Consider the following 144,179-nt stretch of genomic DNA (forward strand, 5'->3'; position numbering starts at 1 on the left):
TAAACGGCATCTGCCATGCACCTGCCCACTCACCCAACCTGTCCAAGTCATCCTGCATTCTCATAGCATCCTCCTCACAGTTCACACTACCACCCAACTTTATGTCATCTGCAAATTTGCTAAATTTACTTTGAATCCCTTTGATGCTAGGATTTTATGCTAGGATTTTATTCCTTAGTGAGCAGAAGGCTGAGGGGTGATCGTATAGAGGTGTATAATGTCATAAGAGTGAGTGCCCAGTCTTTTGCCAAGGGTTGGGAGATCAAGAACAAAGAGGATAAAGACTTAAGGTAGGGGGAGGGGGGACAAGAAGGTTTATTAGGAACCTGAGAGGCAACGTTTTCTATCAGAGGGTGGTGGGTATATGGAACTTGCTGCTGCAGGAGGTATTAGTTGAGGCAGGTACAATAAAAGCATATAAAATACACTTTCTAGTGGGAAACGTTTAGAGGGGTATGGGCCAAATGCAGGGAGATGGGACTAGCTCAGCTGGGGCATCTTGGTCTGCATGGACTGTTTTCATGTTGTATGACTCGATGACTCTAATGTTCCAATCCATAACGTGGATAATTTCTTTAAGTTTTTCCATGACTTTTCCCTTTGTTTTACTAGTACATTCAAGGAATAATCAGACCATCTGTCAAAACTAGATCCTGGCCAAGATCAGAAAATGAGATGACTTGCAGGTAAGTATTCTCGGGAGCTATTGGAAGTTCATAGAAACTATCAAACAATCTCTTAAAACCTTGATATAGTTCTTATTTTAAGTTTTAAATTAATAAACGTGAAGATTTTTAGACGTCTAAATGTTTTCCAATTCTAAAACATCTTTGCCTGAAGCTGAAGAACGACATTGCATGTTATTTAAAATGCAAAACAGAAAATGCTGTACATACTCAGCACTCTGTGGGAAAAGAAACAGTTAAACATTAAGTTTGTTTCTCTTCCTGAGGATATAGTTTGACTTGCTAAATATTTCCAGCATTTTCTGTTTTTATTTTAAATAACGTGCAAACAGTTCACAAGGTTCGGGCAAAGATGTGGAAAATAAATTGACATTTTAATGTATTATTTCAGCATGTTTTTGACAGAGTAAACACTTCATCTGCTCTTTGCTTAATTATGTTATTCCCTCAAACCAACCTATTAATCATAAGCCTTGATTGAAACCAATTGCTTCCCATGTGCAAACACTTCACGCAAATGTCTTCTTGATTTGATTGCCTTCTGCACTATTTCCCAAAGTAAAGGAGGGTGAATTTTGAGCTGTTTGGAAGCTTTGTGAAAATGTAACCCATCCTTGGATTAAACAAGACTTCGTCTCGGAATTATGTGATGAGAAATTACTGGTCTTTACACCGGTGTATTCTGACCTGGGTTCAGAAAGTGGGAAAAGCCTGCAATCAAGGAATACAAGGTAAGGTAGACAAAAGTGCTGGAGAAACTCAGCGGGTGCAGCAGCATCTTTGGAGCGAAGGAAATGGGCAACGTTTTGGGCTGAAACCCTTCTTCAGACTGACACAAGGTAAGATTCCCTGTTGTTCATTTATGCTGAAGGAAATGACACAATTGTTACAAATCAATGTTCTATTTGTGAGTGAATCAACTCCACCTCGTCCTGATACAGTCGGTAAAAGGAAGATGTGGGTTGAGTTGGGTGAGAAATTAACCAAAGTACAGCAGAATGAAATGGCCCCTAAGAAGAGAGTTGTGCACCGTGCTTCATTGGGGTGTCTGCCCTGATAAGGTTACCTTGGCTGCGAACACATTGACTTCACATTCTCATTTGATGTGACATTTAATATAAAAAGAAAGTTGGAATTATTTTTTAAATTCAGTGAAGGCTGAACAGAAAATGTAGAGCCATTTACTGCGTCTACCATAGGTATGGACTTTGTTACCATTGAAGGGATCTGTAGGGGGTGCTGCCTCAAAAAGGCAGCCAGCATCCTCAATAACCCATGCTCTCATTTCACTATGTAGACAAAAGTGCTGGAGAAACTCAGCGGGTGTGGCAGCATCTATGGAGTGAAGGAATTAGGCAACGTTTTGGGCCGAAACCCTTCTTCAGACTGACATACATTTCACTACTACCATTGGGAAGAAGGTACAGGAGCCTGAAAGCCCAGGTTCCCCCAGCACCTATGTGCTTGTACTACAAGACCCCTCTGCTCCACAACACCCCCTAGGCACCTTTGGTAAAAATTCTAGGATTAACTACTATTTGAATGTTCCTGTTAGTCTTTGTCTCAAATGTCCACTTGGAAAATAAAATCTAAGTAGCTGATGTGTGTAGGAAGGAACTGCAGAAGCTGGTTTAAACCAAAGATAGGCACAAAAAGCTGGAGTAACTCAACGGGACAGGCAGCATCTCTGGAGAGAAGGAATAGGTGACGTTTTGGGTCGAGACCTGAAACATTTCCCATTCCTTCTCTCCAGAGATGCTGCTGCCTGTCCTGCTGAGTTACTCCAGCTTTTTATGTCTAATTAGCTGCTGTTATGTAAATATTGGTCTAATTTCATAGACATGAACACTAATTTACCAGAGAAGGGACTAGTTTTTCAGATCTGATTTGCAGGTGTACTTATACATTCCAATTCATTATGTTATGCCCAAATAAGCACTTGTCCACATTTCAATAATAATCTACCCCAGTTTCACCCTTTTAATGAATCCAATTCCTCGTGGACATATGACATTCAAACCAATATTCCAAGAGTCAATATGTGATGAAATATCCCATCCCAAAACATCGTCCGTCCATTCCCTCCTCAGACGCTGCCTGACTCACTGAATTCCTTCAACATTTTGTGTTTTGCTTAAGATTTCAGCATCTGCAGCCTCTTGGAACAAGGTATAGCACAGAACAGACCCTCCAGCCTTGTGCCTCAATATTCCAGCTACAGTGAGGTAGTGGTAGAGCTGCTGCCTTACAATGCCAGAGATTTGGGTTGGATCCTGACAACATGTGCTGTCTGTATGGAGTTTGTACGATCCCCCTGTGACCACGTGGGTTTTCTCTGGGTGCTCTGGTTTTGTCCCACATTCCAAGGATGTGCAGGTTTGTAAGTTAATTGGCTTTGGTAAAATTGTACCTTGTCACATGTTCATATGTTATAGGAGCAGAATTCAGCTCATCAAGTCTACTCTGTCATTCAAAGATGGCTGATCTATATTCCCTTCTCAACCCCATCTCCCTATAACCTCTGACACCTGCACTAATGAAGAATCTATCAATTGTCCCTATTGTGTAAGATAGTTTTGATGTATGGAGTATCAGTGACTGGCGTGGGCTAAATGGTCTGTTTCCATGTTGTATCTCTAAAGTACATTTCAATCAGTTTTGTAAATGAGGGTGAAGTTTGCCAATCATTGCCGCTTGATGTAGATTTACTTTGTGCTAAAGAATAATACCTGAACGAGGTCTGTGAGACATCTGTATTTGTCAGCAGATTGCAAATTATTTCCGATATCACAATGATAGTCTGCAGACATGACGCTTTCCTGACTGCAGGGAGTAAGTAATTAGGTGCAAGGCAACACCGTTATTTCCCACTCCAAATTGTGCTCTGCTGTTTGCAATAATAAATCGGAACCACAGAATAACATGGCCACAAGAGTCATACAGGGCTTGCCAGAAGCCCTGTGGTGTTCAAAAGACTTGCTCCAAGAGCAGATCTTTAGAAAATATCTTGAACTGGCAATGAACTGACCTGAAAGTGGAAGCCAGCTGCATTGAAGGGAAATGCTGAGAGAGTATGGTAGCATCTGATAAATCTATATTGCCTGGTTAAATAATTGAAGGTTTCGAAGGCTCTGGGCCAAATGCAGGCAGCTTCTGCACTCAACTTCCTGATGTATGAAAAGTAAGAGGCAACACACCAAAAGCTGCCTTCAACACACTATCTACCTGCAACGCCACTTTAAGGCGACTATGAACTCCTTGGATCCCTCTGCACCACAACATTCCCTAGAGGCCTACTGTTCACTGTGAATGTCCTGCCCTGGTTCTGACTCCCTCTGAATGCAACACCTCACACTTATCTATATTAAACTCCATTAACCATTCCATGTCCCACTATGGGGGCAAGGGGGCCCTGTTTCCCTGCTGTTTGGCTCTGTGACATTTTAAACGTGATCAGTTTTTATCACCACCACCAGCAGAGGTCTTCAGTTCTAACCCTCATCCATCTCCAGATGAAAATCTTTTTCGCTTAACCCTTCCACTAATGAAGTTAAATCCATGCTCCCTCATTATTGGCCTCCTTAATGGATCCTTGCTCCTCTCTATCAAAGAGTGTCAATTTTAAAGACCTGTGTTAATTCTCCCCATGTCTCTGTTCCTCATAAATCAGTTCCAATCAAGCCAGTATTTCCATTGTAGCAAAAATTCCTCAAGCCGGCCAACAACCTTGTAAACCTTTTTTTTTTTTTATAAAGACGCAAAATGCCAAAGTAACTCAGTGGCTCAGACAGTATCTCCGGAGAATTTGGATGTTCTCCAAAGATGTTGCCCGACCCACTGAGTTTCTCCAGCACTCTCTTGTTTTTCTCGTAAACCAGTATCTGCAGTTCCTAGTTTCTATATCTAACCTTGCAAATCTCTTTTAGTTTAGTTTATTTATTTTCTGGTCTATAAATATACAGCAAAATGTGTGCTCTGCATACTATCCAGATATATATAGTATATTAAGATTGAACTGGATAGTATGCAGAGCACACATTTCGCTGTATATTTATACCCGCTGAGTTTCTCCAGCATTTTTGTCTACATTCAATCTTACTATACACAAGTACAATAGATCCTCTCCTGGAACAGCAGGCAGAGAGACGCCACGATCCATATTGCAACTTCCAGATATCTGTAAAGTCCGATCTTGCCCCAAGGAGATGCTGGCATATTCTCCCACTAGCATGGTGACCAGAAATGTACATGGTACTCTAGATTTAGCTTGTTTACAAAGCCAGACTGCAGATGCTGGATATAAAATCATGTCAAATTAATTAAGAAGCCATTTGGATCTTCAAGCCTGCTTTAGCATTTAGTAAGATCATGGCTGATCTGATTGTAACCTCAGCTTCACATTCCAGTCCACGTGTAGTTCAGAAGAAACATGTAGAAAAGGGCCCTTGGGTCCATCGATCAATGATCAGTCGTGCACTTGTTCTATATTATCCTACTTTAGCATTCTATGTACTCGGGGCACCTTACAGAAACCAATTAACCTAAAACCTACAGATCTTTGGAATGTGGGAGGAAACCACAGCACCCGGAAGAAACCCATGCGATCACAGGGAAATAGTAAAAAATCTGTTCAGACAGCACCCATGGTCGGGATAAAGCCCGGGACTCTGGCGCTGTGAGGTAGCAGCTCTGTTGTTGCACCACTGCTGCTCTAGTAACCTCTCATCCTCTAACTCATCAAGGTCTCTGCTTTCACTGCCATTTGAGGAAGGAGTTGTAAAGCAATTCCCTTAGTTATCTCAAAATCGCTCGCTATTCTGCAACCTAAAATGTTTCCTGGCGTTGGGTCAAGATGTGGACCTGAAATGTTCACTCAGTCACTTTCCCCACAGACATTGGCTGAGCTGCTACATATTTCCAGAATTTTCAGTTTTCTGTCCACCTAATGGTCTTCTAATCTGAGGAAAGACGTTGTTGCCATAGAGGGAGTACAGAGAAGGTTCACCAGACTGATTCCTGGGATGTTTTTCATCATCTCAGTCCTAAATGGCCTACCGCTTATTCTTAAACTGTGACCCCTGGTTCTGGACTTCCCCAACATCAGGAAAATTTTTCCTGCATCTAGCCTGTCCAATCCCTTAAGAATTCTATGGTTCTATAAGATACCCTCTCATCCTTCTAAATTCTAGTGAAAAGGCACAATGGCTTGAAAGCCGCTACCACAAAATTCAATAACTTCTTCCCCGCTGTTACGTACCACTGAATGGCCCTCCCATGTTAAGGGTACATGCCCAATTTTCCAACCTACTTCAAGGTGGACGTGTCTCTATAACTGCAACACTATAATGTTGTTTGCCATATGTCTTTATACTTGCGTTTGATATGATTGATCGGATAACACACAAACAAAAGTATTTCATTGTATCTTAATGCACGTGACAACAATAAACCAATATCTAGTGCTTTTTTGAGAGATGATACTCACTGACATGGTGTATTTGCACATCAATTTCAAAAAAATAATATTAAATCATTATTATAGTTTTCCATTTGATACACCTGTTGATAAACCATGCATACTGGCACCTTTTTGTCCACCAGAAAAAGCAGTACCAATACCGATTACCAAATTCTGATCCATTGGTTGGCAGAACACATCTATACGTTGCAGTGTGGAGAGATGATTTGGGGAGCTTTATTTTCTGTTCTATTAAGACCTGGAATTTTAAAGAATATTGAAAGGGACAGTATTCTATCAGGGCACATGGCATATTTAACCAATCTTTGCTCTCGTTAGTGGTGTCTAAGTGAATTGTACTTGCTGCTATATTAATTTAGATTTTGTCGGGGTCACCAATGTAGTGTGTGGGTCTCAAAATGAGGCAAGTAGTCTGAAGTTTGAGAAGCACTTTACTTTAATTCCTCCCGGTTCAGGGGAAGACGAAACCAGCGAAAGATGGCACCCAAAACCTGCCTTTTATACCCTCCGGCTAAGGACCGCCTCCGGACTGCGCCACTCCTGTGCCGAGGGGTTCGGCAGTATAATGGCACGACCCTTAGGAGCCGCCACATTGTTATAAATGTAACTCTGGCCCTCCACTTTCAATGCCTTGCAGAAACTGCAGACGTGGATTAGTGTGCGTATAATCTAGGTGTTCAACGTGTAAGAAGGAACTGCAGATGCTGGTTCACGGTGAATATGGACCCAGGCAGCATCTCTGAAGAAGGGTCTCAACCTGAAACGTCACCCATCCTTCTCTCCAGAGAAGCTGCCTGTCCCGCTGTGTTATTCCAGCATCTTGTGTCTCTCTCGGTGTTCGATGCTTTGTGGAAGATCATATGGGCAGGAATGCTTGTCTGTCACAGTAGCTCACTCCCTTGATGTTGCATTTAATATCATGGCAATTATTTTTTAAAAGGGAGAGAGATATTTTGAATGGGATTGATTTTTGAAGTAATGGGAAGTGATTGAGTCGTGTGTGGAATTATAGCACGGTGCAGCAACGATTATGAAGATACCAAATGTTAGGAATACCTGTTCATTGTTAGTGTTGGTCTTTGGATAGAGGCAAGACGATCAGCTATTTACTGAAAGCAAATTCAATGCAGCAAAGGGGCGAGAAATCCAGTGGAACAAAAACTAATGCTCCATTAATGTGAGAGAAATCAATATTCATACCTCTGGGCTGTAAGCTGCCCAGGCGAAATATGAGTTGCCGTTCCTCCAATTTGGTTTAGCCTCGCTCTGACAATGGAGGAGACTGAGGACAGAAAGGTTTGTGTTGGGATGGGATTAAAGTGCCCAGTAACTGGGAGATCTGGTAACATAGAAAATCGGTGCAGGAGGAGGCCATTCGGCCCTTCGAGCCAGCACCGCCATTCATTGTGATCATGGTTGATCGTCACCTATCAATAACCCGTGCCTGCCTTCTCCCCATACCCCTTGACTCCACTAGCCCCTAGAGCTCTATCTAACTCTCTCTTAAATCCATCCAGTGACTTGGCCTCCACTGCCTTCTGTGGCAGGGAATTCCATAAATTCACAACTCTCTGGGTGAAAAAGTTTTTTCTCACCTCAGTCTTAAATGACCTCCCCTTTATTCTAAGACTGTGGCCCCTGGTTCTGGTCTCGCCCAACATTGGGAAATTTTTCCTGCATCTAGCTTGTTCAGTCCTATTATTTTTTTTTTTATGTTTCTATATGATATCCCCCTCATCCTTCTAAACTCCAGTGAAGGTAGGTGTAATCTATTCTCATTCTCTTCAAGGTAACCACATTGGCTCCACCGTGTCCTTCAACATATGGTCCTGAGTAATGGACAATGGCAACGTTTAGTTATGGGGAGCGTCTTGCAGTGGGAGACCACAACCCACCAAGCTTGGGCCTGATGCAAGATGCCCTCCAACATCTTGCACGGTCATCCTTATTTCAGTTCAACTGGCCAAATCTGCAGCAACTTAAAACATGGGAGTCAGGCACAGAAATAGAGGTTGTTTGATGCCAGAGGAAGTATTTGTGGCAGGTACAATAACAACATGTAGAAGATATTATCAGGTACATGGATAGGAAAGACTGAGAGGGATATGGGCAAATTGGACCAGCTTAGATGGGTCGAAGGGCCTGTTTCTGTGCTGGGTGACCCAATGATTAATCATCACAGAAAACCTAAAACTGAACACCTATAAATAAATAATGCAAGATTTTAATAGTGTGTGCCTTTTCACCTGGTGCTGTATCTCACCATCTTCAACAGCTTTGAATGTTTTTCATTTTGTTTACTGACTAACTTGTTGCATGGAAGATCTAACTTTCGCGTCCACAAGTGTTTTAATGTTTACAGGGAGCGCTTGGCACACAAGTGGGGAAAAAAATATCTGCTATAAAGCTACTGATAGTGGGGTTTTTTTTCAATTCATTGCTGACAACCATTGTTATGAATTGTAATGTCAGCTACAACCACAGGATGGCAGCCAAGGGTTGAAAACCAAATACATTCTTGAACAGACAAGAATCAAGAGTTTAAGAAGGAACTGCAGATGCTGGAAAATCGAAGGTACACAAAAATGCTGGAGAAACCCAGCGGGTGCAGCAGCATCTATGGAGCGAAGGAAATAGGCAACGTTTCAGGGTTTCGGCCCGAAACGTTGCCTATTTCCTTCGCTCTATAGATGCTGCTGCACCCGCTGAGTTTCTCCAGCATTTTTGTGTACCCAAGAATCAAGAGTGTTTGTATGTCATATGTACTGAAACTGCACAAAATTCAAGAGAGTTTATTGTCATGTGTCCAAGATAGGACAATGAAATTCTTGCTTTGCTTCAGCACAACAGAATATAGTAGGCATAAATAAATACAGAACGGATCAGTGTGTCCATATACCATTGAGAGAATACGCTACTGTAACGGCTGTGGCGTATTCGTTCAGGTCCGTTGCAGAGTCCCTGAATATTTCCCAGTCTACAAACTCCAAACAGTGCTGGAATTGTTCCTCAGCCCCCCCCCACCGAAAGCACGGCAGGTCAGTAAACACAGTGCTCGAAATATACCAATAAACAAATTCAATTTAAATCAAATATCAAAACCCAATATTAGTGCAAACCTAGACAAAAGCCTGACGTCCACATTACAATCAAGACCGTTCAAAGTTTAGTTGATATTTGTAGTTGGGAAGAAGTTGTTCCTGAATCTGGAGGACATGGTTTTCAGACTCGTCTTCCACCTTCCCAATGGTAGGAGTGAAATGAGAGCATGACTGGAATTAACACTTTTTTGATTGAAAGATACAGCATGGAAGCAGTCCCATCGGCCCATCCAGACTATGCTGGCCATCGATCACTCATTTACACCAAAAGCTCAAGTTATCCCACTTTTCACACCCTACACATCATGGGCAACTTTACAGAGGCCAATTAACCTCGGACCCACTTAGAAACATAGAACATAGAAAATAGGTGCAGGAGTCGACCATTTGGGCCAGCACCACCATTCAATGGATCATGGCTGATCATCCAAAATCAGTACCCCATTCCTGCTTTTTCTCCATAATCTCTTGATTCTGTTTGTCTTTGGGATGGGGGAGGAAACTGGCCTCACAACACCAAAGATCCGGATTCCATCCTGACCTCTGGTGCTGTCTGTGTGAAGTTTGCATGTTCTCCCTGTGACCGCATGGGTGCTCCGGTTTCCTCCCATGTCATTGTCCAGCCCCTAAACCAATTAAATACACAGGTCATAAGTCATGTGCGTAAGTGATAGGAGTAGAATTGGGCCATTCGGCCCATCATATCTACTCCGCCATTCAATCGTGGCTGATCTATCGCTCCCTGCTAACCCCATTCTTCTGCCTTCTCCCCATAACCTCTGACGTCCGTGCTAATCAAAAATCTATCAATCTATCAAAGGAAGAGCATTTAAATAGCACAATGTCCGCATGGTACTCAAAGCACTTTGAAGCCAATTTAAATGCAAATGTTAATGTGTCAACAAACACCAGCAGGTAATTTCCACACTGCAGTCATACAGACAGCAATAGGGTCAATGCTCGGCTAATTAACACATCATTTGAACATTCACACTAACTGCAGTTTATAATAAACAATAGATATTTCATCACTGGCTGTTTTAGCTGCCACAGTGAGGGGAATGATTTACAAGGAATCTGATGGAGGGGGGGAGGGGGAGGATGGTATATGAAACAAGCTCTCAGTGGAGGCAGGTACTATAACATACGTTTGGACAGGTACAAGGATAGGAAAGGTACATGGATAAGAAAGGTTGCAAAGGATACAGAACAAATGCGGGCCTATTTCCTGGTCTGAAGAAGGGTTTCAGCCCGAAACGTTGCCTATTTCCTTCGCTCCATAGATGCTGCTGCACCCGCTGAGTTTCTCCAGCATTTTTGTCTACCATCCTGGTATGACCCTATGACTAAACATAGGCTCATCTGTGGCTTTCCAGAATAATGATGGGCACAATTTTTCATTCTACTGTATCTGGACTCCAGCCTAATTACTAACTGTGGCCACACCCTTGCTCTGTCTGGGGACTTGTGGTAAACAGCATTCTAGACTCGAGAGAGAGATGAGGAAAATGCATAGTGCTGGAGTAACTCAGCAGGTCAGGACATGGATAGGTGATGATTCAGGTCAGGCTGATGGAGTAGGGGGGAGTAAGCAGTAAAGTCTGGCAGTACACAAGGAACCGCAGATACTGATTTACAAAAAATGACACAAAGTGCTGGGATAACTTGGCTGGCCGGACTGCATCTGGAGAATATGGATAGGTGTTTCTTGGGTCTGGGCCCTTCTTCAGATTGAAGAAGGACTCTGACCCAAAATGTCGCCTATCCAAGTTCGACAGTGTATTGGCCAACACACTGAATGTCCTTTATCTTGTCAGGAAGTAGAGGCGTTGATGAACTTTGCTGGGCCCAGGACAGATTTGCATAGTTATGCACGTGCAAGAGGAGACGCCACTAAGCAGGTGGCTCAGCAAACAATGGGTGAAAGAGAAGCACGGAGGTAGAATGGGTTTCATACTGCTGCTGCTGCCTTGCAGCTCCAGAGGTGCATGTTCAAACACAACCTAGGGGGTTGTCTTATCTACTGTGTGCAGTCTGGTCCAAAGATCCTATAGCAGAGCAAGATAGGCTACTCCAGCTAAATGCAATGGACTGACGTGTAGTACGCTATAGAGGGGATCATGGGCATTTTTCCACGCCCATTTTAGCAACCTGAGCCTACCTGACCCAACCCGACTCGCACTGTAATCAATGTTGCGGGGTAACAGTTTGTGTCGGTTAGATTCATAAATCTGTCAGTTCAAACTTCTTGTCAAGAATAAAATTTGATTCTGGTAATTGTCTTTTTTAATGTTTTTTAAATCATTTCATTTTAAATGGCTCACAAGCAGTGTTTGAGTTGATTTTGTAGTAACCGGAACCGACCCGACTCGCAGGGTGATTGACAGGGGGGGACTTTTTGTGCGTGATTATAGGGTTAGATTCATAATTCTGTTCTGCATGGATTCGGTGGGGTGGAGGGCCTGTTTCCATGCTGTACAACAACGAGTTGCATTGCTTTCATTTATTTGCTTGCAATATTGGAGAAGAATACTGGGCTATGACATTCTTCATGAATGTTGGTCCCAGAGTCATAAATCTCCATTCTGAACAACCTTTTGTTACATTGTGAATGATAAATGAACTAAAACTTGCTGGAGGTCAAAAAGTAAATAAACAACCAAAGCTGGCAACTTGTATGTAATCAGGTTAGTGATTTGGAGTATCATGCTTCTGTGGGCATGATGTATTTATCAGTCATGATCCAATTTGTGTCCATGTAGGCTGCTTTGAAGAGATTTGCTTACAAAACTTTTGACTGTCTTGAAGCAAAAATTAGTTTGGGGAATGAGATGCTGTACAAAGCTGTTCTTTCATCCTCAGTTATTCCAAATCCGGTGATTCGGTGAAGTCCAAATTCACCATGTAGGTAGGAAATTTCCTCTTGCAATATGCAAACTCGGCATGTGAGAGTTTTTGACCAATTTTCCATCAGCAGAAGCTACAATAGCTAACTCTTTCCAACAAGGCTGCACATTGAACAGCCGTCAATTTCCAGTTAAAAAAAAGTACGTCATGGCGTCATGAACGAGATGGTTTCTTGATTGAAGTAATTAATTATTCAGAGTATAATGCGGCATTAATAGTATTCCATAATTAATAGAATCACTTAATATCTCACTGACAATTTAAAATCATGGTACACAGCAATGATTAACTGAACATTGCCAACTGCCAAGCTGATATTGCTTGATCGGACACTATGTTGATAAGCATGGTAGGACCAGAAATTCTTTTGCAAAGTACAGTGCATATTCTTGGAGACCAATGGGCAAATGTAGTGACATTAAATATCGTGCAATACGCCTGTTAATATTGATGAAGAGTGTAGGAAGGAACGGCAGATGCTGTTTTAAACCAAAGTTAGACACAACAAGCTGGAGTAACTCAGCGGGCCAGGCAGCATCTCTGGAGAGAAGGAATGGGAATGTGATGTTTCGGGTCGAGACACTTCAATACAGTCTACATACATTGCTCAAATTTCACAAATGTATCCCCCACCCTTGCCACTCATGTGGCCCACTGGCGTGGGACCCCTTCCCTTATTTTGAGGGGCGTCTCCACCACACACTGCTCCCCCCATGTCCATCAGCGGAAGGACCCTAGACTGTGGTCCTCCCCCACCGAGCCTTGGCGTTGGCTGCACCGAGCTTCAGTGCGTCCCTCAGCACGTACTCCTGCAGTCTTCAGCGGGCCAGTCGGCAACATTCTCAGACGGACATCTCGCTCTGCTGGGTGGTGAACAACGCTCGGGCAGACCAAAGAGCATCTTTCACCGAGTTGATGACCTTCCAGCAGCACTCAATGTCAGTCTCTGAATGCGTCCCTGGGAACAGTCTGTAAATCACAGAGTCCTCTGTGACGGACCTGTTCGGAATAAACCGTGACGGGGACCCTTGCAGACCTCTCCAGGCTCTCTTTGCGAATCCACACTCTGCAAAGAGGTGGGCATGAAGATGAAGAACAATGAATGAAAGATATGCAAAAACAGTAGCGATGATAAAGCAAACGGGCCATTGTTTGGCTGTTGTAGGGTGAAAATGAGAAGCTAGTGCAAACTTGGGTGGGGGAAGGGATAGAGAGAGAGAGAGAGAGAGAGAGAGAGAGAGAGGGAATGCCGGGGCTACCTGAAGTGAGATAAATCAATATTCATACCACTGGGCTGTAAGCTGCCCAAGCGAAATATTAGATGGTGTACCCTTTTTGAAATTGCTCTGAGTTCAAACTGTTTAAAGAGAATTGGAGTAAATTTATTGCAGGGTCATACCATCTTGTCAGATTGTAACTTGGAATTATAGCGATGATTCTTCTGTTTATTTAATAGTCTGGCCTTGGTTCCTGTAGTATGTACAAATTAATTTAGCGCAAGTGTCATTTTGTCAATGGATAAGATTAAAATTTTGCTTGCGGAAAATGTAAGGAGTTCCAAGTGTCCATTTTCAAATTAACTTGAATTTCAGAATAGGCGAGGTTTTTTTTATTTTGCAAAATCACAACTTTTCCTAATAATATCCCTTAATGGAATCAAGGGATAATGGGAGAAAGCAAGAACAGGGTATTGATTTTGGATGATCAACCGTGATCATATTGAATGGTGGTGCTGGTTCGGAGAGCTGAATGGCCTACTCCTGCAACTATTGGCCATGTTTCTATGTTTCTAATATAATGGGACTAGCATCTTGAGCAAAGCACAAAGTGTTGGAGGAATTCAGTGGGTCATGCAGCATCTGTTTTTACCCCCCCCCCCCCCCCCCCCCAACAGTTGGAACATGTTGAGCTAGTTTTCCATAAAGTTTCAAATAGAAACATAGAAAATAGGTACAGGAGTAGGCCATTCGGCCCTTCGAGTCTGCACCACCATTCAATATGATCATGGCTGACCATCCAACTCAGTATCCTGTACCTGCCTTCTCTCCATACCCCCTGATCCCTTTAGCCACAAGGGCCACATCTAACTCCCTCTTAAATATAGCCAATGAACTGGCCTCAACTACCTCCGTGGCAGAGAATTCCAGAGATTCACCACTCTCTGTGTGAAAAAGGTTTTCCTCATCTCGGTCCTAAAAGATTTCCCCCTTATCCTTAAATTATGACCCCTTGTTCTGGACTTCCCCAACATCTGGAACAATCTTCCTGCATCTAGCCTGTCCAACCCCTTAAGAATTTTGTAAGTTTCTATAAGATCCCCCCCTCAATCTTCTAAATTCTAGCGCGTACAAACCGAGTCTATCCAGTCTTTCTTCATATGAAAGTCCTGACATCCCAGGAATCGGTCTGGTGAACCTTCTCTGTACTCCCTCTATGGCAAGAATAGTATCAAAGTAAATATTTTCGCTTACTTTGGATACTAATCAAAGAATATCGGTAGCATGTTTTATTGCAGTTACAAGGTCTGTTTTGAATCTAGTAAAATATTTGTAATCACTTCAAGATTAAAACTAGGCCTAACCAGCAAAATGCATTGAAAAACAGGAAACTACTTATTGCATCTTGGGTTTTGAAGTTTAGAAACAGTTCCTACTCCATCTATACTAAAATCTTTAGATGCTCCTTTGCCGACTGAGGTCATCTTGTCATAAGGTGATATTCTGCTCATCTTCAGTGCCAGAAGTATTTTGTTCTAAATTAGCTTTATCCCCCATTTCTAGAAAGAGGCCATTAATGGTGGAGGCTTGTATGTCCCTTTTAAGGTTAATATTTAGCCCAGCCTATGGACATGCTGACCAATTTCCAACAACCGTGAATGTACAGAATCCAAATGGTAACACAAAAATTAATGGTTTACTCCTCCGATTTCTTGATTCTCACCCCAATGAGCAAATAGTCTCTGCCCCTGCTCCAGTCCTTGTTCTAACACTGTATCCAATGCATGATAGAATTTCTCGATTGAAACCTGTAAATGGGAGACCTTTGTGCACATTTAAGTAAACATAACAATAGGTGCAGGTGTAGGCCATTCGGCCCTTCGAGCCAGCACCGCCATTCAATATGATCATGGCTGATCAATATGATCATGGCTGATCATATTCACTATTGTGTTTGATGGAATAGAACTATTAGTGAACCCCCATAAAATCTGTTTAATTTATCCTTTCCTGCTCATTATCTTTAACTTTACGTAACAATTTATTGGCACTGGTGGAAATGTGTTAAATTATTAAATTGCAAGGCATTACGTGACCATCGCCTGCTTTCCTTTGCAGAATTTAAAGGAAAGATCTGGGTTGAATCCAGGTGAGACCTGATTGTGGACTTGAAGTATTCAGGTAGTTGGCTTGAGTTGACTAGTGACTAATGAATCGGTGAGTTAAAATGGGGTTTGGAGGTTGGAGCCCAACAGGACGCTAAGAAAATCCACCTCCGTAGATATCTTGGTCCAGGACCACTAATATATCATTGATTGCAACAGATGTACCTCAGTACAATGTGACATAATTTCCTGAGCATTTTTGTCTAAGAACATAGTATAGGGAATAGCATCATTTGAAGAGCAGATGACGGCGAATCATGACTTCCACAAGAACAATGTTCAGCCTTTAGGGTTTAGAGATGCAGTGCGGAAACAGGCTCTTCGGCACACCGAGTCCAGACAAACCCCATATACCCGCACTAGCCTACATGCTAGGGACAATTTACAATTTTATCGAAGCCTATAAACCTACAAACCTGTACGCCTTTGGAATGCGGGAGGAAACCAGAGCACCTGGCAAAAACCCACGTGGTCACAGGGAGAACGTACAAACTCCGCACAGAACGTACCAACTGCCTTTCCAGCTTGACTCTGATCCTGACTTAAGATCCACAACACGAGTATTCAAAATCCACTGACTATAATGGAGTAATGATTACCTTTCTGGATTAGGTTGCCCAAGGTCATCAATTCAATCTCAACAATTCAATAGATTTGCTCATTATTGATTACTGCCATCCAGGATGTACTACTGTCGTAACAAAAGTCCACTCATTTATTAATGGCCTTCATGATCTAGTTTCATCAATTCCGATCTCGGGTTTATTCGTTTATTCGTATGGCTGTATGGTAACGCAAATCTCACTGTACCAATTGGCGCATGTGACAATAAATGGAACTGGAACTTGACCTTGGCTTATGATAGCTTACGTGGTGATCAGTCAAACCACGGAGATATTGGAAGCATCAGGCCACAAGGGTTGCAGCAGCTGAATAAGACAGCTCAAAACCATATTTGTGGTACATAAGAATATGGCATTGCAAGAAGAAAAAATCCGAAAGACTACTTTCATGATCAGTACACTTCATTCCTGTGTCATCTGGTCCTCGACTCCCCTACTCTGGGCAATACGGGAGGAAACCGGAGCACTTGGAGAAAACCCACGAGGTCACAGGGAGAACATAAAAACTCAGTGCAGACAGCACCCATAGTGAGGGTCGAACGTGTGTCTCTGGCACTATAAAGCAGCAACTTTACCGCTGTGTCACTGAGCTGCCCTCATCTGGACTAACCGCTCAATTAGATTGCAGAGCAGTTTCTAGAAAGGCCTTTAATAACTGCAGGGACCACTCTGAACAAAAGCACTTTATTCGGCGGTACCTCTGTAGCAACTCTACTTGTCGTCAGTGAGTAATGTACATCACTGTACTACACTACAGTCATAGTTTGTTTACTGGTTTTCAGTTGCTATTAACAATAAAGTGGTAATCCAGAAATATCGCCTTATTTATGAGCGCTCTTGAAAGTGCAGGTGCTATTAAGTCTGCAACTTTCATTTCAGAGATGCACATTAATAATACAAAATGTTTAAGTCTACTACAAAACTGCAGTGTATTTATTTGGAAATGGTCCTGGAGTGTCTCTGCTGATTTGTCTGACTCCATACATATGGAAAACACATCAATTATTTTGATAAACGCATTACTATATAATCTCATTTGCAAATAGTTGAGAATAAATGGGTTTCATTTCAGATTCCTAGCTTTTTTTTCTTTAAGTTAGTAAAATATGTTTTTGTTTTGGATATTCTTTGCTTTATGATATTCATTTTTACTGTTTTGATCATTCATTTCAGTGAATTATGATTGGCAAATATTTTAACTTGACTGTATTGGGTTAAACAACATTGCAAGTTTACTTCGATGGAAAGAGTTCAACGAGTTCAACGCAAAATGTTCAAACTCCTGAAGATTTAACTCGTAACCCAAACCACATTTCCCAAAGGGCCCACATTCACTAACCTCTTGCTTAAAAAGGAATTGGGGGAAACAAGATCTCACTTTATTACATTGCTCCAGACTTGCATGATTCCATCATCAGCTAGAAACAGAAACTTGGAGCGCACATTTGAAGACCTTTGTCCGATCAACTAATCATGAATTAATTCATGATATAGCATGGGGAGTCGGCGTGCTTTATAACTTTGTCAGCGCCGTAGGTGGCTGCTATTTGTATCCATTATGTATGCAAGCAAATAATCTCACTGTGCCTAGTCACATGTGACAATAAAGTATTCTTATTCCTATGTTGGAAACTTGTAAGTGGCTTTCAAACAAGAGAGTGCCTGGTCTAGTGATTCCTGGAACAATATTAAAATTCTTATTGATTAAAATACTTGTATTTTACATTTGGAATCGGCCTCGTTTACTTTAACCATTTGTTGCCTCAGCAAATCATAGTCCTTGGGTGATACAACAAGGTAACAGGCTCTTTGGCCTACCTTGTCCATACCAACCAAGTTGGAATGTTGGATGTCCAATTTGCCTGCGTTCGGCAGAGTCCTCTCAAACCTTCCTATCTGTATCTGTCCAAATGCCTATTAAAAGTTGTAATTGGATCCGCTTCTATAAGCTTCCTCTGGCTACTCATTCTAGATATGGACTGCCCTCTGAGTGGAAAACATTGCCCCTAAGGTCCCCTAAGCTTAAATAATTTTAAGCCTACCCTCTAAATTTAGAATATTTTACCTTGGGAAATAAAAGATAGTGAGTGTTTTTTTTATCCATGCCCCTCATAATCTTGTCCACCTAAGATCACCCCTTAGCCTAGTATACTCCAAAGAAAATAGTTCCAACCGCTCCCTATAACTCAAGCCTGGGTAACATCCTGGTGAATCTCTTCAGCACCCTTTCCAACTTAACAGAGAGAGATAAAATGGTGGGATTTTGATAACAACTGTTCATCCAATATAACAATTCACTGGCACGTACAATTTAACATCTTCTAATAAAAACACAAACAATGGAGAATAATTTAAAAAACAAGTATTTATTACAGGCAGAAACAGCTTTACTCATTAAATGACAGCATTACATTGGCACTTGCTCAGTTCAAATTCTGTGAGCCAGCAGTTGCATTTTCACCTAATTTCAATCTTGACAACAGAATCAAATTGTTTCAAGAATTTATGTAGTTGCTGCAGGGATATGAGAAATGGGTGTAATACGAACACGGGAAACTAAACACGAGGATGGATCCCATGAGATTAAAATTAAAAGATCTCAGCAAAGTGGAAAATGTTGGAGACGGCGGGTCAAACACCATCTGGCAAGAAAACATGACTGATGACATTTCGGGTATAAATCATTTGTTGGGGCTGTTAGGTACTACAAATGAACAGCTTTTGAAGAACGTGAAAATGACTAAATCTGAGACGAGCTAGGTTTTCAGCTAGAGTGGCAAAATCGAGAGTAGGCAGAATTAATAAGCACAATAGGGACTGATGAAATGAAGACACAAGAAACTGCAGTTGCTGGAACCCAGAACAAAACACAGCATCTGGAGAGGGAATGAACAAGCAATGAAAGATGCTGACCCGAAACGTCATCTGTCCATTCCGTTCCTGGATACAGCCTGGCCCTGAGTCCCTCCAACATTTTCTTTCCTCGGTCAAATGAAATTGGCAATGGCGGTGATTTTGGGCGTCTCTGATAGTTTCATAAACAGCTCTTTTAACTAGAGGCTCTGCATGTTGTAAAGATTAATTGGTGAGGGCAAGTCATTATAGGTCAATTAAGAAGATTAATAGATAACATACTATACTGCCAAGATAATTATAATACTTAAATATGATTTCAATGCATTTGTGAATTGTCTGTGAAAGATTATATTGGAGAATAATACAATGTGCAATGCAGTGGTTTTGAGAAAATGTGGCTGGTTCTTCAATCTTTTTGTAATTTCCACAATAAACTCTATTCAGAATAATAAAGATATACAAAACAAGATCTGTGCAAAAACTCTTCAGCATCTATATTAGTGTCAGATTTGGTAGTGTCCTGAGGGTGGCATGCAGCAGTTGTACGAGTATCACGGTGCAGAATGGATCTGACACAAAGTGCTGGAGGAACTCAGTGGGTCAAGACGCATTTGTGGAAGGAATGAACAGGTGATGTTTCGGAGGTGGATGGGGGGGAGGATGATCCTTCTTCAGACCTGAAACACCACCTGTCCCACCCCTCCCCAGATGCTGCCTGACCCGCAGAGTTCCTCCAGCACTTTGTGTTTTGCTCAAGATTCCAGCATATGCAGTTCCTTGTGTCTCCACACCAACACCAGATTGGTATCATTGATGAAAGTTTCTGAAAAGAATGGAGAAGCCTTTTTTTTTAATATTGGAGGAAACTAAATTCTAAGATTTAACAGATATTCAAAATCATTATAGTTTTTGGTAGGAATCAAGAGTTTAGAAGCCACTTCTATCTAGAGAGTTGAGCACGTGGAACGTTACAAGCAGTAGTACATACAAATTTAATAAATGCTGTTGGGATGCTAAAAAGCACATGAAAGAGATTACAATAGGGTGTTGTGCTGATGGAATTGAATAAGAAAGAAAAGAGTCTTGACTGGAACATAATTGTGGCATAGACTGGTTAGACTGAATAGGTTGTTTCTATGCTGTATATGCTACATTTCATTCTGCATCAAAGATTCATTCGGAGATAGAGTAGTGCATTAAACAGTGGCCACTAAAAATTGTGTTTGGGCAGCACAATGGTGGAGTGGTAGAGCTGCTGCCTAACACCGCCTGAGACCTGAGTTTGATTCTGACCTCAGATGTCGTCTGTATGGAGTTTGTAACGTTCTCCCTGTGACTGTGTGGGTTTTCTCTGTTCCCCGGTTTCGTTCCACATTCTAAAAACTGTGGGGTTTTGTAGGTTAATTAGTGTCTATAAATTGTCCCTAGTGTGTAGGATAGATCTAGTGTACGAGGTAACCGCTGGTCACACGGACTTGGTACGCCAAAGAGCCTCGTTCCAAGCTGAATCTCAAGTCTAAAGATGCCCCAGATCAGGAATGGATTTCTTGGCAATTGCCACTAAATCATTTTTTAAATGTTTTTAATGTAGATGCCGTTAATCTGAAATCAAGAAACAAAAACACTCAACAGGCAGGCAGATATCAGGCCCTGGAACATTCATCAGAACAGATTCACTAATTCAATTATGTTCTAGCTCTGCCAAAGATTCTGCTTCATCTTACTTTCATGTGGAACAATTCTGGAGATCAATTGATAATTAATATTACAGAGATTTTCTTGAACGGGCTTTATTTTGCAAACTCTCTACAGTTATAAATGAATGAAAGGAATGCTTGCTCTTCCCACATAGCTTTCAGCAATTCACAGATAATTTTACACTAAATTAGTACATTTGAAATGTAATTATAATTATAATGTAAATACAGCCAATTTCTACACAGCAATCACCCATAAATAACATGATAATGACCAGATCATTTGTTATGGTGATGCTGATTGGAGGACCATGGAATCTTTATGACTCGGGCCAAACTACATACCCACAGTTAGTTGTTCAATCCCATTCCACCGCTATTTCCAGCCTTTCATTAAGAAAATGGCTATTTTCTCTCTCGCCTTCATTTCGACTGAGATCCTTTCAGTACTCCTTCCTTTGATAAACAACTAATATGAGAGAGTATTTATTACTCTAGCAATCTCTGCTTCCACAGAGCTTAACTTATTTGTCCCTGATCACTGAATGTTTGGGTGCATAACCAGAATAGACCCAGGGTTCATCTGAGAAAGAAAATAGGATATGGTTTAATTTTTCATCCAAATGATAGCAAATCTGAAAGTGCATGGTATCTTACTACTGTTCTGGATGTCAGCTAGGATTTTGGAACTGAAGATGGCTGAAGAAGGGTTCTGACCCGAAACATCACCTATTCCTTTTCTCCAGATTTGCTGCCTGACCCATTGAGTTACTCCAGCACTTTGTATCTATCTTGGGTCTCTTTACATCTGGAATCTATAACATTCTGACCTGGAGCTGTTGACTGTAGAAAACAGAATGGATAATTGAAGAGAAGGGTTGGTTGAGTATGTATTGGTATTAGGTAATGGGACTGTCATTACTGAATAAATTGGGGCTCAGTCCTTTGAATCAACTTCTACTCATGCTTGTATTTAGTAATATTATCTCCCCTAATACAAAAGGTATGATTTCTATAGTTTCTTCCCTCTCTACCATCATCCCCACAAAGATTCAAGCTTCATTTCACATTGTTAATGTTATCACCCACCCCCTCAAAAATAAACTGCATCTTACTGGGAGGCTTTAAATGGTTTGTTAACTCAATTAATGTCATAGAATGGAAACATAGAAAATAAGAGCACAGTACAAGTGCCTGACTACCTTCTCTGGCAGCTCATTCCTTATACCCACCAGCCTTTGTGTGAAATAGTTTCTCCTCGTGTTCCTATTAAATCTTTCCCACTCACTTTGAACCTATGCCCTCTGGTTCTATATTCCCCTATTCTGGATAGTAGACATGCATTTACCCTATCTATTCCACCATTCTGTTCAAGGCTAGTTTAGAGATACAACATGAAAAAAGGCCCCTTTCTGACCCACTGATGCTGACCATCGATCACCCATACACTAGTTCTATGTCATCCCACGTTTGCATCCTATACACTGGGGACAATTTACAGAAACCAATCAACCAATAAACTGGCAATGGGAGACCATTTGACATGTTGGAAAAAACTGGAGCACCTGGAGAAAACTGATGTAGACACGGAGAATGTACTAACTCTGCATAGACACCACCCACAGTTAGGAATCAAGTTGGGTTTCTGGCACTGTAATGCAGCAGCTCTGCTGCCACACCATTGTGCCGCCCTTAAGTATTTTTTAAGTTGGTGAAGGTTTTTTCCTCAGTCTTCATCTAATTACTGTGTTATACATTGTTTTGTTGATTCTACTTTTCCCTCCAAAACCACAATTTCTGGTTCACCATTCATTCCAGAGATGCAAGCACAAAAATGTAGGCAGATATCAAAGGCCTATCTATCCCTTCTGACAATTGCAGAGAATATTTTTACCTTAAAGTACCAAAAATGATTGTTACTTGGTCTAATGAATGAACCCGTGCAGGGCTTGGGGTGGTGGGAGGGCATCATACATTTTGAATTGTGGGGGGGATCAGAAGGAAGAAATATTTAAAAATGGAAATAGACATAAGCAGATTGCAGAGATAGGGAATGCGCTGGTTTAAATCTCTCAAAATTCCCTGGATTCTGAAGAGGTCCTGGAAACCTGTAAAACCACAGCAAATGCAACACCACTGTACAAATAAAATGAGAGGGCCAGAAAGCAGAAATTTATAGTGGCTATCATTAGGAAAAGATTAGTCCATTGTTAAGAAGATATTATCAGGACATTTTGAAGACAATAAAGGAAAGTTAATAATTTTGTGAAAGAGAAAGTGTGTCTGACAAATTTGCTGAAGTCCTTTGAGGATTAACATGCCGGACAGATGCAAAGGAATATTACATATATTATATAAAGACATATTACATTAATTTTCAGAAGACATTGGATGATGTACCACATCAAAGGCTGCGGCACGTGGGCCAAGACTTTTGATATTGTGCCACATGTAAGTTACTGCACATAATAAGAATGCAGAATGTGGGGGTTGAATATCAGATGGAAGACAGAGAATCAGGAAACATGGGTCATTTTCAGATCAATGATCGGTAACTAGTCGGATGCCACAGGGATCAGTGCTGGGGCCTTAACTATTTATAATCTATGTTGATACTCTTGAGAAAACTCTAGTTAAATATATAATGCATCTTAGAGAGGTTGGGAAGAGGACCCAGAGTTTAGAAAAAGATATCGATAGGTTACATGAACAGGGAAGAAGTTATTAGTTGCTATGTCATGTGCGAAGAGATAAGGTAATTGACTATAGAAAAGTATAATGAAAAGCAAATTATTTAAATAGTTAGAAAATAAAATGGTGAAATCAAATGCCCATGGAAACTCTAGTATAAGAAGCAAGAAGGTTAGTATGCAGATACAGCAAGCAATTGGACGGTTAAGGGAATATTAGCCTTTATTGCAAGGGATATAGTGTATAAAGTTGGATGGAGAATTTGATGGATGAAGAAATATTGGGCAAGTTGGACATATCTATTATAGAAAATAGAATGAGGGGTAAATCTTAGTGAAGCATGTACAATTCTGAGAGGGATTGTTAGATTTGCAGAGAGGATAATCAAGGGTTTCAAAAGTGGAGGGACTGAGAATTAGGCTGAACTGATATGGAAGTCTGTAGGAAGGAACTGCAGATGCTGGTTTAAACCGAAGATAGACACAAAATGCTAGAGTAACTCAGCGGAACAGGCAGCATCATCTGGAGAGAAGGCATTAGGTGATGTTTCAGGTCGAATCCCTTCTTCAGACTGAGACCTCTTCAGACAAGTTATAGGAGTACAATTAGGCCCATCGAGTCTACTCTGCCATTCAATCATGGCTGATCTCTGCCTCCTTATCCCATTTTCCTGCCTTCTCCCCATAATCTTCAGTGTGAAGAAGTGTCTTGACTCGATATGTCACCCTACAGAGATGCTTCCTGTCGCGCTGAGTTACTCAAGCATTTTGTATATATGCATACATATATGTGTGTGTGTGTATATCTATATCTAATCTATATACATACACTGAACTTTTCTCTTTCTCGTTTATTATATTGCTTACAGTGTTTTATGTTTACAGATTTTGTTGTGCTGCTGCAAGTAAGCATTTCAGTGTTCTCTCTTGCCCAGAGTGGGTGAATCAAGGACCAGAGAACCTTTTTCCCCTTCACCTTAAACCTATGCCCTCTGGCCCTCGATTCACCGACTCGCTGGGCAAGATACTCTGTGCATCAAACCGATCTATTCCTCTCATGATTTTCTGCACCTCTATATGATCATGTTTATAGAGGAACACCACTGGGACCGTCAAACGGGCCCATCAGCGACTGCACTTCCTGAGGAAACTAAAACAGGCCTCACTCCCCACCAACATCCTCAGGACTTTCTACAGGGGCACGGTGGAGTCTGTACTCACGTACTGCATCAATACGTGGTACTGCACCTGCAACTGCTCGGACAGGAAGGCTCTGCAGAGGGTAGTGAGGGGAGCAGAGAAATCATTGGCGTTTTGACTCTCGACAAGAACTGAACTTTCTAAGAAAGCACAATATTGCCACCCGAAACTGCACCCCCTCCCACACACACCTGGATCTCTTGCGGCAGAGATATCGAAGCATCAAAGCCCGGATCGGGTTGGCTGAGGAGCTTCCTACCACATAGACCCTGCTAAACAGTCACTCTGCACTCACAGTCACTTGACTACTGCGGGGGGCACGGACATTTTAATAGTGCCACTGGCCCTCAAATCAGTGACATTCTGCTGTGGGGTTTATTGTATTTTTCTTGTGTTGATTTGCTTTTAACTATTTATACTGTTCCATCAGGGACTGGATTGGTTTTTTTTAGTGTTATTATGTGTGAAGTGTTTTTAAATTTCATGTGCGAGGCTCCGCTATTCACTGGGAAACGTTTTTTTTTTTGCACTGTACTTGTTTTCAAGATGACATTAAAGGTATTCAATTAGTTTAATCAATCGTGTAAATTCTTTGTGCTGCTGCATGGAAGTGATTTTTGTTTAAATCTGGCTATGACAATAAAACAACTTTTTTTATTACTGAACTTTATCCACGTTACCTGGGGCGAGCGGCGTCCGGGCCCGGTCTCCATGGCAACGCGGGCCAGCCGAGCGGGCGTGTGGGGGCGCGCTGACGTCAGAAGAGGAGGGGCGGCGGGACGCGGTGACGTCAGTAGAGGGGGTGGGGCGTGGTGACGTGGGGGGCGGCGGCGGCTGGGCGGGGCGGGCAGGGGGCATGGGGGGGGGGCGGGGAGGAGGAGGAGGAGGAGGAGAGCCCTGTGTTTTGACAACATGGAGGCGGCGGCGGCGGAGTGGTGACCACAGGTCGGCACGGACCGGTCAGTCGGACGGACACGGCGACCGCGCTTCCCCCCTCTCTCTCTCTCTCTCTCTGTCTGTCTGTGTCCCCGCAATAAACTCAGCTGCTTGTGGACTTCATCATCCCTCACGATGACGCCCGGGCCGTGAGGCGGTGGGCCCGCCAGTCGCCCACTGGGGAGGGAGGAGGGGTGAGAGAGGTCAGTTCACACCTCGCCCTCCTCACTCCTGCGCCTCCTCCACTCATTCCCTCCCGTCCCGAGTCGGGCGACGGCCCAGAGACCGGCTGCCACCGCCGACCATGAAGTCAGACCGAGGTAAGCAGCATTTAACTCACTTATTTATTCCATCCACAACATTATTCCAAACTTCTCACTGGGAGATGTAAACTGCTCACTGAGTGCCTGTACTTGATGTAAAGTTTGTAATCAAGAGGGGAGGAATTACAAGGAGTTTAAGAGGGAACTGCAGATGCTGGAGAATCGAAGGTTACACAAAAAAGCTGGAGAAACTCAGCGGGTGCAGCAGCATCTATGGAGCGAAGGAAATAGGCAACGTTTACGTTGCCTATTTCCTTCGCTCCATAGATGCTGCTGCACCCGCTGAGTTTCTCCAGGAATTACAAGGAAATGTGTTCATTTCAAAAATAATCTTTTTATTACGGATATAAAACAAAAAATCCGTGCAAAAACTTCTCATACATTTAATACTGTCAAAGCAATCAAGTGTGTTATTCAATAGTTTTAGTAATATGTGGCCATCAGATGTTCAGGAAGGAATTGGTATGAATGGAAAGCAAACTTCTCCAGCTTGTTTTTTTTAGTTATTCAGTGTTTGGTCACTCAAAATAACTGTGATGTATTTTGGCGACGTGTCAGACAATCTGGTGGACTGTCATCAGCAATGATCGCCTGTGTTGAACAAAAGTAAACCAGTTTAAAAGGCACCCTCCTGTTGGCTTATGAACTATGTATTAAAGTAAGCAGTAGATTCCCCGTTCTTGCATCATCACTGACTGCCTGCATTAACAGGCTCCCTTTAACTCGAAGTATTGCCTGTGCAAAGTTTTCATCGTTTATTGTGTCCCACCCAATTTCCTTTCGTATCAACAGGATTTACAGAAGCCTTGTCAATTGACGATTCACTCTTTCGTTTTAAAGGTCCCTATGTCAATAGTTTTAGATTTCAGTTCCAACTGAGTACACCTCTCTGTAATGCCATTTGTTGGCAAAAGTACAGTTAATATCAACTGGGGGACATTGAATTTCTGAAGGAATTTTTAAAAAATAGCCCGTTAAGTTACATAAAATTTCTCTTAACGACATACTTTACATCAAAGGCATGTTTTTTTTTTCACCTCAGACCTCAACTATCTGTGACAATTTATTCAAAAAGTGATTCTCACTGAGAGCAGACACAGGTGCTCTCTGCACAGCAATTTTCACTGATTGCCAAAGTGTGGATTATGATTTTTATCAGAGAAGAAGTTGAGAGTCTCAGTTACAAGAGCTAAAAATTGTGTGGAGTTCACATCCACCGAGTTAAAATTCTGGGGATATTGGATTGAACAAAGGATGCTTCTTTGTTAACGGTAAAGCACTTGGCAGGATTACTGTAAAGAGTGGGAAATTTCCTGGTGTACTTTTGAATAGTGTAATCCTTATGACTACAAAACCTGCATTATGTGAATCCACTACCTGATGTTGCTGGATTATATTTATCTGAAATATTGCCCTGCATTGGTCCTTTAAGCTGATTCTTGGAATAGTTAGGAAGAAGCTTTAATGTTATTACAGACCTAAAAAAGGAAACCTCAATATATCGTGGTTAGGTATGGTTGGAAATTACTGACTGAAATATTGAAACTGTTTTTTACAAATCATATTTTTTTGAATAAGGATCATATGAGAGAAAAATAAATGTAGAGCTGTAGGGAATGATTTACTAATATAATTAATTTGCTTATTCTTACAAAGATTATAAAGAAGAAGGGTTTTGGCCCGAATCATTGCCTATTTCCTTCGCTCCATAGATGCTGCCGCACCTGCTGAGTTTCTCCAGCATTTTTGTTGACTTACAAAGATTCAATTTGATAGAATGAATTTCTGCCTTCTATTTTTTTCCAACTGTACAGTGCCACAGATACTGGAGTTGCTGCCTCACAGCACCAGAGACCCAGGTTTGATCCTGACCTAGGGTTTTATCATTGTGGAATTTGCACATTCTCCCAGTGACCATGAGGCTTTTTTCTGGGTGCTCCAGTTTCCTCCTACATCCCAAAGGCATGTGGGTTTGTAGGTTAATTGGCCTCTGTAAATTGCTTTGACACAAAGCTGGATTAACTCAGCAGGACAGACAGCATCTCTGGAGAGAAGGGATGGGTGACCTTTTGGGTGGAGACCCTTCAGACTAAATTGCTTTCTAGCATGTACACAGCGGATGAGAAAGTAGGATAACATAGAACTAGTACGAACAGGTGATCAATGGTTGGCGTGGACTTGATGGGCTGAAGCACCTGTTTCCATGCTGTGTCTTTATATTTAAAAAAAGTTATGTGATTCTATTTAAAAAAGATGGACAGGAACCTTGCTCCCCAAGGCTGTTCCCCTCCCGAAACACATGCATTTCTTGCCCTTTAACAGTCGTTCTTACTATAGTTGCCACCACCTGTGACTGCTTCCCATATATTTGAAAGCATGAACAGCTGACTTTAGGCCTGACTATTTGTATTTATAGAGACAACGTCAGTTGTTTGAGTAAGGGTCCAGGATTTGATGTGTTAGCAGGCATATGTTGGAAAAGTGAATGGGTTAGGAAGTGTTGAATGTTTGCAATGCTACAATATTTATAACTACGATTTTGGAGTCTGTGGTGAACAAACATTCTGCTTGCAACTTGCCCACAGACTTTTCATGGGCTATAAGTAATTATCTGGCAACACTGCGCCCTCTGCAGGAGATCTGGGACAGTGACTGCACAAAAGTTGTTATTTCAACCAATTTGGTTACGGAATCATCATTGAGCCTTCTTTAAACAAGGAAGTATAAATTACAATATCAATGCTAAATCATCAACAGATACAGAATAAAATGATAAAAAGAAGAGAATAGAAAAGAAAATCATATTTTTCACCAATAATAATTCAAATTTAATTAAATTTTTACAGACCAGAGTGCATTTTTCAGTGAGTTAATGATCTTGCAGCAGAACTAGACATTCGTCTTGGTGTGAATCTCTGGGATCATCCCAGAGCTCAGTCCTTTGTTACACAGCTGCTTGGGATGAACTTTGACAAGGATGCTTGTGTCCATTCTTTGCAAAGCTACAGTCCATAAAGAAATGAGAAAACATCTCATCCTCATCACAACCATCTCTAGGGCATTGGGAATGATAATCCACCCATGCAGGAAGGTCTGACAGTGAGGACTTTCTCACAGTCAATCAAGCAAGGTGCTTGTACTGGTGATGAGGCATTTTGGTATCTGCTTGGGAATCCCTACACAGAATTTATTGTTTCTTTCTTCAAAGCTTGCAGGACCCTCCGCACTGACTACTGTGCCTAATAGTGTTGTGGTCAAAGATGTTTTCCTGAAAGAACTTTGCCATGAAAGCCAGCTAATGTTGCAAGGTCCACTGAATGAAACATTGCACGGCGACGAAGCTAGGCCCATCCGTTGCAGCACAGGGGATGTAATGATGCACTGTTTGACACTATGCACAACTTGATGCAACCTCACACAAAGATGGCTATCAGGGGACAAGGGCAATGGTGGGCACATTTCCTCTCATTATCTGCAGACTTGTGTGTTGTGACCTATTGGCCATCTTAGATCTCCAGATGAAGTCGAAGATGGTTTGGATGACTGTAACACAGAAGACCAGCGTATTGGTCCCACCTGTACCAAGTACAACAATACCGAGAGCACCTCACATCGTCAAGGGGAGAAAGTTGTAGCAGCTAAGAAGATGGTGGAAGGGAACATTTGAGAGCATAGTGAGAAACTAAAGGCATGGATACCATTTTCATTTTTTTAAAAAGAAAAACAGGAAGGGTGGTGGCGAAGCAGGGGGAGCAGAGTTGGGAACTTCAGCAGACAGAAATGTTTGTAGTTTCTTCGTTTTATTTTTAGAAAGTGGAGCAGGAGCTTCTAAGATTCCATTCAAGAGTCTGTGGTTTGTAGAGTACCTTTACATAACTCAGTTAACAACCAACCGTTAATGTTTACTTTTTAAATAAAGAGGCACCTTTTTTTTAAAAATAACTTTCAGACATGTACAATATGTGAAACCTCACTCCTGCTGATCCCAGTCTGTGTCGGATTGAGATGGTGGGTTTTCAGGTGCTACCCTTTGATTCTGTACTTTTAGTAAGTTTTACTTTATGGAATATAACCATATTAAAATATATTTTTAAATATATCAAAATATTTTACATGACCCTGCATTAATGTTTAATCTACAGAGTTATGGCTTATATTCATTCGCAGGGAGTTTAGTGCAGTTTTATAGGAGGACTGCACTTGTTTTGGGAAAAAATTGAAAGTTGGGGCACTGTACAGACTAACCTGGCCAAGAGAAGTATGGTAATGCCATTGGTTCGAACGTACCTGATATACAGTGCATTCGGAAAGTATTCAGACACCATTCACTTTTTCCACATTTTGTTACATTACAGCCTTTTTCTAAAATGGATTAAATTCATTAGTTTTATCATCAATCTACACACAATACCACAGAATGAAGAAGCGAAAACAGGTGTTTAGAAATTTTTGCAAAGTAATTGAAAAGAAATAACTGAAATATCACATTTACGTAAGTATTCGGACCCTTTACTCAGTACGTTGTTGAGGCACCTTTGGCAGTGATAATAGCCTCAAGTCTTCTTGGGTATGATGCTACAAGCTTGGCACACCTGTATTTGGGTAATTTCTCCCATTCTTCTCTGCAGATCCTCTCAAGCTCTGTCGGGTTGGATGGGGAGCATCGATGCACAGCTATTTTCAGGTCCCTCCAGAGATGTTCTATCGGGTTCAAGTCCGGGCTCTGGTTGGGCAACTAAAGGACATTCACAGACCTGTCACAAAGCCACTCCTGTGTTGTCTTAGCTGTGTGCTTAGGGTCATTGTCCTGTTGGAAGGTGAACCTCCGCCCCAGTCTGAGGTCCGGAATGCTCTGGAGCAGGTTTCCATCAAGGATCTCTCTGTACTTTGCTTTGTTTATCTTTCCCTCGATCCTGACTTGTCTCCCAGTTCCTTCCGCTGAAAAACATCCCCACAGCATGATGCTGCCACCAACATGAATCACCGCAGGTATGGTATTGGCCAGGTGATGAGCGGTGCTTGGTTTCCTACAGACGTGATGCTTGGCATTCAGGCCGAAGAGTTCAATCCTCAGGAGTGGCTTCTATCTGGCCACTCTACCATAACGGCCTGATTGGTGGAGTGCTGCAGATATAGCTGCCCTTCTGGAAGGTTTTCCCATCTCCACAGAGGAACTCTAGAGCTCTGTCAGAGTGACCATTGGTCACCTCCCTAACCAAGGCCCTTCTCCCCCGATTGCTCAGTTTGGCCGGGCGGCCAGCACTATGTAGAGTCCTGGTGGATCTAAACTTCTTCCATTAAAGAGTGATGGAGGCCACTGTGCTCTTTGGGACCTGCAATGGTGCAGAAATTGTTTTATACCCTTCCACAGATCTGTGTCTCGACACAATCCTCTCTCTCAGAGGTCTACGGATAATTCCTTCGTCTTCATGGCTTGTTTTTTTTTTTTGCTCTGACATGCACTGTCGACTGTGGGACCTTGTATAGACTGGTGTGTGCCTTTCCAAATCATGTCCAATCAATTTAATTCACTACTGGTGGACTCCAATCAAGTTGTAGAAACGTCTCAAGGATAATCAATGGAAACAGGATGAACCTAAGCTCAATTTTGAGTGTCATAGGAAAGGGACTGAATACTTATGTAAATGTGATATTTCAGTTATTTCTTTTCAATTACTTTGCAAAAATTTCTAGACACCTGTTTTGGCTTCTTCATTCTGGGGTATTGTGTGTAGATTGATGATTTAAAAAAAATGAATTTAATCCATTTTAAAATAAGGCTGTAACCTAACGATGTGAAAAAATTGAAGGGGTCTGAATACTTTCGGAATGCACTGTATTGATGAACTACCAAGAATTTGGTGAATTTGAAAACAGATTAAAAATGTTATTTTGTATTTTTTAAGGAGGGTGCAAGAGCGGATTTAACTTTGATTGGTGTGTCTGGTGCTTGTACTCTACTTGGTATTAATCATTCTAGCTGCTTTCAGACTTGCATTAACCCAATGTAATAGGATATGGCTTTCACCACCTAGCAACAACTTTGTGTATCTGTCATCATCACGTCACTTCCTGCTGTTTGGGCAGCTGTGAAGATTATTGTGCTGTGAAGGTCATGAAGATAGCAGCATGTTCCTATTTGGGTGGTTTGTTTACAAGTATAGTAGTTTTGTTAAAGGAATGAGAGCAATGCACTCATGTGATTGCAAATGGGATTCCGAAGTCTTGTGTAGAATGCAAAATAAGTAGTTGCAGCAGAATACAATCCATAGCTTTTCTTCCACCAGCTCCAGTATTGTTTTAAGCATAGTAATCAACAGGTGCAAGAACAATTATTCTTTGCAAATAGACTTTTCCCAGAAACTAGTTCCAATTAACATAAATTGAATTCCGTAATATTAACCACATTTCATGCTTCATTTGCTTTCAGTATTTATGGGAGCGTTAAACCTGTATAATAAGCAAATGTTAAAAGTGATCATTCAGTAGAATAATTCAGGATTTTCGGTATTGTGTTGCAAGTTGGGTTTCCTGCTTGAATTTAACAGTTTGTTAAACTGCAGTCAGAGAGACAGGCACATGCAATTTTTAATCACTAAGTTCTGAAGTTGTTTTGAATAGTGTGGCTTGAGGTTACATTTGTGTAAACTCTGTAGTATTTTAAAACTGGATAAAATGCATTACTGAAGACAGGGAAAACATTCTAATGTGCTGACACTCCTTAACCGTTACATGTAAAGTTTTCAATATCATTGAACTGTTTCCAAAATTTCTTAAATCAATTAAACACAGTAGATTCAAACCCCATTAAAGCTGTTGAGCATGTAATCAGGGCTAATATTTCTTGGGATCTAAAGCACTGCATTGTCAGAGATATTTCTTTGACAAGGTGTTAAACTGGCAATCCTTTGCATTATTAATTATGTTAAAATATCCTATAATGTTGGTTAAAGCGCAATGAGTCTAATTTTGTGGAATAAACCAATGACCGGATTTAAAAGGTCTAGGATGCCTGAGGTCATGAACAGTTATGTAAATACCCTCTAATTGCTCTCTCGCTCTAATCTCTCTCTGTGCATCACTCTTCCTCCTCCTCCCCACCCCTAGTTTTCCATTTTCATCTGTTTCCATTTTCACCCTCTATTTTCTCTCCATTCTCCACCTTTATCCTCTCTCTGCCTATTTATCCTCTCCGAACTGCCCCAGTTTGTCCACTTCCCTCCTCACTCTGTTTTGTCCTCTCCTCACGTCTAGTTCTCTCAATGTATTTTCCTATTCTTCCTTCACTTCAGTTTTGCAGGTTATGGCATGGCTAATGAGGGCAATGTGGGCATTGATGAATATTCTGCAGAAAGAGGTGACTGACAAGTAGTCTGTGAAGGAGTACACTTCTTCCGCCAGTTAGGCAGGGCTTCCTGATACATATAATTCAAGGCTTTGGTTCTCAATACCATGTTCTCTCTGCTTTGCGTGCTCCCATGACAGTGTCTACCAGGAGTCAGTGGGAGATGATACCATTTTTTTGTCGTTTTATTTTTCCTTTGAACACATCTTTATAATCTTTTTCTCTGTCCGCTATGTCCCAACGCAGCTTGATTCTCTTGGGAGCCGTATATTAGTTGTGTCAATGACTTTGCCTTCCCAACATGGCTGGGGGGGAATAACAAATTTTTATTCGTACCTGGCAGTTATTAGTTCCGAAACAACCAGTTTAATTTCATTTAGTTCAGTTTAGCAACAGAGCACGGAAACTGTGCTTTCGCCCACCGAGTCCATGCCAACCATCTATCACCTGTTTACACTACACTCCCAACACAGAAGAGCCAATTTACAGATGCCAATTAACTGTTGGCATGTGCAGGAAAGCAGAGCACGCAGATGTAACCCCTGCGGTCACAGGGAGAACATGCAAACACTTGCGGCCGGCACCCAAGGTTAGGATCGAACCCAAGTTTCAGATATTGTTGGGCTGCAGCTGGACTTGCTGCACCACGGTGCGGTCCATTAGCTGGTCAATCATCTTGTCCTCATTGAATGTGGGATCTTGCTTGTGTATAAAACGTAGCCATACTCCAACAAAGTTGATGAAGAGCTCAAGGTAGAATCTGAGAAGTGGGCGGGAGTTGTCTTTTGCTTCTATAGCAACTTGCAAGGAAAAATACTTGGCCAACATTGGTCCTTTTCTAAATTCTTAATTTTTAAAGATCATATGTACATGTATACCAACCTATATTTTACATTAAAATGTGGATTAAATGACAGTTTACCTGCAATAAGGCAATTGCAATGAAACTTTACAAAACGTTAACCTAACTTTATCTGTTAAAATTTGGGTAACATGCAAATTAGTATGGTGTTGTACATTCAAAGTCTAGGATCAAATATTACTTGGATTTTATATTTAACTTCGTAATGTAACCAAATCAAGCAAATATTTATTCTGAAGCCTTAATGATTTTATTTATTTGATAGTCAACATGACTTGCAATTTCTACATCTCATTTTTATGGCCTTCGGCAAAACAGAATAGTATTTCTGATAAATTAACTTTTAATGTCTTTGTCAGATTGGTGCTGCAAGTTCTTTGATCTGAAAATTAAATAGCTCATTAAACTAGATTCATCCACTTGCCTGTCACTAACATGATTACACTGGTTCCACAAAAACATTTTGGTTTAAGATTGTTTAGTTGAGTTTGAAGATTTCAGAAAATTCTAATGGAAATTTGTTATTATATTCCTTTGATTTAATCATTATTGTTGTGACCTGGCACCTACTTTTTTTTCATTAAATACGAAGTTTCAAAAGTTGGAAACGAGTTTGTGTTTTTATTTTTGCTCGTTCATTTATTAGTAATTTCCATGTTTTCCTCTTTTGCATTAACTATCATATTCAGTTCAAATGTTTGTCCCTATTTGTCATATTGCAGTGACATACATCACGATGTATTCCAAAGTTTTGAACAACCCAAGTTATCATCATGGCAGTAATTACAGAGTTTGAATTATGTCAGTCAGTTAAGTGGGTTACTTAAAATAATTACTGATGAAGGTAGGAAAATTGAACAATTTTCCTCGGAAGCTTTGTTTCTATGGAGTCCGAGATCACCACCCATAACAGTGGGTTATGATGAGGCCAACAAGGGAACTGCAGACTCCCTGCCAAATGGGCCAGGAATACCTGACATTAATGTTTGAAGAGGTGCTCTCGTTCTGTTGTTTTCAGAGGGGGCCATTGTGCTCCTGATGCATTAATTTAAGGTTCCTAACATCGCCCTGAAAGCTCCTTCTCCACTTTGAACGATCATTCGCAGTGCAATCTTAAGATTTGGGGAGAGTGTTGCATTTTTCTTCCGTCTGGTCATCTTTTTGCAAGATGGAGCTCAGAATAGAGCGTCTGTTTCGAGCGATGGTGTTGGACGCGCAAATACCATGGCCTGTGCAGCAGAGTCAATGGAATTGGCCTGGGAGAGTACACTGATAGTGGTTTGTGTATGAACCGTAAATATAATTAGGTTACCTTCATTATACACTCTACTGACCAGTTGAATTTTCCATTTGTCATACTGTCTAAAGCCAATTTACTGGTGCATGTATGTTATGGCCTTTTTCAAAAGGATCCAGGCTCATTTTGTGCTTTTATTTTGCTTATTGATTTCCCACCCTATCAATCTCCCTACCCATTGGCTTCATTGTAATTCCAAGGGCACCAAGTACCATTTGATACATTCCCCAAATGACCATAATTCAAATAAATCTTGATACCGAATTTCATAGCGTAGAATTTTGTAGCTAGTGCTGATTCTGACATTCGTGTTTGCTTGTTATCAAAGATTTCTTTTTGTGTTCCACCGTGGAAACTTTTTTTTGTCTTCAACTAAATTGGACAGACCTGTGATTCAACTCCTTTTTTTTCCTATATGGTTCATCTGTAATATCGATAAATTTTCAGAACTAGGTATGCTCTTGATAAGATCTCTACAAGCTGCAGGAGATTAAATCCCAGTGGTGTGCAGTAGCTTTGAACTGAAATTCCAGATTCAAAGAACAGTTTTGTAAAACTCAGAACCATTTACGATCCTTCCTACTGACTGGTTTACATTCATCACATACACTATGATTAGATTACAACATTAATCATTTCTGTGTGTCTTTTTTCTTTCCCTCTTGTGAACATGTAGGATTATTTTGAGGTCTTGTTTGTGGCTTTTTAAAAAATTTCTGAAGGTGTTTTGTCAACTTCATCAGTTTCCTTCATTGAGCCTGTTGTTTGAGATTGGAGGATGGATTACTTCTTTGATGGCCATAAGCGTCTTAATTGATGTTAAAAGAGGTTTATGCATGTGTGCAAGAAAGAAAATGAATCATCAGTTACTTCTGAGGAGGGCCTTGTGCCACTCCACCCAGTTGATAATTGATTAGCTTTGGTGACTGGTTTAAAGAACCATCCACTAGGCATTTGGAGATGGCTGATTTGCAGTTCATGGAAGGTGGCTGAAGGAAGCTTTTCCTCATTTAAAATTATATTTAACATGATTTGGTTTCATGGCATACCCATTAAACTTGTGTGTTGATTACTTTTATATTGGAAATATTAATGTTCATGATTGTAGGAGTTTTGTAACAATTCTTCATAAACCATACTGATGTAGCAAACTATTTAAACTGACAGTTTACACGCCTGCTCTGCATAGTTTTATATATATATATCAAGATTGTAAGTTTTGTAACAATTCTTTAAACCTACTGAAGTAATGCTGTATTTAAGCTGACAGTGGACATGCTTGCTTTGCATAGTGGTATATTTTACAATTTCTTTGGCATATATATATATATATATATATATATATATATATATATATATATTGACTTTGTTCTACAGTTGCCAGTGCGAGAGGCTGCTGTTGTACTCTGAACTTTAATTTGTCTGATTGCAGCTGTGAGTAGAGATGTCGCTGCCGCTGCTGCTGCTGCTGCTGGACAGGAAACTATAGCAGAGTTTGACACTGTGGGTTTCACATTGCTGCCAGCCAATCGGGTTGCACGGCTGTTGCTATGCCTGCTCTAAGTCTGCCTCATTGTAGAGGCAGTGCATTGCAGAGTGATAGGCTGGAGCTAATATGCACCACAGCAGAACATGTTGTTTTGACCATTGCAGACATCTGGTGCACTCAGATACTGACAGTGCAGCCCAGCATTAGCCAGAGGCAACTTCCTTTACTCAAGAAGTCAAACATTCTTTGTTCAAAAAGGAAAATTATGGCTGCATAGAAAAGGTGTGTACTGTGGAGAGTGCTTTTGTGTGTTATATTGTCATTGCTTTCTCTTACATTATCCCCCAATGTAACATGTTTAAGGGGGTGGAGCACAAGAGTGTACACAGAAATGTTGAGACCTCCCTAACTTTATTCTTTTGTGTGATTCAATAGATTTATTACTTACGGTTCACATTATCGTCAGTTACCCAATGAGTAGCAACATTTAGATTGTTTCATTATGCTTCATTTGCATTTAGTAGATCAGCTTTCTCTAGTTTTTGGCTGCAGAAGTATTTTACCTTTAAATTACCTCGGAAACAAATCTTTTGTAGGTATTTGTCTTCCCAAGGTGGGACATAGCTTACAATCTATGCAAATAACTGAGTGAAACACATACAAAGGCACCTTCCAGGCTTCTCTTTATGCACGCCTTCTGTTCTAAGTTGTGACTTTAGTGCATTCTCAACCTATCTTGTCCTTCAAACAAAGCTACGTGAAGGCTAAAGACACACTGCAGTACCTTTATATTTCAGCATTTAGCTAGAAAATTAATGATTTACATACTATTAAATAATTTATTAATCCTTCCAGTATATCGTGCTGCAAATTCTTTTCTGATGTTCTTCAACTCCACAAACGTTGTCAAGTTTAAGGAATTTTTGAATTTCAATTAACTTACTGCTTGACTTTCTGGCACAAGAGAATAATTATGGAAATTCCAGTCTGATGTACAGTTCTCTTTGTTAATCATGCAAGGTTAGATTGACTGTTCCTGTTGAAGAAGTGATTGTATGACATTTGGTGCAGCAATAGTGAGGTCAGTTATGTGTGTGTGTTCCCTGTTGTTGACAGTGTATCAAGTTCACTGAAACAGTGGTGTAGCTCCCTGATTTGGTCTGCAATCTTATGTACTCGCTTCCTTATGTGCAACATGTTTTCTCAGGCACATTTCTAGCCTTCCTCATTGGAATTGCTTCTCGACATCTGCTTTCCTGATGCAGCCATCACTACCACCTCTTCTTCCACTCGTTCACTGCACTACTGCACCTCCTGGCATTATTTACACAAGATTCATTCAGCAAGTCTCTCTTCTTTAACTGGCATTATTCCTTCCAACTATTAAAGCAGATACTATAGTGGCGTTTAAGAGACTTTTAGATAGGCACATAGATATGCTGGAAATGGAGGATATGGATCGCACGCAGGCAGAGGAGGTGCGTTTAACTTGGCAACATGTTCAGCACGGACATTGTGGGCCGAAGCACCTGCTTGTTCCATAACTTCCATATACCCACCACCAATAGTGTGGAAAAAGTGTCCCCTCAGATTCCTATTAAATATTTTCACCTTTAACTCTTCTCCCTCAAACTATAACCATGTGGCATCCTAAACATTATCAATTCCTCTGCATCTGAAAGTTTATTTTGCCACATCTTCAAGAAATTGGGGCCAGCCACATTGAAGTCTTGCTTTAGTATGATTTAGTTAGAAGTTACAGATTTGCATGGTTAACACATGTAACACGTTTGTAGATTCATCAAAGAAGTGGCATGTTGTAGAAGGAGAAAAACAATCTAAACATAATTGGTTTACATCTGAAGGTTTTGTATTAGTAACAAATATACTGCAAAGATGGTTGTTGAGCCCAATAGTTAATTAGTTGTGCAAATTTAAAAATTTGGGTAAGAACCACTTTTGAAAAAGGAGAGCAACACAAATATTTTGTGGGAGGATAGTTCCACCTTAAACCTTTTCCTCTTCAAACCTCCTCTTTCATCTTCATCAAGAACGCATTGCAGGGATGAAAACTTTCCCAATATTTACATGACTGTGAACAGCAGTGTACCTAGAGAAGACTAAAAATGCTGACTGACTCGTTGAGCTACTCCAGCACTCCGTGTCCTCTTTTGTAAACCAGCATCTGCAGTTTCTGGTTTCTAGCAATGTAACATAACTGGTTGCAATTGTTTTATCATTCATGACTTGCCTAGTGGCAGAATATATTTTATTTCTGATGGCTGCTACAATAAATATTACTTTAAAATCCTTGAAGCCTTTCAAAGTCTTGAAATAAAACATAATCCCACTAATGATAATGTTTTCCATGACTTGAATGTTGTGACATGTTCTGATCATTGCTGCCTGGCTAATAGTCCAAGTTTTCACTGCGTTTAACCCATCATCTCATCCCCCACATCCCCTCTGTTCCTTTCCAATAGGTTGTTAGGATCCATCCATCTTCGAGAGATGATGGTGCGGCTTTGACATTGTCCTGCTTGGAGAGGGGAATGTTTCAACCATTGCATTTCCTGCTGTGATTGACTAGCCTATCCTTGACAAGCAGACCTTCACACAGCTTCCACAGGTGAAGTTGTCTCTGGCTGTTTGATTGTGTTGCTGCTGCCATTGACGATTTTGTGGTGTAGGTGTCTGACCTTCATGGTCTTGAACCACATGCTGTTGTGATCCTTCATACCTGCCTGGTGGGCCTTTCTCCAGTCCTCAGTAGATGTTCCCCAGTTGTCAGTGGTAATATTAAAAAATTGACATATCTCTTTTAGTCGTATTCTTGTCGCCAAATTTTGGACTTCCTCTTGGTCTCCGTGTAGTGGCGACCTCCCTGTATAGCCAATCTTTGGAGATGGTTCCATTTTCCATCCTGTGTACATGTCCAAGCCAGCAGAGACACTTTTCTGCTTGAGGATCACAGGGATGCTGGGCATATTGGCCAGGGAGAGGACAGATTCATTGGTGATTTTTGTTCTGCCAAGAAATTCCCAGGATGCGTAGACAGCAGAAATGAAAATTATTCAATTTCTATTCTTGATGTAGATAAGTCGTCCAAGCTTCACTGCTGTACAGTAACGTGTTCAAGATGCACGCTTTGTAGGCAGTTATCTTGGTCTTGATTGTGAGTTCTTTTCTTCCATGCCCATTTGGTTGGACATCCGACGGTAGTTGTTACTTTACCAATGCGTAAATTGATTTCCTCATCCAGAGGTAGGCTACCAGTCACCTTAGATATTAGTTAGGCAAATTTGTTGACTGCTTCTAGCAGAATGGTGTTTAGGGTGAGTGCCTTGACCCTTGACAACAGTCGTCTTAATGCTGATTGTCAGTCGGTCTTTATTGCAAGCATGAGACAGTCCCTCCATCAGCCCTGGAAGTCTCCTATCGTTGGGGCAATGAGTGCAGACAGTTGGGACAGTGTACAGAAGTTCCCTTAAAAGCATGGTACTCGCCTTCATCTTGACTTTCACCCTTGCTAGATTGAAGAGCTTCCCGTCGCTTCTGGTGTCATTATACACTCCTTCCGTGTCTGTCGGGAAGGCAACGGACAGAAAGGCAGATAGGCAGATGCTGAACAATGGCCGCTAGGACACAGCCTTACTTCACTCCATTTCTTATGGGGAAACTGTACCATGCATATTCTCATAGAAGGACTGAATGAGGTTCGGAACACGTGGTGGTGGTGGTTCCCACTGTTCCTTTCTACTAGGATTGCTTAAAATAATAGTAACGGTTCTTCTATGAAACAATATACTATTAAACAATAAAGTTCTACTATGGAAAGGTGAATTAGAGATAGCTTAAAACATATAAAATTTATTCGCCTGTGAGTTATCAAACTACAGAGCAAAAGTGCCCAGGTATTTAATCTTAGTGGTTGCCGTGGAACTTCCAAAGTCCATGCAATATTTATAGCAATGTTACAAAATTTTGAGATTTAAAAAATCAAGTCTGCAATTTATCCCATCAGATAAAGCATAACAATAAGTTTAATTTGACACCTAATTCACTTTCATATCTCAAGTAATAAAAAAGTTATGGCCATTTTCATACTCGGAAATTAGCATCTTGTTCCCTATTGATTTTTTATGGACATAACAAAAAAGCTGTGATCGTGGACAGTCAAAAGCCCATAACCTTCTTAAAAATTAAGAGAACTGAATGAAATTTTCAGTTATCATAGATTGAAGCATTCTGAAACAAATATAAAATAATCTTACTTGGATGACCTGAAATTAAAGCATATAATTAGTTAGTTACCCAATTGTAGCTAATTTCAAACTTCAATTACTAGTTCTAAACATCTATCCATTTCTTAATAAATGATTAACATTTTTAAATAGCCCAAGTGCCAAATAATATTCACAAATAATTCACAATAAAACATGTTTTTTAAATCTCATTTACATCAATTTATAGGCCAAATGGAAGGAATTTAGTGTTCATTTGCTGTAAATTAAAGTCAATTTAAATCGGCTTTCTAGTGGGTTCCTGTGAACGCGCTGGTTTAGAACGTTCACATTGCGCTGGATTTGTGCCCTCAAGTGCCCAGAAAAATACTGCGGGATATAAAGAGCCCAAAATGAGCTACTCGCTATAGAAAACTTTATATACAGGGTTATATACAAGCCCCATTTAATGTAAAAATGAGGTACATACCTTTAATTGTTTGCTTTATAAAACCCTGAGGTTGCGGAGTGAGAGAGTGGTTTTTAAACTACTATAAATATTATACAAGGCCATAAAAACTAATAATACCTTTTGCGACGGGGTCTTTCAGCGATTTTCCGTTAATGATTTACTAGGCTGAACATTTTCGATTGGAACAGCCTAGTAAAAATCGCGTTTTAAACCCGCCCCCTCTAAACAGCGCCAAAATCACACACACGGGGTAGGGCAGACTCTCAGCCACGATTCAGGTAGGTTTTGTAACATACCTAATATTTAAATTGATGTTCTTGTTCATTTGCGTATCTCATTTTGTTAATAGTTGTAAATCTTGGTATTCCGGTCTAGGATTTACGCAACACTCAGCGACAGCAAAAAGAACGCCTCTTTCCAAATCACCACGGCCACAAATTTCAAACAAATCAAAGCAACAAATAAGAAATAAATACAGGCAATAATTGGTTAGCATTTCGGATTTGAGATAATATGTGGATTGTAATTTGCATTTTTGTTTGGAAGGGTTTTTAACTAAGTTTGTTAAAAATTTCCGTGGAAAATGTAAACGTATGAATCATGAATTGAGAAAAGGAAAATCTAAAAAACGTAGAAACATAGAAATTAGGGGCAGGAGTAGGCCATTCGGCCCTTCGAGCCTGCACCGCCATTCAATATGATCATGGCTGATCATCCAACTCAGTATCCCGTACCTGCCTTCTCTCCATACCCCCTGATCCCCTTAGCCACAAGGGCCACATCTAACTCCCTCTTAAATATAGCCAATGAACTGGCCTCAACTACCCTCTGTGGCAGAGAGTTCCAGAGATTCACCACTCTCTGTGTGAAAAAAGACACAAACTGCTGGAGTGACTCATCGGGTTAGGCAGCAATCTTTGGAGAACAAGGGTAGGTGACATTTTGGGTCGGGGCCCTTCTTCAGACTGGTTGTGGGGGCGGAGAAAGTTGAAAGAGGGGTAGGACAAAACAGGGATACCTTGAACAATGGGCCAATATGGGATCTGCACTTCCTTGGTCATCTGTTACTAGCCCTGCTTTGTTCAGGTCTTTTTTTTTACCTCCAGTTCCCTCCCGTTTACTTTCAGTCTGAAGAACGGTACTGACTCGAAACATCACCCATCCTTTTTCTCCAGAGATGCTGCCTGACCCACTGTCTACCAGGGGTAGAACAAAGCCTGGCAATTATAGGTGTGGACAGGTATGAGTGGTTTTTGATGGACAGATTGTTGGACAAAGCCAAAGTGCGATGCAAAATCCAAAAGACTAGTTGAAGTAGTTTCTAAATACGATTCATTTCAACTTCCAATACATATTCAAATTCTTGCTTGATTATATCTTACTGATGTCAAAATCATGTTAATTTATTTTCATCTGTAGGTTGACTTATACTGTGGATTTTAATTCTGTAAATGTTCTGGGGCATAGTTTCAAACATGAAGTCCTGATTCTGTGAGGCCTGCAAGGAGATGCTGGGGATTGGCAGGGATTCCCAGAGGGATCACAGTTGTGTTTACCATTCTTGCATTTTATTTCTGTCATTGTGGATCCTTTAAAACAAAATCAGTGTTTTTCCATGGATAACTAGTGTTATTTTTCAGGGAACAGCATCCCCCCAGGGTAATCAGCATTTGCAGGGAGTCTCCAGGGGACATGTTGGTATTTTCAGGGATTCTTGCAAACAAAAAAAAAATTGAAAACCATGATTGTAAGGGATTTGACTGACTACTTTGGTTATCATAATTACCCCTTTTACATGAGAAGTTGAAACAATATCCCATAGTACAACTCAAGAGAATAAATCTCCTTATCACAAAGAAACTAGGACTCCTTGTAAAAAGGCTTTTGCAATGAGCTTAGGCAGCAGCTCTTGATAATGTGACCTTTTTTATTTTGCTGTACTGATGTCATTGCACCAAGACATTGAAAGACTGAGGCTTTGTATTTAATCACGTTTCAAAATGTGACCTTTAGTGGTAGTTTTCTCAAATCTTGGCTTCAAATTACTGGGTTGACTTTTTTTTTAAAGTTTGCATTAACTAATTCAATAATCATGTATATAAAATAATGTTACTGGATTGTTCCAATTTAAAACAAATCCTTCATGGAAACCTTTGTTCAAAAAGTAGTTTCTGTTGTGGTTAAGATTTTTTTTTTCACTTTTAATTCCCAGTCAGCTCTAGGCACCCTGCAACCCTCAATTCATAAACTACTGCACAAACTTACCTTTTGAACTCCCTTTGCCAGATAACCTCTGATTAACTTTCCAGCTTCAAACTGTTTTGTTCTGTTTTCAATTACCTTGGCACATACCCGGATTTCTATCCCCCACCCACCTCCCCCCCCCCCCCCAAAGCATTCTCAGGATTGGTGCTTTTCAGTTGTCCAGAGCTCAGATTGTTGTCTCTCTCAGCAGCTATTACTACTTTAGCACTTAACATCTACTAAAACATTTTTTTCCAATATTTTTTCTCTTAATATGAATGGCAAGCTCCTGCCCTCCTTTCCTTGTTCCCCTTGCTGTTAGTACAATATGGTATCAGATTTGTTTTGCTGTTCTTCCATTTTCACTGTATGTGCTCTCTGGGATTGTTTGTTTTAGTTAGAGATACAGCGTGGAAACAGACACTTCGGACCACTGAGTCTGCGCACTTGTTCGATCCTTTTAATTATCTAATTGTTGTGGTATCAACAGAATCACTAGTTTTGGTATCAATGGAAAACTCAAGATCATATGGACATAACTTTAATTTTGACCCTCAAGCAATTTAACAGAGTCAAGATTTATTTCTGTTAAGCACAGCACCTTCCTGTGTCTTTAATTGCATGAATTTTATTCATTCCACCTCGGGTTAATTGCATTTGTGCATACATTGGAAGTGTTACTAAAATTATTTCTTGTATCTATAGGATATTAATTCCCACCACCCTTTATATGATCATTGATCCTCATTCCTACCATCCCATTTGTCACCAAGCCCCCCGTTACCTTCAGAACTTCTGTAATATTTTCAGAATGCAATAGATGAGATTGGAGGATCTCCTCCAACCTCATCTATTGCATCTGCTGCTGTAGGTGTCAGCTGATCTACATTGGTGAGACCAAGCTTAGGCTTGGTGATCGTTTCGTCGAACACCTCCGCTCGGTCCGCATTAACCAACCTGATCTCCCGGTGGCTCAGCACTTCAACTCCCCCTCCCATTCCGAATCCGACCTTTCTGTCCTGGGCATCCTCCATGGCCAGAGTGAACACCACCGGAAATTGGAGGAGCAGCACCTCACCTTGGGCAGTCTGCACCCTAACGGCATAAACATTGACTTCTCCAATTTCCGGTAGCCCTTGCTGTCTCCTCCCCTTCTAAGCTCTCCCTCAGCCCTCGGGCTCCTCCTCTTTCTTTCTCCTTTCTTCTCCGGGGGGGTGCTTGAGAAAATACCCATGCTACTTTTCATTAGTTTCCGAAATATTCCTTTCAGTATGCTTGAAATTTCAAAACTTAATTTTGGCAAATTCACAAATTGTTTATTCTGTACTTAAATATTTTGATCTTTTATCTGTTTCTTGATGGGGTTGTAATTCATCGTGTACATCTGGCATATTGCATACCTTTCTGAAAATTGGATTTCAAGAAAGTTGTTTTGACCTGAATGGCAGTACTCTGTACTTAATTACGTTTTTACTGTGGAAATTGCAACGATAATTATGTAAATCTGCTGTTGCTTCATGTAAATTGCTTATCTACTTTTCTGCCCTTTTACACTATAAAATGTTTCCTTGCTTAAAGCATATATATCTTTAATTAAAGCGAATGATATCTAACAAACTGCAGCATTTTATTGCTTTTTTTTTCGCACTGAAGTTTTCCATTTTACTGCCCACTGGTTTTCTTTAGGGCTCTGCTGTTGTAAATATTAACTTCTGTTGCTGTGAATTACTTTATTTGATAGCTAGATTTATGTATACGTTGCATTTAAATTGTAGTCTGACATACTTACAAATTTTATGTAAGACACACAGTTTGCTAAACCTTTTCAAAATACATTTCTACACTCCAACTTACCAATAGATTAGCTCACCTAATCTATTAAGTACAAGTTGAGAATACTTTAGAGACATTCAAAAATAAGCTAAATTACGTATGGCTTAACAACTGGTCTTGAACTACTGTTGCAATTTTAGCCTTGTGGAAATATTATCCAAATTAAATGCAGAAAAGCATGGATACTTAAGAATATATTGAATATGTGGAAATAATTCCCAAATAGAGAAAAGATTAACTTGATCTGCAAAAAAATATAGAATTTCAACATTTTTTATGGTATTCAATTTCTTGTATTGGTCGTAAATTCCACAAAAGCAAAGGGAAGTGTAATTTCAGACCAGTAATTTGGAGAATGAGCCAATTACAATAACTTCAGAATCTGCTCAGTTTTGCTTGAAACAAATTTAATAGTGTTGATTTAAAAGCAATGTGGAGGTAATTAAATGGTATCAAATCACAGCAATCATAAAGCAAGCAGTTATTGAGGTATTTCCAATGGATTGGATTGTAATTGGTGTCAGAAACCCGATTTGAAAATTCTTGAGTATGGCAGAGAAAGACTCATTATATGAGCAGAGATGTTAAACTCGTAGAAAATGAGCTGCAGGTGCTATCTCCTGTTTCTCAACTGCCTTGCGCAAGTATGGTTTAAGGTTTAAAGGAGATTTATGAGGCAAATTCTTTGCTATGTGGTGAATGTCTGGAGCATATTGACAGGGGAGGGTTAAGAGATATTTAGACAGACATATGACCGGGTAGGAAATTGAGAAAAATGGACCATGTGCAGGTAGATAGGATTAGTTTTGATCGGCGTCATGGTTGGCACTAATATTGTGGAGTAAGGGCATGTTCCTGTGCTTTAGGCGAAAGGGCCTATTCGTGTAGTTTTCTATTTTAGTATTCAGTCAGAGCCGGCAGTTCACGTTGAATCTGGAAAAACATAGTAAGACATCTTTAAACGATTCATTAGAGAGAAATTGCATTTAACTTCTAACTACAAAGCACCACTTGAGGAAACCACAAACATGACAATAGAAAGATATATTCATTATTTTTCATCTAATGGAATAATAACAATGCCGAAGTGAAATAAAATATATGCAGTGGTTTAATTTATCAGCATTTGGATCAATATTATGATGGAGACGCAAGGAACTGCAGACGCCGGTTTCCAAAAAAAGACAGTGCTGGAGTCGCTCAGCAGGTCAGGCAGCATCTGTAGAAGACATGAATGGGTGATGTTTTGGCTTTGGACTCTTCTTTAGATTAATTGTTGTAAGGGGGGTGGGGGGGGAGAAAGCTGGAAAAGAGGGGGTGGGGGTGGGGGGAGAGACATGACAAAACCTGGCTAGTGATATGATGGATGTTGTTTCAATGATACTGTATATTTCTGCTTTTTAAAGGTAAATTTGGCCACCAAGCACCTGAGCCTATCCAATTTGTAGTTCTCTTTCATGTGTCACCATTATAGTACTTGGACTTCGGCATACTTTGTGGTTAATGAAACAGTTAACGTGATATGAGAAAATATGGCTTCCATTTTGCACACGGTAGTAAGACAAATATAAAAGACTGGCGGTGCTGCATGAGGGTCAAACATTGGTATTGTTTGATTTGAGATTAATCGAGCCAACAAAATAAATAATAATTATTTCTTGCAATGCTTCTGGAACATTTAAATAACAGAGTGGGCAGGCAAAAGCTTAATTTAGTATCACATTTCAGAAGATATTAATTCTAACTGGAATATTGTCTGTACAGAATTAGTATGTTGTTGTAATGCGCTCACCTTTTTGGAGTGTACTGGAGCACACATCCTTCTGAATTTGAGGCATGAGAGCTATCTATGAATCTGAATTAGCTTAATGGATGGTGAATTGCAAGTACATAACACTTTTGATCCCAAGGCTGATGCTTCAGTGCAGATGATCATTTGTTGTATAGATTCCAAGTGCCATCCAGAAGAGTTGCTTCGCTAGAAGAGTGCAAAATGATGGTCAGGTGTCTGTGGAGCGAGAGTGCTAACATTCAGTGCGAACAGCAGGAAGTTGGAGGAAAACGAGAGCAATGGGTGATGGAGCGAAAGAATAGAAGAAAAGCTCATGTGGAGTGAGGGGTAGAGTGATGAATTAATAAAACGGTATGACAATGTCGGCAAAATATTTACTACACAAGAAAGTGGAATGGAGATGCTGTAAATGAAAAGGGCAAAATCCAAAATTATGATAAAAAGTTATTGAAATAATTGTTGAAACTGAAAGGTATAAAATACTGTATAGTAAGGTCAGATGTGGTCTTCAAGCTTCCATTAGGTTTCAGAGGGACGGTGGAAGGTTGAGAGTGAACCAAAGTGAGGTGGCAAGCAGTCATGGCAAGTTACATGGTAACAGTATGTCTGAACACAAACATGGATAGAACAAAGAATGCTCGTCCTATTGCATGAAAACTCAGACGTGGAGGTTCCCATTGTAACACCTTTTATTAGGAGGAGGTGAGCTGAACCAAAGGGAGCATTGTTCAACTTTGGGCAGGGGATTGTAATGTTTTACATTTTCAATTAGATCCTTATTGTTCTGGCAGCAGGCAAAACTGGGGTTACGATTTTTGTCAGCTATCATGCGAGTTTTGGGAGTGAGTTTTTCCGCTCAGTATTAGCCCTTGTCAATATTTAAGACTCGTCACCAAAGTCTGGGATGCTTCAGCTCAACAAGATTTGTCTTCTTTATCCAGACCAAATAAATTTGGGTGATAACTGTCAGCAAGATTTGAATTTCCAACTTTTAGAGTCACAGTCGGAGAGCACCCGTTTCCTTATCTATACTAATCCCATTTGCCTGCATGTCTTGCCTATTTAAATGCCTGCCTAAATGCCTCTTAAACATAGTGCTTGTGTCTGATTCCACTAGATCCTCTGGCGGTGCATTCCAGATACCACCTACTCTCTATGTATGATTTCTTGAGGATAACCTATTCAAGACTGTCTGTGCTTTCACTAAACGTATACAGTATTTCAACCAAAGGCTAAATAGAAAAATTGGAACTAAAGATGTGCAATAAAAACAGAAAATGCTGGCTATGTGCAGAAGATCCAGCAACATCTGAGTCAAGACTTCTTCTTCTTGCGTATGGCATACACAGCCTAAAGTTGTAGGACAACTTGTTCTATTTGACCTTATTTGATTGTGCACGCCAGGTTGATGGCATTCGTCGAAACAGGGCGGACCACGTGAAGGTTGCAATCTCCCACCCCAGAGTTGAGACAAACATTGAGAACATGCCCTCTGTGTGCACTGTCCTTCCCTATTCTGTTAACATCCCTGTGAAATCTTAATAATATAACCTTGCACCCACGACACCCACCCACCCAGAAAATTAGAACATTCTTACATAAATATGTAATTTAAGCCAGGATTTGAGTCTTTTTTTCATGTTTTCCATTGACAATGAGACAAGCAACCATTTTCTCAAGTACAACTTTGAATAAAATTGGCGTGATCAGAATTAGTTCTGTTTGGAAGCCTAATAAATTAACTATGCCCACTCACATATTTTGTTAGACTTCCAAGCTGATGTATGGAAGTCCTTAACAGCCAGTTTCAGAAGAAAGGTATTATATGTGCAATGCTAGAAGGTTTGCAGTTTTCAACAAGTGACTTTGTCACTTAAGTTCAAAACATTTAAAATTGTTTAAATTAAAACTTTGCCGAGCACCAGAGCTCTGTCCATTCTGGAGATCTGGATCTCACGTTTTAATTCCCCTTCCCATTCCCACATCGACCTGTTTATTCCCCGACACCTCCACTGCAATGTTGAGGCCAAACGCAAACTGGAGCATTCTGTCTAAATATTCTACCCCAACAGCATGAACATTGAATTCTTCAATTTCAAGAAACCCGTGCCACCTCAGTTTTTGTATCCCACATCTACTCTGGTTCTCTCACACACTCGTTTTCTCCCACAGCATTCTTTCCCCCGCTCCACCCTCCCCTCCCAGTTACCTATCACTCTGTTTCTCTCCCCACCCCATATGTATACCATCTGCTCATCACTTGTATACTCCTCCTATTGGAATCACCTACCACCTCACTGCTCATCCCTTTCCACTCTTGGTCACTGCCTCAGAGGGCGGTGGAGGCCAGTTCTCTGGATGCTTTCAAGAGAGAGTTAGATAGAGCTCTTAAAGATAGCAGAGTCAAGGGATATGGGGAGAAGGCAGGAACGGGGTACTGATTGTGGATGAACAGCCATGATCACACTGAATGGAAGTGCTGGCTCGAAGGGCCAAATGGCCTACTCCTGCACATATTGTCTATTGTCGATCTGCCACCATCCCTCTTTATTCAATTCCACTCTTCAACTTCCTTTCCCATCTGATTCCAGAATCTGCAGACTTCTGTTCCCTACTTATCACATCCCAGGCTCTTCTGCTTTCTACACCCTTCCCTTCTCACCTGGCTCTTATCTGCCAATTAATCCCTCTTCACCTGTTATTTACTGGCTCTTGCCTCCCCACTTCCACCGCTTGATACCCTTTCCGTGATACTTCCTCACTCCTTTTCAGTCCAAATGAATGGTCTCAACCTGAAACCGACTATCCACTTCATTTCCACAGATGCTGTCTGATCCACTGAGTTATTCCAGGATTGCTCCATTTCTTTTGCACCAGATTCCTGTATCTGTAATCTCGAACCTCCTAACAAATGTATAATATCCACACAACTGTGATGTGCATTGGTGTACTGATAACTCCTGCTTTCCTTTCTACCCAATTTCTTTTTTTTAATTTCTGACCCATATCTCTCAACTAAATTTAAAATTTAATGATATTTACTCAACCAGATCTGTTAGTATAAATGAGAAAGCACAAGTAACAGTTTTGCCAGAGACGTTGGTGATCCACAGACTTTGTGTGTGTGTGTGTGTGTGTGTGTGACTTTGTGTGTGTGTGTGTGTGTGTGTGTGTGCGCACATCTGGCTGGTTTTGTGTGTATGTGTCTTTGTGTGTAGCTCGATGTAGATGAATTGGACTTCAGTCTTCACTGCAAATGCTGAGTTAGCAGATTCTTGATTAGTCTTAGAAATCATGTATCGGAGTCTTTTCTGCTTAGTTCATCTAATCACTGCAACTTGAATTCTGAGTTTGGTGTGGTGGAAGAAAAGATAGCATTGTCATACTAAGCCTGACTGTAGTGATTGCCATGGTAAAACATGAAAAGAAAATGCAGACTCTGACACAGACTTGCTGATGAACAGAATAGTTGTGTAAAGCAGTAATTATCCACAAGTATGCTAACGTGCTCCATAGAGGGAGGCCAGATTAAATACACGAGGTCCTGCTGGAGCTAAACGCCGCTTATATTTCAGCTAAAATTAAATCAGAATCATGTCATTTAAAAGACTCTCAGAACCAAACCCCAGAGAATAAATTAAATAATTTATTCTCGTAGGTACAAGCATCTCTGTGCCAATCAGTTATAATGAAACTGATACCACTGCGAATTCACTAGCACAGTTTTAATTATGGATGTGTGTATATATCAGGATGACACCATGTGCACACAGTGTACAATGCAGTAACAAATGGGGTTAACCCCAGTTGTCTTCACACATTGTTTTGTAGCCAGCAAGATGGTGTATCGATTGTCATGAACTCCAACACTGTCCTATTAAACATTCTCTTCATAAAGAAGCTCATGCTGAAGTAAAGTGGATAATGGACTTTGTTTCTGTTCTTAACATGGTAAGCTATGAGTGCACTTTTATTAAAGAAAATCTTTTTTAAATTTGTTTTTGTTTTTTAAAGCTGTGTTATTTGGCATCTCGATTTATGCCGTATTTTCTTGGACTTGAATGATGTGCTTCATGGAGTCAATTCAAATTATTCTGATTTGGAAGTAAACAAATTAATTGCTATGATACACACTTATTGAATGCGGCATTCTACAATTAAGCTTGATAAACAATTAATGAGTATTTATGGATATAGTTAGAAAATTAGAGTCAAATGTTATGCATTAATTCAAGTTGCTCACATTCAGTCTGCACCTTTTCTCACCACTCCCAAGCAAATGAGACTTGGTCCATCGGAACAGGCAGCATCTCTGGAGAGAAGGAATGGGTTACGTTTCAGATCGAGACCCTTCTTCAGACCCTTCTTCCTTCGATACCCTTACTCCAGCATTTTATGTCTATCTTCGGTTTAAACCAGCATCTGCAGTTCCTTCCTAATCCATTCATTATGGAAGTCACATAACTTTTTCCAGAACAAGAATTATCTCTTAATTTTCAATGGCTACATTTAATTCCACCATCCAACAAAACCAGAATTGTGAACATCATAATGTAGGAACAGGAATAAGTGATTTAGCCCATCTGGCCTTTTCCCACACGTCAGTGCAATCATGATTAATCTAGCTTCACGTACCTGCCTTTGCCCATATTTTTTTCATTTTTTAAAAACTAGTCTATCACAGATTTTAAATTGACTAACGCCGTAGCATTAAATTCAATTTACAGGTTACATTTTAACTTCAACCACACTTTATCTGGTTCAAATTTTTAGGCATGTCTCCAGATTTTGAACTTTCAACCAATGGAAATTATTTCTTCCAAACACTCTTGTCTCTCCTTGATATCTTGAAAGCAACCCTATCACACCCTTGTCCACTATGCACATAGATCCCTGAATCTTTCTGGACATTAGTGCTTCTAGGTTTGTTTTGGAATATATGGTCCTCTAACCTAATTGGGTCCAAAGTAAATGTTAAATTTGTATTTTATGGAAGTATATTTTCCAGATTCTCAAGTCATTTGATCTTTTTTATCATTTACTTTTCTTTTCTTTACGCTAATAATAGTCAGGAGAACAGGCTGAGCTGGAGATGTATCTGTAATCTGAATTGGTCTAACTGCATGAAAGTTTGGGATGTCTGACCCCGTACTGCAAGATTTGCCTCTATTTAGATGACCAAACTGTAATGAAACTGCCTAATTGAGTTTGATTGGGAGCCAAGGCTAAGTTCTGAACTCCGAGTACCAGAACAGGGCTTCAAAAAGCTAATGTGACTATGGCAGCACTCTGTAGCCAGTGTTCTTAATGTCAAGTTGATATTATTTATTCATTGTTATGTAATGTTTTTTTATTATTATGTGCATAAAATATGGGGAGAATAGATAGGGTGAATGCTGTGTTTTATCCAGTTAAGGGGAATCAAGAACTCATGGACATAGGTTTAACGTGAGAGGAGAAAGAATTTATAGGCACCTGAGAGGTTCACGTGGAGGGTGGTGGGTATATAGAACGAGCTGCCAAAGGAAGTAGTTGAGGGAGGTACTGCAACATTTAAAAGACTTTTGGACAGGTACGTAGATATGAAAGGTTTAGAGAGATGTGGACCAAATGTGGGCAGATGAGATGAATGTAGGTGGAGTATCTTGGTCAGAACTAAGTTGGATTGAAGGGTCTACTTCATGCTGAATGACTCTTTGACTGTATGTAGTGAATATTACTTCTAAGCTCATTCTTTTGGGCCTGTTGTGTATTAATGACATAACCATTACCAGGTAAAGAAGCCTTTATTAATGTTTTTGCATTTTGACGTGAATCTGAAAGGGAGGGAAGCACTAGAACTCGGACATCAAGTAACAAATATAGAAAATGTAATTATATTTCATGTGAAAATATGTTACTTATCTGGGGGAACAAATAGAATTCTAGAACTGTATCTACTGAATTTTAAGGTCACCAGATCATTCTCAAATCCCATTCCTTTTGAGCTTTGTCCTTTCCATCATCCTCGAGAACCTTTATGTGACTGAGATTCAGATTCCTCACTTCTCTGTCATGTGCCACGCACCATCGCCTTTAAAATGAACTCGATAAACACAAACCTGCTGTTGCTATAAAGTTTGTAGAGATCTATGATACCATTGTGAACACTGCTGACAACTCCATGCTTTCATTTGGGTGGAGTGCTTGGATACACATTGTTTTGGAGCAAGGCATTTGTTGCAGTAAGGTTTACCTGAAGCCATATGGTATCCAGTTCCCAGCCAATAAAAGAGCATTTAAAAGAATTGTGTGAATTTAACTAATGTGTTCAGTGTGGAACTGTAACTGGGTAAATTATTTTGGAATTTAAACTTTGGGCATGTCATTAGAAGCTATCCAGTTAATGTGAAATAATGTTAAACACAGCAGTGACATACAGGGCGTGTTGTGTTTATGACTAAACATTCCCAGCTGCCTATGTTCACAATGACATCAGCATAAAGGATGGAGCTAGCTGGCTTATGCTTTGTTTCTAAGAAACCCATCCAGCACTCATCTTGTTTTTCAGCACTCAGCTATTTCCTCTGCACCCAAGATTTACACTGAGCTAAACCAGTGGTTTTCACATGTGTTCTGTATTTTCTATTAGGATAAAATAGGTAAAGGGATTTATTTTAATGTTTGCTTCCTTTTGCTGGTTATTGTTCTGTTACATTATCTTGAAATCATTCGAAATGTATTTGGACATTAGTTTTTATCCTGTTTTTCTTTCTCTCTGATTTTTGAAACTGGAACAAACATTTCAAGTTATTTTCATATTATGAAATTGTTAGCGGCTTCCACAAGTGCTAACTACTATTCTGAACTTCTTTAAAATAAACCATTTGTTTAAGCAGCATTTCATTCCCACTCCCTCATAAATACAGTTTGTACTGGTGATTTGTTTTTTTGACATATGAAGTGAAATTAGATGCAGTATTACAAAGTTGTATTTGAAGAGAATTATTCCTTCCTACTTTGAAGTTTGAATTATTATAACATTATGTTGATTATTTTCCAATTATATATAGTTACTGACTCGTCATTTGCTAGAGTAAATATAGACCCTCGTTCACCTTGTGCTCTGCCTTGTATTTTTTGTGTCCGGCTGAATTGCTTAAAGCTAAATGACTCATTTTATTGATTTATCGTGTAGCATATGATGTGTTCATTTGTGTACCTTTGCACTAGTGAGTAAAGCAACACATAACATGGTGATCACCTAATTTGCTCCCATGTCATTTAAAACTCATTATTGCTGCTCATCTCATTGCTTTTTCACATACCCTGTTTAAGCAAATCGACCAATACGCTGCACTTGAGTTCAGTAGAATGAAACGTGATCACATTAAAACGTGCACAAATTTTCTGTGGATTAATAGGATAGATTGTGGAATACTGTTTTCTCTTGCTCAGTGTCGGGGTTCTCAGTGTCAAAATAGGAGGTTGACAATTCAAGTTGGAAGATGAAGAAACTTCACCCAGAGATTAGAGAATCCTCAGAATTCTCTATGCAAGAGGCCCCGTCACTGAATAAACTCAAGCAGATCAATACATCTTCAGCAATTAAGGGATATGAGGTGAGTACAGTCGAGTGGCTGAGGTAAAGACTCATTGTGATATGGAATTGTGGAAGGCCGGAAGAATGAATGGCCTCTAACTCCACTCTTATTATGATCAAGATACACAACAAATTGGATGGTGTATGCTGGAGTAAAAAAAAAACCTTTCAGCCTGCCATTTAAACAGAAGATGGTGATTATTAAACTTGACTAAATCAGCTTCAAAATTAAAGGTAAAATATTGAATAAATAGTTTCTTGTAGAAATCCTTGTTAGTAAACCCCATTGACTTTAATTATTATGTTACAGGTTTAAGCACGAGCTATATAGGTATTAATATTCAATCTACAAAGTTTATGAATTGCTGCTTTGCAATGTACAGCGTGATTTCACAAACTAGACCAATACTCTCTCGTAAACATTATTGTCTCCGACTGATCGGAACTTGAAGATAGACACAAAATGCTGGAGTAACTTCAGACTGAAGAAGGGCCTTGACCCGAAACGTCACCCATTCCTTCTCTCCAGAGATGCTGCCTGTCCCGCTGTACAGCATCTGCAATTCCTTCCGACACATGTTTCGAACTTGTGCAGTTTGTGACTCACAATGCGTCAATAAGCATCAACTATCTTTTTTACTTGAACTAAATCTACTGTTAGTATTGCACTGATACCAGAAATAACAACAAAAAATTGCCACCTAATTAGTGTAGGAAAGACCTGCAGATGCTGGTTTAAATCGAAGGTAGACACAAAATGCTGGAGTAATTCAGCGGGACAGGCAGCATCTCTGGTGAGAAGGAATGGGTGACGTTTCGGGTCGAGACCTTTCTTCAGACTGAAGACTGAAGAAGGGTCTCGACCCGAAACGTCACCCATTCCTTCTCTCCAGAGATGCTGCCTGGCCCGCTGAGTTACTCCAGCATTTTGTGGCCACCTAAATAGTGTTTATGCTGACTGTATACTTAATAGCTGTAGTATAAATTACTTTTAATACAATAATTACATTTGTATTCAATAAACGTTTTCTGATTATTTTGGGAAGTACAATTGTCATGTAAACCTTTGCACAAAAATTACATACTTTATGCAGATCAAATGGTTCCTGTAAGTTTTCTCAGTTGGGTCTCTGTTACTTCTGAATAAAATATTCTGAGTTCAAGCTCCTCTAAGATTTGAATGTATGGTTTTAGATGGCATTTCACTGAAGTATTCTTTATTATGTTGTATTAAATTAAGACGTCTCTTATTTCAGCTGATTTGGGTAGATCGACAGACAGGCTGATCTCTTAATGACCTGCAAAATAATCTTCCACCAAAATATTTGACTAATCTCATTCATTATTTGCTATCTTTTTTGCTACATTTTGTTTAAAGCAAACGGTGTCTACAATTGAATAGTAATTACTTGAACATCTTGCATACTATCCTAACAAAGAATATGAAATCATTGGTAGACACAAAATGCTGGAATCGCCTTCGATTTAAACCAGCATCTGCAGTTCTTTCCTACATGATATGAAATCATTAGTTTATTTAATTATTTTAAACAGGAGTCATCTACATTTTTTAGAATACTTCAAGATGTAAGATATTCCCCACAAGTAAATAATATGTAAACAGTGGAAGAACTTTATATTTCTAATTTTATACAACACATTCTGTTTCATTTCTGTGAAGAGGACACAGAAAAAGGCATAAGTCTGCACCGCCAAGAGGTGTTATCCTAGCCTACTGTGTTTTAGTTAAATGATATCAGGATGTTTGGTGTGGTCAGTCTGTTATTGTGCAAAGACAAGTTGTATTGATTGAAATAAATGGAATCCATCATAACCGTTATTCTTTGGTCAGTCAACATGAAATAAAGCAACTTAACTATTTGAATCAAACCATTAATTTTTGTATGCAAGAATGTCAAATATATTTTGGCATTAGCAAAAAATAATATTGCATTACTCCTCCCCTCCGGCATCCATCGTCACTTGTCTTTCTCAATTACCCAACCCATAATTTGTCTGCTGGCAACTAGACATGTAATACTCTGACCACTCATTTGCAACTTTGCCCCAGAATTGAACTTGTTGCCTTTTGTGGGATGTTATATTTTGTGGAAAACTGAAATAACTTTTGGTCTTGGTTACTATAGGGCAAGTGCAGTTTGGAATCTGAAAAGTAGCGCTTGAACCCACCATCTTCTCATGAGCAAAGATGCTACCACAAGCCATGCCTAATATCCATTAGCAGGTGGCTTGGAAATTGAAGCTTCAAAGAAAACTCCATGTCATTGAAATGCAAAGTGCTGGAAGAATTCATCAGATCGGGCAGCATCTGTGGAGACAATGTACAAGTGATGTTTCGGGTTGGGACCGTTCCTCCTCCCCCTCTTCCTGGACCCCTGTAGGCCTTCTACCCTCTCTGGACTTTTGGTGTGAAGTCGGAAGAAAGGTCGTGCCTTGAAATGCCATCTGTCCATTTCCTACACAGATGCTGCCTGACCTGCTGAGTTCTTCCAGCACGTCATTTGCTCCAGATTCTTGGGCATTGTGATTTGATATTTAATATTTGGGGGGGGGAAATCATCTGTAGAATACAGTATTTCTGTCATGTAGGTAAAGTGTATATGAAAGGTTCGGGTAAATGCTGGAGAATTTTCACACATTTATAGAGATAATATATAATCGTGCCATAATTAAATATCACTGTGCTAAGACAAATTATGGTCTGAACTTCAGGAGATGCTATTGACAATGTAATTTTGAGTATCCAAAAGTGATTGCATAAATATTCAGGTGGACTATGCTCATTTTAGTAGTACTAATGGAAATAGCTGGACTCCTCATGGAATTATTCCTGAATTACATTTCCTATTGTATTCTTTACAGATTGAACTGGAAATGACACTGTCATACACACAATTGTTCATATTTTGTACATTTTAATGATTACAATGATGTTCTGAAATATTTACCTTGCTCAATATATAATTGTGGCTGCAGAATAAAATGTTGCTGTAGTTTTGTTGGCATTGCAGAATTTACAGTAAAACCCAGAAAGGGCTCCGCAACATGTCCAATGACAGCTGCAATTATAATCGCCGTGAAGTGCTAAATTTTAATTCCTGCTGCTAATTATTGGCTAGGTTTGGTATCAGCTGGTAACAAAGGATCGACTGTTTTTTCATCATGAATCCTTCTCTATGTATGATGGGATGTGGACATTATTACATTTAACGAGGAAACAAGGGCTTTTATAACTGGCCGTGTTCACATCTTTCAATGTCTACTGAGGACTAACTGCCACCCGAAGTGAAACGTAATGGAGGAATACATTCGGAAACTTGTATTTTGTGATTTAAAAGAGCCCCATGTAATTGTTTGACCATTTTAATTGTCCCACAAACAGCTGGCATGAACACAAATAATCCTTGTCAGTTTCTTGCACATCTTTTGTCTTGTGCCAATTGTTCATGATTACCCATGATTACGGGTGGAGAGTTTATTGTTGACTGAGCTTTGTGAACTTGTGGAACTGCCATCTACAACATGTAGCGTTGTTTAGTATTTGGAGCAGCTTCTTGTAACAATTCGTATGCATTGAAACTGAAAGCTAATAAAAAGGATGAATAGATATCCTGTGCATTAAGTAGACTCTGTTTGTTGTTTACAGATACTATAGATGAGTACTTTGAATATGACGCAGAGGAGTTTTTGTTTTCTCTGACCTTGCTAATCACAGAGGGCCGGACACCAGAATGCTCTGTGAAAGGTCGTACAGAAGGGTGTCACTGCCCTCCAGCACAGCTTGGACAGTCCTTAAGTACAAAGCACGAATGCACTGAAAAAGTGCCGCAGGTATAGATTCATAACTAAAGTTCTCGCCATATATTAAAATTTAAGAGTGTTTTATTATCATATGTTCCGAAATGAAACATGAAATGTACAGAATTCCTATTTTTTCTTAAACTTTTCTTTCAAATAAACATCATATCTACCGGCACAAAATTATAAGATTTGATTGGTTCTAGAAAATGTTGTTCAGATATTTTTCTAATAATTTTCTTTTCCTTTGCACCTGTGTTTTGACAGTGTTATCAGGCCAAAAGAACCAAATCTCAGGTTTTGGTTCTGTGGAGGAATAACATTTCCATCATGGTTGAGGTGATGTTGCTTCCTGACTGTTGCTATAGTGATGCAGATGGTCCATCCACTGAGGGAAGTGATATAAACGACCCTGCTATCAAACAGGATGCTTTACTGCTAGAAAGGTGGTCTTTACAGCCACTGCCCAAACAGTAAGTCTTTGTTCTTCATTGTAATGAAACACTCAAAAAAAATGAACAAAATCAATGACTATCTATATATTTTTTCCTCCTTTTGTCTTGTATAAAAAAATGAATAATGCCATACAGTTGAAACAAAGAATATAAATACAGAAACCATTGTCTAAGTAAGAATTAGCTTACAGGCCATGTATTTTGTTGGAATGTGTTCAGGCACAGCACACTACAGCTGTGGGTTTACTCATTTTGTTTCACAACAAGTAAAACACAGCATCTTTTATAGGTACAATGTAAATTTCTTGGTGCAATCATTGTGATAAATTGTAAAATAATGCTACTGCTACACATGTGTAATGCTACACATGCTACTGAAAGCATGTGACTACATTTAGTGTTGAATGCATCTTTAAAGTATTTCCCAGTCTTTTATAGCCTGCTCTACCAAATAGTATTGAATAAAATGTGTAGCAGTCTCCTGGGTAGTTAAATTTATCGCTGTGCATCTCGATTTACAGGTGTTTACATGACTTGTTATAGTTCAATGCCACAATTTCCGGCACATTAGCATTAAATTGCTATATCCTCCTGTTCAGATTCCCTGGGTTTATACGTTTAGTTTTTGCATTGGGAGGAATATTTTTCTCTGAGAAAAACCTCCGTTAATTTGAATAATGGATGAAGTACTCTGCAGCACTGTGATTAAAAACAAAGTAAAAATTAGGAGGTTAAATATAAATTTGGGTAAAACATAAATAAGTTTCACTCACCTTCAGAAAATACAAGTACCTTTGGTGTCTTTAATTCCACAGGGCACCAAGAAGGGTTACCAAGCAAAATGTTATGTGGGCCCATAATGATCAGTTAGGGATGATGCCCAAAACCTGTGTCACATGAGTTTGTTTTAATTGAGGTGGCTTCAAGGTAGAGCAGAGGTAGGGAGGTTATTTGGTACACGTAATTGGCAGCTGTAGATACAGCCATGAGTAGCGGAGCCATTTAAATCTGAGAATGATCTCTGGAACAGATATGTAGATGTCATGGGGGGGACTTTTGGCCTGGATGAGAAGTGACCACGGTATTGCTTAACTAGATGCCCTTATAAATTATCATGCAGGGCGATAAGAGAAAGGGGCAACTGCAGCATAGTTTTGAAATACCTTGAGAATGAGGAAACTGTCAGGTATATATTAGAATTACCAAGTCTTTTGGTTAATGAATGCATAGTTGAAGAGTTTTGGTGTGTAGCACATCTACTTTCTTAAACAAAATCATGAAATCATTGACACGTTGGGCACCAATTGCGTTCTTAACTGAATGACTTGTTTGAGAAAGACGAGCAAGAGTTACCATTCCCTTCACTTCCCCAGTCAAGTATTTCTCATTGTCCAATGACAATTAGATTTTGAGAGTGTTTCACTAGTGTCTGTGTTTAACAGATACTTAGTTTTATTAACGCTTTGTACTAACTATTATTAATATTTCCCTCTTTTTAATCATAAGAACTGGAGATCGTTTTATTGAAGAGAAAAGCCTTCTGCAGGCTGTCCGTTCTTATGTCTTCTTTTCTCAGCTGAGTGCTTGGCTGAGTGCGTCACAAGGTGCTGTTCCACGCAATATTCTGTATCGGTGAGTGATATCTGGAATTATTATTATTATATCAAAATTATGATTTTGGATAACTTAAAATTATGCCTTCTTATGAATGTAATCCAGAAATACATTTTTCAAATGTAATGCCTATGTTCATAATAGCATATACTTTGTCTTTTTTAAGGGTAGGGGAGTCAAGGACTAGAGGATATAAATTTAAGGTGAGGGAGGAATGATTTGTAGGAACCTGAAGAGGCAACTTTTTCACTCAGAAATAGGTGGGTGTGTGGAATGAGCTGCCAGAGGAAGTAGTTGAGGCAGGTACAATAACAACATTTAAAAGACCCTTGGCCGGGTACTTGGATAAGAAAGGTTTAGAAGGATATGGGTCAAATTGGGGCAAATGGGACTAGCTTAGATGAGGCAAATTGGTTTGCATGGACATTGAGTTGAAAGGCCTGTTTCAATGCTGTATGACACAGACTGAAATATGGAACTGAGGGAATACTGCTGCAGCCTGTAAGGCTAAATCAAGTAAGAATGTCATTGTTTTGGCCCCAATGCATTTGACAATATGCATTTAGCTCCAATGCCTCTTTATTTAAGGAATGATAGTTTTCAGTGTTTAAGGTAAATAGGGTAAATGAGAAATAAACTACTTTCTTTACTGGATGAGGCCAAAATCTGACACTAACCAAGTTAATGGAGAGTTTGAACGATAGCATCATACAATATTCTAATGCTTTTGTTTGTGACATCTTAAATTTGTTGTTTTTTTTATATTTAGAATAAGTGCAACAGATGAAGACATGTTGCTAAATTTTAATCAGCCTCCAGTTGAACATGTGTTTCCAGTTCCTAATATTTCACACAGCCTGGCTTTGCGAGTGAGCGTTCTGTCCTTGCCAAGGCAGCCAAGTTACCCGCTGTTAACATGCAGTATTCACACCAACTTCAGTTTCTTTGGGAAAAGTATGCCCAGTCAAGAGAAGGATGCTTATCAACATACCAATGTAAAAGAGCAAGAGTACAGCAACACACCAGGGATCCAACAGAGGTACAACAAGCAGGCTTACACAGCTGTTCGAAACCATGAATTGTTGCCAACAAGTTCCATAAACGTAAGAAAATGCCCTTCTCCTGAGATCTTGGACACAAGCAAAATGGGACCATTAAGTGATGCTGACAAAATACCTGAAATCAGAAATTCACAAACTAAGACTCAACCTTGTAATTGGACAAACACTGCTGAAATAACTAAAGTCCATCGTTGTGAAACCCATTCAGTCAAAACATTAAAGTCATTCTCTGCGACAGATTCCAATCAAACCAGCAGTTCAGCTTCCCAGATTTCTTCAGGTGAAATGAACCCTCTGATAGGAAGCTTGCTTCAGGAAAGGGAAGAAGTGATTGCACGAATTGCCCAACAACTGAGTTACTGTGATCAAAGCCCTCCATCTGTTTCTGGAAGCCATTTTAATACCGTACAAGAGTCAAGTTCGAGTGCAAAGCGACTGCAGAGCTCTTTTGAAGAGGAAAGCCCAAGTACAAGGAAAGAGACTCTCTGTAGTTCTGCCACCCATACTGAAAGCATTTTATTGGAAAATAACAGAAAAAAGAGCAGAACCCCTTCTCACGATACTCCACTCTTGTTATGTAGAAAGGCTAAACTTGACAATGATAAAAAAACTTCACCTAAGCCACAGACACAAAGAAAATTATCTTCTGCAGATTCCTTTCCTGAAACAATTGGCAAATCTGAAACAAAACGTACTGCTGAAAGAACTGTAAGTAAGCATGGTAAATCAGAACTATCACAAGTCAATTACATCGGCAAAATGAACTGGAAATGCGCAGTATCTGGCAACAGTGTAATTGACAAACAATCTAAAGTCGAGTCATCATGTTCTGGTTCCTTTCATAAGAACATTGTGAACTCTACAGATTATTCTGAATTAAAACAACATACCCCTCCCATACATCATGATCCTTCAGAAATTAATACAAATACATTTGATAGAGACAAATCAGACTGCTCCTATACCATTAACTTGGACTCAGGCACTCGTAGTGAAACTGGTGTCAACAATGTAAAAAATAAGCCCGTTAGTACAGAATGCTCATGTACCTGGCATTCAGACTGTGCAGACTGCAGCAAGTTTGGGTCTAAAAATGAATGGAATAAATTGGATATTTCCAGCGAAGACAATTCTGGTACAATAAAAACAAATGAAACTGTCAGTTTTAAGAAGGGAGACCAAGAAAATATTGACGTGCAGATACAGAGCTGTGATTCATCGCACTGCTTACGTAATTTAACGATGCCAAGAAGACTTATTGGAGACTGCAGAGAAAGACCTGGAGAATCTCAAATGCAAACTGTAAGGAAGCTTTACTTTTTCCAACATCGGTAGTTAATGTTATTGGCCTCACATGAAAGCAGTTTAATTTGACTGCATGAAAACTGTTAACATCAGGATTATAGTGTTATAATAAGGTTCATTATTGATGATATACAAGTCTGCATAGAACTCAAAATATAGGAGGTTGTATCTTCATCTCAAATGAATCTAATGGGAACGTCATTCTGTACTTTGGGGGAAATTTCAATGTTTAAAAAAAAAAATAATGTTCAATCCGATATTCGATTGAGGTATTTGTGAATGAGTGAGATGATTAGGTAAGAGATTGTTGTTCCATAGCAATCATTCAATAATTTTAGATTGCTTGAGAGCTAAATTCATAGCCTCGGGAAATGTAGTGGGATAGTGATGCACAATTTTCTGCTTGAAGAAAGCATAACAACAATATACTGTCCAGTTATTTTCATGATTGCAACATCCAGTCACCTCAGAAAGGGGAGGGGTACATTGTCTGTCTGGCCTGGAAAAAACATTGAAGCATGGCACTGTACAGGAGGAAACAGTGCCCAGTGTTTATTTGGGGTTTTGATGACGGAAATGGCTTGTTAAAGACCAGGCCAAGAGGTTCTCCAGGTGTTGTCTTCAATGTGATGGGACGGCACAGTGGTGCAGCGGCACAGTTGCTGCCTTACAGCTCTAGAGGCCTGGGTTCGAACCTGATCATGGGTACTGTCTGTGCGGAGATTATATATGAATTATTCTGCAAATGAAGACTTTGGTCCAGGCAATAGAAGATGGCTGGAGGTTAAATGCAGCTTATTAGAGCAGCCGAATGCATATTCAGTATTTGCAGCAGTATTTTGCTTTTACATATTGGAGTTCAATTAATTTTGGTTCAGAATGGGCAGCAAGAAATGCACAACTCAAAAGCAAAGCAGTGTTTAAGAAGGAACTGCAGGTGCTGGAAAATCGAAGGTAGACAAAAGTGCTGGAGAAACTCAACGGGTGCAGCAGCATCTATGGAGCGATGGGTTTCGGCCCAAAACATTGCCTATTTCCTTCACTTCATAGATGCTGCTGCACCCGCTGAGTTTCCCCAGCACTTTTGTCTATCTTCAAAAGCAAAGCAGCCATGGCAAAAAAGATTGTTCTCCCTAACAGTCAATCCTTCAGTGCAGATAATTAAATAAAGCCACTTCTCTTTGAATGGAGAGCCTCACTGATCTTGTTTACACAGGGTGCCTAGTTATCTAAATGATGTTGCAAGTCTCCCCAACACTAATCTGGAAGGAGCTAGAGACAAAGACTGCAATCATCACCCCCACAGGCTCTGCCAATGTGTTCTATGTCCTGTCCAGTCATGGATGCAGGAAGTAGCAGATCAGTTTAGTTTATTGTCACTCGTACCATGTGCAAGTGAAAAGCTTTTGTTGCGTGCTATCCAGTCAGCAGAAAGACAACACACGATTACAATTGAGCCATTTACAGTGTAAGGGAATAACTTTAGTGCATGGTAAAACAAGCAAAGTCCGATCAAGGGTAGTCTGAAGGTCACCAAAGAGGTAGATAGTAGTTCAGGACTACTCTCTAGTTGTGGTAGGATGATTCAGTTGCCTGATAACAGGTGGGAAGAAGTTGTCCCTGAATCTGGTGATGTGCATATTCACAGATTCAAGTGAGGACACATTTATTGGAACCCATATTGTTCCTCTGAGATTCAGGTAGGAGGCTGCCCTTCCGTTTGTATATGCTGCTCAGTGTGCTGTCGACTCAATGTATCACTGCACACATACATATTATTGCACCCAAATCCAGGAGCAAATTGTGACAATAAAAGTCAGCAAATAGTTCCTCCGTGCTTGACACACAACCTTGTGTGGAGTTTTACAACTTGAAAAAATGTTATTAAAGCACTTAACATGTGGATTCTGAGCATCCTCACAAACATACATGTTCACCATAATCACTTGTTTGGAGGTTGTCAGGGGCATCATAACTCCAAAAAAAAGCAATGCTAATTCATATCATTTTATTTCCTTTTGTGTTAATTTTCAAATTGTTAATTGAACCAACCTATTATTTATTTAAATATAATATTGTTACCTGATGAAAAATGTATGTACGGCACTCTCGGACGTCTTCCTGAGGAAATGTTACAGTGGCTTAAATATTGACGTTGCTTAGATATTCATCTTTTAAAAAAAGAAATGGATGCCAAATCAAAATCCTTTCACAACTGTACATTTATTTTATATTTTGGGAAACACATGCTTCTGACAATCACATTGTTAATCCTAATTTACTTCAAAAATTTGGTGTGAGCCACTTGTTGACCTAATGCTATCCTAGTTGAGGTATGTTTACAATGCTGCAAGGTACAGAGTTCCGAGATTCACACCTGGTGATGATGAAGGAATGATTTTGTATTTTTAAATCCCGATGGTATGCCACTTGGGAATCCTCCAGGTTATGGTGTCCCATCCCTTGTCCTCTTGGATAGCAGAAATCTTAAATGTGCAAGATGCATTTAGTGACCCAAGCTGCTCCAATGTATTTTTAGATGATGGTCACTGCAACCATGATGTGCCAGGATGTATGGAATGCAACATTAAGGCGTTGGATGGAGTATCAATCCAACTTTGTCATGTACGGTCTTTAGCTTCCAAAGTGAGCTGTGTTCTCCAAGCAATTAGAGGCTATTCCATTGCTCTGTTGACTTGAAGAACCTTCATAAAAGCTAAAGTCAAACTGTAGATGGAACTGCTTTGGTTGCCTGAGAATGTTGACAAGTTGGTGACCATTTGTTTTAAATTTCTTGAATTAAGAACATTTTCAATATAGACTGTTTATATTCATACAATTGTATTTTCAATGCAGATGTAGTATTGCAACACAATTAATTCAGAGTGCTATCGTAATTGTCATTGTTGCTATTAAAGTACTTAAGTGTGGTTCACACAACATTTTGGGCTTGCTTGGCACATTTCGCCCGTGACATTGTAAGTACAAGTGGATTGAAGAAGAGGTTAGACATTGAGTTATTTTAATGTAACTTTGATTCAGAAATCTCAGCTGTTTCGAATTGTACTGAAAATAATCTGAAACATCTGGACTATTGAAGACAAAGCAAGTGCAACCTGTTGACATGTGAGAGCTATCTGTCCATCAGTTTTCTCAAGCAATTTACAAATGCACATGTACAAAATAAAATGACTATTATCTTGAAGGATATCTATCAGTGGTCGCATGAAACATATTTTCCAGTGTTTGCAACAATTAGCCAGATTTTGCTGGTCTTTGAAGTGAGCTCCCAGGTAAATGCTGGAGCTGTGGAAGACCAGGTGATCAGCAAGGTCAAAAATGGCCTTGATAGCCAATGAGTCCACACCATCGTCAGGCTCAGCTGCTGCCAAGGTGGTCGAGATTGAACGATTCGGAATGTCTGCAATACTCACAAAGACTGCTCATGTGTTAAATCTTTCTAATAAAAAAATAGAATTTACAATAAATTACTTAAAAAAAAAACATATGCCATTAAAAACAATATTTTAAATAAATATAATTAATCAAGTAGAATGAAATCAATGTATTCACCATTCTCATCACATCCATCTCCACCTGATTCAAATTTAGAGGACAGTTTGCCATGTTTCATTAAAGTGCATGAGGTGGCCATGGGCACACTGTTGAGGGAAAGGCAAGACTTGTGCCTGCACTCACATGTCCCAGTGGTGGAAGCTGGCCACTCCAAACAAGGCTGGTGGCTTTGCGAGAAAAGATTGGCCTATTGTCAAGGTCGAGCATGTCCAATCATCAAATCAGACGATTCAAGATCAAATGCAAGGATGCCCAGGAACCATGATAACCATGAAGTGCATATTCTTCAACTGTGTCATTACTACATTTAGTAAACACACGCAATGGTCTAACTGCTGTCCAAAGAATGGAGGAGAGTTAACCAAGAGCGAAAATAGAGAGTCACTACCCACTGGGAAAGGGGAAGGAACAGTTTGAAGAACTCTTCACCCATGACTATTTCATAGACACATAGAAAATAGGTGCACGAGGAGGCCATTTGGCCCTTCAAGCCACCAACGCCATTCATTGTGATCATGGTTGATCATCCACAATTAGTAACCCATGCGTGCCTTCTCCCAATATCCCTTGATTCTGCTAGCCCGTAGAGCTCTATCTAACTCTTTTCAATTCAGCCAGTGAATTGGCCTCTACTGCCTTCTGTGGCAAAGAATTCCACAAATTCACAACTCTCTGGGTGAAAAAGATTTTCTCATCTCCATTTTAAATGGCCTCCTCCTTAGACTGGCCCCTGGTTCTGGACTCCCCCAACATTGGGACCATTTTTTCTGTATCTAGCTTGTCCAGTCCTTTCACCTTCATTCTATCCGACAGCAATCCATCCCAGACTGACAAGATGCCAGCAGGCAAATGATAAAACCAGTAAAACCTTGAACAGAGAGAATCTTCAGTTACACATTTGCAACATCATCTCTCACTTCCGGGAAGGGGAGGACATGCCTGGGAACCTCAAATCCCACAATTATGACCATCTCCAAGAAAGAAGACATAGGAGTATTGCGTACGTTTTTGGTCTCCAAATCTGAGTAAAGACATTCTTGCCATAGAGGGAGTACTGAGAAGGTTCACCAGACTGATTCCTGGGATGTAAGGACTTTCATATGAAGAAAGACTGGATAGATTTGGCTTGTACTCGCTAGAATTTAGAAGATTGAGGGGGGATCTTATAGAAACTTACACAATTCTTAAGGGGTTGGACAGGCTAGATGCAGGAAGATTGTTCCTGATGTTGGGGAAGTCCAGAACAAGGGGTCACAGTTTAAGGATAAAGGGGAAATCTTTCAGGACCGAGATGAGAAAAACATTTTTCATACAGAGAGTGGTGAATCTCTGGAACTCTCTGCCACAGAGGGTAGTTGAGGCCAGTTCATTGGCTATATTTAAGAGTGAGTTAGATGTGGCCCTTGTGGCTAAATGGATCAGGGGGTATGGAGAGAAGGCAGGTACAGGATACTGAGTTGGATGATCAGCCATGATGATATTGAATGGCGGTGCAGGCTCGAAGGGCCGAATGGCCTACTCCTGCACCTATTTTCTATGTTTCTATCCAATTGAGGTAACAACAGAGGGTTCATGCTGTCTACTGCAGGGGAGAAACAATCATAGCCAGGGTCGTCCTCTATCCTCTGGAGTATCAAAAGAGCTACAATCCTGAATAGCATTGTGGATTTTACCTATCCAATTATGTTCTTTCTATATGGATTCAGACACAAAGGACATGATCTTCACCACGTGTTAACTCCCAAACAAAATATTGGAAACTGGATTAGCCACAATATATGATTGTTTTATGACCTCTGAAAATCTTTTACTTTCATCATTGTACGATAAGGTTGCCTCCAAAAAATTGTCTGCACTTGCTTCGATGGCATGATGGCATACAAGCCTTGGTGTGAGCCAAGTCTTTAAAAGGCCCACTCTCAGAGGGGAATGCTGTTTGGAAGACTGAAACAGCATCCTAACTATTTCCTCAGTCTCACTGAACTATACTTCATCTTCAGCAAGCATCCCACTGAAATAGAATGACTAATAGAAAATGGAACTACATTGAAGTTGATCGACAAGATAAATGGGAAACTGCTAAATCTACATCATCCTCATTCTAAATCCAAAATCTCTCCACCCTCAGTCATGGAACTGCAATACACAGTTAAAGCATGTGGACTTAGATATTCGAGGGCTGAATCCCAATCATCATTGAGTCTACACTATAATGAAAAGATCATAACTGATTGATTGATTGATTAGCAAAGGAGAATAAATCATGGCATTACCAAGGTTGTTTCACGAACGGATTAAAAAAAAATCCTGATTTTAACTTTTTTTTGCTTTTATTTCCCAACTGCAGATATTAAGATTTAGGTGTAATAGGCTGTCGGTAGGGACCCCTGTATCATTGGACCCTAGCTGGGATGCAGAGAGAAAGAGGGAGGGCAATGACATCGGAAATTTCAAGAAGACGGGTGGTTGATCAAATAGGTCTCGTCAATAGGAAATGATGGCTTATGTTGCTGTTGAGAGGCAAGTAAGACGGATTCAGTGAGTGAGTCAGAAGACACTGAGAAACACAAGCCTGTTGGGCCCAGATGTTTTTGACTCCCAATAGCACCACTTTTCAAGTGGCCTGGAAAACTCGTCCAATTGGCCAAAATGGGTCAAATTTGCCATCTTCTTCTTGCGTATGGTGTCCACAGCCTAAAGTTGTAGGTCAACTTGTTCTATTTGATCTAGTTTGTGTACATTGGGTTGATTACATTAGTCGAAACAGGGTGGACCACGTGAAGGTTGGAATTTCCCATCCCATTTGCCATCTGATGATAATCTATTTTTCATTCTCCCTCCACTAATTCTAGAAGTGTGGACTGAGGGTTTGGTCTGAGAAATCTTATTGCATCCAACCCAAACTACTCAGTTTTGGTTAAAATCAACCTCACACCACATCATGTCCTAGCATGAACATTCCAATTTTAGCACTCATAATAATAATAATTCGTATCCACTCTTGCATTTTTGGTTCGTTTTTTTTCAGCTGTTTGTTCACACGGACAAAAGACTCATTTGATCTTACTCAAGCTCACTGTATTTATTGCTTGTAAACAAAAGAGTTATAGTGAGAGTTGGAAATTCAAATAAAGAGCAATGGCATTTGTTATTAAGTTGCAATATCCCCGCATAACACGCTGTCCCAATAAAGACATTTAAAAAAATATCCTGCTCTAAAACTTGAAATAAAGATAATAATAAATATTTTTCTTGCAGAAGAATTTTTCAAAATCTCCTCTGAGACCTTCTGTGAACTTTTGGAAGAAACAGAATCGCCGTTCGTTAGATGGGATTTCAACAAAAGTTTTTCATCCATGTACTGGATTACCCTTACATTCAAGTCCTGTAAGTTAATAGCATTGATGGTAGAATAAAACAAATATATATTTTCAGTAAGAATATAATTTACAACTTTGGACTGTTTATGAAAGCTTTACAACATGGCAATAGAAAATATGTTATTACTTTGGAAAGAGTGCAGAGAAGATTTTCAAAGGCTCGAGGGGCTGAGGTATGAGGAAAGATCGGGCTGGCAAGGGGTACACGAGGCCGAGGTGTATAACATCATGAGAGGAATAGATATGGTGAATGGACAGTCTTTTTCCCTGCATAGAGGAATCAAGAACTAGCGGCATAGGTTCAAGAGGAAAGGGGGAAAATTTAATACAAACCTAAGGGCCAACCTTTTCACACAGTGGGTGGTGACTGTATGCCAGAGGAACGTATTGAGGCAGGTACAATAACAACATTTAAAAGACATTTGAACAAGTAACATAGATAGGAAAAGTTTGGAGGGATGTTGGCCAAACTCTGGCAAATAGGACAAGTGGGTATAACAGACCTGTTACCATGCCATCTGACTATAATTGAAATACTATATTCAGCTAGATAATATTAAAATTGTATTCTACATCCTGAGTATCCCATGAAACGTGCTTACTAGTTTGGTTCTAGTTTCATGAAAGTTCATGTGGATCCTTCTCTTTGCTTTAGTTCACCAAGGGGAATTTAAAATGTTTAAAACTTTCAAAGTGACGCAGTTACGTGGAACAAAGCAATTTTATTACAACCAATGAAGTGAGATTTGAACAATTTAAATTCCATTGCCACCAATTACATTTATATTGAATTTGGTCAGATAGGAAAATAGCAACTTTTTTCCTCCATATACTTCAATAACTTGTTTCACAGTAGCATAATTTAACAGTGTTACTGTGTATAGCCATGGTTTTGAATGTCATTAATAAATATAGTGTTTTTTTCTGGTGGATATCCTTTTCAATGTTCATCTATGCTGTCAGTGCTAACAACGTTTGATATTTATGAGTCATGCCGCTATGGTTGTTTATCAAAGTCTGGAAATTAAACTCGACATCCTCTTTATGTTTGGCAAGCAAACATGATGTAATTTTGGTTTCAACTCTTAAAAGTTTTGAAATGCTCACCATTGCTGTTTTCAGCATTTTTGAGCAGGTGAGGTACCTCAATTTCCAGTCTCCGAGAATAGTTGAAAGAATCTTTTTTGACAGGTAATAATTCTAATACTGAATTCTGCCTCTTCAGTCAATCCAGTTAGAACTAGGTGAATGAACTTGTGATGTGCAATGGCTGAAGCAGATTACTGTGAAAGGTTTATGTAATATTCAGTTGCTTGTAAGCTTAAATAAATTAATGTCCTTGATCTAATTTGAAAAAAGAAAATAGTTGTAAGAGCTTAGATCTCCTAATACGAGTTATGTTACTGGGTCATGTGTAAATATAGAGAGCATAGAATATTCTAACAAAAAAGACAATGCGGTTGGCAAGAGCTTTACTTTTCACTAAAGGTGAACTACGGAAGTAATGACGCGTTCCCAGAATGCTTTCGGGGTAGGTTTGTCGATTGTAGTACTTTAGTGCGACAATGAAATAGATTTGACCTAAATGTTTATGACGGCGATGGTGAGAATAAATCCATTAAAAATCTGACAACTATCTTAAAATAAGCAATTGACTGAAATTGACATTAAATTTGAGAGGATGAAGGAAGAGTGTTATTTGATGGAATAATAAATGAGCCAGCTCACAGTCAACTTAGCAGAAGTTAATTGTGAGAAGTTGTAAACATACTAGCGATAGCCATCCGTTTGTAAATATATGAAGAGAAGAGGATTGATAAAGATGAATGTTGATGCACTAAAACAATTGCAGTTGAGACAACAAAGACAAGGCATTGTAGGCATGCCAGTAACATGTTTGTTATAGGTAAAAATAATTGTCAAAGGGGAAGAGAATAGAACGCTATTAATCTAAGGGAACCAGAAACAAGACCTCTAGAGGTGAGCTTGGAGATGCAAGGAACTGCAGATGTTGGAACCTTGGCCAAAACATACAGTGCTGGAGGAACTCAGCGTGTCAGGCAGCATCTGTGGAGGGAAATGAAGAGGCGACGTTTTGGGTCAGGACTCTTCTTTGGATTGATAAGCTGGTCTTGGTGAGCTAACTGGATTTCATACAAATAAAATTGATGATAGAGAAACTACTAGGATCAAAGATACACAAGACTTTGATTTCTACCTGTTTGTGTTAATTAGTGTTGACATGCAAACAGTCCCATCGGCCCACCGAGTCAATGCTGACCATCCATCACCCATTCACACTAATTTGATGTTATCCCACTTTCGCATCCACTCTCTCCACATTAAGACCAAATTGCAGAGGCCAATTAACTTTAAAATAGAATGTAAATGCTCTCATGGAATCATACAGCATGAATATAGGCCCTTTAGGCCAGCATGTTCACGTCAAGCATCAAGTACCCATCTATTCTAATTCCACTTTCCAATACTGTGTCATGGCAATTCTGTAATTATTAAGATGTGATGAATCATTTTTTTTCAAGACATTGGTCTGCAGCGATAACACTTCACCATATTTATGTAAATGATTTGGATGAAGGAACAAAAGGTTATGTTTATAAATAACAAGTCACATTTACAAGTAACATGTAAATGCAAGTAGGAAGAAATATTGAATGAGTTAATAAAAATATGGCTTATAGAAATAAGTGCAGGGCGATATGAGATTATATCCATTCTGGATCCGAGATGGAGAATTCAGTTCATGTCAATGGTGAGAGGTCAAGTGTTGCTGAGGAACAAAATAATTCGATGAACCATTTGCAAATAATCAGTTAAAAATAATGCAGCACAGCAAAAGATGAACAAGAAGGCTGAAGAAAGGTCCCGACCCGAAATGTTATCTGCCCAACCCTCCAACCGTTTGTTTTTTGCTCAATATTTCAGCATCTGCAGTCTCTTGTAGACCGATGGAATGGCTAATAGAATGTTATGCAACATCTCAAGAGTCTTGGAATACAATAATAGGGAAGAGATGTTTCAGGTGTACAGAGCTTTGGTTCGCCTCAGTCTGGAGAACTCATTTTAGTTTTATGCACTTATTCAGAAATATGTGACCATTATGGAGGAGTGCAGTGCAGATTCACCAGACTGGAAAATGGACTTGAACAATTGCATTATGTGGACTGATGGAATACATTTTATAAATTATTTGACCCAGTCTTTAAAATGGTAATGGGATTCAGTAAAACAGACACAGAGAAGCTGTGAGGGAAATCCAGAATACAGGAGAATTTTTTGCATTTGAGCTGCATTATATTGGCTGCAATCAGAAAACTATTTTTCACTCTGCTAATCCAGAACTCTCTCAGTCTGCCTCCCCACCCTGCAACAGTTAATAATGCTGTGTCAATTGAAAATTCCACGTAGAGGATTGGCAGATTTGTGTTTGCTAAGGCTATTCGCAGATACAGAGATCAAAAGCAGGTGAATGGAATTGAGCTACAGATAATCCATGATCTAATTGAATGACAACAGCTGAATGACCTACATCTGTATTCCTATAAAAGTACCATTGAAAGCTCTATTTCAATATATATATGTTTCAAACTAAACTTAAATATAAGCGTGCTGTTTCTGCTGTGGAATCTGGTTGTGCTTCCAATTGCGAGTAAACTTCATGTTTGGGCCATTTTTAATGGCATTAGAAAATAATCTTTATGGATTATAAAACACAGAGGAAACAGAAGCACTATTAGATCATGCAACCTTGCCATTCAATAAGACCATGGCTAATTTTCTTACCTCAACCCTGTTTTCCTACACTAACCCCATCTTTCTTAATTTCCTTATTATCTAAAAGTCTCTTGCGGTATTACCTAAGGGTTATTGTTGAACATTTTTGTTTGTTACAATCATAGGTGTGGTTTAGTGTCAGAGTCTGTAAATCAGCATATCTTAATTGTTAATAGAATTTATCTTGTTGTACACCAAGGTTCCACCAAGAAAAAAACAATCGGGATACTTTGACCTGGACACTTCATTGCAAAGACTAAAAGGGGTACCTTGCAAAAGGTATTTCTGTGTCTGTTTCTACAGTTTGAAAAAAAAACAAGTGGCATTCAACAGTAATCAAGTGTCAGTCTTTTGATACAGATGCAAACCAAATTTAGTTGGCAATTTACTCATCAACTCTAATGAATTGCTTTTCAGGATTTTACAATGTTTTAAGAGTCAATTGCCGATTACATAAGTTGGCTATGTTCTGTTTTTGTTCAAAACAAATATCATTGTTTTAACTGAGGTAATTTCACTCTATTGACTTCTTTCCTTAAATGCCCTAAGCAAGACACAATTTCTAGTCAAGAGACTGAAACAAAGCTGTAAGTGGAATGGTGTTTTTTAGGATGGTTTACCCAGAGAGTTGTATGTGCCATGGAACTCATGTTTTTGAGATTTCTTTTTGTTACGCTCCAATTCATTTTAATTGGAATGCTTGATTCCACTTTTGCCATTGTGACATATTTTAATCTGCGAGTGCCCAAGTACAAAATTCACATTTACTGGATAAATTACAATGTAATTCATCATTTGCAACCTGCAACACTTTTTAAAATTAAAAAGTCCACATCAAACTTTGCCCAGATCCGCATATATCCTCTTTCTAGGGAGAGACTTCATGCAGTTGTTAAAATCAGTATTAAGACGATAACTCCGTATTTTACAATTGCTAGGTTCCTATAATCTACAATTGTAGATTGTACAATGCTAGGTTCATATCTTGGCTTTTAAGTCCAATGAATGGAGTTGAGCACCATCTGCTGGCAAGCCAGCAGTGTTTTCCTCTCATGTTGAGGCACTTTGTTTTTGATCCTGTATTTGTGCAAAATAACAGTGCTCATTACCAACATAAGAATCCCCAGTGAAAAGTTGAAGTACAGAAATGGAAAGAACTGCAAGCTAGAGGAGGGGATGTGAAAACCATTCTGTATAGAGGTGGCATATTCTAATCTTTGTCATTTCTGTTACACTGATTTCACGATTGTGAGAAACAATTTCAATGAGAGATGTGTATGTCAAAACCCAGGATTTAGAGATACTAGTATCCATTTATTTGAGTTAATTAAGGGTTAATGTTGTTTCTTGCATTTAATTTATAACAATATATTCCATTTATACAGCTTTTACATGATTCATTGATTTGGTTCTTTGTGATGTTGACTCCACTGAACAAAAGGCCAAATTGCTTGGTTTTATGACGTGTTTTCTTTTCTTTATAGCCAGAGGAGGTATTTAAGACCAGAGAATGATGCTGACCAAGGGAAGCAGTTCCTGAGTTTTAGTGCTCCGCCAGCAACCAGTCTCAGCCTGCTTGGAAACTTTGAGGTACAGATTAGCAATGCATATGTATCATCCAGCAAGAAAAAGGTTAAACAATTGATTCAGTGTTTAGGCCATTTGAAAGGGGGTTTATTTGTTCAATAGAAGGATTGTTCTTGGGTTTCAAGATTTTTTTTTTGTATGAGAATGAGAACGCAACGGTAGAGTTGCTGCCTTACAGCGCCGGGAGACTCGGGTTCAATCCTGACTATGGATGCTGCCTGTACGGAGTTTTACGTTCTCCCCGTGACCTGCGTGGGTTTTTGCCAAGAGGTTCGGTATCCTCCCACACTCCAAAGACGTACAGGTTTGTAGATTAATTGGCTTGGTAAATGTAAAAATTGTCCCAAGTTTGTGTAGGATAGTGTTAATGTGCGGGGATCGCTGGTCAGTGTGGACCCGGTGGGCCGAAGGGCCTATTTCCTCACCGTATCTCTAATCTAAACTAAAAGAATTAAAGACTCTGGACTTATTCATATCTACTATTTCACAGATCTGCTGTGGCAGCAAGTTTACAGATCGCATGGCTGTTTTAAAGATAACCAGCAGTGCCACAGCTATCACTGATGAGTTGCTGAATGTTTGGTGTAGTTTATATTTAAACTGGAGAGCACAGGAGTTTATGGAAGAAGACTCGGAGAACTCTTCCTTCAGAATTTGGATTCTGTATCACACCAATTTTCAAAAATTATATTGTTCTGTGCTGTTGTGACCAGTGTTTTATTTGTGACATTACTCATCAGTGCAGTGCACTTTATATAAGGTTACAAAGTAGATTTTCAGATTTTTAGAAATTTTATTTACTTTTTAGTTATTAGTTTCTTCATTTGTTAAATTAGTTGATTGGTCACGAATTCAAAAAAGAAATTTTGATTTTGATGGGGAAAAAATGTTGGAAAATGTAACTTTTTTTTTGTTAACCACCATCTGCAGTTCCTAATTTCTCAATTTCTTTAAAGGGTCCCCACCTGAAAGGTCACCTATCCATGTTCTTTAGATGCGTCCTGACCACCGAGTTACTCCAACACTTTGTGTCTGTCTATCTTTTGTAAACAAGCATCTGCGGTTTCTTGTTTCTGCCTTTTTTTTTAAACTTTTACTTTGTGTGCATACGGGCACATTTGTATTAATCAAAATACACTGGTAGTGACTGAAAACAAATTGCCACTCTTGAGAATCCCACACTTTTTTCAGAATTTACAGTAACTCGAAGGAATTAAAATGTTTCCATGACTAGATAGGGATTCGAGAAAAAATCTGGTAGAAAATAGTGTATGAAATATTCTACACTACAATTGGAGAACATTCAGCCAATTATGCTTTTATGTTTGCTTTCAGCAAGGATTTTAACTTGGTCCCATTTCTCCTGCTCTGTCATTATGCCACATGGCAGATAAATGTCTCCCTGCATCAAATTGCCCAAAAGTAGATTTATTTTTTCCTTATAGATTCTGTTCATGTCTTACTTTGATACATATATTTTGCCTTTATTTAATACAAAATCCATCGGTAATAATGATACCATAGCCTAATTATTTATATTTCCAGTTGGCGAATTGACTCTACAATTTGTTTTGTTTAACCTTGCCAGCAGAACTGTGACTGGTCAAGAATAGGTCCCAATAAAAGCATTGCATACTATATGGCATCTATTCAATTCACGGTCAGTGGATGTTCGACCAACATCAGTAACAGGGAAGCTACGAAATTAAATGTCCCAGAAGATATTTATAACCTGATGAGGTCATTACTCATTTTACGTGACTAATTTATGAAACAATGAAATTGGAGCCAACATGCGTTTTTTTTTTACCTACATTAATGTGAACCAAACCATAGTAAGCTAAACGGTTTAAAACATTATTTGCATCATTATTTTTGTGGTTAATTTCTTGGTTAGTTGTAGCCGCTTTTACATTTGTATTATTTTATTTTAACAATGAGGCTTTGAAATGTTAATTTCTCATGAGAGCAAAAGGAAAACAAAGCAGATCAGTGTACCAGGGCTTTTAAACCGTTCACCTTTCATCCACTTAAAGTGCTCATGAGAAAATTACAATTGATTAAAGTACCGGTGAGAGCCCACACTAAGCTATAAACTATAGGTGAAGACAGTTCCTGGGTCTTGTGCTACAGGATAATATGGCAATAGCGGACAGTATTTGAACTTCTAAACAAGTCAAGTATGTTTAATGTCATGTTGTAATTATAATTGCCAATAAAACAGAACAATGAAATTCTTATTTGCTGCAGCTTAACAGGCCCGTAACTGCAATAATACGCAAATAGATATATAATAATCAAAATTACAATAAATTAATAACTGTGATAATAGGCAACCAAAATAATGCAAAAAAACAAAGTCCATCATGTCACAAAGGACATAGTCCAGATAAGATCATAGTTGCTGAGGGCAGTGTTATGCAGTATTCAAGAGCCTGATAGTTGCTGGAAAGAAGCCGTTCTTGAACCTAGAGGTCACGGTTATCAGGCTCCTGCACCTTCTTCCCAATTGTAGTAGGGAAATGGCCAGGGTGGTGTGGATCTTTGATGATATTGGCTGCCTTTTTGAGGCAGTGTCACCTATAGATCCTTTCATTGGTTGCAAGGCCTTAACAGTACCAGCAAAAATCATAATTGAACATATATTGTACCAAGGAACCTAATTGCATCAGTTTCGATTCAATTCAGTCTTCAGTTGAGCAAATGTTTTTAATTTAACCAAATATGAGCCTGCTGCATTTTCATTGAACGATGATTAACATTGCAATCTTTGCATAATATTAGTACTTGTTAAGCAAAAATGGAAAATGCTCGGTCTACATCTAATTGTACCTTAGTTACAAATTAAACACTGTAAACTGACCCTGTTCATTTCTATTGGTTTAGTGGATTGTCGTCCTATATCCTGTTTAAGCTCTTTTTGGACCTGCCTGCCAAATTAAATTAATAAATGTTATTTTTTAAACTTTAATAATCTTTTTGTAATATTAAAAATTGTAAAAATCTTTTACAAAAATTTGAGGGGTGCCGCTACACTGTACCGACACGTACCATCACAAATAAAGCACTGACTATTTTTATCCATGGGTATTTAATATTATAGTAAATAGTTTATTTTAGAGTAGAATTTTGAATACATTATATTTGAAGTCTTGTGTAAATTCTTTTGATACAAAAGAATGGTTGGGTGGGGGAGGGAAAGGGAACTGGATGATTGGAAGTGGGGTTGAAAAGAAGGGATTGGGTGAGACAACCTGGGTAGATCAGAAAGAGAGGAAAAAGGGGCAGAGGGAGAACAGGTTGCCTGAAATTGGAGAACTCTGCGCAGTATGAGAAGCATAACTTGGTGTATTACTAGTGGTGAGTATTAAATAGATTTGTTATACCAATGTCTCATCAAGTAATGGGATATTTAAATGTTTGCAAGACCGGAGCAAGAATCAGATATATTGTGGTTTATTGTTAAAAAGCCATAGTATGGAAAGAAAAGGTTTGGAGGAATATGGGCCAAAATGCAGGTAAATGGGACCAGCCCAAAATGCCATCTTGGTTAGCATTGACAAGGTGGGCCAATCGGCCTGTTTCTGTACTGTACAGCTCTATGAATCCATACAGAAGAATTAAAAAAATATTGTGAGTTGCGACTCTTAACATTGATATATCTTAACGTTCTAGGAATCTATCTTGAATTTCCGCTTGGAACCATTAGGAGCAGTTGATGGTTTCACAGCCGAGGTGGGAGCAAGTGGAACGTTCTGTCCCAGTCACATGACTCTTCCAGTTGAAGTCTGGTTCTACAGTGTCTCTGATGATAATGCACCATCACCCTACATGGTATGTGTTCTTACACATTCCTGTAGTTAAAGACTTGTGATCAAGGTCATGGTGTAGCACTAATTGATTAGGACCCGTATCTCTCAGACTGGTAAATCACTCATTTATTCATTTGTTGAATTTTGTTTCTTTATGGGTTTGTTGAAATTGATGCTTTTGAAATGAGTCACTTGATTTTTTTTTTTGAGAATTGCAACTTCTTGTTTGAAACTATCTGTTCTGAATTGAGGATTATTTGTTTATAGGGTGTGATTAATTTGGAATCCTTGGGAAAACGAGGCTATCGAGTGCCTCCATCAGGAACCATACAAGTGGTAAGTCAGGCTAGAATTGTTATCTGATTTATTGATGACTCTTTATGCCAACAGAGCTTTTGACAGTGTGATATAGTGAAGAGACACCACCAGGTATTGATGACCACATTGTTGATGACCATTGTGGGCTCCACCTTTCCTCAGTGCCGGCTCTGATTTGTTCTGAACCTTTTCATACCTCTAGTTTCCCCTCTTCCCTGACTCTCAGTCTGAAGAAGTGTTTTGGCCTGAAACGTCACCTATTCCTTTTCTCCAGAGATGCTGCCTGACCCACTCAGTTACTCCAGCTTTTTGCGTCTATCTTTGGTGTGAATCAGCATCTGCAGTTCTTTCCCATTTGGTTAGGTACATGATATGAAAATATGGAGAGAAATGGGCCAAACATGGGCAAATGTGACTAGTTTAGATGGGGCATCTCGGTCAGCATGGACGAGTTGGCCCAAAGGGCCTGTTTCCCTGTTTAATTACTCAAAGCAAAATGTACTGTAATTTTGGCTAGAAATTAGTCAGTGAAGTACAATTTATTTCAGATACTCATGTGTTTTCCCCACATGTTGCAACAGGGTATTGCTAAAAAACAATAGATTAGTAACATCTTCTGCATTAATCGGGATACAGGTGTTGAATGACAGTGATTGATTATCTCAGCTGAATGGTGCTACATTGACTCGTAAAATAGTTTTGCCATTTTGTTAAGCAAAGAACATGTTAATTAGTAACAGATTATGATCTTGAAGAATATCCAAGTGCAAACGACTATTTTTGAAGCACGGGAATGATTAATTCAGAGGATGGTATGGAAATTTGTTTTCAGAAATAAGAACAATCTATTTTAATTGTGTTCCCTTGAGTGAACTATGTTGATGATGGTGTTCAGAAAATTCCACGCTCCTCTGCAAATAGGGTTATAACCAAAGATCTTAGAGCGGAGCAAGATAGGTCACTCCTGCGAAATACAATGGGCTGACGTGTACTACGCTACGGCAGGGATCCTGGGCATTTTCCCCCGCCAATTTTAGTAACCGGAGCCTACCTGACCTGACCCGACTCGACTCGAAGTGTAATCAATGTTGCGGGGCAACAGTTTGTGTGTGTGTGATATAGGGTTCGATTCATAATTCTCTCAGTTCATACTTCTTGTCAAGAATAAAATTTGACTCTGGTAATTGTCTTTTTTTTGTTTTTTAAATCATTTCTTTTTAAATGGCTCATAAGCAGTGTTTGAGTTGATTTTGTAGTAACCGGAACCTACCCGACCCGACTCGCAGGGTAATTGACGTTGCGGGGGAAGTTTTTGTGTGTGATATAGGGTTAGATTCATAATTCTGTTAGTTCATACTTCTGTTAATTCTTGTTAAAGAATAAAATGTTTATAAACACACATACATGAATGTGATGTATAGAATCATATTACACACACAATTATATTTCTGATTTTTATATCCAATGATGAACTTTATTTCAGACTAGACAAGGGACATTAAATAAGAAACATTGTAAACCTCCCCCGTCACTCCATCGCCTCCCCCCACACTACAATGTCTCCCCCCCTCCTATGCTCCTCTCCCCGCTGCCCCGGGCCGCACACTCCTTCTCCCCGGGCCGCGCACCTCCCCCGGGCCGCGCACTCCTTCTCCCCGCCCAAGTCAAAGACCAAAGCGAAGATACGGGAGCGGAAGCGGAAACAAAGATCCGATCTTTTACTGGAAGCAAGATGGCGGAACAAGATGGCGGAGGCTGGTTGCTAAAATGGGTCCTATAATCACCCATGAATCTGCCCATGACCGTACTACACGTTTGCGTGAGAGTAACCCATCTTGCTCCGCTCTAAGATCTTTGGTTATAACAGCACAGTAACAGGTCCTTAGGCCCAACTTATCCATGCCAACCATGATGCTCTATCTAAGCTAGTCCCATTTGCCCGCATTGGGCCGCTATCCCTCTAAACCTTTCCAGTCCATGCACCCGTCCAAATGTCGTTTAATTGTTGGCCTCATCTACCTCTTCTAGCAGCTCGTTCCATATACCCACCACCCTCCGTATAAAATTTCTCCACATCCACCTGAAGGCTGTCAGGGGCTCGGGTTGAAGCATCATCCTGTTACAATACAACATTTCTTCAGTACTAGGCTTGAATATGACAACTGTCTGGCTTGGTCCTGTCAACCAAGCCAAGTTATAAGAACATAAGAAATAGGAGCATGAGGCCCCTATGGCCTCTAGAGTCTGCTTCATCATTCAGTAGATCGTTGCTGATCTGATCATTGGTTACAACTCCACTTCTTTGCGTGATCCCCATAACCCTTAATTCCCCTATGGTCCAAAAATTTATCCATCTCAGCTTTGAGTTTACTTAATAACTTGACATCCGCAACTCCCTGGAGTAAAGATTCCACACACTCAGTCCCAGGAGAGAAGAAATTTCTCCTGAGTCTTTATTAAATTAGATCACTCCGAGAGCCGTATTCCAGTAAATCATTTCATTTGTTGCAGTTAATTGTTTTCAGCAGTTACTGTAGTTGTGAAACGGAACTGCTGGGAAGGCCAACCCGGTCCATATCAGGGACAGAACAGGAACAGAAAATCAGCACTCCACTTAAAGCAGGCTCAAATCACAGGCACCCATGGATAGTCTGTATCAATGGTCCCGAGAAAGATTAGTATTAATGATGAATAAATTGGCTCAAGAACTTAAAATTGAGAATTACTTGAAAGAAAAAAACTATGTGTACGTTTGGTTTAAATCAATGGTTCCATAGTGCTATTGTCCATGTTAAGATGCAATGTGCTATTGACCATGTTAAATGCAATGGTTCCATAGTGCTATTGTCCATGTTAAGATTTGAGAATGAAAATAAGACTAGGATTTAGTCACAGCGGTCATGTGTCATTGTAGTCTGTATCATCGATACTGGTTTTAAGAATACAGTCTACCCTCGTTATTATGGACCTCGTTATAACGGATTTTGGTTATAGCAGACTGAGACGTCCGTTCGTGGTAGGGGTTGACAGGCAGCGTGCAACACCACATTAGGTGGCGGCAGCGGGGAGAGAACTAGGGTTAATCAATGCGCCGTGTGGCATGCATCTGGTTGTGGGAACAGAGAAAACGAGCAGCATGAAGGCAGCATGAGTTCCACAACTCGCACCGCACGTGGGGCCAGGGGCTCTGCGGTTCCTCCTCCTCTGCGACTTCCCTCGCAGATTATCACACACATTAATGTATGGAGCAAATGCAGGAACTCTCTCCAGCACAACTCTCGGAGTGCTGAACAATATCTGTGTGTTTTCTGGCTTTAAGAAGCATTGGCAAAGCAGCAGAGCTTTCTCATGCCCAGCCATAGTTGGTGACCATGGAAGACTGGGAGAAAACTAAAATCACAGACACGAGGAATTGGAGATGTTGGCATCTTGAACAAAACACAAACTGCTGGATAAATTCAGCGGGCCATACAGCAGTGGAGGGAATGGACAGGCGATGATTTTGGTCGGGAGTCCCCCCTTCAGATCTATTGCAGTTAAATGAACATTGAATTGTTCAATTTTAAGTTATGCCCCACCAACCCTCTTCCCCTCCTCTCTCTTTCCTGTGCCCCCCCCCCCCCCCCCCCCCCCCCCCCCCCCCCCCCCCCAACACAGTAGGCATCTATTTCTCCCACTTTCGATCCACCCCCCTCTCCCTGCCGCTTCCTCAACCCCGTCAACAGATATCATATCTGTTTCTGGAATTTGGAAACGTTACAATATCATGCTGTCATTAATAATTAGCATTATTAGAAGTTGATTTTTTTTTTTACCATGTAGGCAGGTATTATATCACGATTTTTAAAAGAGTTCCATTTTGTGGACATTCATTCTGCCGCTCATCTCATTCGCTCAGGACCTGCAAAGACATTTTATGCTGCGCTTTTACCTCTACGACAATGTTTATGTTTCAAATGTGAATTCTGTTTCAGACCTTATTCAATCCTAACAAGACAGTGGTGAAGATGTTTGTCGTGATTTATGACTTGAGAGAGATGCCAGCCAATCACCAGACATTCCTACGACAGAGGACGTTCTCCGTTCCTGTGAAACGTGAAGCTGTTGGACATGCCAATAAAGAAAACGTAATACAGACTGAAGAAAGGATACTTCGCTACCTCGTACACTTGAGGTAACGCAAGAAATAGAATCGTGTTACAGTAGGCTGCCATTAACAGCGGTAGAATAAGTTGCTAATTATAGCTGTTAACTTATTTTTGATTTCCACACAAAACAATGTGGTTTAGAATATTGGCATAAGAAGCTGCAGATGTTGGAATCTTGATCAAAACACAAAGTGCTGGAGGAACTCAGCAGGTCTGGCAGCATCTGTGGATGGAATAGACAGTCGATATTTTGGGTCGGGACCCTTCTTCAGAATGCCAGTGGCCAAAGCATTCAAATGTTCTGAATCTAAAACGGGCAACTTCCATGCCAAAATATTTTAATTAGTTTATCGCATTGATCACTGGAAAAAAATGTCTGCAATTTTTGACATTAGCTTGGAATCTGCTTAAAATGCGATAAGTCGGAAGAAGAGTCTCGACTGAAACCTATTCCATTTCTCCAGAGGTACTCCAGCTTTTTGTGTCTATGTTCTGTTTAAACCTGCATCTACAGTTCCTTCCTATACATAGTAAAATTATTTTACTTTTTGACCAGGGAATGGACAGATGACATTTTGGTTGGGATCTTTCTTCAGACTGTCCTGGAAAGTCCGAAAAAGGGTCCCCGATCTGAACATTAGTTTGCTCATTCCCTCCACAGATGCTGCCTGACACGCTAAGTTCCTCCAGCACTTCGAAACCTCATTGTTTTTGCCACTGGTAGTTGACTGGATGTTACTCTTTGCCATGAAGATCTGGCTTGGGTGCACGACTCTTCACAATATTTTTTTTAAAAATCACTTCAATTTTGACATGAAAAGCCATGTATAGCTTTGCTGCTGACAGAAAGTTAGGTAATGGTGTAATCAATGTAGGTAGAAGCACTGAAATGTAAATAAATTAACCAAATGGATAAAACTGTGGTAACTAGATATTTGTACGTGCATCCGTCTGAAGAAGGGTCTTGATCTGAAATATCGCCAGTCCATTCCTCCACAGACGTTGCTTGATCCAATGAGTTCCTCCAGCCCTTTGTGTTTCGCACTTGTGTGTGCCCATTTAATTTGAGCTGAAAAGACAAAAAATATTTTCTAAATAGTAAAAAAAGCTAAAATTAGTGGATATATAAAGAGACATTGGGGAGGGAGAGTGGTTACAGACCTTACTTAAACTCTGTGGATGGGTGGAGAAAATTATCAAAAATATTAATAAATATATTTAATATTTAGTGAATGAAATACAAGGCATATTTGTCATGGTCTAAATCCTTAAAGTACTGCAAATAGTTTGGAATACCCGACTTTTTGGAATGCAGCGGGATTTCTTACCTGTATTCAAAGGATTAAGTCATGAAGGCTTCCTTGGAACTTAGAAAGTTAATGGGTGATTTGATTAATGCTTGCAAGATAACATGAACCATAATCGAGTATATAAAGATAAAATATTTGTTAACCTCAATACAAGATAGCGGAGTCAAGGGATATGGGGAGAAGGTAGAAACGGGGTACTGATTGTGGATGATCAGCCATGATCACAATGAATGGCGGTGCAGGCTCGGAGGGCCGAATGGCCAACTCCTGCACCTATTGTCTATTTCTGTTACTTAGAGATATTACAGAATGTGTAACAAATGCTGATTTTATACATAATTAGATCATATATAGGTAGACACAATGATGGAGAATTCTGCATTCTTCAGAAGTCTGAAGAAGGGTCTCGACCCAAAACACCACCCATCCGTGCTCTCCAGAGATGCTTACCATCCCGCTGAGTTAATCCAGCATTTTGCTTCTATCTTCGGTGTAAACCAGCAGTTCCTTCCTACATTCCTTCCTACAACTACATATGCAGTTGGACTCGAGGTTAAATGCCTTAGCCTTAAATTTTAAGGTTTGTTAAAATACACCTCAAATATAAGGTAGAAAGTAGGCAAAGTCCCTGCAGTACTTTGTGGATGTGCCTTTTATTACATATTTTTAAGTTTGATGCAGCTCTTCTGTCAGATCCGTTTTGGAAGCTATCTGAGATGTTGACTTCAAATAAAAAGAGATTTATGTAATTCTCAAGACTTCACACGAGCCTCAAGGGAAACAATTTTCTGCAATTGCTAAAAGTACAACTTTACAACACTGAGTTTAGATCCAGCATTTTCAATCAAACTGCTGGTAATGGTTTCACTGGTCCAGGTCCACATTAATTAAACGTGACAACTTACTCGCGTGGACAAGAACTGCAGAAAGCTGCCGAGACAGAAGAAGAAATTCACAGCACTGTGTGGATTTACGATGGTTTCTCAATATATTAAAAATTGTGCACTTTTGGAGCACCTTATAAAATCTCAACAGATCCCAAAGTACTTTCTGCCAATTGTCATTTTCATATTACTGATGAAATTTATACATAGAAAGACTCCAATGACATATTTAAGACCAAAAGTGCTGGAGGAATAATCGAGTCAGGCAACATTCATGGAGGGAATGGGCAGATGACATTTAGGGGTCAGTACACTTCTTTAGAGTCCTAAAATGGATCCTGACCCGAAACAGCGCATCTCAGTCTAAATGGTCTCCACCCGAAACGTCGCCTGTCAGTTAGTTCCCTTCACAGATGCTGCCTGACCCGCTGAGTTCCTCCAGCAGTTTGTTTTCTTTGCTCGAGATTCCGGCAGCTGTAATTCCTCGTGCTTCATTAACATTAAGATATTTGGTCTGTATGAGTGATGTTCATTGACATCTTAATATAGGCCAGAACATTGCAAAATTCCACGTTGTTAATTAGCAGATAATGCTCAAAAAGAAAGTAGCATGAAATTTGATGTTTGGTGTTTTAGAGAAGAAAGGGATATATAAGAGATGATGAATGCTAACTTGGGTGATAGCAAGTTGAATGATATTATGAGTGAATAATTTTTAGAAAGATACATTTGGCAAGGGGATGATTTGTTTCCGGTTGAACCCTGGATGTATGTTAGGATTTAAAGGGAAATGAGAAATAAACTATACCATGTGCTTGGAATGATTAAAATTCCACCTAGTGTTTATGTGAGCCAAAAACCGAGTGTCGCTCGGATGTTACTTTATTTTGGTCTGGGTAATTGCAGGTATTCATGTCATTTGTGGGAACATTTTAAGGACCAGTCAATGGCAGTAGCCAGGAGTAACATGGATTGCCAAAAAATGAATGGTTATGTCGGGCTATCTTTGTAGACTTAATTAATAAGGGGAATATATTGGATGTAGTCGAAACATGGATTTTGGCCATTTTCAAGTTCCACGCTGGATAATTAAAGGATAAAGGAGAATAAATGGAAACATTAGTTGAAAGTTGTTTAAAAAGTATGAGGTGATGCAGCTTTTTGGAGTGGTCTTGTTGATAAAGGCAGAAAAATGCTATTGGAGTCCAAGGTCTGAAAAACTGTAGGCCCACAATATCCATGATGCCAGATTGACATAAATTTGGTATTTTGGGATAAATCCAACATTAATTCAGTGCCCAATGAATTGTATGGTCTTCCGGAACATGTGTTAAACTAAAGACTTGCCTCAGCCAAATTTGTTTAGTTTAGTTTATTGTCACATGTACTGAAGGAGAGAGAAAAGCTTATGTTCATGCTAACCAGTCAGTGAAAAGACTATACATGTTTACAATCATGCCATCCACAGTGTACAGATGCATGATGAAGGGAATAATGTTTACTGCAAGATTAATTCAGATTAAAGATAGTCTCCAATGAGGTAGATAATAGTTCAGGAGCACTCTCTAGTCGTTGATAGGATGGTTCAGTTGCCTGATACAGCTGGGAAGAAACTGTCCCCGATTCTGGATGTAGGTGTTTTCACACTTCTGTCCCTATTGGATGATGGGAGAAGGGAGAAGAGGGAGTGACTGGGGTGAGACATCCTTGATTATGGTGGTGGCCCTGCCAAGGCACTGAAGTGTAAAAAGAGTCAATGGAAGGGAGCTTGGTGTGTATGATGGTCTGGGTGCGTCCATGACTGCAATTTCTTGCAGTCTTGGATGGAGCTGTTCCCAAACCATGCTGTGATGCATCCCAAATTCATCCGAGTGTAATGGTGACTTCAACATTCAAATGTATTCTTCAGTAAAGGCACCTGTGTAATACTACATTCTTTTGAATTATGGGTCATAACTACTCTTTTGGGAAGCATACCAAAAGTTATCAAGATCATTAATATCTATGTTTCCAAGTAGGTTGTAGAGTCATATTGAGTGGAACCAGGCCCTTCGGCCCAACTTGTCCCATCTACACTAGTCCCACCTGCCTGCGTTTGGCCCATATCCCTCTCAACCTGTCATATCCATGTACCTGTCTAAATGTTTCTTAAACATTGCAATAGTCCCTGCCACAACTACCTCCTCTGGCAGCTTGGTCCATACACCCTTTGTGTGAAAGGTGCGTAGACAAATCTGATGCTAACTTTGTTTCTAATAGCTTGAGATCTGCTGGATGTTTAATCGGTTTGTTTTGCACTTTATCTAGGTTCCAGAGTTCAAAATCTGGGAAGATCTACCTCCACAGAGATGTCCGGCTCCTTTTTTCTCGGAAGTCGATGGAAGTGGACAGCGGTGCTGCGTATGAATTAAAATCTTATACAGAGTTTCCAACAAACCCTCATTTCTCAGCGCGCTGTTAGCAACCTTTGTATTCCTTAGGACATATTTTCTGGGGGTTTTTTTCTGGCGAATGGTACATGTTCAGCTAATTAATGGAAATAAAATAATGCACAATACGTAATTGTGATAAATTATTGGTACTAGTCATTTAGAACCCGAGCACCTATTAGACAGTGGGCCAGTCTTGTGTAAGTGTTTTAAATAAAATCCCTTGTACTTCAAGCAAGCAGAAGACTGGAATGAAAACCATGTTGTCCTGATATTATCTGTACTGTTACAATGGAAGTCACAAACCACTTTATTGGATGTGTTGCAATAGTAAAAACAAGAAGTAGTTTAGTGTTGAAACATTCTATTTTATTTGTCTTTTATTTAATATTTAAATTAATGTTTCACTTATTGGACAGATGATTTTTTTTTGTCCTGTTTAGTGTTATTATATAGCCTAAAGTTCTCTATGTAAAATCATACTCTGTATTTTTTTGACATGGTTAATACTCAAATATACAAAATATATGTAAATCTGTGTCTGTCTGTCCATGAGTGTGTGTTCATAGAAACATTGAAGTAAAAATGTCCTCAGTCACTTCTGTTTGGTGCAAATGTAGTTCACAGCAGCATGTTTTATCGTCGCTTCCAAAATTTCACTAATAGATATCTGCCTCATTGTATTTTCATTAATAAATCATAGTCATAGATTCATACCGCACAGAAAGAGGCCCTTCAGACCAACTCGTACATGCTGACCAAGTTGTCCCATTTGCCTGCGGTTGGCCGGTATCCCTACATCTAGTCAAAGGTTTGATTGTGGAATCAGCAATAACACCCTCACACTTAGAAATAGAATGAAGTGTTGGCCGGTGGAGTGGGTAGGGGGTGAGAACTCCAGCGTCTAGCCTTGACCACCTTTATGGATGTACTTCCCCCAACCATTTTACCGTAAAAATGATCCAACACACAAACGTGGAAGCTGGAGAAATTTTAAATGTCCACTATAATTTTGCTAACCTCTAAACTTTGATTTTTTTTAATCTTAACTAAACCAGGACATGACCTTCACAGTAAATGGCAGGGCTCTGGGGAGTGTTGAGCAGATAAATCTAGGAATGCAGGTACATGGTTCTTTGAAAAGGGTGTTCAAGGAGATGGGATGGTCAGAAAGCTTTCAGCACATTGGCCTTCATCAGTCAGGGTATTGAGTTGGGTTTGTAAGTTTCTTTTGTTCAAGACATTGGTGAGGCCACATTTGGAGTATTGTGTTCAGTTTTGGTCACCCTGTTATCGGGAGGATGATGTTAAGCTGGATAGAGTTCAGAGAAGATTTATGAGGATGTTACCAGGACATGAGGGCCTGAGCTGTAGGGAGTGGTTGGGCAAGCAAGGATTTGATTCCTTGGAGTGCAGGAGTATGAGGTGTGATAATATAGAGATGTTTGAGATCATGAGACACTTACTCATGGACAAAAGGGTCGAGCCAAATATCACAATGACGTTTGGGTGAATAGCGAAAATGATGTTACATTTTTTTTAATGAACTGCCAGGAAAATCTGATTTAATTGTGGTGTTGTGAAGGAAGCTGGATGAGTAATAAACATTTACAGGGCTCTGGAAACTAGGACCAGAGATTGTTCCTGCTTAAAATCAGCACAAACTAAAACCACATCGATTATACAATGTGGAAACAGGCCCTTTGACCCAATCGGCCCACGCTGACCAACATGCCCCATCTACACCAGTCCCATCTGGCTGTGCTTGGCCCATAACCCTCCAAACCTATCCTATCCATGTACCTGTCCAAATGTCTCTTTAAATATTATGTTGATACCTGCCTCTGGCAGCTCCTTCCATGTACCCACCAGCCTTTGTGTAAATACAATTTAATGGCCTCCTTCCATGTTCTAACTCCTCTGTATGATTCTCTAAGAGCTCCCAAATAGGTTAGTGTTATGTAATAAACCATTCTGTGTTAATGTCACTAGGAGATGAAATATACCCTCAAATCTTTTAAAAACAAAAAAACAAAAATAAATTACAGGAGCACTGGCCACAATTGTTCAATCTTTTCTTTAGGATAGGCACATGGCAATGGTGGAATATGGATCGCGTGCAGGTAGAGGAGATCAGTTTAACTTGGCATCATGTTCAGCATGGACATTGTTGGCTGAAGGGCCTGTTACTGCGCTGTACTGTTTGGTGTGCACTGGCGAGAGGATCTGGGGACACAAGGAACTGCATGTGTGGATTCTTGAGTATAAACACAAAGTGTCGGTGTAACTCAGAGGGTCAGGCAACATCTCTGGAGGACATGGATGGGTGGCGTTTCGGGTCTGGACCCTGAGAGGAGCTAACCTATCTGTTTCAACCATCCCTGGCAGCATGTTTCAGGAATTCACCATCCTTGATATAAAAAACCCACCCCACACATCTCCTTTATACTTTGCCCAGTACTTTAAAGCTATGCTCTTTAATATTTAATTTTTCCATCCCGTAGGTTTCAATTCTCATTCCCTTGCATTTTGTAATGTGCATATTAAATGTTGGGGGCATATAATAGAAGTTGGTAGTTGATACAAAAAGTTTCAGTGTGATAGAATAAATCTTTTAAGTGTAGGCAAGATTAGATTGTTGTATCAGTTGGGTAGAAAAATGGGAGATGGTATTATTTAATCAGAGAAGAATAAGGAAATGGAGATACAAGGAACTGCAGATGCTCGAATCTTTAGCAAAGTGAACAGGCAACGTTTTGGATCAGGAGCTGTCAGATCGAAATGTCGTCTGCCCTTACCCTCACCAAATGCTGCCTGAGCTTCTGAGTTAATCTAGCATTTTGTGTTTTGCTCAAGAATAAGATAATGTTTTTGGACTGGTCCAGCATATCTAAATGTATATTAAATACAATAATATTGAGTAGACTGAAGGAACAGGGGGACATTGGTCTGTGTGTCCACAGATCCATATCAGTGACAGGACACTGTATGACCTGGTTTTAAGGTCATAATGTGCTTTACTTTATTAGCTGAGACACAGAATGTTAGTTCTAGAATTACGAACAACACCAGTTGGGGGTTTTGACCTAAAGGTGAGTCAAACCATTGAATGTAAACAAATATACATTGCATCATTCGTTCCATTTCGTGAGAGTTTGTGAAATAAGCCAGCAGTTTAACAACTCCATAAACCCAAGTACTGTTATGGAAATTGTAAGCTCGAGATCAACAACCTCATGAAGAACAAACATGCTGCGAACACGCAGCACATCAAGCATCATCTGTGAAGAGAAAAACATTTTAGATTGGTGACCTTTCGTAACAGTGGTGCTGCGGTAGAGTTACTGCCTTACAGCGTCAGAGACTCGGGTTCGATCCTGACTACAGGTGCTGTTTGTTCGGAGTTTGCACGTTCTCCCTGTGACCACATGGGTTTTTTCTGTGTACTCCAGTTCCCTCCCACATTCCAAAGATGTGCCGGTTTGTAGGTCAATTGACCTTTGTAAGTTGTCCCTAGTGTGTAGGATGATCGTTGATCAGGTGGATTCAGTGGATGAAGAGTCGGTTTCCACGCTGTATCTCTAAACTACACTACACCACACTAAGGAAAGTTAGTAATGAAATAACTTTCAAGTATGCACTGACATTGAAAAACGAGGAAAGGTGATGAATTAACAAATAGGTAGAAACCAAAGTGATTAAATGATTGGAAGGATTATAATGCAAGAATTATGAACTCTGCATTTCTCTACACAATGCAGAAGAGATTCACCAGGATGTTACCTGAGCTTGCAGGCTTGAGTTATAGGGAGCGGTTGGAGAGGCTTGGACTCATTTCTTTGTGGGAGGTGTAGGAGGCTGAAGGGTGACTTTTTTGAAGTGCACCAGATCATGAAGGGCATGGATTAAGTGAGTATATGATGGTATTTTTCCCCAGGGTAGAGGATTCTAAGACTAGAAGTTATGGTGACGGAATAAGCCTATGACTTCTGGAGAGATAAGTTTATTTGGCCTTCCATCACAGCGATGTGATGGATGTTTATGTAAATTATGTTGTGTCTTGGGTCTATGTGTTTTGTGATGTATGGCTGCAGAAACGGCGTTTCGTTTGGACCCCAAGGGGTCCAAATGACAATTAAATGTATCTTGATAGAATTGAGAAAAACCTCAATGGGTAACTTTTTTACTCAGAGGGTAGTCCAATTCTGGAATGAGCTGTCAGAGGAAGCTATAGAAGCAGATACAATTGATTATTTGAAGACATTTGGGCAGAGATATGGATAGGAAGGATTTAAACGGATATGGGCCATGTCAAAGCAATATGGGGCCAGCCAATAATGCCAACTTGTTCGGCATGAAGAGGTTAGGACAGAGAGCCTGTTTCCATGCTGTACAGCTCTGTGACTGTGCAGTCCATCCCATTGTGATATTGAAATATTTCTAGCATTTTCTGTTTTTATTTTAGCTCTCCAGTATCTAAAACATTTTTTTTTTAAATTTAGATATCTAAGAGTCAGTCTGGGCTTTTGTAGCGACTTGATCAGTTAACTTGAGTGGTTGGAACAAAATAATTAAATATATATGTAGATAATTCTGATATAGCAGATTAACTCTAAACCTATAGATTATTGTAAATTTTAATAGTTGAATTCGATGATACTTTAATACCATGTGCGAAGTGCAAACACACAGTGAAATACTTTTCTTACTATAGACAATGGGTGCAGGAGTAGGCCATTTAGCCCTTCGAGCCAGCACCGCCTTTCAATGTGATCATGGCTGATCATCCCCAATCAGTACCCCGTTCCTGCCTTCTCCCCATATCCCCTGACTCTGCTATTTTTCAGAGCCCCATCTAGCTCTCTCTTGAAAGCTATTTGGTCATTCTGTTAAAGCTTATAATATGATCCTTTCTGAATTATTTTATCACATTGATAAAATGGGAAAATTGTGTTTCTTGTTCAAGAAGGAACTGCAGGTGCTGGAAAATCGAAGGTACACAAAAATGCTGGAGAAACTCAGCGGTTGCAGCAGCGTCTATGGAGCGAAGGAAATGGGTAACGTTTCGGGCCAAAACCCTTCTTCAGACCAATTGTGTTTCTTGTTGGCCTTCAGGAAAGCTGCTCAGAAATATTGAGTGATCACTGAAATTAATTTCATCCATACCAATCCCAGGGATTGCTTCTCCATGAACACCAGAAGAATTAATGTTGTCAAACTGCTTGTCTTCTCACAAGAGGACACAATTATGACATAAAGAACATTTGGATAGATAAACAGTAAGGGTTTAGTGGGTTATGGGTGCACCCAGGCAAATGGAAATAACCTGTCACTATTTATTTGATGAACCTGTTGCATAGATTGATGCAGTATGGAAACGGGTCCTCCTTCTTTCGTGTGGCGTGCACAGCCTAAAGTTGTTGGACAACTTGTTCTATTTGATCTTCCGTTTGTGCATGTCGAGTTGATTAGCCGAAACACGTGAAGGTTGCAATCTTCCACCCCGAAACGGGCCCTGCGGCCCAACTTGCCCACACTGGCCAACATGTCCCAGCTACGCTAATCCCATCTGCCTGTGTTTGGTCCATATCCCTGCAAACCTGTCATATCCATGTACCTGTCTAAATGTTTCTTAAATGTTGGGATAATTCCTGCCTCATCTACCTCCTCTGGCAACTTGTTCCATGCACCAACCACCCTTTGTGTGGAAAAAGTTACCCCTCAGATTCCTATTTATTTATTTTCCCCTTCACCTTAAACCTATGTCCTCTGGTCCTCAATTCACCTACTCTGGTTAAGAGAATCTGTGCAATTACCAATCTATTCCTCTCATGATTTTATACGCCTCAATAAGACCACCCCTCATCCCCCTGCGCTCCATGGAATAGTCCCAGCCTACTCAACCTCTCCCTATAGCTCAAACCCTCTAGCCCTGACAACATCCTTGTAAATTTTCTTTGTACCCTTACCAGCTTGAGAACATCTTTCCTATAACATGGTGCTGAGAACGGAACTCAATAAGCACATCTTTGCAAGGTTTAGATCCCTGTTTTCACCATTGCTATTTGGGATTTCCATTTAACATCATTATAGTCTAAAGCAGGGTCTCGACCCGAAACGTCATCCATTCCTTTTCTCCAGAGACGCTGCCTGTCGTGCTGAGTTACTCCAGCAGTTTGTGTCTACGGTGTATACCAGCATCTGCAGGTTTTTCCTACATATTCCTAAACAATTTAGTTTGTCACGTGTATTGAGGTGCAGTGAAAAACTTTTGTGACGTGCTGACCAGTCAGCGAAAAGACAATACATGATTACAATCGAGCCATCCAGTGACACAACATAGATACAAGCATCTGCAGATGTTGGAATCTTGAGCAAAACACAAAGTGCTATAGGAACCTAGTGCATCAGGCAGCATCTGTAGAGCAAATTGGCCGGTGATGTTTTGGGTCAGGACCCTTCTTCAGACTCATGAAGTCAGGGGGGAGATAAATGGAATTGAGCGGCAGGAGTTGGGCATACGTGGATACTGGATACTGGTGAAGGGGGTGATTGCCAGATGGGTGGAGTAAGTGGCAAAGACTAGAGATGAAAAGTCAAGGCAAGTCACATTTATTTATATAGCACATTTAAAAAACAACTCTCGTTGGCCAAAGTGCTTTACATTTGTTATAAGAATAGTATAAACAAACAAACTACATACATATATACATATAGCCCTCGCTCAGTGGACGTCAGGAAAGGCTTGGGAGTATAGATAAGATTTTAGTCTTGACTTAAAGGAGTCGATGGAGGGGGCAGTTCTGATGGGAAAGGGGATGCTGTTCAGGAGGCAAAAGGAGACAAGGGTATCCGATAAAGAGAGAAGAGGAGGAGTGAAATGTAAAGCCGGACGGAGAAATATAGGTGGAACACTGCTTCCCAATAATAAAATATATAAAGCACATTGCATCTGGCACAGTTGTAGTTTTTTTTTAGCCAATTGTTGTGGTCTATAGTACAGAGATAGTTGTGTTTATTTTGGTCACCTTGTGTCCTCTCTCTCCCTTTCACCCTCTCAGGTCCTTATGCAATTTCCAGATGGTAAAATCACTAAAATGATCAGCTCTCTGCTGATACTAATCCCAAGGCCACTGATGCAATCAGATTGCAGTGTGCAATCCAGATAATGCGCAGGCTGTCTGAACATCTATTTATCTCAATTCTGCCCTATAATTGTGTCCTCCTGTGAAATGGCTTGGCGCCTTTCACGATGTTAACTGGACCTGGATAGATACATGTAAATAAAAGAAGTATTACGACAAAGTATTGAAAATAATGTAATTTTATGGTTTTTGGTAGAGAGTATACTGACTGGTTGCATCACGGCCAGGTGAAAAATGCCTAGGAACAATGGAGACGGCAGAAAGAGGTAGACACTGCCCGGTCCATCACAGGCACTGACCTCCCCACCATCAGATGAATCTACAAGAGGCACAGCCTCAAAAAACAGCCAATATCATCACAGGCCCACACCATCTTGGCTATGCTACCATCAGGAAGAAGGTACAGGAGCCGGAAAACCATGACCATCAGATTTAAGAACATCCTCTGCCCAGCAACCCAGGCTCTTAAACTCTGCACAACACTAACATCATCAACTATGATCTTCTGTGGACTGTGCTTTGGTTACATATGGACTTGGGTTTTTGTACTCTTGTGGCCATCTAGCAATACAGTTATTAATTTATTAAATTTAATCATTGATTATAATATATGTTCTGTGTGTATTAATTTACAGGTCTGTTAAGCTGCAGCAAATAAGAATTTAATTGTCCTGTTGTCAGTAGATATGACATTTAAACATTTCAGTCTTGAAGCAAAAAGTCAGCTGTCACCTAGTTGCAGGTTTGAGGGGCTAAATGACTGAAGGTCATTGAACTGAATTGTTAATCATGTTTCTCCCCTCCACTCCCCTCTTTCCCTTCTCTCTCACTCCTTGTCTGGTGTTATTGATGACAGGCAATGGCTGCAGCCTTTTCATTTCTCTCTTCCACTGTCTGATTTTATTTCAGACCTGCAATGGCTGCAGCTTTTCCTCCTGCCTTCCCCACCGTCTGATTTTATTTCAGCCATGCAGCAGCTGCAGTTTTTTTCCCTTTCTCTCTCCCCCATTGTCTGATTTCATTTCAGTTGTGCAGTAGCTGCAGGGTTTGTCCTCCCCTCCCCCATTGTTTGATTTCATTTCAGATGAGCAGCAACTGCAGCTTTTACCTTTCTTTCTCTCTCTCTCTCTCCCTCCCTCCTACTGTCTGATTGTATTTCAGACGTCCTGCATTTCCCCCCCTTCTTTCCCCACCAGTCTTCATTTTATTTCGGACACACTGCATCTTTTTTTCCCCATTCTCTTCCCACCCCACTGTTGGATTTTATCTCAGACGGGCAGCAACTGCAGCTTTTTCTCCTCTCTCCCACACTGTTTGATTTTATATCAGAAGTGCAACGTCTGCAGCTATTTGTTTTCCTCTTATCTTCTCTCCTCTCCTTTCCTCCACTGCCTTATTTTATCTAAGACGTGCAGCGTCTCCAACTTTTGCTCTCTTCTCTCCCCCACTGTCTTATTTTATCTCAGACTGGCAGCATCTGCAGCTATTGCTACCTGTCCACGTGACTGCGTTGCTCTTCTGCACCGGGAGGGGGCGCTTCCAACGTCGGAAAGACTACATCTCCCAGAATCCCATTCGGAACAGGTAAACGGCCAAAGTTAATCGAAATAAACCAACATATACAATACAACACGCCGCGGTTTAGAAAGTGAGGGGAATGCGCGCGTAAATTAAATTTAAAATCTGTTTTCAGGCCGGGGGGGGGGGGGGGGGGGGGCAAGGTTGTGAAGGGTCTAGAACAAGGTGACGTAATGAATGGGCGGGCGCGCGTGCGCGGTGGGGCGGCGGTGCGGAGGGATACGCGCGTGCGCGGTGGGGCGGCCATGGCGGATCAACACGCGGCGGTGAGCAGGCGGGCGGCTCGAGAGCGGCAGGTGCGGGGGGGGGGGGGGGGGTAGTAGAGATGGGGGGGGGTGAGGCCTGGGGGGGGGGGTAGTAGAGATGGGGGGGGGAGGAGAGGGGGGGTGAGGTGAGGTGGGGCTGGGGAGGCTGGGGGTGGAGGGGGGGGGGTGAGGCCTGGGGGGGGGGGGGGAGTAGAGATGGGGGGGTAGGTAGTTGATCGGGGGTGAGGAGAGGGGGGGGGGAATGGTAGCAGTAGAGGGGGGGGGGGGTGAGGGGGGTGAGGCCTGGGGGGAGAGTAGAGAGGTGGGGTAGATGCTGGGGGTGGGGTGAGGGGGGGGGGTAAGGGGGGGGATGGGATGGTGGGGGCCTGGTGGGGGGAGATTGAGGATGGGGGGGAGGAGGGAGGGAGGAGAGACCATTGAGGCTGGAAGGGGAAGAGCCAGGGGGTGAGGGGGCAGAGGGAGGGGACAGGGGGGGGGGGGGGAGGGGGGAGGACAAGCAGGGGATGTGGCTGGGGGGGGGGGGGTAGGTGGTGGCAGGGAGAGTTGGGGAGGGGAAGAGAGAGGGGGATGGTGGCTGATGGTGGGGGGGCAGTGAGAGAGGCTGGATATAGGGAGGTCAAGGGAGAGGGCTGAGGGGGAGGTATACGAGGGTGAGGCAGTGTGGGGAGGGGGTGGAGATGGAGATAGGTGGGGGAAGGAGAGTGAATTTGGGGGGGGGGAGGATGGGAGAGGCAGTGTGGGGAGGGGGTGGGGAAGGAGAGTGAATTTGGGGGGGGGGGGAGGGAGGATGGGAGAGGCAGTGTGGGGAGGGAGGGGTTGAGGATGGGAGGGGAGATGTGGGGAGGTAGGGTGGAACAGATGATGTTGGAGGGAAAGAGGTGGGGGGGAGAAGGATTAGTGGGGGGTGGGGACATGTTTGGGAAGGATGTGTGGGGTGAGAAGGGGGTGAGGGAGAACGAGGTCTTTGGAATATTTCACTATTATGTGGGAGGTCATAATGTATAAGTTTGTTTTCCTTTCTACATTATATGTGATTGCCTTTCAGTTGTGCTGCAATATTAATTTTTATATCTTCCGCATCCTCTAATGTCTTGACATGTGTTTATGCAGTAATCACAAGGAATGTTTTAATGCCTGTTCGAACAGGTTCTTCCACCCCAAGTATCTGTTCCCTCGCTTCAAAATTTGCACTTCTTGTATTTTGGCAAGAATACGAGTGAATATAACTTGTTCAATTTCATCTTGTGCCCAGCTAGTTCATCAGTCATTCTCTATGTAGATCCCATGATTGCACAAGGAACCGCAGATGCTGATCAGAACATAGTGCTGGAGGAATGCAGCAGGTCAGGAAGCATCTGTGGAGGGAATGGACAGATGACATTTCGGTTCTGGACCTTGAAGATGTCAGTCTGTCCATTCCCTGCACAGATCTTCAGATTCAGATTCAATTTTAATTGTCATTGTCAGTGTACAGTACAGAGACAACGAAATGCATTTAGCATCTCCCTGGAAGAGCGACATAGCACATGATTTGAATAAATAATAATAAGTGTCCGGGGGGGGGTGGTGATTGTCATTCACCGAGGTACGTTGTTGAGTAGAGTGACAGCCGCCGGGAAGAAGCTGTTCCTGGACCTGCTGGTTCGGCAACGGAGAGACCTGTAGCGCCTCCCGAATGGTAGAAGGGTAAACAGTCCATGGTTGGGGTGAGAGCAGTCCTTGGCGATGCTGAGCGCCCTTCGCAGACAACGCTTGCTTTGGACAGACTCAATGGAGGGGAGCGAGGAACCGGTGATGCGTTGGGCAATTTTCACCACCCTCTGCAATGCCTTCCAGTCGGAGACAGAGCATTTGCCATACCATACTGTGATGCAGTTGGTAAGGATGCTCTCGATGGTGCAGCGGTAGAAGTTCACCAGGATCTGGGGAGACAGATGGACCTTCTTCAGTCTCCTCAGGAAGAAGAGACGCTGGTGAGCCTTCTTGATCAGAGTTGAGGTATTGTGCTTGCTTGACCTACTGAGTTCTCGGCCCTTGACCCGAAACATCACTCATTCCCTCTCTCCAGACGAGCTGCGCTACTCTGTCCTGCTGAGTTACTCCAGCATTTGTGTCCATCTTTGGTTTAAACCAGCATCTGCAATTCCTTCCTACACACACAAGTTCTTTCAGCACTTTGTTTTCTGTTCCAGATCCTATGGTTCTTATTTTATTAACATATCCATTGCCATAGATGGCTGTGGAGGCCAAGACAATGGATATTTTTAAGGCCGAGATTGACAGATTCTTGATTTGTAAGGGTGTCAGAGATTTTGGGGCGAAGGCAGATGAATGGGGTTGAGAGGGAAAGGTCGATCAGCCATGATTGAATGGCGCAGTAGACTTGGTAGGCCAAATGGCCTACATTGTCCTATCAGGGGCACATGACAATAAACTCTTGAATCTTGAATGGCCTAGTTCTGCTCCTAGAATTTATGATCTTATGTGCCGATGTTTTCTTGAATGCCTTTTTGAAATCCATGTTCAAACTATATGCCCATCAGCCAGTTTCTGTACCTTCAAAAAAGAAAATCAGTTAAACACACTTTTCCTTTTATAAATTAATGCTGTTCTTTTTGTTACTTCATGTTCTCCAAGTGCCAATTGATTTTGTTCTATATTATTAGAACTATAATGGAAGCTTTCCAGAGCAGATTACCTGAGCCCAAATATTTGACTTGCACTGAATTATTTACATGCCAAATCTCCAAATTTATTTGTATCATGTAGCTTGATGTAATCTTCCTGCCCCCACCCCCCTCTCCCCATGGTGTTTTATTCTGTACTTTTGATTTGAATCCAAAGTATTCATAAGTATGAAGTGGCCTCAGCATCAATTTCCTAATTCACTGATTTCTTCTTTATGGCAATATCTGTTTTGTAACTTCATCTTAAACATTTGTTTAAGCACACTTGGAAGAATAGGTTCCAAAATCAAATCTAATTGAATTTAAACCTTTTATTCTGGATTATGTTGGGGTTAAACCTCCAGTTTAAATTCCATTTGGAATATTTTGGAGGACCAAGAAACCAAGAACCAAGACTAACATTCAATTAATTGCTCTAATTTGTGAACATCGCAAACTTATTTTTTTCTGCGACCAGCAAGAGATTGTTCATGCTAGCCTGCTATGTTGATGAGCCAGTTCCTGGCAAAACCTGAATATTATGCAACTTCTGTGTATTTAATCAATTATATTTTAATCATATTTTAATCCAATATTGGTAATGTTGGAGCTGTGCAACACAGCTCCAACATTACCAGAGCTGCCATTCAGCCTTGAGACATACTGAGTAAGACAAGCTGTCTGTTTACATCCAAGGCCTCTGTGTAGTGGCCAAAGCAAGATAGTTTACTATATTTAACACAGGGAACTGTAGATGCTGGTTTACAGAAAACGACGGGGCTGCAGCACCTGGAGCAACTCTACCCGCTGAGTTACACCTGCACTTTGTGTCTTTAGTTTCCAATAATCTTCAACTAGTGGAGAGGAAAAGATTGGACAAGAAGGCTCTGCAGAGAGTAGTGCTTTCGGTCGAACGCACTATGGGAACTTCACTCGCCCCCCCTGCAGGAACTATACATCAGGAGGTGCAACTCCAGAGCCAATAAAATCATGGGAGACCCCTTCCACCCCTGCAACGGACTGTTCCAGCTGCTACGGTCAGGTAAACGCCTCCGTTGCCATGCTGTGAGAACGGAGAGGTTGAGAAGGAGTTTCTTCCCAGAGGCCATTAGGACTGTAAACTCCTATCTCACCAGGGACTAACCTTACTGTACCACTCCACTGCTTTTTATAAAAATTGCTGGGTTTTTTTCCCTTTTTCCTTCTGCCCACAATATTTAATATGAATTGTAGTTTGTTTGGTTGTTTGTTTGTCTTTTTGCACAAAATCCGCAAGCATTGCCACTTTTCATTTCACTGCACATGTCATATGTGTATGTGACAAATTAACTTGACTTGACTTGTTGGTTTGTTAAAGGTTGCCAAGAAACATGAACTCCAAACCCTAAACCTAAAATCTGGTTGACAGGAAGGCATACGAGTAATTTGGGTTGAAAAGGTGCTGGGAATTCCAGAGCTACCATTGTGTGCTTGACTGATCAATGGCCTGGCTGAATTTCCTCCATCGTTTTGTTTTCCAGGAAATGGAGGACACAGTAATCAGTCCTGAAAAGGCCGAGGAAGCCAAGTTGAAGTTAAAATATCCAAAGTTGGGACAGAAACCCGGTGGATCAGAATTTCTGAGGAAGCGACTACAGAAAGATGTAAGTATTTATAGGAAGAAATTTTACTCGTCGGCTAAATCTCTGGATTCTTCCCCGAAGAAGGGTTTCGGTCCGAAACGTTGCCTATTTCCTTGAAGAAGGGTTTCGTCCCGAAACGTTGCCTATTTCCTTCGCTCCATAGATGCTGCCTCACCCGCTGAGTTTCTCCAGCATTTTTGTCTACCTTCTCTTTGGATGTTTTCTTGATCTGATTTTGTATATTCATATTTATAAGCAATTAGAAATGTTTTATCTGCAATTGAATAACCATATAACCATATAACAATTACAGCACGGAAACAGGCCATCTCGGCCCTACAAGTCCACGCCGAACAAATTTTTTTCCCCTTTATAGATAATAGAATATAGAATATAGATAATTTTTAAAGCCATTCAGTTGTTGACTAGATAGCGGGCATCTAAAAGTGGGAATTTGAATCTGTTCAGGAAGAATTTATACTTTTTAACTGTGGCATCTTAGTACCTGGCTTCAAAGATGAACGCAATAAACTATTTTGTTTTCCTTCCACAACTTGGAATGCAACCTTTCTTGCCAGATCAATGATTATCCTGTGTTTTCCTGGTTTTCTTTGGAATCCACAGCAAAGTGACAGACTTTTATGTGCCATTTACATTTCAGTATTTAAATCTTGTTCAGTGTTAAACTCCTCTGCGCCCACTTTCTGTTGTTCCATTTCAAAGTCCAGCCTCGGAATTGTTCAGAATTGTTTTTTTATTCCTTCACTTAACACTAAAAATTGCCTGCCTCATCTTCTGATTTTTTTTTTCCCCTCGTCCTATCTTCTAACCTATACAAGGTGTTTGAAAATTGAAATGCTTTTCATTTTCTTCCCTCAGCTCCCTCTGAGACAATTTAATTTTGGAATGTTTTGGTATTTGTCACTGAAAAGCCACATGGTATAAATTTAATTATATGCCCTCTTAAAAGCTTTTTAATTTTTGAATTTAGCTGTCGTTTTTTCTCATGGGCCGTCTTGCTGAATAAACTGAAATGTTACCCTTCCATCTCCAGTACAGTCACATGGACTCTGCATGTGTTTGATTCTCCCCCACACTTAATCTGTACCAACCCTTTATCACACTGCTTTTTAAAAATGAATCATCTCCCTTGTCCTTGATTTTTTACTTTTAGTTTATCTGATCATCGGTAGTAAAATAATGAACAAAAAATAATGGTGAACATTAAGACATTTTGTTCTTCCACAACCAAAAACGTTCATGGCCCAATGGGTTTGATTAATTAAAAATTACTAATTGTGCTGAAGTGACTTTTATTTATTTTTAATGTTTGCTTCTTTTACATTATTCAATCTATAATAGTGCATCTGATCTTTTGCAATTCCTCAGATTAATCATGGCAGGGCTCAATTTAGGTCACAAGTTGTATGTTTTGATGATAATCACCAGATAGAAGCAGTTACTTTGATAATACAACTTCTTCAGTTCTGTTATTTCCCCTTGGCCTAAATGAATGACTACATTTTTCTTAATAGCCTTTGGTTGTGGATAAATGTAAGTGATGGCATTGGATAGACAGTACCTTCTACCCAGTTAGAAAATGTCAAAAACAAGAGATCACATCTTTAAGGTGAAAGGGGCAATGTTTTTAAAGGAGTGCGCAGGGCAATGTTTAGAGGGTGGAGGGTGTCTGCAACGCACTGCGAGGGTGGTGGCAGACAGATAGTGGCATTTTATAAGCTTTAAGAGATGCAAGAAATAGAGATCACATCCCTTGTAATCTGTATCCCTTTAGTTGAGATCCCTTTAGTTAAGTTGGGATCATGTACGGCATGGACATCCTGAGCCGAAGAACTTGTTATTGTGGTATACGGTTGTTGTCAGAGAGTCATACAATGTGGAAACGGGCCCTTCAGCCCAACTTCCCCACACCAGCCAACACGTCCCACCTGCCGGCGTTTGCCTCGTGTCCCTCCAAACCTGTCCTATCCATGTACCTGCAAACTGTTTCTTAAATGTTGGGATAGTCCCTGCCTCAACTACCTCCTCTGGCAGCTTGTCCATTCATCAACCACCCTTTGTGTGAAAAGGTTACCCCCCAGGTTCCTATTAAATCTTTGCCCCTTCACCTTAAACCTATGTCCTCTGGAACTAGATTCACCGACTCTGGGCAAGAGATTCTGTGCATCCACCCGATCTATTCCTCTCATGATTTTATACACCTCCATAAGATAATTCCTCATCCTCCTGCGCTCCAAGGAATAGCTTTCCAGCCTACTCAACCTTTCCCTATAGCTCAGACCCTCTAGTTCTGACAACATCCTCGTAAATCTCTGTACCCTTTCCAGCTTGACAATATCTTTCCTTTAACATGCTGCCCAGAACTGAACACAGTACCCTAAATGCGGCCTCACCAAAGTCTTATACAACTGCAATATAACCTCCCAACGTCTATACTGATGAAAGCCAATATAAATTTATTTAATTATTATTGATCAATTTGGACCAATGTATTCAGACCAATTTCTCTGCTCTAACCCTACAAATTATTTTCTACAAATCAAACTTTGCAAATCAGTCTGAAGAAGGTTCTTGACCTAAAATGTCACGTATTCATGTTCTCCAGAGATGCTGCCTGACTTGTATTAACCAGCATCTGCAGTTCTTTGTTTTTGTTTCTAAATTATTTTCCCTCCATTGTCGATCCTTTCCTCTGGAAAAATCCTGATTTGCCATTTTTCACACCCTGACTTTCAGTACATTTACTCTCTCACCCCTATCGCTTGTTCTTTCACTCATTAGGTTCCCGATGGGCAAGTGATTGGAGCTATGAATCTGTAATTGCTATCAAATCTCCTCTCAAACTTTCAGGGGAGAAAATCCACAATTACAGCAGGAATAAAAAACAGTAAATGCTGGAAACATTCGGGTCAGGTAGTGTTTGATCAAATGAAAAAACACTTAACCTTTCACACCTAGATACTTCATCAGAACTGGGATATAGAGAGAGAACAAGTTTGTTAAACTAACTCCCATTACTGAAACATTAACAGTTTCTCCTTCCTCGGACACTGCCTGATCTGCTATGAGTTTACAGCATTTCCTGTTTTTATTTCGGAAATCCATAGTTTAAGATTTTTATATTTCTTGTAGCTGAAATCCTCATTCATAGAACCACTAGTAAATATATTCTTCATCCTCTTATTATCATCATGTCATCCTTAAACGTGTCACAGTATATTTCTGTATCATTCCCTTTGCTCCACCTACTTATTACTTGAGTTTGCATTAATTGTATTTTTGTACCATATTATCTGATATAATTGGATAACACGCAAAACAAGACTTTTCACTCAACCTCGGTACATGTTATAAGAATAAACCTAAAACCTACTAATTTGTGGCCGAACCAGTATTTTCATCATTAAAAAATCAAACATAACCATCCTGCTTTTGCTTCTGGCTATAGGTTCCAGGATCTCTAAACTCATTCATGAAATTACATGGATTTATTCATGTTAACTCAGATCTTTCTGTTCCTGAATATCCTTCCTATTCTTCAGAACCAGCTCAGTATGCCAATTTGGTCAGCATGGACAAAGTGGGCCGAAGGGTCTGTTTCTGTGCCATACAGCTCTATGACTATAAATGTGTCTTTAATCTATCTTGTATCTCCTTGTTTTTTTATTAACCAGTAGGTTTGAAATTTATACTAATATTGAGCCGGGTGATTGAAATTTGAAAAAAATCAGAGGCCAAATTTGTAATAGTGCATTAAGTCAATAGTGAATGGGCAGCACAGTGGTAGAGCTGCTGCCTTATAGTGGCTGAGACCCGGGTTTGATCCTGCCTGTGTCTAGTTTGTACATTTTCCCTGTGACCACGTGGGCTTTTGCCGGGTGCTCCAGTTTCCTCCCACACTTCAAAGAGGTACAGGTTTGTAGGTTAATTGGCATCTGTAATTGAAAATTGTCCCCAGTGTGGGATAGAACTAGTGTGTGAGGTGATCACTGGTCTGTGCAGACTCGATGGGCCGAAGGGCCTGTGCCTGCACTGTATCTTTAAAGTCTAAAGTTTTGAAATTGTATCATTGTTTAGTGAGAACTGTTTTTACATTGCAGCCCAAGTACTTTGATTCAGGAGATTACAATATGGCTAAAGCCAAGATCAAGAACAAGCAGCTGCCGACCAGTGGAGCAGACAAGAACCAAGTGACGGGAGAACACATTCCCACTCCGCAAGATCTGCCTCAGAGGAAGCCTTCACTTGTCGCTAGCAAACTGGCTGTCTGATAACCTCGTGAAGAATGCATAAAACCTGTCATTCCTCTTTCTCGCTATTAATTCCTGTGTTTTAGCTTTTTTTCTTGTACCATTACATCAACATCTCTGACAGCTTGGCAGATAAACCACAGCACTTTGTTGTTGTTGCAAGAAATATTAGTAAACACAGAACAATGAGATCTTATAAACTAAAAACCATGCACTGATGGCAAAGGCATTGATGTTATAAGTAGGTAGTAGTGGACTACAGTACTGAGGCACAATGTAACTTCATGTAGAAGCATCCTGAGAAGTATTGTCATTAAGTGTTTTACCTTTTTACTATTCATTAGTGCTACTGTACAATTCTAGATTGAATTGGGTAAGTCTGATTTTGTTTTCCCTTTCCTGTGTCATTGTTTATTACGGTTCCCAATGTTGCAAGTGGCAGTCCATGTGGATGTGAACACAAAATTGCATAGAACATGTTTGAAAAACCAAGAATCTGGCCCAGTTTTCAATGAACCTTCAGAAATGTTAAACCAATTTAAATGTTCATTAATTGGACAATATTTGTCCACACTGCTATACCCCATCCTCGATATATTTCAGTCTCTATATCTACTTGTGCCTCTTGTAGTTCTGAATGGTATTCCCTAAAGATTGGTAGATTAGGGCGATTATATATTCAAGGTGATTGAAATGTGCATGAGCATAAACTGTGCAGTCACTTTGTGCCATTTTTTTGTAAATAAAATAGTTTTGCACTATATGCTGTTGCTGCATTTAAATACCGGGGTGTTGTGTGCAATTAGTTTGCTGCAAATCTTGCGTGTGGGGAATCAGTTGGTCTTCTAGGTTTCAGCACTTTATAACAGGAGGATGATATAAACCCTCCAGATATCATTGGGATGCATCAGAAGATTAAACCTAATCAATTAAAGAGTAGAAGTTAGTGAAACTGACTATTCCTCCAAAGAAACACTTTTCCAAACACTTCAAATTATCATCTGGATTCATCTGCGTGCTACATTTAGTGTTTAGCTGATGCTTTTGATGGGTTGTGCTAGCATTTAACAGTTATATAATTCTCTGCAATTATAGCCTATTGGCCTGTTCCCATATGCATTTCCAGCCAATCCAGATAGCGAACAAGTTTAGAGAGGTGTTTGATAGAAGTACATAACATTGAGGCATCGATAAGGTAGACAGACAGAACCTTGCTCCCAGGGTGGAAGTGTCAAAGACTGGAGGACATAGCTTTAAGGTGAGAGGGACAAAGTTTAAAGGTGGTGCATGAGGCAAGTGTTTTCTTACACAATGGAGGATGGAACACGCTGCCAAGAATGGTGGTGGAGGCAGGTACAATGGTGGCATTTAAAAGACTTTTAGATGAGCACATGGATATGAATCATTTGCAGGCAGAGGAGATTGATTTAACCTAACATCATGTTCAGCACAGATTTTGTTGGTTGAAGGCATTGTTCCCATGCTATAGTGCTCTATGTTCTATCTGAATAATTTCCATCAAGTGACTATCCTTCAGGCTAAAGAAGGGTCCCGACCCGAAATATCACCTGTCCGCGTCCTCCAAAGATGCTGCTTGACCGGCTGAGTTACTCCCAACTTTTTTTTTGTGAACCGGCATCTGCAGTTCCTTGTGTTCCAAGGGCAAAGAATATTAACAATTTGCTCACTGATAAATTTCACGATTACCGAGTGGCTGATTCTGAGTGTAGGTAATTTGCTGCAATGATGCTCAAAACTTGAATGCCAACAAACTTGATTTACTTTAATATCATCCGTGCTTGCTTTGCATTTTGTATTAAATGATACATCTTCAAAGAAAAGTTTTATTCTTCTGAACAGAACTCGGGTGCTTTTCAACATGGAACCCTCCATCACACATGCAATGCAAACTGCAAACTGCTTCCTTCAAGACGGAGAGGGGAAGAACAGTTTCCAATATTTAGACTAATGTCTCAATGCTGTAAGATGCCATCCGCTTATGTTTTGCACTGTCATATGGATAATTCAATCCTAAAATAGTACATGGAAGGTAGGTCATTTTGTAATATCAAAAGCTTGTGTAGGATATACCATGTTTATAGCTTGCTCTTAGAGAAAATTTCAGACTTTAGAGATACAGCACGGAAACAGGCCCTTCGGCCCACCGAGTCTGCGCCAACCATCGATCACCCCGTACACTAGTATTATCCACACTAGGGGAAATTTACTGAAGTCAATGAACCTACAAACCTGTATATCTGGAGTGTGGGAGGAAACTGGAGCACCTGGATAAAACCCACGTGGTCACAGGGATAACGTACAAACTCCATACGGACAGCACCTGTAGTTAGGATCGAACACTGGTCTCTGCACCTTTTAATTTCAATGTTTTTATTCTGACCTCTTATTTCCAAGTTTTCAAGTGCATTTTAAAATGAATGGGATCTGAACATATTAATAAGAACAAGAATGTGACTCTTAGCTTTAGAACAGAAACAAGGAACAGGAAACCTCTATTTTACCATAGCTTGATACAGCTTAGTCAGATCCCTGTATCTGCGTCAATAATTCTCCCGTGTTAAATGTGCAATGATTGTCCATTTGAGAGATGTTCCACTTGATTTACTGCTCCAGTTTTGCTAATTAATTTTATCCCTGCCATTTGAATGTCGGTTTTCAGCCACTAGCATGGGTGAATAATTGCCAGTTTGCACGTAAAGATTCCCACATGTTTATTTGATGTCTATGAAGGCATTCCAAATTCTCAGTGATAGACAAAATACTAGCCCTGAAGAGTTGAATCTGTACCTCTCCCCACAGATGCTGCTTGATCTGCCCATTGTTTACGGCACTTTCCGTTTCTATCTGAAATGCTTGACAGCTTGTTGAATCTTTTAAAAGAGTCCCTGTTGTATATTGTGCTTCAACGGACCTCCATTTTCTCTCTGAAAGAAACTATTCTGCCTTGCAACTAGTTCCTTACATCAAAGTAAATTGTGATGTCACCCAGAGAAACGCAAGGCTGAATGTTATACAGAAATAAGCTAATTCCTTGGATCAGGGGAGGCTGAGGGATGACTTTATAGAGGTGTATAAAATAATACGGGGATATATAGGGTGAATGCACGCAAGTGTAGGGGAGTCAAGAACTGGAGGGCATATTTTTCAGGTGTGATTGAAAACATTCAATAAGAACCTGAGGGGAAACCTTAATGCAAAGAGGGTGGGTGAGTAAGGAGTGAGCTGCCAAGGGAAGTAGTTGAGACAGGTACAAAAAATGTTTTCAAGACATTTGGACAGGTACATAGATAGGAAAAGTTTAGAGGGATACGGGCCAAACTTGGGTAAATGGGGAATCTATGTTGGCAGGGACAAGTTGGACCGAAGGGCTGTTTCTGAACTGTATGACTGATTAAATCTTCAACTCACCAAGGTGAAGCTCATATCTCCTGTAGAGGTTATATTTGCAAGTTTACAGTTTTTTACCCATATTTTTACTATGTTGGCATAAACGTGATCTTTTAAAAATAAAAATAAAAAGCCACTTGAAAATGTAAATAATTTTGTTAATAGTTTGATCTTGGCCAGTTCGCAGCTTCGGGAAAGCTTCAGCTGATGAAATGTATGTGTAAAAATCAGAAGCAGCACTTTCCATTGCAGCGAATCCATGTGGACCATGAAGGAATAGTCTGCTGAATCTATTCCTGCTTTGATCAACTATCTTCACATTCAGGATGACCCTCAAAGAGTCCAGAGATTGTCAATCTAGTTCTGGACATCACATTTGTTTTTTATCACCATATTCCAAGTGTGCCTCCAAGCTATTGGAGTAAATCACATGGAACATCCCTCACAAGGACAATTATTGCCCATTTAACACTTGGGAGAATTATTGATGCAGATACTGAGGTCTGCCATCTGACTAAGCTCTATGGAGTTATAGTAAAATAGGGGCCTTTCCTGTTCCATTTTGCTGTTCTAAAGTCAAGAGGTGCATTCTTGTTCTTATAACATGGTACGAGTGTCAGGGGTTACGGGGAGAAGGCGGAGAATGGGGTTGAGAGGGAAAGATACATCAGCCATGATTGAATGGCATAGTAGACTTGATGGGCCAAGTGGCTTAATTTTGCTCCTATAATTTATGAACAATAAATTTTCCAGTGTCAGAGGTAGTATGCATTCTCTCTCCCCTTTCTCTCCTAATCCACTCAGGTATCCCCCTTCCCCCACTTGCTGCCATCTGCCCCTTATGTTTCTCTCTCCTCACCTGTCCCTCTGCCCCACTTGACTGCTCATTATCTCTCACCCCCTTTTATTTGGCTGTGCCAATTCTTGCCAGACCCCTGCCTGCCTCACTCTCTCCCCATCCCATATATTGGTTATCTCCCCTCTGATGCAAGGTCTTTACCTGAATCATCCATGACCCCATTGTCTCCACAGATGTTGCTCGACCTGCTGAGTTTTTCCATCAGTTTTCTTAGTTTAAACCTATCCTGGTTCCTTACAACTATGCCACTATTGACACTGCCACTAATGTTGGTGTCATCTGCAAACACATTAATCACGCCTCCTAGATTAATATCAAATTCCTCAGTGTATATAGCAAACACAAGGGTCACAGGCTTCCAATCACAAAACAATTCTCCGCCATCATCTTCTTTTACTAGAAGCCAAATTAAACTCAATTCGCCAATTTACCCAGAAGCCCATGACTAAATTAGACTCAATTTCATGTCCATAAGTGATAGGAGCAGAATTAGGTCATTCGGCCAATCAAGTCTACTCCACCATTCAATCGTGGCAGATCGATATCCCTCCTAATCCCATTCCCCTGTCAACCCATCCTGAGGCCTATGATCTCCTAACTGTATGGAGCAGTTTCCTGAACTGGCTTATTCATTATCACCACAGGCACATCACTGCAGTTGCAATTAGTCCAGATTTCAATGATCCAATGATTGTCACGTGTACCTTGGTACAGTGAAGTTCTTTGCATACAATTCAGTAAAATCGTACAGCAGACCTCACCTAGGCAATACCACATTTCTGGTGTCATCAAAGTTACAAAAAAGTTAATGGAACAGTCTTCTCGCAATGGCGAACCAGGCCTACCACCACTCGTTCTTGGCGGTTCCCCCCCCTTCCCCCACACCTCAGTCAGGTCCCTCCACTCTCAGCGGCCCCTCCTCGCTCTCACAACTTGGGTCCCCTTACTTTCTTGCATTCTTGTAATCACGCAACACCGCACTGAACCAGGCACTTCCGCCCACAATGTCCATGCCATTCGTGATGCTAATTTAGACTATCCCCTCTGCCTGCACATGATCCATATCCATTCATTCCCTGCATATGGTGGCCGATTGGGAAAGGGGGAGATGCAGCGAGACCTGGGTGTCATGGTACACCAGTCATTGAAGGTAGGCATGCAGGTGCAGCAGGCAGTAAAGAAAGCGAATGGTATGTTAGCTTTCATTGCAAAAGGATTTGAGTATAGGAGCAGAGAGGTTCTACTGCAGTTGTACAGGGTCTTGGTGAGACCACACCTGGAGTATTGCGTACAGTTTTGGTCTCCAAATCTGAGGAAGGAAATTATTGCCATAGAGGGAGTGCAGAGACGGTTCACCAGACTGATTCCTGGGATGTCAGGACTGTCTTATGAAGAAAGACTGGATAGACTTGGTTTTATACTCTCTAGAATTTAGGAGATTGAGAGGGGATCTTATAGAAACTTACAAAATTCTTAAGGGGTTGGACAGGCTAGATGCAGGGAGATTGTTCCCGATGTTAGGGAAGTCCTGGACAAGGGGTCACAGCTTAAGGATAAAGGGGAAATCCTTTAAAACCGAGATGAGAAGAACTTTTTTCACGCAGAGAGTGGTGAATCTCTGGAACTCTCTGCCACAGAGGGTAGTTGAGGCCAGTTCATTGGCTATATTTAAGAGGGAGTCAGATGTGGCCCTTGTGGCTAAGGGGATCAGGGGGTATGGAGAGAAGGCAGGTACGGGATACTGAGTTGGATGATCAGCCATGATCATATTGAATGCGGTGCAGGCTCGAAGGGCCGAATGGCCTACTCCTGCACCTAATTTCTATGTTTTTATGTTTCTATATCCATGCGCCAATCCAAAAGCCTCTTAAACATTGCTATTGTATCTAGCTCCACCGCCACCCCTGGCACCGTGTTTAAATGGCTTTGGTAAAGATTGTAAATTGTCCCTTGTGTGCGGGATGGCGCCAGTGTACAGGGATCGCTGGTCGGCGTGGACACGTGACTGTTTTCACGCTGTATCTCTAAATTAATTTTTGTTTTAAATCTGTTACCCTTGCTCCTCTCACCTTAAAGCTATGTCCGCCTATCTTTGGCACGTTTCCACCCTGGGGGAAAAGGTTCTGTCCATCTACCCTGTGTACAATGGATCAAAGCTTTGCACTGCCACTGAAATTTCATGCAAAGGCAACGTTTTATCTGGTATTTAATATATATTTTGTCAACCCAGCGCACAAGGTTGCAGGCAGAAGCAATCTATGCCTCTCCACTTTGACACGGTTGTATTGTAGAGAAAGTGTTTCTCTGCTGTGTGAGTAATTGCACATGATTCAGATACAAAGGCTTGACTGAACATGTGTGGGCCTTAATTTAACATAAAACTCAACATAAATTTGACTTTAGTCTGGAGTAGAAGCCTGTGCAATAATATTAAATCTTCGGGAAAAGTCAGCTGGCCACTGCCACAAAACAATTGGAGACATAAAGAACCGCAGATGGTGGAATCTTGGGCAAAACACAAAGCGCTAAAGGTACACAACAAGTCAGGCGGTATTTGTGGAAGGAATGCACAAACGACATTTCGGGTCAGACCCTTTGTCATAAGGGGGTGGGAGGGGGTGAGATAAAGCTGGAAAAGAGCTGAGGACGGCAGAAAGGCAGGTAAGTGATAGGTGGATTCAGATGAGGGAGTTTGATTGGCCGCTGGATGGAGTAAGTGACAAAGGCATGGAGTGAAAAGCAAACAGGAATGAAATGGCAGTAGAATGTTTAAATATAATTACTTTTGTTTCTACTGTGTGATGAATTAATTTTGCAAAACAATTCAGCAGGTCAGCTAACAGCAGTATTGATCAATAAAGTGCTAGCGTATTTTGCTATTGATTTGTTCATCTTGCATTTAATTTAAAAAACCCTGCGCGTGGGCCTTGTAGGGGGTTTAATGTTCATAGCTGGAGGGAAGCAAAATCATTTGCAGGTGAAGATACTCCCACTCAGTTTGTGTTTATGAACTGTGGTGAAGATGAGGGGGGGGGGGTGAAGGTGAGGGGGGGGGGGGGGGGGGGGTGAAGGTGAGGGGGGGGGGGTGGTGAAGGTGGGGTGAATGACTATTTCCCAGTTGATTAAACCATCAGTGTTCTTGATTAATTTTGTTTGGGAAAATCTGGTCAAATTCCAATGAAGCACAATTTTTGTACCATGTTCTCCCTTATTTCATGTTTCACCAGTTCCATTGTCTTCATTGTCTCCAAAGAAAACAAACTTCAAACAGATCAGAACTTTACCCCAGTCTGTGCCTTGTTTCAGGTTGAAGATAGACACAGAATGCTGGAGTAACTCAGTGGCAGACAGCATCTCTGGAGAGAAGGAATGAGTGACGTCACCTATTCCTTCTCTCCAGGGATGCTGCCTGTCCCATTGAGTTACTCCAGCATTCTGTGCCTATCTTCGGTTTAAACCGGCATCTGCAGTTCTTCCCTACACATTGTATAGGAAACCAGCATTTATTGTCATGTGCGTGGTTGTGGTACAATGAAAATCTTACTTGCAGCAACGTCACAGGTGCATAGAATGATATATAAGTTGCACATAACATTCTAAAAGAAAGAGGAATGTGTAAAAATAAAACCATGGCATTAGTGCAAAATATAATTGGAAATGAAAATAGTTGTCCAAGAAGGCAAGACATTCTTGCCATAGAGGGAGTACAGAGAAGGTTCACCAGACTGATTCCTGGGATGGCAAGACTTTCATATGAAGAAAGACTGGATAGACTCGGCTTGTACACGCTAGAATTTAGAAGATTGAGGGGGGATCTTATAGAAACTTACAAAATTCTTAAGGGGTTGGACAGGCTAGATGCAGGAAGATGCAGGAAGATTATGTTGGGGAAGTCCAGAACAAGGGGTCACAGTTTAAGGATAAGTCTTTTAGGACCGAGATGAGAAAATCATTTTTTACACAGAGTGGTGAATCTGTGAATTCTCTGCCACAGAAGGTAGTTGAGGCCAGTTCATTGGCTCTATTTAAGAGGGAGTTAGATGTGGCCCTTGTGGCTAAAGGGATCAGGTGGTATAGAGAGATGGCAGGGATGGGATACTGAGTTGGATGATCAGCCATGGTCATATCGAATGGCGATGCAGGCTTGAAGGGCCGAATGGCCTACTCCTGCACCTATTTTCTATGTTTCTATGTAAATGGGTTGCAGTATTCGTTCAAGTTTGGATTTATTGTCACATGCACCAATTAAGGTACATTGATATTTGGGTTAAGATAGGATAGACACAACATGCTGGAGTATCTCAGTGGGTCAGGCAGCATCTATGGAGAAAAGGAATATGTGACATTTTGGGTCGAGGCCCTTCTTTCAGACTGAGAGTCAGAGGAAAGAGAAACTAGAGGTATGAATAGGTACAGAACAAATCAGAGCCGGCACCAACATCCATTGTCGGAAAAGATAGACACAAAATGCTGGAGTGACCTGAAAGGCAGCATCTTTGGATATGGGTGACGTTTCGGGTCGAAATCCTTCTTCAGACTCATTGTTGGATGTGAAGGAGGTGATATTGTCAGTTGGTTCAACAATCTGATGGTTGCAGGAGCTGTTACAAACTTAGGCTGTGTGTGACTTCAGGCTTCTGTGCCTCCTGCCAGGGCCGGATTAAGACCCATAGAGGCCCTAAGCACTTAAAAGATGTTGGTGCCCCCATATATATGTAATTCTAAATATAAACAATAATAAACCATAAAAAAATTTTAAGTTTTCAAAATGAAACAAAACTAACAGTAAGATGGAAAATAATGTTTCTTTTTGTACACTTCCACTTTATTTATATTTGAAAAGTTTTCTCCTACTTTTTTTTAATTGCAAAGTCTTTGATCAGATCCTCAAAATTAATCTTACTATGACACCATGAACACTTCGAGATTATATTTCCGAGTATATAAACCACTTTGAATATTATTTTGCAAGTTTAAAGTGATTTATTTTGTGCCTTAAACCATTTCCCATTTCTGTGGTGCCCTCCCCCCTTCCCTTGATACCCTAAGCACGTGCTTATTTTGCTTCATGGTTAATCCAGCCCTGCCTCCTGCCCAACAGTAGCTATATTATTATTGTCATGTGTACTGAGGTACCGAGAAAAGCTTTGTTTTGCATGCCATCCAATCAAATCAGAAATATATATATATACATTTATATATTACAAAAATACAACCAAGTCTCAATCACAGAGGAACGGCAAGAGTATTTAATTGTCATATGATTACCGACAATGCATTTCGTTGTCTCTGTACTGTACACTGACAATGACAATTAAAATTGAATCTGAATCTGAATCTGAATCGGATATGTGCCAAGAACAGAACAGTGTCTGCAGAAGGGTCTCGACCTGAAACTTCACCCATCCATTCTCTCCAGTGATGCTGCCTGTTCCGCTGAGTTACTCCAGCATTTTCATAAGTGATAGGAGAAGAATTAGGCCATTCGGCCCTTCAAGTCTACTCCACCATTCAATCATGGCTGATCGGTTAAGAAGGAACTGCAGATGCTGGAAAATCGAAGGTAGACAAAAATGCTGGAGAAACTCAGCGGGTGCAGCAGCATCTATGGAGCAAAGGAAATAGGCAACGTTTCGGGCTGAAACCCTTCTTCAGACAAATCAGACTGATCTATCTTTCCCTCTCAACCACATTCTCCTGCCTTCTCCCCATAAACCCCTGACACATTTTTACTAATTAAGAATCTATCTATGCCTTGAAAATATCCATTGACCAGGCCTCCACAGCCATCTTCGGTGTAGACCAGCATCTGCAGTTGCTTGGTACACAATGGAATTCCTGCTTGCGTTGTTGATTTCGGTGCATGTGGGAATGAAACGCTGTGGACTGTGGATGAGGGAGCTGGCTGGCTGGTTCTCCTTGCTGTTCCGTGCGGCGGCGCTCTCTCACCGACCAGCCCGTCTGACTCAACGCTGCACAACACACACATTCAGCACAGATTTTTTTTTTTTTTTTTTTTTGCACAAACCAGCATCTCCATGCCTGCCTCCCTCATACCCAGAATGCACAGGCCGGTAGCAGAGTGAGGGACACAGGTGAGGCTGGTACCCTGGGGGTGAGGGGATGAGGAGGTGGAGGGAGCCCCGTGTTATTCCTCTGCAACCTTGTAATTACAAGCCCATCCTTTCATTCCTTTCTCTCTTTCTCTCTCTGTCCCTGCCCCCACCCCCTCCTTTCCCCTCTGCCAGGTTGACAAGGGGCCGGCGCTGTAGCAGCGGAGACGCAGCGCTTCAGAATGGCAGCATCCGAGCTCTTCACCAAGGTAAGGGCTTGTTGCAGTTTTCATTGCCCGCGGCTTTGGCTCAAAGCTGCCCCGGCCGCAGCGCAGCGCAGCACCGCTCTGTCTATGTCTGTGTCTATGTGTGTGTGTGTGTGTCTGTGTCTGTGTCTATGTGTGTGGGGGTGGGGTGGGGGGTATGTGTTTCGTGGTCACACTGCGGTTCCCTATTCGGAACGGCGGAGCTTGCAGTCACAGCGGCGAGCGAGAACAATGATCGCAGGGCTCTGCGCCCCTGGCATTTACGTGTGTGTGTGTGTGTTTGTGCTTGCGTTTTAATTTGGGGTTTGCCGGGTGGACGGGGAAGGGTTGGAGAGGGGAAGGGGAGGGAGAGAAGAAGAGAAGAAGAGAAGGATGGGTGAGGGAGGGAAGGGAGAGGGAGGAAGAGAAAGGGGTGGTGAAATGAGAGAGAAAGGGTGGTGGGTGGGGGAGAGAGAAAGGGAGGGGTAGTGTACAGAGACGGATGGAGGGAAGGGTGGTGAATTGAGGAAGGGGTCGTGGAGAGAGAGGGAGCGAGGGAAGGTGATGAATTGAGGTAGGAGAGATTAGGAGAGAGCTCCAGCTACAATTGATTGTGCAATGTGCAGGGAGCTTTCCCCATTGAATTGAATCAATTCCCAACCCCCGCCCTCCTCAAACAAACGCAGGCTGTGTGGTTTGTGAGGTCACATCCAACTCACTGGGAAACTCACCTCCCCCCCCCAAATTACCTGGGCTTTTAAAAAGAATTTTCGTGCCCTGGCCGGCCTGCTTTAAATGTGGCCAGAAGGCCTGGCTGGGGCTTCCCAGTGGTTCAGTGCAGGCAGTGACTAGTTCCAACCCCAGCTCACACCAATGCTTGCAATTTACACCAGTTTCACATATTATTATTAAATACAAACCCCCTTTTCTCACTCTGTGTCACCATCTGGGCGTTTGAATTATTATAAGCTATTAATCATTTAAATATTAGGAAAGAACTGCAGATGCTAGTTTAAATCGGAGGTAGACACAAAATGCTGGAGTAACTCAGCGGGACAGGCAGTATCTCTGGAGAGAAGGAATGGGTGGCGTTTCGGGTCGAGACCCTTCTTCAGACTGATATCGGGTGGAGGTGGAACAAAGATAGAATGTAGTCGGAGACAGTAAGACAAATGGGAGGGGATAGAGAGGGACATTTAATTAGTTTGGAGGGGATAGAGAAGTAATTTGAATAGTTTGGTCACCCTGATATATAGGAAAGATGCCAGTAAGCTGTAGTGTAGAGAAGAGATTTACAAGGATCTGGTCAGGACTTGAGGGCCTGAGCTATAGGGAAAGGTTGAGCAGGCTGGGACCAGATACCTTGGAGCGCAGGAGGATGGGGGCTGATCTTAGAGAGATGTATAAAATCATAAGGGGACTAGATGGGGCAAATGCAAAAGTTTTTTCCCTGGGGTAGTGGAATGAAGAACTAGAGGACATAGAATTAAGATGAGATGGGAAATATTTAATAGGAAACTGAGGGACAACTTTTTCACACAGAGGGTGGAGGCTAGATTAATGAGCTGCCAGAGGATGTAGACAATAGGTGCAGGAGTAGGCCATTTGTCCTTTAAAGCCAGCACTGCCATTCAATGTGATCATGGCTGATCATCACCAATCAGTACCCCGTTCCTGCCTTCTCCCCATATTCCCTATTTTCAAGAGCCCTATCTAGCTCTCTCTCGAAAGCATCCAGAGAACCGGCCTTCACCGCCTTCTGAGGCAGAGAATTCCACAGACTCACCACTCTCTGTGAGAAAAAGTGTTTCCTCGTCTTCGTTCAAATGGCTTACTCCTTATTTTTAATCTGTGGCCCTGATTCTGGACTCCCCCAACATGGGGAACATGTTTCCTGCCTCTAGCGTGTCCAAGCCCTTAACAATCTTGTAGTGGAGGGGGTCCAACAACAAATGTAAACAAGTCCAACAACAAGTGTAAAAGTTATTTGGACAAGTACAAGGATAGGAAATGTTTAGAGGGGTATCAGTCTAACGAAAGCAAATGGGACGAGCTAGGATGGGGCATCTTGATCAGAATGGACTAGTTGGACAAGGGCCTGTTTCTGTCCTGTATATGACTATAAACATCTTCATCTGATTGTTGATCAAGTGTTGCATTGTTGAAGCAATTAGGGCTTTTACAAAACGTTGGAACTAATCTATGAACAGGAGAGGTTTAGAGGAATATGGGTCAAACGCAGGCAAGTGGGACAAACCTACTTTACCATCTTGATTGCATCAACAATGTGGGCCGAAGGGCCTGTTGCCATGCTGTACAGCTCTATGTCTATTATTGTCATGCACTTTTTCCCGATACGTTTGGTTGTATTTAAAGAAAAAGGAAATTATAATAGTTTCTGTAAAATGTAATGTGCTGGAAGCTCTATGCATGTCGGGCAGCATCTGTGGAGAGAGAAACAGTTTTGGGAACTGATCTTTGGCATTTGGTTCAAGGCATTCAAGACGTTATTTGATCATGTTTGAGATTGTGCCATTTGCATCAATTCATAAGAGCAGAATTGGGTCATTCGGACCATCGAGACTACTCTCATTCAATCATGCTGTTCTATCTTTCCCACTCAACCTTATCTTCCTGCCTTTGCCCCATAACCCCTGACCCCCTTACTAACCAAGAATCTATTAATCTCCGCCTTCAAAATATCAATTAATGGCCTCCACAACCTTCTGTGGCAAAGGATTCCACAGATTTGCCACTCTGGCTAAATAAATTCCTCCTTATCTCCTTTCTAAAGGTCCATCCTTTTATTCTGTGCCTATGGCCTCTGGTCCTCGACTCCCACTAGTGCAAACATCCTCTCCACATCCACTCCATCCAGGCTATCCTCTATTAGTGAAAGGGCACGATGGTTTAATGCAGGGGTTCCCGTCCCGTTTACCCCTGGCATTTTTAATAGCAGATAACAATGTTATTTCAATTTATTACGGACAAATAATGATGGACAGATACCGCTGTACCAGAACCAAACGGAGTCAGTCAATGAGAAAAAATATGTGCATATCCAGAATCAACAAGTTTACCCCCTGGGTAGGCAAAATTTACCCCCTGGAGGTAAATTTACCCCAGGTTGCCCTTGGTTTAATGTAATCTTAGACAAGCCTGATCGGAGCCATTTGGTGACCACGAGTGCAGGCACAAGCGACACCCCCAACAACAGTCTCTACATCCTCAAAGTATTTCAGCAGCTGCAAAACACTTTGAGAAAGACTAAAGGGGATGTGAAAGACCACAATTCCTGTTCCAAAAAATGCTGAATGTAAATTGATAAAGTGGAACCTGAGGGAGTTCACTGGCCGGAAACACAGGGACAGATGGAGAGAGATCTGGCGTGTAAAACAAACACTGAGACAATGTGGGAGTCGTGAACAAAGACGGGTGCATTTATAATGGGGGAGTAGGGGAATGGCAGAGGAAAGAAAGAAACACTTTGCATTACAAGACATGAGGCAAGCCAGTAATACTGGAGAACCATGGATCTGGCAATAATACAGAAGTCCAACTCGCCTCTACCCCATTGGTGCAGCGGTAGAGTTGCTGCCTTGAAGCGCCAGATCTGCAGAGACCCGGGTTCGATCCTGACCACGGGTGCTGTCTGTACGGAGTTTGCACGTTCTCCCTGTGACCGTGCGGGGTTTCTCCGAGATCTTCGGTTTACTCCCACACTCCAAAGACGTGCAGGTTTGTAGATAAATTGGCTTGGTATAAATATAAGTGATCCCTAGTGTGTGTAGGATAGTGTTGATGAGCGGACTCGCTGGTCAGTGCGGACTCGGTGGGCCGAAGGGCCTGTTTCCGCGCTGTATCACTAAACTGAACTAAATTGCGGACATTGGACTTTGTCCATGGAACTGATGAGCTACAATGCTGAGATCTATACTCTGTATCTTTACCTTTGCCCTACCTGTTGTACTTGGGTTTGACTTGATTGAGTTTATGTACAGTATATATATTTGATCTTTGGATTACATGCAAAGCAGATTATTAGTGTTACTTGGTACAAGTGGTAACAATAATCCTAAACATAAAGTGAATGGAACTTGTTTTATGAATGGAAGAGAGTGAGAGAAGCTGAATGAATGAATGAATGATTGAGTGAATGAATAAGTTGGCCAGGTAGACAAAACTGCTGGAGAAACTCAGCGGGTGAGGCAGCATCTATGGAGCGAAGGAAATAGGCAACGTTTCGTCCCGAAACGTTGCCTATTTCCTTCGCTCCATAGATGCTGCCGCACCCGCTGAGTTTCTCCAGCAGTTTTGTCTACCTTCGATTCTCGAGCATTTTTACTCTGAGTTACTCCAGCATTTTGTGTCTACCTTCGATTTAAACCAGCATCTGCAGTTCTTTCCTACACACTTGTAATTATGTTCAAGAAGGAACTGCAGATGCTGGTTTAAATCGAAGGTAGACACAAAATGCTGGAGTAACTCAGCGGGACAGGCAACATCTCTGGAGAGAAGGAGTGGGTGACGTTTCGGGTCGGGTTGAGTCTGAAGCAGGGTCTCTCCCCGAAACGTCACCCATTCCTTCCCTCCGGAATTGCTGCCTGTCCCGTGAGTTACTCCAGCATTTTGTGTGCACATGGTTACAATCAAGCCCTCCACAGTGTACAGATGCAGCAGAAATGGTATAATGTTTAGTGCAAGATAAAGTCTGATTAAAGATAGTTCGAAGATCTCCAATGAGATAGATGGGAGGTCTGGACTGCTCTCCAGCTGATGAGAGGTCAGTTCAGTTGTAATAGAGACATAGAAACATAGAAAATACATGCAGGAGTAGGCCATTCGGCCCTTCGAGCCTGCTCCGCCATTCAATATGATCATGGCTGATCATCCAACTCAGTATCCTGTACCTGCCTTCTCTCCATACCCCCTGGTCCCTTTAGCCACAAGGGCCACATCTAACTCCCTCTTAAATATAGCCAATGAACTGGCCTCAACTACATTCTGTGGCAGAGAATTCCAGAGATTCACCACTCTCTGTGTAAAAAATGTTTTTCTAATCTCAGTCCTAAAAGATTTCCCCCTTATTCGTAAACTGTGACCCCTTGTTCTGGACTTCCCCAACATCGGGAACCATCTTCCTGCATCTAGCCTGTCCAACCCCTTAAGAATTTTGTAAGTTTCTATAAGATGCCCCCTCAATCTTCTAAATTCTAACGAGTACAAGCCGAGTCTATCCAGTCTTTCTTCATATGAAAGTCCTGACATCCCAGGAATCAGTCTGGTGAACCCTCTCTGTACTCCCATTGTAATGGTATAATTACAATAATAAAGAAATCCTAAAAGCCAAAGCTCGTAAGATGAAACGTTCTTTATGCATCAGTTTGTTTATCTGTAGAAGTATATTTATCCAGCAGGTAGCTGATGGCTTCAATGCATGAATAAATGATCGTGATGTGTAGACAGCCAATTCAACTGCAGGGCATCAGAGCTAATTGAATAGAAATATACTTCAAATAAAAGCAAAGTACTGGAAACATCAACTACCCATGTTCTCCAGAGATGCTGCCTGATCCGCTGAGTTACTCCAGCACTTTGTGTCTTAGCTTTTGGCTGGAAATGCTCATCAGGTCAGGCAGCAAGCTGTGAAGAGGGAAAGAAGATTCAACGGACCAGAAATGTTGACAAAAGATCCTGCAGATGCTGACATTTTGTGCCCCCTCCCAGAAACACAGTGGGTCAGGCAGCATCTATCGAGGGAATGGACAAACGTTGTTTCGGGTGAGGGTTCATATTCAGGCAGAAGATGGACACAAACAGCTGGAGTAACTCAGTGGGGTCAGGCAGTATCTCTGGAGAAATGGAATAGGTGACGTTTCGCATTGAGACCCTTCTTCAGACTGAGAGTAAGGGGAAAGGGAAACGAGAGATATGGACAGTGATATTGGCACATGTAGGACAAATGAATGAAAGCTAATCAAAAAAAGTCACTACGATAGAAGTCTGAAGAAAGGTTTCGGCCCAAATCGTTGCCTATTTCCTTCGCTCCATAGATGCTGCCTCACCCACTGAGTTTCTCCAGCATTTTTGTCTAGCTATGATAGAGGAAGCTGTCTATTGTTACGATGTGGGCTCATTGAAAACAAGTTATACAGACAATGAGACCCAACAGGACGACACTGAAACTAGTACAAGACTATGGTAGGGGAGGGATGGAGAGAGAGGGGATGTAAGGGTTACTTGAAGTTAGAGAAATCAATACTCATACCACTGGGTTGTCATAAAGTCATGTGATTGGAGCAGAATTAGGCCATTCGGCCCATCAAGTCTACTCCACCATTCGCAGCTCCATGACTTGCTGAGCATTTGCAACATTTTCTGTTTTAATAGGTTGGTTTCATCGTGTTTTGCGCTCAGTTTGTTATCAACAGGGAACCTGGCTCAGAATGCTGTCTGACCAGCTGAGTTACTCCAGCTTTTTGCGTCTAGCGTCAGAATTGGTTGAGCTGTGTCAATTTGAGATTGTGAACAAGAAACCTACACTGTGGACTAATGTGCTCAGTACATGTGATCAAGGGTGATTTTCGACAGCACAGAATATAAGCCCAACTTGCCCATGCTGACCAAGATCCTCCATCTAGGCTCGCCCCTTTTGCCCACCTTTGGCCCAGATCCCTCAGTCTAAACCTTTCCTATCCATGCGTCTGTCCAAGTGTCTTTTCAATGCTGTTATTGTTCCTGCCTCTACTGCCTCTGGCATTCGCCCCATATACCCACAACCCTCTGGGTGAGAAAGTTACCTCCTCAGGTTCCTATTAAGACTTTCCCCTCACACCATAAACCTATCCTCTCTAGTTCTTGATTCCCCTAAAATACATAGAAACATAGGTGCAGGAGGAGGCCATTTGGCCCTTCGAGCCAGCACCGCCATTCAATGTGATCATGGCTGATCATCCCCTATCAGTAACCCGTGCCTGCCTTCTCTCCATATCCTTTGACTCCACTAGCCCCTACAACTCTATCTAACTCTCTCTTAAATCCATCCAGTGACTTGGCCTCCACTGCCCTCTGTGGCATTGAATTCTATAAATTCACAACTCTCTGGGTGAAAACATTTTTTCTCACCTCAGTCTTAAATGACCTCCCCTTTTTATGTTTTATTCACTCTTCCTCTCATGATTTTACACACCTCTATATGATCAACCCTCTGCCTCCTGCGCTTCAAGGAATAAAGTCCTAGCCAGCCCAACTTCTCCCCATAGCTCACGCCCTCGAGTCCTGGCAACTGCCTTGTAAATCTTCTCTGCACTCTTAGTTTTATTCGGCGACCTCCAAGTTCTACGTACATGGTTCTACATACTAAGTTCATCTTTTCTGAGCAGGACCTTGCATTTCTGCTCTCTGAATTGAATAACTTTATAACAAGAGGAATAATCTTTATAACAAGAGGTATCGAATATAGCTGCAAAGAGGTTCTTCTGCAGTTGTACAGAGCCCTAGTGAGACCACACCTGGAGTATTGTGTGCAGTTTTGGTTCCCTAATTTGAGGAAGGACATTCTTGCTATTGAGGGAGTGCAGCGTAGGTTTACAAGGTTAATTCCCGGGATGGTGGGACTGTCATATGCTGAGAGAATGGAGCGGCTGGGCTTGTACTCTCTGGAGTTTAGAAGGATGAGAGGCGATCTTAGTGAAACATATAAGATTGTTAAGGGTTTGGACACACTAGAGGCAGGAAACATGTTCTCGATGTTGGGGAAGTCCAGAACCAGGGGCCACACAGTTTAAGAATAAGGAGTAAGCCATTTAGAACGGAGACGAGGAAACACTTTTTCTCACAGAGAGAGGTGAGTCTGTGGAATTCTCTGCCTCAGAGGGCGGTGGAGGCAGGTTCTCTGGATGCTTTCAAGAGAGAGCTGGATAGGGCTCTTAAAAATAGCGAAGTCAGGGGATATGGGTAGAAGGCAGGAACGAGGTACTGATTGGGGATGATCAGCCATGCTCACATTGAATGGCGGTGCTGGCTCGAAGGGCCGAATGGCCTACTCCTGCACCTATTGTCTATTATCTATTAATATTTTCCTGTTTTATGACCAACTCAGCGCTGGCATTAAGTAAACCTATAAGCACAAGAAAAGCGTGAGATAAAATGCGTTGAGTTTAAATACTTGGTCCCAGCAATGTACACTTTAAAAGGGTCATGGCTCATTGCAGTTGCCTAACCCCAGAGTTTATTGAGCCATTTTAAGATGATTAAGTTAATTTATGGTAGATTATGGGGTAGTCTAACGATGGGTAGGTTGGTAGCCCGACTTGATTCACCTCGAATGCTTGGCTGTTAAATTCTGTGTGAGTACAGTTCTATTACAATGTAGCTTACATGTGTTCATGTTGCTCCTGATCCTACACAATGCGTTCTTTTATGTATGATATGTAACTTGCATCGCCCCTGACTTTAGAACATATTTAGTACAGGAACAGGCCCTTCGGCTGACAATGTATGTGCCGGACATGATGCCAAGACCAACAGAGTGGCGGCACGGTGGCGCAGCGGTAGAGATGCTGCCGTACAGCGGCAGAGACCGGGTGGTGTCTGTACGGAGCTTGTACATTCTCCCCCTGACCTGCGTGGGTTTTCTCTGGGTGCTCCGGTTTCCTCCCACACGTACAGCTCTGTAGGTCAATTGGCTTTGGTAATATTGTGATTTGTCCCTGGTGTATAGTGTGGGATACATAGGATAGTGTTATGCCCCTGTCCCACTTAGTAACCCTGAACGGAAACCTCTGGAGACTTTGCGCCCCACCCAAGGTCTCCGTGCGGTTCCCGGAGGTTTTTGTCAGTCTCCCTACCTGCTTCCACTACCTGCAACCTCCGGGAACCACCTGCAACCTCCGGGAACCGCACGGAAACCTTGGGTGGGGCGGAAAGTCTCCAGAGATTTCCGCTCAGATTTCCTAAGTGGAACAGGGGCATCAGTGTGCGGGGATCACTGGTCAGCGCAGACTGGTTGGGCCAAAGGGCCTGTTTCCGCGTTGCATCTCTAAACTAAACCAACTCTGCCTGCACATAATCCAGAGGGATGGAGGTCACATGCAGACAAATGGGACTAGCCCAATATGGCAACTAGGCTGGCATGGACAAGGTGGGCTGAAGGGCCTGTTTCTGATCTGTTTGACTCTGTGACCAATACCAGCGCCCCAGTTTAATTTCTTCACACTGTCTTTGTCCACAAATTCATTGGCAAACCCGCTGTGGCTTTTGACGCACTCTGTACTTGTATAATTTGAATTTTCTGCATTGTTGAGCTAAGCACTTTCACGCAAAAAAAATCGGGCCTGTGGCAGGAACAAAAAATGTCTTCGGAAATGTATCCATTTCCAGCCATTTTGTGGTTTGGTGACTTCAATCGAAGCACCTTAGCAAATGGGTTAAGCATCGAGCTGATTTCACATGCAGTGTTTAGTTTATTCTGAGGCTGCTGTGTGTGCCTGGTTAATGGTCCCATGCAGTAGCTTGTTCCATGCATTTCTCCCCTACACATCGGCGTGGCATTTGGGGATTTTCTGCTGCAGAAATGCGATGGGGAAAGGGCTTAGTAAAAAAATAAATGTTAAGACTAAATGTTAAATTAAGCAGTAAGATGTACCCTGGCAGTAAATATATCGCTCTGACTGTGAGGGTGGGGCAGGGGGGGGGGGGGGGTGGGAGAGAGAGAGAGATGGTCTCTGTGCTGATTCAGGCTCTGGGTAGAATTGACTGCTTATTTCAGGGTCACTTGAAGCACCAGCTGTACTCCTCCTACTACTGCCGAGCTCCTGGTTCTTGTTCTAGTGCGGCCCCTGGAAAGATTAAGCAAGTTTGAGGTCCAAGCAGTCTCCTGAGCACCAGCAAGCGAGCAGAAAAATGACAGCGTTTTCTGCTGCGTAGAATCTTTCTTTTCCCATCCGATGAATGAATCACTCGACTGAATAACAGCCTGCCTCTTGTGCTGCAAGGGATGCTGGGGATTGTGCTTGAGGGCTGTGTTTTTTAAAGAATAAAATACTTCACTTACTTGCATCAGAACTGTGACCTTTGCTGATTTCCTGTATATTTTGACAGAGGGGCGGTGCTTTTGTGATGTTCACTATTTCACAAGAGGGTGAAGAGTTATTTGTGGGGATGTTGCAGGCTGCTCATCTTCTCGAGCTGCTAAATGCATAGCTGCAAACAGGGTAGTTCCACTGCGACTCTTGGTCAGTTACTGAGGGGGCCCGAGAGATGGATGTGGATTTTGTTTATGTCAAGGTACGTGCAAGTGGACGTCCGTTCTGTTGTTTTATTCTCTGGGAGCAGAGAAAATATTCCGTTTAGTTTCTTTCCACTGTTTTAACCACGTTTCCTGTTCCTTGAAGCAAGAGTAGATTTGGACACATCAATGGGGTCTGTGGAGATGAGATGTGGAGCTTGGTGGGTAGTTTAGTTTGGTTTATTGTCACGTGTACCGAGGTGCAGTGAAACGCTTTTTGTTGCGTGCTAATCAGTCAGCCGAATGCCAATACATTCAAGTCCAATCAAAGATAGGCAGAGGGTCGCCAATGAGATAGATCGAAGTTCAGGACTGCTCTCTAGTTGTGGTAGGATGGTTCAGTTGCCTGATAACAGCTGGGAAGAAACTGTCCCTGAATCTGGAGGTGAGCGTTTTCACACTTCTATACCTTTGGCCCGATGGGAGAGGGGAGAAGAGGGAGTGTTGTCCTTGATTATGCTGTTGTCCTTGCCAAGGCAGCTGAAGTCTAAAATGGTAGCAAGAAATTGATGGGATATTATGGGCGTTGAGTGGAGGCAATGTTATTGTTGTCTTTGGGGCAACGGCTGTGACATTTGTATCTTCGACCCTGATGCATTTCATGAATTGGGGGTCAGATTGAGAGTGTCTGAGCTTCTTGTGTGGCTGGTGTCGGCTTGGCTACAGGTGACTGACTTGGAAAAATAATTACGAAAGAGTCAACTCACTGTTGAGGACGATTAAGGACAAAAAGCCACAAAGGAGACATTTTTAAAAGAGCCAGTGAGAGAAAGGCTTCTTCACCTTGGTGTAAATGATCCCATTGGCACTGCAGGTGAGGAAAGGGATATCTCTCCCAGTGATAGACTGGAGACCCAAAAGCTGGAGTAACTGGGGAGGGGGGGGAGGGAATGGGTGACGTTTTAGGTCGAGACCTGCTGAGTTACTCCAGCTTTTTGTGTCTATCTTCGGTTTGCAGTTGGTTAACTCTCCCAGCTCTTGGCAACTTCCTCTCACCATCATCATCACCTGATTGGAATAGTTGTTAGTTATTCCTTCAGGCTTGTTATTTTTGCCTACATTACGATGGCTTCACTGCAAGAGCAGTTAGTTGGATATGAAGCACTTTCAGGGGTAAGATGCAATGGTCCTTGTCACGGTCCACCCCAAGCAGCTGTGTAACACCAGCCTTGCGGGCTGTTCAGACGGACACACTTGGAGATGGACATCGACCGTTGCTGGAAGACCATCCACTCGATGAAAGACTCTCTTTGCCCTGCCCGGGACCTGTTGACCGCCCAGCAGAGCGAGATGTCCGTCGGGGAATATTGCCTACTGACCCGCCCCAGACGGCAGGAGTACGTGCAGAGGGACGTACTGAAGCTCGGTGCAGCCAACGCCAAGGCTCTGTGGGGGGAGCACCACAGTCTGGGGTCCTTCCACTGCTGGACATTGGGGGGTGGGGGCAGAGTCCAGTCAAACAAGGGCAGGGATATCACCCTAGGGGGCCACTTAAGTGTCAATGCTGCCGTGTGCACTGAGAGGAGCTAACACTACTAGAGTGTAACACCAGCAACACTGAATGTAGAGGCACACTCAGAATGTATACATTTTGCACATTTTTTTGAATGTATTTTTTATTATGAATAAAGTTCATTTTTAAAAAATAAAAATCTAAAGTATGTTAAGACCCTGATGTAAATACAGTTTTCCTGCAGCAATGGACGTGTATCATTGGCTGATTAATTTAATATTTTATCTGGTCGTCATTGCATCTATTCCCGTACACTGTGATTAGTTTAGCACTTCAACAGAATTATTAACCTTTCAATGTGCATTGCCTCGTTGTCCACAAAGATAATGTGGGTGATTTGTGAGCGCTACCTCTGATCAGCTTTATGTGCCTCTTGGAGGCCATCAGCTAAGATCTTCAATGATCTGTTTCTCGAGTCTATGGCTGTTGATGTAGTAATACTGTGGGTGATTGCAGGGATTTTCCTGTGGGAGAAACTATAGGTTATCATAGGTTATCTATAGGTTCATGTTTTCCAATGTCGGAAGGTACTGCAGATGCTGGTTTAAGCTGAAGGTTGACACAAAATGCTGGAGTAACTCAGGGGGTCAGGCAGCGTCTCTGGAGAAAAGGAACAGGTGACGAGTCGGTTCGAGACCCTTCTTCAGTCCCAAAGGGCCGATGAGACTTGGATGTCAAAAGTTACTGGGTTTTACGAGTGCCTTGATGCTTTTCCAACATTGTATTCAGTTGATAGGGAACAATGAGTAGAAACATTGCCGGTCAAGATAGCCTCACCTCGCAACCAAATGCTTGTTGTTCCAAACACAAAGTGCTGGAAGAACTCAGCGGGCCAGGCAGCATCTGTGGAGGATAAAGGGCAGGTGGTGTTTTGGGTTGGGGCCTTTATAACTGAGTAAGAGCCAAGACTTGCAGCCACCAACCTGACCGCCTGAGTTCCTCCAGCACTTTGTGTTTTGCCCAAGAATCTTGCATCTTCAGTTCCTTGTGTCTCGGTGTTTTGACTGCTGTGGCACTTGGAATCTTTTCTCCAAATGTTGAAGGTATCTCCCTCCACCAGCCTTTTCAAGTCTTGCTCTTCATTCGGGGATTAAGGAAAATCTTCAGCATAGTTCTAATCCTGCCATCAGTTGACCTTACTCCATGCCCCGCGTTACAGACCTATCTGCCCAAGGGGAATGCCTCTCTCTCGTTTGCTTTGTGTGGGTCTGCCATAATCTTATACTCCCCGGCCCGAAATGTCTAATATCTAGAGATGCTGCCTGACCCGCTGAGTGACTCTAGCACTTTCTGTCTAAATCTCAGGGATATTGAACAGTAAATGCCTGTGAAATCTCACGTACAATATTGCATTTAAATAACCAGTTACAGATTAGACAAGGCCACACCAGAACGGCGCATTGTCTGTGAAAGAAACTAACGCATAAAATGTAACAAAGTGTGAAATCAACGCTGAAATCTGTGTGTCTCTTTTACAAATGACAAACGATGTCCAGAAAATGCAAGGTTCTTAATTGTCCTCGTCAGAAAACTCAGTTCAAGAAAAAAAAATCAAGAAAGTAACAGGGTCTCGTTTAGAAGTCAAAGGTTTGAGGGAGAGAGGGGGACGGATATTTTGGCAAGAGTTACATCAAAGGAGAGAATAATCAAACCAGCTTGTAATTGGATAATGGCTTTCACAACAGTTTCTAACGTGATGGTTGAAGCTGCCACTGCCACTGTGTACAACACAGTAGGAAGATCGCCAAGCAAAAATGATAGTCATAAAGTCAAGCAGTGCAGAAACAGGCCCTTCGGCCCAACTTGTCCGTGCTGACCAAGATTATTATCATTATCATCCTTTTATTGTCATCATGCAAGGCAACAGTTGTACAGTGCAAAATCAGAAGATGTTTCCCAGGGAATACCGGAGCATCGCACATAAAAACTTAAACATTTCACGCATAAATAAAAAACAACCCAGTTCCTGATTAAAAACAGTACGAATAGTTTAAAAAGTGCAGGTTAAAAAAAGCAACATTAAAACACAAGTAAAAAAAAAGTCATAAAATGTCCAGGACAGCTGATTTAAGTGTCCCGAGCCAGTGGCAGAGTTATTACTCAGTGCCAGTTATTAAATTGTCAGTGCAAAAGCAGCAGAATCAGGTGGAGTGACTGTTTAGCAGCCTCACAGCCTGTGGAAGGAAGCTGTTTAGCATGCCCCATCTAAGCTAGTAACATTTGCTCGTATTCGGCCCACATCCTTCTAAATCTTCCCTTTCCATGTATTTGGAATAATAGGTGCCCCTCAGGTTCAACCAAGAGCCCGCACGCAGTTTTATATTAAAAGGCACCAGGTTTTACGTAAGGAAACTTTTGTCAGAATTATATCTCTGTGGTAGATTCACAGCACTAAACCTCTGCTGCTTTGTTAATAATGAGTGCACCACAAACTGCAGCTGGTCAGGAGAATCGTTAGCACATCATGATTTCCAAAGCACTTAAACCAGCACATCCCCATTTCATTATTTAAGATTCGATCTGCACTAAAAAGCAATAATCATAACTATTCTCCTTTGTCTCAAGATCGGCCACATACACACACTGGTGGACAGCTTGTTGTCCAAACAAAACCCACTTTCTCATCTCTAACAGGCTCCACTTTAATAATATAATTTGACTCCACTTTGACTAGTGTAGCTGAGACATGTTGGGCAAAGTTGGGCCTGTTCCCACACTGTATCACTCTATGACTCCATGTCTCTTTGACTGACTCTAGGTCCATTGAAGTCGACTTTAAACAAAATAATAATTGAAAGTGAAATTGAAGAATTCAATACAATTAGGCTGCAGGCAAAAACGTCGAGTCATTTATTGAGACAGATATCGAGACAGAGAACAGAAGAGAATGTACGATGCATGGTTGCGTGCTGAGTACCATTGGGCAATAAGTGAATGAATCTTGGAAACACAAGAGACTGCAGATGCTGAAATCTTAAGCAAAACACAAAGTGCTGGGAGAACTCAGCAGGTCAGGCAGCATCTGTGGAGGGAATGGACACATGGCATTTACACTTAGAACCCTGCTTCAGACGGCTAAAATTGACGGAAGCCTTTTTTTCGAGCCCAGGACATCGGCCTTGTAAAGGTTCTCTGAACTTTTTTTATACCTCAACATGATCACCCCTCAGCCTCTTGGCAGTTTTACCCTGTTCAACCTCTCGCTGAAGGCCAGGCTCTCGAATCAGGGCAAGTCCTTCTGATCTTGCATTTATCATTGCAATTATCCTTGCATTTAGTCCAGTGAGATTTAGTTCCTGGCTGGCTTTATTCAATCAAGGACAGGGACCTTTGATCTTTAACCTAATTATGTTGTGGCCTCTTTGTATGCATGTCTTTCAAGTCTCTGTATCAGCTCAAGTTGCAAGGGGCCAACTCCCCTTTTGAACTACTTTAGTTTGGAGATGCAGCATGGAAACGGGCACTTCTGTACACCGAGTCCACGCCGAACAGAGATCAGCCCGTGCACCAGTACTATCCTACACACTAGGGTCAAATTACATTTTGTTTAAGAAGGAACTGTGCAGATGCTGGAAGAAAGGAAAAAGGAAGAGGAGCAGCCCGGGGGTTGGCCTGTTGGAGAGCTGAGAAGGGGCGGAGACAGCAAGGGCTACCGGAAATTGGAGAATTCAATGTTTATGCCGCTAGGGTGCAGACTGCCTTAGCGGAATATGAGGTGCTGCTCCTCCAATGCCGATACATTTTTTTTGACTGAAGCCAATTAACCTACAAACCTTTATGTCTTTGGAGTGTGGGAGGAAACCAGAGCACCTGGAGAAAACCCACACAGTCACAGGGAGAGCGTGCAAACTCCGTACAGACAGCACCTGCAGTCAGGATTAAACCCGGGTCTCTGACGCTTTGTGGCAACAACTCAACTGCTGCGCCACCGTGCTGGCCTTAATTATTTGCATCTACTTGTGTGCATGTTTCTCTATTTGAATGCACAGAGGATGTTGAAGATTTTGACTACTTTAGGCTTCCTTTATGTGTCCATAGTGATCTACAGAGGAAGACACAAAGTGCAGGACTAACTCAGTGGGTCAGGCCGCATCAGTGGATGGGTGACATTTGGGGAGGAGTGGGGTGGGGGGTGAAAGCTGGAAGAGAGGAGGAGCAGGGCAACGCCTGGTGAGTGATGGGTGGATACAGGTGAGGACTGAGAGGTTGACAGGCAGATGGTTGGGCAAATGGGCAGAGATAGAAAGTGTGAGACAAAAATAGTTGCGAATTGTGAAGCTAGAAGAAGGAATGGGAGGGGGAGGGGGAGTAATTGGCGCGTGTCCAGGTGAGGCGCGGGGGGGGGGGGGGGGGAGAGAGGGGGGGGTGGGGAAAAGAAACGGTGTCACCCCCACAGTCAGCCTGAAGAAGGGTCCTGACCCGAAATGTCACCTGTCCATTCCCTGCCCTGATGCTGCCTGACCCGCTGAGGTACTCCAGCATTTTGTATCTTTTTTCCTTGTTTCTCCATTTAACAGGGAGGTAGGTTGCAGCAGAGGTTTTTAAATTCAGAGTGTCAACAAATTGTTTCAACGGCACAATGTTTTCTTTCTTGGCTAACTTAATTTGCGTTGAGTTCGGACTTGTGTGAAACGCTGCCTGCAACTGTGGCTGGTGCCTTGACGGATAAGATGTTTATCACGATCCACAACATCCTCTCCGATGTTTTAATTTCGAGATATGGCGCGGAAACAGGCCCTTCGGCCCACCGAGTCCATGCTGACCAGCGACCCCCGCTCATTAACACTATCCTACACACACTGGGACCAATTTACATTTACACTAAGCCAATTGGCGTACAAACCTGTACGTCTTTGGTGTGTGTGAAGAAACCGAAGATCTCAGAGAAAACCCACGCAGTCACTGGGAAAAACGTACAAACTATGTACAGACAGCACCCGTAGTTGGGATTGAACCTGGGTCTCTGGCGCTGTAATAGGCAGCAACTACCGCTGCACCACCTTGTACAACAGCGGTGAACGTTGCCGTTTCTGCCAAGCAGTGTTTGCAAAATGACCACAGCCTGTTCTTCCTTCGTGTCACGTTTGGCAGGACCACAAGGTCAGAACTGCTGCTGGGGAGAGGGTGACAGATCATTGTCATACCTGCTCCCTCGATTCTGCCCAGGGACCCCAGGGCAGTCCTTTCAGGTTAGGCAGAGGTTCACTTGCACCTCCTCCAACCTCATCGACTGTATCCGTTGTTCAAGATGTGGACTCTTATACATCGGCAAGACCAAACTCAGACTGGGCGATCGTTTCACGGAACGTCTTCACTCAGCCCGCCTGAACCAACCTGATCTCCCGGTCGCTGGACGCTGCAATTCTCCTTCCCATTCCCACACAGACCTTTCTGTCCTCGGTCTCCTACATTGTCAGGGTGAGGCTAAACGCAAATTGGAGGAACGGTATCTCATATTTTGCTTGGGCAGCTTACAGCCCAGTGTATGAATATTGATTTCTCTTATTTCAGGTAGCCCCGGCATTCCCTCTCTCTCTCTCTGTCTCTCCCTCATCTCTCCTCACCCACCCAAGTCACACTAGCTTCTCATCTTCACCCTACAAACAGCTTACAATGGCATTTCCTTTGTCATCGTTACTATTTTGCATATTGTTAATTCATTGTTCTTTATCTCTCCACATCACCATCCATATCTCTCGTTTCCCTCATCCCTAACTCGTCTGAAGAAAGGTCTCGACCCGAAACGTCACCCTTTCCTTCTCTCCAGAGACGCTGCCTGTCCCGCTGAGTTGCTTGAGCTTTTCGTGCCTACGGTTTAAACCAGCATCTGCAGTTCCTTCTTCCACATTGCCTGATGATAGTTGCTTGGCCCTATGCGGGGTGCTGCATGCAAGTCTCATGATCGCTCTGCTATGCAATGAAAAGGAGCGACTTGTTTGCTGCTCCTTGTGACTGGAGCTGTGAGATCATGGGATTAATATTAGAATGCAGATTCTTTCCATTAATCGGAAGAGCTGCTGGTTACCACTAGATATACGGGGGTGGGGTCTCGGTATCCAGGTCCATAACTCCCTGAATGTGGTAACATGAGTAGATAGAGTGTGGTAACAAGAGGCTTGCAAGGTTCCCTCTCATCCACCTGCACTCCAAGGAATAGAGTCCTACCTCGCCTGCTCAACCCCTCCCTGTACCTCAGGCCCTCGAGTCTTGGCACCATTCTCATAATTGTAAATGAGTTTTTGTCCAGTCCCTCCTTGTAGCTGATGCCCTTTAATGAAGGCAGCATTGTGTTGGCAGCTGCACACTGAAGGGGCTCCATGTCTGGTGACTTTGTGTTACTGAGAAGATCTTCATTCAGGAAGATGTACAGAACGCAAGCTGCATGTATGTCAACGTCATTGCACGTCACAACATTGTGGTGTGTTACTGTGCAGCACTTCACGGCCAGATTGAAATGGGAGGATCTGTCATCTTTACATCAAACCTCACCATTATTGCAAACCACCTTTCTATTTTGTTGCTGAAGCTGTGTCTGCATCATATGTGCGTTATGTGACAAGCCCGCTCGAATGAAGTCTATTTCTGCATTTGCAGCAGAAAAGGGTGTTTATTGTCAGAGCGTTTTTAAAACTAATTTTCTTATAGATCAAGGGGAATGTTTTCATGCAGAGCTTTGATGAACTAGTTAGGGTCGGCTCATTTAAAAGCAACTCTTGTTGACCAAAGTGTTTCACATCAGTGCAGGTACTGACGAGCTACAAACAGTGGTACATAGATCAACAATACATACATAAATACATACATACAGTGCATACATATTGTGGATATATGTGGAACGATCTGCCAGAGGTGGTAGTTGAGGCAGGTACTATAACAGCCCAATTGAAGCAGCATGTAAAATTCCTTCCTACATATAAAACACACCTGGTCAGGTACATGGATAGGATAGGTTTTGAGGGATCGCCTATTTCCATGCTGGGTGACTGTGATCCTTTAAAAACTTGGACGCTGCTGCTGTCTATTGATTGAAACGGAAATGGCAAGAGAGAGATCTCTAATGCTTCCTCCCGTGTGCCAAGCCTAATGTGGTGGTGTCATGGGTCACCAGGTTTGGGAGCCACTCCAAAGCGTCAAGCACGAGGCATCTCTGGGCTGAGGCCACATCTGTGCTGCATTGCTTTGGCTGCCTGGGCCCTCGGTCTGCTGTTGTGGACTGTCCTGTCCAGTGGAAGAGAACCAATAGTTCAACTCAATGGTATGAACATTGATAGAGGCAACATGCTGGAGTAACTCAGCCTGCAGGAAGGAACTGCAGATGCTGGTTTAAACCGAAGATAGACACAAAAAAGCTGTAGTAACTTTGGAGTAACTTAGGCAGCATCTCTGGGGAGACGTTTCGGGTCTGAAGAAGGATCTCGACGCGAAATGTCACCCATTCCTTCTCTCCAGAGATGCTGCCTGACCCACCGAGTTACTCCGAAGTTGAACACAAAAAGCTGGAGTAACTCAGCGGGACAGGCAGCATCTCTCAGGAAAAAAGGGTGGGTGTCATTTCGGGTCGAGACCCGTCTTCAGACTGAGAGTAGGGGATTGGGGAAGAAGAGTTGAGGTAATTAGCGTACAAACACCCCACTTTCCTCTCGGCAAGGCCAGCAGCATAATCAAGGACCAGTCGCACCCCGGCCACTCCCTCTTCTCCCCTCTCCCATCAGGCAGAAAGGTACAGAAGTGCGAAAACACACACCTCCAGATTGAGGGACAATTTCTTTCCAGCTGTTATCAGGCAACTGAACCATCCCACCACAACCAGAGAGCAGTCCTGAACTACTATCTACTTCATTGGTGACCCTCGGACTATACTTGATCGGACTTTACTGGCTTTGCCTTGCACTAAACGTTATTCCCTTATCATGTATCTATACACTGTAAACGGCTCGATTGTAATCATGTATTGCCTTTTTGCTGACTGGATAGCACGCAACAAAAGCTTTTCACTGTACCTCGGTACACGTGACAACTATCTAAACAGACCTCCCCCCCACACCTCTCTTCCCTGTGCCCCACCTGAATGCACTCTTATTTCTCCCTTTCCCCTCTCCCCTTGCCCCCTTCCACGGCTTCACCCACACACCCCCCCCACCCCGCCAGCTCTCCTTCAGTTTCCTTCACCCTACTCAGAAGAAGGGCTCCGACCCGAAACGTCACCTGTCCAAAGTTACTCCGGCACTTTGTGTCTTTTTTTTTGGGGGGAGGGGGGAGTAAATTAGCATCTGCAGTTCCTTGTGCCTCCAATTGAATTCCATTAACAGGCACCAGCGGAAAGTGAACATGAAGCCAAATGCAATTTGCAAATATGGGAAGCAACGAAATCAAAGCTGCAATTATGCAGCAGTTTGGATCACAAGAAAACGAAGATTAACTTGACCTTTTTTTCAGCACACACTGGGGAATCTTGTTGGCATTTACTTTGCACAGATGCCCTCTCCATTCAGCGGCCAGCCGTGAACCTCTGGCAGTCAGTGATTGTTTAAGGCTTCAGTGGATATTCTGTACGGCGGCAAGCTTCATTATTAGGTGATTTTTCCTTTGACTTGAGATGTTATTTTAAAAACAAAGCCACATCTGTTTGGCTTGGGATTGCAATGAAGGCCTGGATAGTGGACATGGAGTTTAAGAAGGAACTGCAGATGCTGGAAAATCGAAGGTACACAAAAATGGTGGAGAAACTCAGGGGTGCAGCAGCATCTATGGAGCGAAGGAAATAGGCAACGTTTCGGGACGAAACTCAGCGGATGCAGCAGCATCTATGGAGCGAAGGAAATAGGCAACGTTTCGTCCCGAAACGTTGCCTATTTCCTTCGCTCCATAGATGCTGCTGCATCCGCTGAGTTTCCCCAGCATTTTTGTGTACCTAGTGGATATGGAGAGTGGGTAAGAAGCAACTGCACATGCTGGTTGAAACCGGAGATAGACACAAAATGCTGGAGTAACTCAGCGGGACAGGCAGCATCTGTGGAGAGAAGGAATGGGTGACTTTTCTGGTCGAGACCCTGAGAAGGGTCACTATGATGATGGGGAGGTCAGTGCCCACGATGGACTGGGCAGTATTCACTCCTTTTTGCAATCTTCATTCCAGGGCATTCGAGTTGCCGAACCAAGCTGTGATACAACCAGTCAATATGCTCCCTACTGTACACCTGTAGATGTTTCAAGAGTAACACCAGCACTTCAACTCCCCCTCCCATTCCCAATCTGACCTTTCTGTCCTGGGCCTCCTCCATTGACAGAGTGAGACTCTTTTTCGTTGGGTAGTTTCCACCCCAGTGGTATGAACATTGACGCCTCTCTCCATTCCCTTCCCAGTTTTCCCACTAGTCTTACGGTCTCTGCGTACATTCTGTCTTTGTCCCGCCCCCTCCCCCGACATCAGTCTGAAGAAGGGTCTCAACCCGAAACGTCACCCATTCCTTCTCTCCACAGATGCTGCCTCACCCACTGAGTTGCTCCAGCAGTTTGTGTCTACCTTCTGTTTCGAGAGAGAGAGTTAGATTTAGCTCTTGGGGCTAAAGGAATCAAGGGAGATGGGGAAAAACCAGGAACGGGGTACTGATTTTAGATGATCAGTCATGATCATATTGAATGGCGGTGCTGGCTCGAAGGGCCGAATGGCCTACTCCTGCACCTATTTTTCTATGTACTATGAGTGTTTGTTCACATACCGAATCTCCTCAAAGAAAACTAGCGATTTCCTAAAAATATGCATGCCTCGGTCATGGACCAAACTGCATTAATTTAGGTTCAGGTTTATTATTGTAATTTGTACTGCAGTATAGTGAGGTTTTGTTTTGTGTACTATTGTATAACGCTCTACATGAATACAATCAAGTCAAACTCCTGCTCAAACTCAAGCAAAGGGGAAGACACAGAGTGCAGAATATAGTTATCAGAGTTGTATCGCACCAGTTCCTTGGACAAAGTCCAATCTCCACTATGGGTAAGGGTGTACATTGACTTAGGATTGATAGACACCAAGTGCTGGAGTAACTCATCGGGTCAGGCAGCATCTCTGGAGAAAAGGGATAGGTGACGTTTCGGGTCGAGACCCTTCTTCAGGCGGGTCCTTTTCCCCAGAGATGCTGCCTCATCCGCTGAGTTACTCCAGCAGTTAGTGACTTATCTTCGCTGCAAGCCGGCAACTGCGGTTTCTCCCGACACATTTTGACTCTGGGTTGAGATGTCAAAAGCTGATCTCGGCTTTCTGACTTCAAACATTTTGTTGATTAGTCCCCTCCAAACCTCGGGGCAGCCCAACCCCGTCCAAAAATGCAGTCACAGGAGGCTGGCAAGTTGGAGCAGTGGCCCAGAGCTGCCTCCCTCCGCACCCTCTGGGCTGACACACGCAAATGCTGACTCCACAAAGATGGTGTTGGTGATCTCATTGGAGGCAGAGAGCAGACGTGAAACGACTTGTGCAGCCGCCGCCCGATGGTGCTGGGTTTTGTCCATCCCCTCATTGAACATGTGTGATTTCACAAGATAAGTGATAGGGGCAGAATTAGGCCATTCGGCCCATCAAGTCTACTCCGCCATTCAATCATGGCCGATCTATCTTTTCCTCCTCGCCCCATTCTCTTGCCTTCTCCCCGTAACCTCTGACATGATGTGCCATCGTAGATGATAAACCACGTGCCTATTGATCCCCTGCTCTGGCACAAGTCCAGCACCTGGAGAAAACCCACGCGGTCCCACAGAGAACGCACAAGCTCCTTACGGTCACTGTCTGTATAGCTCATTATCCCCAGCCTGTTCTTTAGACTTTATTTTAGAGATACAGCGGGGAAACGGGTTCTTCGGCCCACCGAGTCCATGCCAGCCCGTGGTCGCCCCATACACTAGCACTATCCTGCACACCAATAGTCAATGAACCTACAACCTGTACGGTGGAAGGAAACCGCAAACCCACGCGGTTGTGGGGGGAAGGTACAAACTCTGTACAGACAGCACCCGTAGTCAGGATTGAACCTGGGTCTCTGGCGCTTCTTCTTCTGTTGTGTGGCGTGCACAGCCTAAAGTTGTTGGACAACTTGTTCTATTTGATCTCCCGTTTGTGCATGTCGAGTTGATTGCATTCGTCGAAACAGGGCGGACCACGTGAAGGTTGCAATCTTCCACCCCGTCCCTGGCGCTGTGAGGCAGCAACTCTACCGCTGCGCCACTGTGCAAGTGACGGGGAGAGGAGTCATTAATTGGTGACTTGCCTGCAGATGGTACTTGCCTCTTTCAGTTTGGCATTTGCTCATTTATTCCGTATTAAGCAGCTAATTCCCCACACTGACAGTTTTATGGGGCCTTTCATTACAGCGGCTCTGCCTGAGGTCATTAAACAAACTCTCGCTGCTCCAGCTACTGATCCCTACATTCTCCGGTGACTGAGTTACGTGGGGTGTAACCTCTCCTGAAGTGCCAGGATATTTCCACACCAGCACCTCCGGGACGGGAGCCAGAACGAGAGGGGCCGGTCTCTAGACTCTAGACACAATGATCCAACTGTACAAGTTGTTGGTGAGACCACACATGGAGCACCGTGTACAGTTCTGGTCGCCCTCCTACAGGAAGGATGGCGTTAAGTTGGAAAGGGTACAGAAGGGATTCACCAGGATGCTATTGGGATTTGTGGGCTTGAGTCATGGGGAGAGGTGGGATAGACTGGGACACTTTGGAGTGTAGGAGGCTGAGGTGTGACCTTTACTGAGATGTATAAAATCATGCGCTGAGTGGATAGGAGAATGTGGTTGAAAGGGAATGATAGATCAGCCATGATTGAATGGTGGAATAGACTTGATGGGCTGAATGGCCTAATTCTGCTCCTATAACCTATGAACTGATGATGGGGTGAATGCATAATGTTTTTTCCCCTAAAGTAGGGGTTGAGATCTAGAGGGCCTATGTTTAAGGTGAGCGGGGAAGGATTTAATAACATCCTGAGGAACAACCAGGGTGATGGGTGTATGGAACGAGCTGCCAGAGGAGGTAGTTGACGCAGGTGTAATAACAACATTGAAAAGACATTTGAAGGGGTAGGAAAGGTTGGGAGGGATACGAGCCAAACGCAGGCAGGTTGGACTAGCGCAGATGGGGCATATTGATGGGCATGAACAAGTTGGGCCGAAGGGCCTGTTTCCGTGCTGTGTGACTCGATGCAAGTCTTCCCGGTGGTTTTCTCGCTGCACTTTTCTTTCACCGATTATTGTTTTTTTTTAAGTTTAGTTTAGAGATACAGTGCTGAAACAGGCCCTTCGGCCCACCGGGTCCATGCCGACCAGCGATCCCCGCATATTAACTCTATCCTACACACACTAGGGACAATTTTTACATTTACCAAGCCAATTAACCTCCAAACCAGCACGTCTTTGGAGTGTGGGAGGAGACCAAAGATCTCGGAGAAAACCCATGCAGGTCATGGGGAGAACGTACAAACTCCGTACAGCCAGCACCCGTAGTCGGGATTGAACCCGGGTCTCTGGCGCTGTGAGGCAGTAACGCTACCGCTGCACCACCGTGACGCTCAAGTTTTTGTTCTGCATCTCACTCTCAGCGACTCGTGGCATGCGCCCATAGGCTGTGTATTTTGGTGTTTCCTCCCCTCCAGCCCCGACATCACTATTCACTCCCTCCCATTCCAGGTTGGGACTGATGACAAGCGACCAGCAGGCTGTGGAGGTGACAGGGCTGGGCGGAGTGACGAGCCTGTCACGCACCCAATGAACCCGACCGGCAGCTTGTAAATAAATATCACTGGCTGTTCTCACCACCATCTGTATTTAGCAAAATCAGCCAATGAACCAAAAAACAAAAGTTGCTGTCAACATTGAACACATCCGGCAGCATCTGTGGTCAGAACAGAGATAAAGAGAAAATAGATTTGTTTTAACTTCCAGAGGCGCTGAAAGGCAAATGGATGGAACAAAGGGAATATCAATGGTGTTTTTAATTGTTACATACATTAATTGTTAACACAGTCCAGTAGAGCATCAGCGTGGCCTCGATCAGCAAGTGGACAGGAATCATCTACTGAGCCGCCTGCAGGTGGCGCCATGCTTTGCCGCCATGTTCCAACTCCACGCTGTAGATGTCACGAGCGGTGCCCGGTCCAGGCTGTTGTTGGCCGATCCGCCATCTCCTTCCTTGGACGCCTTGTCCCTCTCCTCGCCCGTCCTTGGGGAGCCTCCCGCAGACGATCACGAGGGCACGGTGGACAAGACCACGGTCCCCTCTACTCTCTGACCCCACCAGCCTCGGACGTCACTGACGAGATGCGTCTGACGAGATAAAGCCAAGCTATTTGTAGATGAAGCATCTGGTAGATCAGTGATAGTTACTAGTTTATTATTATCATGTGTACTGAGGTACAGTGAAAGGCTTTTGGTCCCGTGCGATCCAGTCAAATCAAATCATACTGTACGTAAGCCCCACACACGTGTTGTACATCGGCCCCACACGCACTGTCCCACACGCACTGTACATGGGCCCCACACGCACTGTACACGGGTCTCACATGCATTGTACACACGGGTCTCACATGCATTCTGTACACGGGTCCCACACGCACTGTACACGGGTCCCACACGCACTGTTCACGGGTCCCACATGCGCTGTTCACGTGTCCCACACGCACTGCACATGGGTCCCACACGCATTGTACACGGGCCCCACACGCATTGTACACGGGTGCCACGCACACTAAGTTCTCACGCATGGCATGATTTGACTGGCTAGCATGCAGAACAAGCTTTCACTGAATCTCAGTGCATGTGACAATAAATAAACCAGTCTAATCCCATCTTTACTGTCTGTTAACTATCATTCCTGATTTTTATTTCATTCCTGGAACACGATTGGCATCTAAATGATCTTGCTGGTATTTTTAATTTGCTGGTTTAGAGTGGACATGGATCAGAGAAGGTTCTTCAAACTTATTGTGTAGTTCGAGAGCCTTGCCGTGACGTGATCTATCCGCAGGCGTCTCTGGTCTTTGTGAAGGGCTCCACAATGATCACAGGTTAGACGCTACTAGTCTGCAGCGTCTGTAAAGGAAGTGAAAGGCAAAAGCTGCTCTTTCATCACAGACTGAATGACTGTGGTTGTGGAGATGACTGGTGTTCCAATTGGTGTCAGATTGTGGGCTGTGATCATACGAGGCGTAGTCTTATTTTCCCTTGAGTCTTAATTGTAATTCCAATCTGTGATAATATAGCCAGTCAAGAGGAAAACGCCAATCAATTTTAAGACATGGGTTTAAAATGAGATTGGAACCCGAGGAGCAACTTTTAGTGTTATGGTTGTATGGAACGAGCTGCCAGCAGAGGTAGTTGAGGCAGATACTATTGCAACATATTACAGTAAAAGGCACTTGGACAGGAACATGGATAGGAAGGGTTCAGAGGGTTTAGGGCCAAAGGCAGGCAATGGGACAAGCTTAGATGGGGCATCTTGATCAGCATGGGTGAGTTTGACTGAAGTTCCTGTGTTGCATGACTTGATGGCTCTACAGCTGATAAAACGATTGCCTTCATATTTGAGGTAAGCTAGTTGTAGAATGGGAAATCAGTGTGAAGAAGGGTCTCGACCCAAAATGTCTCCAGAGATGCGGTCTGACCCACTCAGTTACTCCAGCACTTTGTGCCCTGGTCATGGAACGGGGACGGAGTGACTTGTGCATGAGTTTACAATCTTGCATTCGACCCAGGAATTAAAACCGATGAATTCTGGAATTCGCAGTGAGGTCAATGCCCACTTGAAAGTTCTGCTTGGAAGCTTCAACTGTTATCGTTGAACCATCCTCCCATCTGAAGGAAGACACACAAAATGCTGGAGTAATTCGGCGGGCCAGGCAGCATCATCTCCTGAGAGAAGGAATGGGTGATGTTTCGGGTCGAGACCCTTCTTCTGACATGAAGCGTTCAGAAGCGCCACTCATTCCATCTCGCCAGAGATAATAGATAATAGACAATAGGTGCAGGAGCTCCAAATTCTGCCTGGCCCGCTGAGTTACTCCTGTATTTTGTGTCTTATCTTCGGTGTAAACTAGCATCATCAGTTCCTTCCTATACACTCCCTTCGAAAGGCATTTGAAGTTGATGTAATGCACTGTGTTGGGTGTGGGTTTGAAGTAATAAGGAATGTCGGACATCTCTGTTGTGCCAATTATTCCCGATTCCTAGCATGGGAGACAAACTGGTCCCACCTTCCGGAAATTCCTGATGTCTAATTGAATTGGTTTCCATTTGGAACCTGCTGTCTGCTGCTAATCTTGGTTTGAAACAATTCTACACAAGATGTCAAACTTGTTTAGAATCCAGGTTTGCTGATGGATGAAATCACTTGTTGTGGAACTAATGAGAGGGAATCATACCAAATTAAAATATGATTGTTTGAAGGGTCCCGAGCCGATACATCCTCTCTCAATTCCCTCCACTAATTTAGATTTAGTTTTTGAGATTCAGTGTGGAAACGGGCCCTTCGGCCCACCGAGTCCATGCTGCCCTTAGATTACCTCTTCACTAGTTTGATCTTATCCCCACATTCGCATCCTACACCCTAGTAGCAATTAACAAAAGCAAATTAACCAACAAACATGAACATCTTTGGAGTGTGGGAGGAATCCGGAGCACCCGGAGAAAACCCACGCGTTCACAATGAGAACGTACAAACTCCACACAGACAGCACCCGTAGTCAGGATTGAATCGGGGTCT

The 144,179-nt window shown here is 41.7% G+C and overlaps 3 protein-coding genes across 8 annotated transcripts in view; all 3 read left to right on the forward strand.

The window, feature by feature from the left end:
• The first annotated feature begins 25,521 nt into the window (after positions 1-25,521).
• Positions 25,522-89,044, forward strand: atosa (atos homolog A). 5 transcript variants are annotated; one of them, XM_055661089.1, is made up of 13 exons: positions 25,524-25,877; positions 51,269-51,388; positions 58,687-58,871; positions 59,106-59,311; positions 60,800-60,925; positions 61,677-63,270; positions 70,108-70,236; positions 74,224-74,303; positions 75,509-75,614; positions 79,287-79,445; positions 79,691-79,759; positions 83,716-83,915; positions 88,391-89,044. In XM_055661089.1, the coding sequence occupies exons 4-13, from the start codon at positions 59,169-59,171 to the stop codon at positions 88,542-88,544; spliced, it is 2,760 nt and encodes a 919-aa protein (XP_055517064.1). In that variant the 5' UTR covers positions 25,524-25,877; positions 51,269-51,388; positions 58,687-58,871; positions 59,106-59,168; the 3' UTR covers positions 88,545-89,044. The 5 variants fall into 5 exon arrangements, 4 of the variants coding, with proteins under 4 accessions (XP_055517064.1, XP_055517063.1, XP_055517067.1 ...); XM_055661092.1 differs by lacking the exon at positions 25,524-25,877 and adding an exon at positions 36,994-37,155; XM_055661088.1 differs by lacking the exon at positions 51,269-51,388.
• Positions 89,045-97,403: 8,359 nt separating this feature from the next.
• On the forward strand, positions 97,404-106,821 carry arpp19a (cAMP-regulated phosphoprotein 19a). 2 transcript variants are annotated; one of them, XM_055661093.1, is made up of 3 exons: positions 97,404-97,501; positions 101,688-101,810; positions 105,911-106,821. In XM_055661093.1, the coding sequence occupies exons 1-3, from the start codon at positions 97,409-97,411 to the stop codon at positions 106,079-106,081; spliced, it is 387 nt and encodes a 128-aa protein (XP_055517068.1). In that variant the 5' UTR covers positions 97,404-97,408; the 3' UTR covers positions 106,082-106,821. The 2 variants fall into 2 exon arrangements, with proteins under 2 accessions (XP_055517068.1, XP_055517069.1); XM_055661094.1 differs by lacking the exon at positions 97,404-97,501 and adding an exon at positions 97,511-97,531.
• A 19,969-nt stretch (positions 106,822-126,790) lies between these two features.
• The window catches only part of LOC129712575 (unconventional myosin-Va-like), a 113,572-nt gene continuing 96,183 nt past the window's right edge, over positions 126,791-144,179 (forward strand). The window contains 1 exon segment of the mRNA XM_055661095.1: positions 126,791-126,912. Within this exon segment, the coding sequence (XP_055517070.1) occupies positions 126,886-126,912 (27 nt within the window). The 5' untranslated portion in view covers positions 126,791-126,885.

The sequence above is a fragment of the Leucoraja erinacea genome, chromosome 33 (genome assembly GCF_028641065.1).
Source record: "Leucoraja erinacea ecotype New England chromosome 33, Leri_hhj_1, whole genome shotgun sequence".
Lineage (NCBI taxonomy): Eukaryota > Metazoa > Chordata > Chondrichthyes > Rajiformes > Rajidae > Leucoraja > Leucoraja erinaceus.

Coding starts and splice junctions, on each gene's coding strand:
- atosa (XM_055661088.1), top strand. Junction 79,446..79,690: donor ATGCACCATCACCCTACATG/GTATGTGTTCTT, acceptor ATTTGTTTATAG/GGTGTGATTAATTTGGAATC. Junction 83,916..88,390: donor CGCTACCTCGTACACTTGAG/GTAACGCAAGAA, acceptor CACTTTATCTAG/GTTCCAGAGTTCAAAATCTG.
- arpp19a (XM_055661093.1), top strand. CDS start 97,409: ATGAATGGGCGGGCGCGCGTGCGCGGTGGGGCGGCGGTGCGGAGGGAT. Junction 97,502..101,687: donor TGGCGGATCAACACGCGGCG/GTGAGCAGGCGG, acceptor TTTGTTTTCCAG/GAAATGGAGGACACAGTAAT. Junction 101,811..105,910: donor GGAAGCGACTACAGAAAGAT/GTAAGTATTTAT, acceptor TTTACATTGCAG/CCCAAGTACTTTGATTCAGG.